The 104,397-nt window shown below is 36.4% G+C and overlaps 11 protein-coding genes, 2 non-coding genes and 1 pseudogene across 17 annotated transcripts; 7 read left to right on the top strand and 7 right to left on the bottom strand.

The window, feature by feature from the left end:
* The first annotated feature begins 8,394 nt into the window (after positions 1-8,394).
* Positions 8,395-8,501, top strand: LOC121769634. The gene has a single exon (XR_006043654.1). It is a non-coding gene; the product is annotated as a small nucleolar RNA R71 (small nucleolar RNA).
* A 4,803-nt stretch (positions 8,502-13,304) lies between these two features.
* LOC121768744 (DCN1-like protein 1) lies at positions 13,305-16,370 on the top strand. Of its 2 annotated transcripts, none has more exons than XM_042165284.1 (9): positions 13,305-13,464; positions 13,883-14,015; positions 14,500-14,551; positions 14,644-14,719; positions 14,803-14,885; positions 15,024-15,120; positions 15,337-15,382; positions 15,815-15,891; positions 15,977-16,370. In XM_042165284.1, exons 1-9 carry the CDS (start codon positions 13,419-13,421, stop codon positions 16,219-16,221), a joined length of 855 nt encoding a protein of 284 aa, XP_042021218.1. In that variant the 5' UTR covers positions 13,305-13,418; the 3' UTR covers positions 16,222-16,370. The 2 variants fall into 2 exon arrangements, with proteins under 2 accessions (XP_042021218.1, XP_042021219.1); XM_042165285.1 differs by having other exon boundaries at positions 13,307-13,464; positions 13,883-14,012.
* Positions 16,371-16,502: 132 nt separating this feature from the next.
* On the top strand, positions 16,503-21,551 carry LOC121768742 (pentatricopeptide repeat-containing protein At2g36730-like). 4 transcript variants are annotated; one of them, XR_006043403.1, is made up of 3 exons: positions 16,503-18,715; positions 20,785-20,994; positions 21,096-21,551. XR_006043403.1 is itself a non-coding variant. In XM_042165281.1 (2 exons), exons 1-2 carry the CDS (start codon positions 17,278-17,280, stop codon positions 20,847-20,849), a joined length of 1,503 nt encoding a protein of 500 aa, XP_042021215.1. In that variant the 5' UTR covers positions 16,503-17,277; the 3' UTR covers positions 20,850-21,551. The 4 variants fall into 4 exon arrangements, 3 of the variants coding, with proteins under 3 accessions (XP_042021215.1, XP_042021217.1, XP_042021214.1); XM_042165281.1 differs by having other exon boundaries at positions 20,785-21,551; XM_042165283.1 differs by having other exon boundaries at positions 20,748-21,551.
* LOC121768743 lies at positions 18,922-20,691 on the bottom strand (annotated as a pseudogene).
* LOC121768685 (amino acid transporter AVT1I-like) lies at positions 20,852-21,567 on the bottom strand. Its single transcript, XM_042165227.1, has 3 exons — positions 21,462-21,567; positions 21,015-21,379; positions 20,852-20,941 (listed from the first exon to the last, which is right to left on the bottom strand). The coding sequence occupies exons 1-3, from the start codon at positions 21,565-21,567 to the stop codon at positions 20,852-20,854; spliced, it is 561 nt and encodes a 186-aa protein (XP_042021161.1).
* A 1,634-nt stretch (positions 21,568-23,201) lies between these two features.
* On the bottom strand, positions 23,202-25,590 carry LOC121768684 (amino acid transporter AVT1I-like). Its single transcript, XM_042165226.1, has 3 exons — positions 25,479-25,590; positions 24,786-25,396; positions 23,202-24,717 (listed from the first exon to the last, which is right to left on the bottom strand). Exons 1-3 carry the CDS (start codon positions 25,588-25,590, stop codon positions 24,196-24,198), a joined length of 1,245 nt encoding a protein of 414 aa, XP_042021160.1. The 3' UTR covers positions 23,202-24,195.
* Positions 25,591-28,606: 3,016 nt separating this feature from the next.
* Positions 28,607-30,818, top strand: LOC121767186 (aquaporin NIP2-1-like). Its single transcript, XM_042163402.1, has 5 exons — positions 28,607-28,762; positions 28,857-29,081; positions 29,890-30,084; positions 30,174-30,235; positions 30,307-30,818. The coding sequence occupies exons 1-5, from the start codon at positions 28,691-28,693 to the stop codon at positions 30,563-30,565; spliced, it is 813 nt and encodes a 270-aa protein (XP_042019336.1). The 5' UTR covers positions 28,607-28,690; the 3' UTR covers positions 30,566-30,818.
* A 168-nt stretch (positions 30,819-30,986) lies between these two features.
* On the bottom strand, positions 30,987-39,470 carry LOC121767497 (structural maintenance of chromosomes protein 4-like). The gene is made up of 28 exons (XM_042163778.1): positions 39,129-39,470; positions 38,912-39,001; positions 38,720-38,821; positions 38,461-38,637; positions 38,238-38,368; positions 37,946-38,024; positions 37,696-37,853; positions 37,534-37,609; positions 37,275-37,403; positions 37,038-37,182; positions 36,306-36,436; positions 35,728-35,880; positions 35,451-35,640; positions 34,933-35,066; positions 34,495-34,653; positions 33,933-34,238; positions 33,667-33,843; positions 33,296-33,379; positions 32,996-33,205; positions 32,807-32,896; positions 32,602-32,723; positions 32,303-32,458; positions 32,101-32,208; positions 31,951-32,011; positions 31,726-31,860; positions 31,533-31,620; positions 31,364-31,436; positions 30,987-31,277 (listed from the first exon to the last, which is right to left on the bottom strand). Exons 1-28 carry the CDS (start codon positions 39,282-39,284, stop codon positions 31,154-31,156), a joined length of 3,744 nt encoding a protein of 1,247 aa, XP_042019712.1. The 5' UTR covers positions 39,285-39,470; the 3' UTR covers positions 30,987-31,153.
* A 1,124-nt stretch (positions 39,471-40,594) lies between these two features.
* LOC121768682 (E3 ubiquitin-protein ligase CHFR-like) lies at positions 40,595-41,249 on the top strand. The gene has a single exon (XM_042165224.1). It carries the CDS (start codon positions 40,602-40,604, stop codon positions 41,247-41,249), a length of 648 nt encoding a protein of 215 aa, XP_042021158.1. The 5' UTR covers positions 40,595-40,601.
* Positions 41,250-46,649: 5,400 nt separating this feature from the next.
* LOC121767317 (gibberellin-regulated protein 6-like) lies at positions 46,650-47,689 on the bottom strand. The gene is made up of 4 exons (XM_042163560.1): positions 47,538-47,689; positions 47,414-47,449; positions 47,267-47,300; positions 46,650-47,081 (listed from the first exon to the last, which is right to left on the bottom strand). Exons 1-4 carry the CDS (start codon positions 47,598-47,600, stop codon positions 46,900-46,902), a joined length of 315 nt encoding a protein of 104 aa, XP_042019494.1. The 5' UTR covers positions 47,601-47,689; the 3' UTR covers positions 46,650-46,899.
* A 17,452-nt stretch (positions 47,690-65,141) lies between these two features.
* On the top strand, positions 65,142-66,624 carry LOC121768958 (zinc-finger homeodomain protein 9-like). The gene has a single exon (XM_042165572.1). It carries the CDS (start codon positions 65,394-65,396, stop codon positions 66,345-66,347), a length of 954 nt encoding a protein of 317 aa, XP_042021506.1. The 5' UTR covers positions 65,142-65,393; the 3' UTR covers positions 66,348-66,624.
* A 13,311-nt stretch (positions 66,625-79,935) lies between these two features.
* TRNAN-GUU lies at positions 79,936-80,009 on the top strand. Its single transcript has one exon. It is a non-coding gene; the product is annotated as a tRNA-Asn (tRNA).
* Positions 80,010-84,138: 4,129 nt separating this feature from the next.
* On the bottom strand, positions 84,139-85,012 carry LOC121769435 (mini zinc finger protein 2-like). Its single transcript, XM_042166235.1, has one exon. It carries the CDS (start codon positions 84,843-84,845, stop codon positions 84,540-84,542), a length of 306 nt encoding a protein of 101 aa, XP_042022169.1. The 5' UTR covers positions 84,846-85,012; the 3' UTR covers positions 84,139-84,539.
* A 15,241-nt stretch (positions 85,013-100,253) lies between these two features.
* On the bottom strand, positions 100,254-101,719 carry LOC121769394 (myb-related protein 306-like). The gene is made up of 3 exons (XM_042166192.1): positions 101,383-101,719; positions 101,165-101,294; positions 100,254-101,076 (listed from the first exon to the last, which is right to left on the bottom strand). The coding sequence occupies exons 1-3, from the start codon at positions 101,513-101,515 to the stop codon at positions 100,461-100,463; spliced, it is 879 nt and encodes a 292-aa protein (XP_042022126.1). The 5' UTR covers positions 101,516-101,719; the 3' UTR covers positions 100,254-100,460.
* Positions 101,720-104,397: the final 2,678 nt, after the last annotated feature.

Here is a 104,397-nt window from a genome sequence, read left to right as displayed (position 1 = left end):
TTTCCTTTTTTGTCTGTCCCACAAAAGTATGAACTTTCTAATTTTGGAAATTCTTTTCCTCTAATAAGACGAGACACATTTTCCACTAACAATACTTCAATCATTTTTTCTTTCTATCTCTCTTACTTTACTAATTTTGTATTAAAACTTATGCTCAACCAAAAGTTCGTGCTTTTGGAGGGAGGGAGGAAGTATCATTTAACTCATTCAACATAATTTCTTAATCTACGTGTTCAAAAGAAGTGAAACAATTTAATTAGAACGGAGGGAGTACCTATTTTTAGGTTTACACTAAAATAAACCCAAATGACTTTTTAATTCTATGTTAAAGAATATGCAAGCATGACATAAAGCTTAATATGTACTCCTATATAAAAGGAAGACGAAAAAATATTCTAATGCATAATGATGTGTAATTTTCGAGTTTTAATATCAAGTGTATAATCACACAAGTTTAATTAATTAACTCTAATATTACAGCAATACTGCAAGAATACAGTGTCGATTGTAATATTTCGAGTGTCGATCCACAGGGAAGGAATTGATTATTTAATTCTAAAACAAAGAAAAGACATACTAAAAGATGATTTGTTTTGAAGATTTTGATTTCCAAAAGTTAATAACAAGATTTACTACAAGTTAACTAACGAAAACTTTTCAAATAGGAAAAAGACGTCACTCCAAGTTGCTCACGAGGCTTGTATTATTCTACACCATTAACAAAGAAACATACGAAGGGATTAAAACATCAACCTAATCACGTACACTGAACATGTTTGTGACGTATAATTCACAGTCAGCTGAACACTTGTTCCATGAATTAATTTTCAAAGATATTAAATTCCTGCGGAAGCGCGGGAATAAAAGATCATCTACTACAATCACCTACTTAATCCACCATCAAATTATCCTCTGAACAATTCTAATTCGATAGCAATCCAACAATCAATCATTCCTAAACTATGTTAAAGAGACAATAGCAGAGGAATTAACATCACTATGTTATTAGCCAAAAACATAGTGAATAAATATTGAGCACATTGTTGGACACAAACATATGATATCAATGGTGTAAAAACATCCATACAAGCCTAGATTACAACTTGGAGCAACATAGGGAGTTTAGCCTAAACACATGGTGAAATATGCAACAAAAACCGTAGGAAGCATGCTCTCGTTGAGTGGAATTGAGATTCGGAAACGGAGCGTCGCAATGACGGTCGAAACTTCTCTGAAATTCGCCCCCTAAGTCAACTCTCTTCCCACAATTTTTGTTGAATAATTAATGCTCCTCTCTCCTGACACCTTTTTCTTTTTCTCAGACTCCCCAGCCGTCCACCACCTTTTCTCCATTTCTTTTTGTCAATCAATCAATGCACCTCTCACGTCACACATCCATTCCCAAAACTGCAATATTGCAGTTAAAAAAAAACTACCCGGCCGGGTTGTATTTTTGGGCTGAAAAATAACCCGGCCGGGTGACATAAAATCGACCCCTCCTGGACTTTCCATGCCTCGTGAAAATCACCCGGCCGGGTTGTATTTTTTGGCATGAAATTAACCCGGCCGGGTGGCCACTTTTGAGAGCTTTCTGCACAGCTTTTCACCCTCCGAGCTTCCTTCTTTGTTTCACCATTTACTCCTCTTCCTACACCATAAAACACACTTTTGCAAGCATCAAACTATATAAATCATGTAAAGTTATGGGAATAACAATGTAAATTTGATTCACATCAAATACCCCCAAACTTATTTACTTGCTCGTCCTCGGGCAAGATCATATAAAACACAACACTTTGAAGCTCAACTCACAAAAGTTTTTTCCAAGAGTTTTCAAAAGAATGAATCACGTAGAGACATGAATGACAAAGTCTAAACCCCCAACAATTTCAATCAAGATCTCCCACTCTCATGAACCATCACTTATCAACTTAGAACTTCAAGTCAAGGTGCTTTTCAAAATAAGTCCAAGCATGTGATCATACAACTCAAACCGTCATCATTGACTCGTCAAGCATTACTTACCACATAGACTCGCGGATTTCAAATCAAACTTCATTAACTCTACCAAGTTATTTACAAAGCATCCACAAGCGTCAACAATAAGATCCAAGGTCTTAATTCAAGGTTGTAATGGGGCTAGGGATGAGGTAGGATAAATATGGATAGTGAGCTCAAAGGCTACACATTTGAGTGCCAAATTCTTCCCTCCTACAACTTCCTTCCAAATGTCAAACAACAAAATATTACAACCATATTCTCACTCCCCCAAACTTGAGATCAAATCTAGACAAGATTACATATTACACAAATAGAAGCTCTTACTTTATTTCACAACTTTTTTTCTTCTTTTTTCATTTTTTTTCTAAACAAGACCCCGACTCTTGCAAATTTGGAGGTCGTCTTTTTCTTTCTTTTTATTATTTTTTTTTCTAAGAACTTCATTCTTTTCACTTATACATTACATCAAGTCTAAAAAAGTCTACACTTTTCCAATACACCACCCAACACTCAACATTCAACCACCAAGCTCAAACTAGTATTTAGCACCCAAATAGTAGCAAGGTCTTTCGATGAGACTAAAATGAGGCTTATTTAATTGGCTAAGTGATAGGCTAAGTGTTTACACAATAAATAGGAAATTAAGCTCAAAGTGGCTTCTAGGGGATCATTTGATGGACTAGGCATGTGATTATTTGGCCATAGAGTTCATCCTAGTGCCTTATCCTCCCAAATCGTTGACACAAACGAACGCAAGCACTTCACTCGATAAAGCAAATCAACCCAAAATAATTTCCACAAGACATGCGATTTTCATACTCTCCTCAACTCAAGAAATCGGATGTAATCATGACATGCTCTTTCAAATAAATTCATGCACCCATTCCATTCATCCTAAGCTTCAAAGTTCAAATAAAATCAAGCAAGATTTCCCAACCAGAAAGCCGAAGATCTAACATGCACCCGTCAAATACATGATTCAAAACACATTTAGCAAAAAATACACCCAACAAACATGCATCATGCATAAATCAACCCCCCCAAACTTGAATGCATCATTGTCCCCAATGCATGCAAAGAAGAACATTAAAAGTAAAGGGAAAGAGAACTCCCCCAAACTTGGCGTGACGTCCATAGTGCATTCGGGTGGGAGGGCGGGTGTATCTCCAATTGTAGGTGTACTCTCTCATAAGCTCCAATGTAAGCCCTTTCTCCATGTTGCTCCTACACAAACAACAAACAAAAACAAAACACACAAAAAGAACACTCAATTCAAAATAAATGTTGGAGGAAAGAATTGAGCAAACAAAACCTCCAACATAAGAAATCAAAAATAAAAGAAAAAAAAAAACTTGGGTTGCCTCCCAATCAGCGCCTTTGTTTATAGTCGTTGGCTCGACCTTCTTCATTCTTGATCTACACTCTTGAGTCCACTAGTGTAGTCACTTCCTCTGTCTCCATGCCTCCTTCAACTCCAACATAGGCCTTCAAACGTTGGCCATTCACCTTCCAAATGCTACCATTCTTCTGATCCCGAACATCCACAGCACCATAGGGGTATAACTTGTGCACCACATAAGGACCCCACCATCTAGACTTGAGCTTGCCCGGAAACAGTTTAAGCCGAGAGTTGTACAAAAGGACCAGTTGTCCCTCATGGAATTGACGAGGCTTAATGGCTGCATCGTGAATCTTCTTAGCCCGCTCCTTATAGAGGTCAACGCTCTCATATGCACGGAGCCTAAACTCATCCATCTCGTTCATGTCGCACATCCTCTTCTCAGCTGCAGCATCATAATCCAAATTGAGTTTTTGCAAAGCCCAAAAAGCTTTATACTCAAGCTCTACCGGCAAATGGCAAGCCTTCCCAAAGACCAATTTGTATGGCGAAGTTCCAATCGGGGTCTTGTACGCCGTTCGATATGCCCACAAAGCATCATCTAACTTTTGAGCCCAATCCTTCCGAGACGGCCTTACAACTTTCTCAAGCACCCGCTTTATCTCACGATTGGAGACTTCAACTTGACCACTTGTTTGGGGATGATAAGGGGTAGCAACCTTGTGCTGGACACCATACTTTCCTAGGAGGTTTTCAAACAATTTGTTGCAAAAATGAGTTCCTCCATCACTGATAATAGCTCGTGGTGTCCCAAAGCGGTTAAAGATGTGATTTTTGATAAACTTCAACACCACTTTGGCATCATTGGTTGCCGAGGCCACTGCCTCTACCCACTTAGAAACATAGTCAACAGCAACGAGAATGTATTGCTGCCCATTAGACTTGGGAAACGGTCCCATGAAGTCTATTCCCCAAACATCAAATAGTTCTACCTCGTGAATGTTATTCATCGGCATTTCATTTCTCCACGAGATATTGCCGGTTCTTTGGCAACTGTCACATCTCTCTACATAAGCTTTTGCATCCTTGAAGATCGATGGCCAAAAGAATCCGGACTGAAGCACTTTAAAAGCCGTTCGTCGTGCTCCAAAGTGGCCGCCATACAACGAATCATGGCATGCAGACAAAATCTGAAGGTGCTCATGCTCTCCAACGCACCTTCGAATAACTCCATCACTACAAATGCGGAAGAGAAACGGATCTTCCCAAACATACGTGCGGGTGTCACTCAAAAATTTCTTCTTTTGATTAGAAGACAACCCTTCTGGTATAATGCCCGTGACAAGGTAGTTCGCCAAATTGGCAAACCACGGCACATATGTTTCCCGAGCCTCCACTTGCAACACTTGCTCGTCGGGAAATTTCTCATTTATCATTTTCTTTCTTTCATCTTCCGTCTCTTCCAATCCTTCTAATCTAGACAGATGATCGGCTACCAAATTCTCGGTCCCCTTTTTGTCTTTGATTTCCACATCAAACTCTTGTAGTAAAAGGATCCACCTCACCAACCGAGGCTTTGCATCTTTCTTGTTCATCAAGTACTTGATAGCCGAATGATCCGTAAACACTACCACCTTCGTGCCAAGTAAGTAAGCACGAAACTTCTCGAAAGCATACACTACTGCTAGCATTTCCTTCTCTGTCGTGGTGTAATTCAGTTGAGCTTCGTTGAGTACTTTGCTAGCATAGTAGACGGCGTGTAGAACTTTGTCTCTCCTTTGGCCTAGAACGGCCCCCACAGCATAGTCCGAAGCATCACACATCAGCTCAAACGGCTTTGACCAGTCGGGTGTGATAATAATAGGAGCTTCGACTAACTTTTTCTTCAACAATTCAAATGCCTCAAGGCATTTCCCATCAAAGACGAACTTGGCATCCTTTTCAAGCAAGTTGCAAAGTGGCTTTGCAATCTTTGAAAAATCTTTTATAAACCGTCGGTAGAATCCCGCATGACCAAGGAAACTACGGATGCCCTTCACATTCGTTGGGGGAGGTAACTTCGAGATCACATCAATCTTCGCCTTATCCATCTCCAACCCCAACTCTGACACCTTGTGTCCCAACACTATGCCCTCCTTGACCATAAATTGACACTTTTCCCAATTTAGCACGAGATTTGACTCCTCACATCTTTGTAGGACCCGTCTAAGGTTTTCTAAGCAAAAGTCAAATGAGGATCCAAAGACGGAGAAATCATCCATGAAGATCTCCATGATGTCTTCATTCATATCGGAAAAAATTGCCATCATGCATCGTTGGAATGTAGCCGGTGCATTACACAAACCAAAAGGCATCCGGCGGAAGGCATAAGTTCCAATAGGACATGTGAATGTCGTCTTTTCTTGATCTTCCGGGGCAATTGCAATCTGATTGTACCCCGAGTATCCGTCTAAGAAGCAATAGTGGGAATAACCCGCAATCCTGTCGAGCAACTGATCCAGAAATGGCAACGGGAAGTGATCTTTTCTCGTCGCCGTATTCAACTTTCTATAATTCATGCAAACTCTCCATGAGTTCACCAATCGAGTTGCCAAAACCTCATTCTTCTCATTGACGGTCACGGTTATTCCCCCTTTCTTTGGTACACATTGTACCGGGCTAACCCACTCACTATCGGAAATGGGATAGATCATCCCATATTTCAGCAATTTCTTCACTTCTTTTTCAACCACTTCCTGCATAAGTGGGTTCAACCTCCTTTGTCTCTCTCTTACCGGCTTAGCTCCATCTTCCATCAAGATTTTATGCATGCATATTGCGGGGCTAATTCCTTTGATGTCGGCAATGGACCAACCTAGAGCTTTCTTGTGTGACTTCAGTAGCTCTATCAACTTCAATTCCTCTTCATCATTCAACATCGCCGATATCACAACCGGTAAAGATTCATCCTCACCAAGGAATGCGTATTTCAGATTTGTCGGGAGTGGCTTCAATTCTAGCTTTGGTGGTACTTCAATTGAGGGCTGCACATCCGCCACGAAAGTATCCACCACACATTCATTCTCTAGACTTGGTTGATCAATTTGAGCATCCTCACTTTCATCAAAATCAAAATCAACTTTAATTGTCGAACCAAAGTCTCTTTCCAAGCTCCCCTTATCATAAACGCTTCCTTCTATACTTGCCGAGCAACGCATCTTGTCAAAGATACACTTGTCGAGGACATCAACTCTAAAGCACGCTTTTGCATCACTAGGATGCTTCATCGCTTTCTCCACATTAATGGTCACTTGCTCACCATTAATTCTAAACGTGACCGAGTTGTCCTTTGCTCCTAGCAACACGTCCCTGTGGCAAGAAACGGTCTGCCAAACAGAATTGGCACCTCTTTGTCCTCGGGCATATCCAATACTATGAAATCAACGGGGATGACGAACTTGTCTACCTTGACCAAGACATCCTCTACTATTCCAGTGGGCTTCACAATGGAATGATCAGCCAGTTGTAGAGCAATGTCGATGGGCTCCATTCTGTTCTCCAGTCCAATGGCACGTGCTGTTTTCAATGCCATCAGTGAGATCCCCGATCCTTGATCCAATAGACATTTGGTGAAAATTGTGTTGCCTATCTCACAAGGAATCACACAACTTCCCGGATCCCTCTTCTTCATGGGCATCATTCCCGAAATCAATTGTGAGCAATTCATGCTCAATGCCACTATTCCCTCGTCTTGAAGTTTCTCCTTGTTTGCCATCATGTCCTTAAAGAACTTGGAGAACTTGGGGAAATTAGTGAAGAGGTCCACCAACGATACATCCACAGTCACTTTTCGAATCACGTTCATCATCCACTCGAAGCTTTTCTCCTTTGGAGCTCTCTTCTTCCTCTTCGGTGGATATGGTGGAGGAGGAATGTGATCAGGGAAGTTGAACTTGCTTTTCGGGTCTAATGCCGGACTTGTCATCAGCTGTCCATTTGATCCCATCTCTACTTTCTGCTTTCCCTTCTTTTCTGCCAAAAACTTCTCGCTTAACTCGGATTCTACACCATTTTCCTTGCTGCCGGATGCAGCCTGTTCTTGACCATGTTGGGCACCCTGCACCAACGCGGGACTTCCCTTACATGCCTCGTCCGCCCCTGCGTGCGAGGAATGCAAGCCTAACATCTCATCCGCCCCTGCGTGTGAGATGCCGGAAGTACCTTGGCCGTCCATTGATGGTGTCGAATCCAACTCACGACCACTTCTCAAGACCACTGCCTTACACTGTTCATTGCCTCTCGGATTAGGTACGGTATTGCTCGGGATGGTGTTAGGAATCCTCGTGTGTGATGCCGTGGCAAGCTGCCCTATCTGCGTCTCAAGATTCCTCATTGTCGCATCCATCTGCCCAAACTTTTCCACCGTCCTTTCCTTGAAATTTTCGTTCTCCTTTTGACTCTTAGTCATGAAAGAGAGAATCTGCCCCAACTGATCCTCGACGGTTGGCTTCTTCTCATAACCCGGCGGTTGAGTGTTGTTCCTCCATTGATTTCCCGAGTTGTTGCTAGGACCAGCCTGATTCCATCCCGTTTGTTGAGGCCTCCAATTTTGCTGATTGTTGTATTGGTTGCCTTGATTGAACCCTTGGCGATTGTTGCCAATATAGTTCACATCTTCCACAGGTGGTCCTTGAAGACTTGGGCACTGATCAGTATGATGCCCACCTTGGCACAACCCACATCTCATCACCGTCACAGCTTGGGGTTGAGGAGTCAGTTGAAGAGATTTAACTGCCTTTGTCATCGACGACATTTGAGTGCTAATGTCTGCCAGTTGAGCCTCAATTGCGGTCACTCTTTCCGCATCCTTGGTAGCACCAAATGTATCTCCCGCTCTATCAGCCCCTCGCCTTGGATTGTGCCAATTCCGTTGATTGTTGGCCAGCCTTTGAAACAAAGCCCTCACCTCATCGTGAGTTAGATCATCTAGGTTCCCATTCGAACCTGCAGTCACCAATCCCGTGCCTTCACTGTTGAGTCCCTTGTAGAATTTCAAAAGGTCATGCCCCGGAGCTAGTCCGTGACTTGGGCATTTCCTTATCAACTCCGTGAATCTCTTCCAGGCTTCCGCGAAAGACTCGTCATACTTCTGTCGGAATGAAGTGATCTCATCTCTCAACTTCTCAATCTTCATAGGAGAATTGTATTCCAAGAGGAACAACGTCTTCAACTCTTGGAACGTTGCTATGTTGTAGCCCGGGAGTGAGTCATACCACGCTCTTGCGTTCTCCCTCAACGAGAATGGAAATAGGGCCCTCTTAATCCGATGATGCTCCACATTTGGAGGTCTATGCGAGTTTGTCAGCTCATAAAAGGCATTGAGGTGGCTCACCGGATCTTCCTCATCCCGTCCGTGGAAAAGATTTCCTCCATTCACCAAACTAATGTAGTGAGGTGGAATGTTGACGTTGTCGTTTGCGTAGGCACACTCCCCTGGGTACTCAATTCCCGATCTCAGAGTGTCGCCAAACCTCACCACGGGTGGTGGAATCTCATTGTGATCTGCCATTGATTCACCGTCTGAATCCTGATCCCTTTCTTCACCAAAGAGTCGGTTACTTCTGAATGGACTCGAATAGTCCGGGAATATCTCAAACTCTGAACCTCTGACCTTACTTCTTCTTTGATAACGGAGTAGTCCAAACGGTGGTGTACCCTGTGATCGCGTGTGCATTCACTTTTTTTTTTTTACCTACACAACAGAAAATACACCAAGCACAAGCACAAAATATTTCCTATTACCGAAAGCGAGACCTCTCGACAACTTCGGGGTAAGTACTATAAAATGTGTGTGCTTAAGTGAAAACTAAACTATCTAACTAAGAGATAAAAAGATGTCACCTAGAAAATATACTCCTTCGTCTTCAAGTCCAGACGCGGTAGATGGCTATCACCTCCAAGAACACGAAATGAGTACCTACAAAAATAAGAGAAAGATCAAATAAAAATAAAACAAAACACAAACTAGAAGTTAAACAATCTATTGCCTTCCCCGGCAACGGCGCCAAAACTTGATGTGTAATTTTCGAGTTTTAATATCAAGTGTATAATCACACAAGTTTAATTAATTAACTCTAATATTACAGCAATACTGCAAGAATACAGTGTCGATTGTAATATTTCGAGTGTCGATCCACAGGGAAGGAATTGATTATTTAATTCTAAAACAAAGAAAAGACATACTAAAAGATGATTTGTTTTGAAGATTTTGATTTCCAAAAGTTAATAACAAGATTTACTACAAGTTAACTAACGAAAACTTTTCAAATAGGAAAAAGACGTCACTCCAAGTTGCTCACGAGGCTTGTATTATTCTACACCATTAACAAAGAAACATACGAAGGGATTAAAACATCAACCTAATCACGTACACTGAACATGTTTGTGACGTATAATTCACAGTCAGCTGAACACTTGTTCCATGAATTAATTTTCAAAGATATTAAATTCCTGCGGAAGCGCGGGAATAAAAGATCATCTACTACAATCACCTACTTAATCCACCATCAAATTATCCTCTGAACAATTCTAATTCGATAGCAATCCAACAATCAATCATTCCTAAACTATGTTAAAGAGACAATAGCAGAGGAATTAACATCACTATGTTATTAGCCAAAAACATAGTGAATAAATATTGAGCACATTGTTGGACACAAACATATGATATCAATGGTGTAAAAACATCCATACAAGCCTAGATTACAACTTGGAGCAACATAGGGAGTTTAGCCTAAACACATGGTGAAATATGCAACAAAAACCGTAGGAAGCATGCTCTCGTTGAGTGGAATTGAGATTCGGAAACGGAGCGTCGCAATGACGGTCGAAACTTCTCTGAAATTCGCCCCCTAAGTCAACTCTCTTCCCACAATTTTTGTTGAATAATTAATGCTCCTCTCTCCTGACACCTTTTTCTTTTTCTCAGACTCCCCAGCCGTCCACCACCTTTTCTCCATTTCTTTTTGTCAATCAATCAATGCACCTCTCACGTCACACATCCATTCCCAAAACTGCAATATTGCAGTTAAAAAAAAACTACCCGGCCGGGTTGTATTTTTGGGCTGAAAAATAACCCGGCCGGGTGACATAAAATCGACCCCTCCTGGACTTTCCATGCCTCGTGAAAATCACCCGGCCGGGTTGTATTTTTTGGCATGAAATTAACCCGGCCGGGTGGCCACTTTTGAGAGCTTTCTGCACAGCTTTTCACCCTCCGAGCTTCCTTCTTTGTTTCACCATTTACTCCTCTTCCTACACCATAAAACACACTTTTGCAAGCATCAAACTATATAAATCATGTAAAGTTATGGGAATAACAATGTAAATTTGATTCACATCACATAACTTCTTCATAGATTAAAATCAAGATTGCAAGTATTTCAATTTTGAACTTCATCGTTTAAAGTTTAAGGGTTTTTAATAGATTTATAGTATTTAAGAAGTTTAACTCTCGTGAGGAAGGAAAACAAAGAAAGAAAAACTTAGTCCAAAAACTTGAATCTAATTATTTATTCCAACTTTTGATGTTTCTCATAAATCTAAGAATTGTTATCAATTATTGTAAAATCGATTCAGAGTAGCAAATTATTGAAATTGGAAAGAAAAGGAAACTAAAAAACGGTGCACTACTTTTCCAATCTTTGATGGCAATAATATTTAGGATTTTTTTTGTGATTTATACATAGTAAAGACCGCACTCAATTATACTAGAGTTTGTGATTTTTGCAAAAACCACCAATTTGTGCTATTTTTTTATTTTATTCCACTCAACTTCATTTATAAACATGATCGTACCATTTTTCAAATCATACACAATTATGGTATATTAACAAAAACTCTTACTTATTTATTCTCTTCTATTCAAATTTTTCTCTAAGTTGTGAAAGCTATGAATTATTCGCTCTCGTACACAATAGGGGTCGGTCCTACCACAAATTAAATTGCTCTCAAATTACTTTCTTAGAGCATCCACGAGCCAGCGAGCACGGTTATGAGTCCGGCGTCACTATTCCTGTCTGCTCTCTGGCAAGAGCACAACACCCACAGATGTGCTATTCCGCAAGGACGAGCACAATTCAATTTAAAATTCAATTAAACAAAAACATTTCCATAATATTAAAATTCATTAAAAAACCACAATAAATATTACAAATTACAAATAAAATAAAAATGACATAATTAAAATCCTAAAAATTAAAAATTACATAATTAAAATACTAAAAATTAAAAATTACATAATTAAACTCCTAAAAATTAAAAATTACATAATTATTGGCTAATATTACCCGTGGAAGACTGCTGATCCGGCGGCACTAACCCCAATTATTTTTGGAGACCCAATATTATGGCCTCATGCGTTTGAAGTTGCGTGGGGGTCATAGTTGACCTATCGGCCATATTGAGTTGGCCTAAGAGCATCCACATCGAGTTGTTCGGGGGGTGGAGGTGGCGCATAGGGAGCGGGTTCGGCGCGACGACGGTTGGCCGCCGCCTTCTTCCTTCCTTTGGGTTTGAGGAGTGGCCGAATATTCCGTTTTCGGACTAGGAAACGGTTGGGAACCGAACCATTCGGGGTTCCAACCATGAGAGAGCGGGTGGTCATCTCCTTGACCGGACATTGTTATGTTGTAGGGTGGAAGAAAGATTGAGAATGGATACAGAGAATGAAGATGAGAATGAATATGAGAGAATGGATATGAGAATTGTGTAGTTTGATGTGAATTTTTGGGTGTGAAAGTGAGGGTATTTATAGATGAAAGTGTGTATTTTTGGGGGGAAAAAATAAAAAAATTTAAAAAGTGGTAAAAAACGGTAATAAACGGATATTTTTTTTGGGAAGTTAATTTTTTTTAAATTTTTAATCGGTTTTTTTTAATTAAAATCCGATTTTTAATAAAAAAAATATTCAAAGGCAACGGCTATGTCGTTGCCCAATCGCCGTTCGCCACGTGTCCTGCTCGCTGGCACGGCGCTACTCGATGCAGCGCTGCTCGATGCATCGAGTAGCGCCGTGCCAGCGGCGCGAGCGCAGCGGCGGCGAGCCTTGTCCTTGCCAGCGGCACGAACGGACGCGGGGCCCGGCGCCACTCTTGTGCATGCTCTTAAAAGCATACTTCCGAGTACTATTATTGATTGCTTACATTAATGTACAATTACGCAAATTTTATGTTGCTTAAAAATTGGTCACTCCAATCACAAATAGTTTTTTTATCCAAACCCCTTAGCTCAAGTGGTTGAGGAGGGAGGCAAGGATACCACGCCATCCTAGAGGTCACGAGTTCGACCCATGTGAGGCGCATCTTGGGGATTAATTTCCCCTGGGGGTTCTTGAGTCCTTGTCTGGACCCAGGCGCTGGGGGAGATAGGTTAACTAGGTCCCCTTGATTGGGTTGATAGATTAACTGGTCTGGACCCGTGTTTGGGTAAGGTTGGCTGACTCGTTCCTTCCCTTCCCGACAACGAAGCGCAGCTCGGTGGTAAGACGCTTCACCTCCGACCGTTAGGCTGGGGGTCCGAGTCACTTCGGGGGTAGATGGGGAACCATCGTCGATCCTCCTTTAAAAAAAATAAAAAAACAATCACAAGGAGTAGTTTTTTGAGAAAAGAGAAATATTTTATATATATTAAGATGTTTATTCTAATACAATAGTCAAAATGTTTTTAGAAATAAAAGTTACACTCAGAAAATTTGAACATCTAGATAACAAGTGAGCAATACGATTATAAGCTCTAAGGATGAAATTAAATTCAATGACGTGAACTTTTCTCGCAATCGCCAAGATATCATCCTTTATCACCTCCCTATAAGAAATGGATCAACTTTTTTGCTCAAGTTAAACTATAATAAGCGTGTTTTTTTTGTCCCTAAAGAATTTACCAAAATACAAAATCAAATTAAAGAATATTCCAATTTAATCAAATGATTCAAATCTCACACTGCTAAAATTAAAAACATAAAATCCTTCGCTGCCACCGCGCTCCCAGTGAATTTGCAACCTGGGATTTCGTTTGCGCAGCGAAACCCCACTACTTCTCCATGGATTTTTCCTTCGACGTTTTCCAAATCTACCGTCAGTACTATGGTAATTTTTTGTCCCAATTTCTTTTTGATATTTTTTTTAAAAAAATCTGGGTGTTTGTTGTAAGACTTTGGTTGAACTGAATTTGACGAATCTTTTTTTTTTTGGAAGTTACTAGTGTACCGTTAAGACGTTCTCTCCCGAGTTCTCAATTCTTAGAATATGGTCTGTTTATGTCGGTTTGCAAGATTTCATATTTTGTTGATTAAATTAGCTCATGGTTTTGTTTTGTTTTTTTTTGGAAGGGGGGAGGGATTAAGTTGTTTTGGTTGAGAACTGATTCCATAACAGTGCAAAGACTAGATTTTGATTTTTGGAAAGATTAGTTGAGGTGAAATTGGGGAAATTTGATGTTCCAGTTGGTATTCTGCTTAGGTTTTGAACTGTGTTCTGATTCTCTTGAATCATGATTTTGTGTCAGATATTACATCGAGGGCTATTATAAATAAGTCGGAAGATCATGGTCCGCACGAAGAGTTGCAGAGGACAAGAGACTTGAGAGAGGAATTGGCACAGCTGTGGAAATTGGTGGAGCCAAAAGCCAGTACAAGGTAGTAGTAGCTATTTTGTGAAGAGAAACCATTTAGAAAACATGACTAAGTTGAGTTAAATCATTCGATCGTGGAGATGATATTTGAGGTATAATCTAAAAAATGTGTAATATTAGCATAGATATATGAAAGTTGCAGCTTAAAGAAGAATTCTTGAAAGTTGAAACAGGTGAAGTTTTTAAACAGTTTTATGTTACTCCCGAAGAATAATGTGGTGGAAGTTTCAGTTGGATTGGAAATGTGATGCAAAAAAGAGTGTCATGTTGTGACATATATTGGCAGTTCGAAGCAATCACAAAACATGGTGTTTGTATGTCTATGTGGATGACTTCCTGTTCTTCTACTTAGTTATTTTCTCTCACATTGCTTCTTGCTTGTAAAGAACTATACTCTCAGTTTGTGGTCCTCTCAATGCTTGATCTTCTAAATGAACACTTCAGGAATGAATTCTATTAAGAGAACTGAAAAGTGTCGTATTCTGCTATAGTGTTTCGATTCTAGATGAAGTGTCCAAGCTGATGTCAAGACTAAACTTGAGGGTAAGGTGCCATCTTTTGCTACTAATGTCTCATTGGCTCCTCGAAAATGCAATTCTTAGATGCGTCCGTCTCAGTACTCTTTTATCCCGCAGGCAGAGTATTCTGAGTTCTCACGCTTTTATGACTTTGTGTTCTTCATTTGTCGGGAAAATGGCCAGAAAAACATCAGTAAGTTGATGACCGGTTTTAGCATTTTAATCTGTGACATAAATACACTTTTCACAACTAGTAATAACATGGATGTTTTCCAGCTGCAAGCAGGGCTATTATGGCGTGGAGATTAGTCTTATCTGGAAGGTTTCGTCTGCTTAATCATTGGTGCAACTTTGTGGAGGTAAGTTTCTTGTATTAGGGCTTCAACTTTGATTAATGATTAGCAATTATGGTCTTTTTGTATACCAATATAAGCTTGTATGATGCAATTTCTACGCTTATCGAAATTGACCTTTTGGGCTACTCACTTGATCTCCAGAAAAATCAACGATATAACATATCTGAGGACACATGGCGACAAGTTTTAGCCTTCAGTCGATGTGTCCATGAAAATCTTGAAGGGTACGACCCCGAAGGTATTGTCTTCATATGTCATACTTATTACTACTACTTTTCAGAGGAGAAAACTCATATAAGCATTTTGAATTTTGAATGTGTTAATGATAATAGAAATTGTGGGCGAGTGAAGTGAGGCTTCATATAAACTTAGTACGGAGTATATAATATTGTGACTGTGTGGAATTTAAGTTATTATGTATCTGAATGTCCTCACTTTAAATTGTCTTCACCAGGAGCGTGGCCGGTACTTATTGATGACTTCGTCGAATACATGTACAGGTACAACATCTCAATGACTGCAAAATAAGTATATGTATAAACGCCAGCATATATTGTATATAGCATATACTGATAATCTCACTTTTTTTTACAATTTTAACCCAACAAGTTATTAATACATTGTTCAAGCCCAATAAATTGATTTGTAATATAGCTCGGAAGTGATTCCTGGGATCGGAAGCACAATTGGAAACCAAAGATGACATGTGGTTGCCAACGTAGACGAAATGATGTCGTTTCGTGTTAAAGGGAAATACATTGAGCTTGAATGATTTATTGGGCTAAAAATGCCAGTCATATTGTTAGAAAATCAATGTACTTACCCTATGTTGATCATGAAATTCTTTGAGAAACCATTTTTCTTTTGAATCTGGTACTACTATATTAACTAATGATTTTCCCTTCACATTATTGATATATCATGTGACATAGGTTTAGGGGAAGCCATGGTGATTCATTCTGCAACTGCAATGACGCGGAAGCCCAACCAGGCGAGATCACATCATCGGGTACTGCTCATAACGATATATTGATACTAGTCTTTGCTCATTCAAAATCCATTTCTCCCTTCTAAAACTACTGGACAAACACCAGGTTTGAAAAACTTCCCCGGTTCAAAGAGGAGGTTCTGGGGCGACAATCAGCAGGCAGGACAGGACTCGTGTACGAGCAATAGTAACTATGCAAGTTGCAAGAGACGGAATATGTATCTCCCAGAGTTCGATTATGCCAAGTCCGTATGTTCAGTCGAGGGCTGTTTGTCGAAGGGGTTTGCAGGACTTCTCTCTGGCCATTCGTGTCTCAATTTCGAGCAAGATAGACGAGTTCCGTACACTTAAATTGCGTAAGTTTGAGGCTTGGTTGCAGCGCTTTGATATGTCCTTACTTTGTTTGAGATTATTGAAATGAGTAAGGTTACTCAGCTTCTTCTTCTTATTATTATTATTATTATTATCTACTAGTAATAAAATGCTTATTTTGAATGTCACACTACTCTTATCCTATTCTATCATGTCAATAGAAAATGTAGTTGTCGCATGGCAAGGTAGGACAGAGATCTCACCTCTGTTTCCTCAAAATTGAGAAATCATCGACAGGATCACGGCCAGAATTTTCGAAACATCTTATTTCGTGTCCATTGATGCAGAGGATTGCCATGGATCTTGAATCGATGAAACCAGTTTCTGGCTTTCAGCAATCTGAAGAGGCGAATGAATCATAGAGAAGCACAACTTTTTATGAGTCCTCATTAAATAATTGAAGAACAAAAAAAAACCTGTCGTAAAATCTCTTCTTGCTCTCTTCAATTGTGGCCTGCAAATTACATCCCGGCTAAGAAGATCCACCACCGATTGCTCGAAATCCCAGATAGATTACAATACGAAATTCCCCCAACTTTTTTAGGCTAGTAATGAAATCAATTTATAAAAATGAGGAAACATCACTGCATAAAAATGGGGAATTTATAAACTTGCGTGGGCTAGCGATGAACAAAACGCCAAGATGAATTAGATCGATTGGCGATCCGTTCCAATTGCTAGTTGGAATAACGACGGAACATATGTTAGAAATTGGAATAGCAAGCAGATTTAAAGCGATGGAGCAAATAACATAAATATATTTGAACTCAATCCTGTAAGTCATTCAAAATATACTACTGTTGAAGTTTTTGTTGAATCATCACAAATAATCTACAACGAAAAGCTCACATTTTTTAGCTATGTCTTCAACTAATGCAAATTAAATTGTGAATATTTAAGTCTAGTGTAGTCAAGGATGAATAGAAGGAAGATTTGGCTTAGCTTATAATTCACTCAGAAGAAATATTTTCATGATTTGTAAATAATCTTAGCTAAACGTCAGTTCCATATAAAAACTTAAACCTCGGAAATGGTATGGTCCGATTTTCGGCTTCAACGATCTATGAAAGTCAGCTGCGTAATTCAAATTTTACGCTGCTGGAGCGATGTTTCTCTCTCTTAGACTCTTCTTCTTCGCTCAAACAACTGCTGCAGATTCATGACCAGTTAATAATATCTGGCCTCCATCGCAACTCCTGCTTCGCTGAGGAGATCATCCAGTTGTGCACTTCCGGTTCACTTAGGGCGAAACATCAAATTGATTGCATAAATCATGCTCACCGTGTTGCTAATTGCTATCAAAACTTGGATTCTTCGTCATGGAACAGTGTGATAAGGGCCTACGCCACCTCCAATTCGGGCTCGCAGCGAGAGGCCATGAGGGCATTTCTCGATATGCGGTGGTTGGGAGTCGGACCCGACGACCATACTTTCCCTTATGTGTTTAAGTCGTGCGCTTCATTTTTCGGCTTCAGTGAGGGGCGGCAGGTTCATGGGGATGCGTTGAAGCATGGTTTGCATCTAAATGTGTATGTGCAGAACACCATGATTCATTGCTATGGGTCTTGTAAGATGTTGACGGATGCGTACAGGGTGTTCGATGAAATGTCTCACAGAACTCTTGTTTCCTGGAACTCGATGATGAATGTTAATGTGGAGTGTGGTTGGTTTTATGAATCAGTGGAGCTTTTTCTTAAGATGAGACGCAGTGGATTTGTGGCGGACGAGACGACCATGGTGATTGCGCTTTCTGCTTGTGCGGAGCTTGGGAATTTGAGCTTGGGAAAGTGGTTGCATTCTCAGGTGATTGAGAATGGTATGGTTGTGAATTGTCAGCTGGGAACAGCTCTCGTTGACATGTATGGGAAATGTGGGAATGTTGGTTATGCTAGTTTAGTTTTTGATAGGATAGTTCATCGAAATGTCTGGACATGGAGCTCTATGATCACTGGGTTTGCGCAGCACGGGTTTGCTAGACAGGCCCTCGAGATATTTCAAGAGATGAGGAATCAATCTACCAAGCCTAATCACGTGACTTTTCTTGGAGTTCTTAGTGCGTGTAGCCACGGTGGATTGACAGAGAACGGGCAGCGTTATTTCAAAGAGATGGAACAAGTGCATGGGATCAAGCCCATGATGGTACACTATTGCGCCATGGTAGACATGTTGGGCCGTGCTGGCCGTCTTAAAGAGGCTTACGAGTTTGTGATGAGCATGCCTATTGAGGCTGATGGTGTTGTGTGGAGGGCGTTGCTCAGCTCTTGTCACATTCATGACATTAATGACTACGGTGTGAGTGAGAAGGCGAGGGAGAAGCTGATGGAGCTAGAACCGAAGAGGAGCGGCAACCTTGTGATGATTGCAAACAACTATGCTGAAGTTGGATTGTGGGAGAAAGCAGGTGATCTCAGGAGCAAAATGAGAGTCAAAGGGTTGAAGAAGATAGCTGGAGAGAGCTGCATAGAGATAGCAGGTAACACTTTTAGATTCTTATCCGGAGACGACTCTTGCTTTGCTTGGGATGATATATTCTTGCTGCTGAAAATACTTAACTTGCATATGAAGATGGTCTGTTTTGAATGAAGTCTGATATCATATTTGAATGCAATCTGTCTAATGTGTTTTAGCTATAATTGCTGAAATCTATGTTGAAATAGAAATTGGTAGTGAGCCATCAAATGAATGAAAGCATGTAACTTTTTATTAATGATGATAAATATTTTAGCAAATCTACACTGTTATCAAAGGCTATGGATTATTTGTAACATGGAGATATAAGTACCAAGAACAAGGATAACAAGGCCTATCGGCATGATGAAGCCGATGATAGCCAATTCAAAACCAATCTTCCTATAAGCCTGTGAGAACTTCAAGTAGCATATGCATGGAAGCAATATTGAAGCTGTTGCACTAAAAAATGCTCCAATAAGTGACATTAGATACCCAAAATACGGCAGGGCCACAGCCACGATAACACTGGTTCCGACCAAGATAGGTCTTACCAGTAAACTGTAGAATTTTCTCTCACAGTAAGGTTGAAAATAGGTTTCAATTGTGTCAACTATTGGCTTTAACAACAATGGATATTTAGCTATAGGATTGATTAAAGCAGTGAAAGTTGCCACTTTAGAGCTATAACTGGTTGTTGGAAGAGTGAAGACTCAATGTTATCTGCGATTTTACTTCTGATCCGAACATTAGGTATCCGATAATTGCCATTGAAACATAGGTTGCTGTACTGAACACAAAGCCGACGAACAGAACCTGTCAAAAGGATTATATAAAACCTTCAACCGAACAAGTGAATCAAGAATAAAATCTCAAAGTTTACCAAGTGGAATTGTCTTTGATTACTGCTCGAGTTGTACAGAGTGGGAAAAACTGAATGAGCATGATAGCACATAGTATATAAGCTGCAAGCCGTAGGAAGTCCGCTCCAGTTGATAAGAACTCCATTTTGATGAAATCCAACACCATCAAATAGGCCTGACCATAAAACTGAACCTAGTATGACTACATAGGCTAAGACACCTGTGGCAGATATGTATGAGAGAGTCGTCATCTTATTAATCCAAATCAGTGGTAGTACCATGAGAGCGACTAATATGATGAAACTCCGTGGTCCTCCGATTTGGATACCATGTATGTTTGTTTCCAGATTTGGTAGTAATTTATGCAAGTTATCTCCAGCTAATATAAGAAAGCCGACGTCGATTAAGAAAAGTTCAAGATGAATGGAAACAGAGATAAGTATTCTTCCTTTTCTACCAAAAGCCTTGTCACCAATATCAGGATAGCTTCTTACACTCGGGTCTGCGTCCATACATCTTTTAATTAACAAGCCTGTATAGAAGGTCGCACTAGCAATGACGAACAGAGGTATAAGGCTTAACCAACCTCCAGATGATATGGCATATGGAATCGACATAATCCTAACCCCTGAAAAGAATGTGGTTTATTTGTTAAATCTCCAAATCTCAAAAGAGGGATTGTCATTATGTTAGAGAAGCCATGAGAGAGAGAGATAGAAACCTGCAAGGGTGTTGACAGTGTTGAAAGTTGTCTTGAAAAATGAGGTTGTTCCAGTTGAATTGTAGCTCACTGATTCACCTTTCTCAGATTTGTCCACGCCACAAACACCAAGCTTGTCGTTTTCTCTGACTTGCATCGTAAGTTTGTATGTGAAATTGGAACGAGAAAGATGCAGCCAAGTATTTTCAATTATTTCTGTTGTAGGAGTATATATGTTCTAGCTTTGGTGCCTGTTTCTTATATAGGCTGACTTCGAACATACTTGAATACGAAACAACTATACGGTTCATAATAAATTTGATACCGAATTATAGGCTTAGTTTCATACAATTTCTTCTCTGTTACATCTAATTGGTAATTTTTACTCTCAAAATTGTTTACAATAATCTATGTTAGCTAATAGATTGCCTAATAATTAGGTATCAAATTTCAATGTCCAGGTAACCTAACCATATGTCATTTAATCGCTACAGTATAATTATTAAATTTTCATCCCTTGCTGTTCGGTAGCTGTTTCTCATGGAAGTGTAGAGAGTGGGGAAGATTGGGTGACTACAGTAACAGAGTGTGTATAAACTCATACTAGTAGGTAGCCCTCTCCAGTTGAAGAACACTCCTTTCTGATTAAATCCAACTCCATCAGACTCCCCCGACCAGACAACTGAACCTGCTATGACCACGGTAACCACGATCCCAGTAGCAGATACATATGATAGAGTGGTAAGATTATCTATCCAAACAGTGGGCATGATTATAAGTGCAGCTAACAGAATACATGTTTGACGCCCATTGATCACGGACCTCCCTTGCACGTTGACTAGGAGATCAGGTAACAGACTGTGCAAGTTATCTGCAACTAGTATGAGGAAACCTATGGCTAGCAAGTAAAGTTCAAGATTCATGAAAATGGAGACGACGAGTCTCCCTCTGGCACCAAACGCCTTTTCACCTATGCCCGGATAGGTTCTTATGTTGGGATCGGCTTCCATACATTTCTTGATCAGTAGCCCTGTGTAGCACGTTGCACTTGAAATGACCAGCAGGAGGATCAAGCTCGCCCAGTCTCCACACGACAGCGCGTATGGAACTGATAGAACAGCGATCCCTGGTGATAATAGTAACATCATTGTAGTTGTTACAGAAGAAAAGAGAATATTAGTATATGAAGATAAGGAGAAAGAACATACCTAGAAGAGAATTTAGGCCATTGAAAGTTGTCTTCAAAAATGATGCAGTTCCATTATTACTATCAACCAATATTGGCACAGTTACAGAATCACAAGCATCCTGCATTGTTCTTTTTTGGCTTTCAATTCAAGAAACATAAGCTAAATTATAGTATATACATATATATAGGGTTGAATGTGCAGCTAAGATCAAATTAATCTCATCCAATGGATTAAAACATAGAAGGCTTAGACTGAGTTAAAACTGTGTATTGTTATAGTTTAATCGGAAGCATAATCACATGGGTATTATATTAATCCGTGATAACTAATGGCAGTTGATAGTTGTCATCGACACGATTACAGATTCAAAAATACTACACGTCGTCATAACATTGAAAATGCATGTATATTTGTGGTGATATGTTTAAATTATTAATGTCTTACTTGTTTTTGAGCAACTATTAAAAAATGCAAAATCAGAATCACGTTGTTGAGAAATCAAGACTTTTCCGATGGCAAAAATGACAAATGGTGTGAAGAATCATGACTGTTCAATAAAGAAAAGAATCGAGAATAGACGTGCCAAGGAAAAAGAAAGTTAGTAAGTAGTACTTTTAAATTAGATTGTCAAACAAGTTTAAAATTAATTAATCTATTCAAATTAACCCATAATAAATTTGAAATGGGTTTTATCACTAATCTAAATGCAGGTATTACATTTCCTTTGAATATTGAATTAGTAATACAGCTAATCGTAAATATTTAGTGTGATTGATTTATAGGTTTGAACACCCTGGACCTTTTCTTATTCATTATTTTCTTGATTGTATTAAAGAACAGTACATGAATTTGTCATGCTATGTTTATACTCCATTGTTTTGTTATTCTAGACAAACGGAAAAAGCAATGTGGACACGATAGTTTACTTTTTTTTAAAAAATTGTGTTGCTGATTGGCCGGATATTAGTGATTCCGGTTCCACGGATGGTGGAAATGAAATCGTTAGGCAATATTTGAGGCGGTTGTGGTTTTGAATCGAAATCGATAGTTCCAATTTAAAACAAGAATTAGTATAATATGTATGAAATGACACCTATTATAACCCAAACAATAGGCGGCGTCTTCATCACTAGTAGTGTAAGCGTCAATTTTTATTTATCTTTTTTCCTTCTTTTCGTCTCCTCACACTACGTCAAATTACACTTGTCTCTCCCCCTCTACTGTTGAATGCATTGTGAAACTTGGATTAATATGCTATTGAACTATGAAAGTGTGTATTAAATAGCCTATGGAACATGAATATTGGATAATTGTCGAAATATGAACAAATGGATTATTTAGTATGAATATTGTAAAAGAAGTTAGTATAAGTGTACCTTGTATTCTCATGTAAATATGTCACTAAAAATGTGAGGTAAAATATGATCTCAGATACAATGTGGTTAATTCTTGCATGATTGTTGGAATAACATGTTTTATATGAGCTGGTCCAGCTTGATTAATCGTGTATTATGCAATAACACTTGCGCTTGTATATTGAATATTTGAATTAGTATTGTAGAAATAAATAATTGAGCGTGTTACATTTTCTCCTTTTATTTCCTATATACACTTCCTTTGTGTCGGTATGTTTTCATGGGAGCCCACAAAGCCCAACTCCACAAACATCAGCCCAAAGCATCCGGCCCAACTTCTAGATAAAATCATGATCATGTTTATCCTCATAGTATAATTCTATTTCCTGATCATTGTCGAGTAATGTATCGAGTGCGAATTATTTATAAATTATTTTTTTCTGGTTTCTTTGTCAGTTCTTAGCCGAAACAAATCAAGAGAATCAACGGAGACACGAGGCGGAGAATAACGGCGGCGGTGCCTCCGTTCAACGGCGTCGTATCTTCCCCGGCCGTTTCAGCAGGAGAGCGGTTTCTGTTTGGCATTTTCACAAACAGATTGTCGCTAACTTTATTATAAGGTGTGCTGTTTCTTAATTGCCAGTATATCATCATATCCGAGTATAGTAGAACGAAATATTTCGTAAAATCATCTTATTAGACACTACTTATGTGCCTAAAAATTTCAGATTAAAGAGGATTAGAGGACTAACTAATCATTTAGAGGCGATAGGCCCATCTTACTTTTTTTGCTTCTATGTTCAACAGAAAAATAGTTTGTGCAATTTTTTGAATGGACATGATTTAAGTGTGTTATGTGTTACTGTTTCATCTTCTGATATGCAAAGAATTATAAAATGTGGAGAATAATATGATTTCATGTATATAGGGGTAATAAGGTATATACACAACATATAAATCTAATAAAAATAAAATCTACTAACATGGTAATTACTACTTAAACCCTATTATGGTAGAGAACAATGTCATGCATGATTATTCTTAGCTTATGACTCTAAGCTCATCATGTTGTGCTTTGTGCATATTTGACTACTAGTTGTAAAACCTGAACCTTAAATGAGTATCATTTGTGATATAATATACTCCATCAAAGTTGTTTTGCTACACTCAACTACTACTCCGTCCATCCCTCTGTAGTAGAGGAATTAAGAATATTGTGTTAAGTATAGATGAAATAAGATTGATGAACTGTAGCCAATAAAGGTATACAACTAAACAATAGAGGGACGGAGGGAGTACTATTTATTGTTATTATTTTGGTTCAAAATTCTAGTGTAGTGCTGCATGCTTATAGCTGTTTTTCCCTATTACATCTTGATGAATACTATACTGACTGGCTACATGTTTAGATTCTCAAATATCTGTAACAGACATGTATAAGTACCAACAACAAGAATAATAAACCCCATCAACACAGTGGATCTAATCACCACCAACTCAAATCCTAGATCCACACAAGCTCCACAAATTCTCAGGTAGCAGAAGCATGGCAGCAATATCGACCCTATCACCGTTGTGAAAGCTCCAATAAATGACATGAAAATTTCGTAGTAAGGTAAGGTTAGGGCTACAAGGACAGTGCTGCATAGCAGCATACTTCCTGTGAATGCGCTGCAGATTCTTTTGCCATGCACAGGCAGCAGCCGACTCTCTATTGCATCGACAATAGGCTTTAGAAACAGCGCATATTTAGCTACAGGGTTCACTAGAGCCGTATATGTAGCTACTTTAGCGCTCAATGTATTTGTAGGAAGGTTAAGAGTTATCTGAGACTGCAGCTGTGAACCGAACATCAGGTATCCCAAAATAGCCATTGATATGCAAACTCCCGTATTTATCACAAAACATACGATCAAAACCTGCAAAAACAACACCAATTAGCACTCACAAAAATCATTGTAGCCGATTTAGCCTTAGATTTATTTACCCATTTGAACTGTTTTCCGTTTCTCATGGAAGTGTAGAGAGTGGGGAAGATTGGGTGACTACAGTAACAGAGTGTGTATAAACTCATACTAGTAGGTAGCCCTCTCCAGTTGAAGAACACTCCTTTCTGATTAAATCCAACTCCATCAGACTCCCCCGACCAGACAACTGAACCTGCTATGACAACGGTAGCCACGATCCCAGTAGCAGATACATATGATAGAGTGCTAAGATTATCTATCCAAACAGTAGGCATGATTATAAGTGCAGCTAACAGAATACATGTTTGACGTCCATTGATCACGAACCACCCTTGCACGCTGACTTGGAGATCAGGTAACAAATTGTGCAAGTTATCTGCAACTAGTATGAGGAAACCTATGGCTAGCAAGTAAAGTTCAAGATTCATGAAAATGGAGACGACGAGTCTCCCTCTGGCACCAAACGCCTTTTCACCTATGCCGGGATAGGTTCTTATGTTGGGATCGGCTTCCATACATTTCTTGATCAGTAGCCCTGTGTAGCACGTTGCACTTGAAATGACCAGCAGGAGGATCAAGCTTGCCCAGCCTCCACACGACAGCGCGTATGGAACTGATAGAACAGCGATCCCTGGTGATTATAGTAACATCATTGTAGTTGTTACAGAAGAAAAGAGAATAGTAGTATATGAAGATAAGGAGAAAGAACATACCTAGAAGAGAATTTAGGCCATTGAAAGTAGTTTTGTAAAATGATGCAGTTCCTTTGTTACTAATACTATCAGCCAAGATTGGCACAGTTACAGAATCACAAGCATCCTGCATTGCTGTTTTTGGTTCTAAAATTCAAGAAACATAAGATAAATTATGCATGCATGCATACATATATATAGGGTAGGGTGTGATCCGTTTCTAACTTTTCTTAAGTTGCTAACTTGCTAACTCATCAACGCAGTGTATTAAAAATGTCAAAACAATGATACTGAAATGTCAACATAAACTTAAGATGATATTTTAATATATTGTGTGTACATTGTGTTGACATTTTAATGTGATCGTGTTGACATTTTTAATACACTATGTTGATGAGTTAGCAATTTAAGAAAAGTTAGCATTTTAGCGCTCCCCTATATAGGGTTGTGTAAGGATGAAATCACATCCTTAATGTTATGTAGTATAGCTAAGACTAAATTAATGTCATGATTCTCATCTAATGGATTCAAATATGGAAGGCTTAGATCTAGTTAAAACATGTGCTTATTATTATAATTTCGTTGTGACATCATTACATGAGTACAATTGTGTAAAATTATTATTAATTTGTGATAATTAATGATGGATGGCATTTGCCATCGTCTCCATTACAAATTCAAAATTACTAGCATTACAAATATTTACTTTTATTGATAAATAAATTGCAAACCCTGGACTAGTTTTCCATTTATGGTTTCCTTGATTGTATTAAAGAATAGTAGTACACATGTTTTTGTCATGCTAATTGACATTTGTTATTCAAGATAAACGAAAATTCATGTGGACACGTTTGTTTAATTATATCTAAAATTTTTATTGCTTATATAATGCATGTGTCTTGAGCAGTTGAGCCTATATATAGGGTCACCGCAGGCCGGAATTTAGCGACTCCGGTTCACAGAAGGTGGAATTGAAATTGGTCCGGCAAGGTTTGAGACGGTTCTGGTTTTGAAATGAAATAGACGGTTCCGTTTCAAAATAATTAGGCTCGAAATGATAAAAATGTGTTTTAAAACTCTGTGTGGAAAAAAATCTTCATTATAGAAGTAATTGAGATTTGAGTTACATTTTCTCCTTTTATTTACTAGATTTACTTCTTTGTGTTGGTATGTTTTCATTGGAGCCCGCTAAGCCCAATTCCACAAGCATCAGCCCAAAAATTGAGCCCAATCCAGAAGCAAGATATCTACCTAATTGAGTTGTGTTTAATTAGTTGATTTCAATAATGATTTGAACTCCCAATTTATTGTTTATGGTAAGAAAAATATCTTAGCAACTGAGTTGTGAGTTACGCTAAGAATTGGTGACAGACAGTGGAAAATTTGCTACAATTTGAAGCCAATTTTATTAGAAACGCTATGGACATTACTACTTCTTATTCTATTAAAAATAAGAAAGTATCGATTTATACTATTGTTTTCCCAAATTAGATTTATATGTCAACAGTTTCAAATAGCAATTGCAAAATCGCTATCTAAAATATGATAATATAAAAATAAAAGTAATATAGAGGTCCACACCTTCCGCGCAATAAATGAGAAAAGTGGTGAAGGGGACAAATTTAATAAAATATTGTAGTGGTAGATAAATTTGTCCTACCTTATGGTTATAAAGAGTAGGTCCTGATATTCGACAAGTTTATTGGGTTCATTAATACAAATAGAATGTTTACTTCAATGTAACTAGAATTAGAAAGGGATATATAGATATCACTTTAATCTAAAATCATATCCATTTAATAAAAAATATCATACTATAATTTAGAAATAACTATTGAAATTTTGAAATATAAAAAACAATGATCGTTTGGTACAAAAATATCTCAATTTGAGCAACACATTTGGACCTCAATTCACCACACTAGCTATAACTTTCTGTATAATATTTGTGTGTAATTATTTGTGAATATATACAGTAGTGCTCAAGGCCTGTAGGATGTGATTTATACCAACCGTATCAAATAAAGTTTTAAATGATCCAACTTGATAATAAAAATCCAACATGTGCCTTCTATACCAAAATTAAAATAATAGTAGTATTAAAAAGTAGTATTAAAAAAATAAACGCACTAGTAGAGTAGTAGTCTAGATCTACCTTGGGCCATATATATATCCAAAAAAAATACTAGGAAATTTTAAAAATTTGGGCCGCCGGTTCACAAAATTATTATAGCGCCGCCCTCTTTCATTCCTATTTAACCTTGTAAATTAATTAGATCGAATATACTATAATTCCTAATATAAGACTGATTTTATATTAAGGTAATGTTCTATATGTCAGACAAAATCAAACGAAAATATAATATAGAATAAGTAAAATAAATTTTATCTTTGATTAAATTAATCTAAAACGAAAATACAATATAGAATAAGTAAAATAAATTTTATCTTCGATTAAATTAGTCACGAAGTGAGGGTAGGAGATGAGGATAGGATGAATGATCTTGACACACATTGTAATTGTAGGAACCATGCACTTGCCATTAGTCAATAATATCACGAACTTTACCCTGAAGTTGTTATTTTTTACCAGTGAAAAAATTCTGTGTATATTAATAGATTGAAGAACAAATTTGGAGGGTGTGCTTCAAGAAAAATTATTCTTAAAGATTGAAAATCTTGAAACTCTTGAAGTTGTTGTCAAGAAATTACGGAAAAAATCCGTATCATGATATTATTTGTCGAAATTTTTTCATTGGTGGGAAATAACAAACTCGGGGTAAAGTTTGTGATATTATTTGTCAATTTCAAAGTTTGTGGGAAAAATCCAACTTTTTGAAAGTTACCTGATATTAGATGTCAATACCCCTTTAATCTTAAATATTTTATCTAATATTATAATATCTCATTATTATTTTATCTAATAAATCGAATATCATCTCTCAATACAACAATTTGAAAACATACCGATTATGAGCCTAAGTTTTGAAGGGAAAGGACAACCGATTCGGTAGTGGTCCTCCCTCCAAAAAACCAAGAAAAAGACCCCCTTATTAGTGGGGCCAACTCCATAAAACAACTACCCTACCCCATATCCATATGCCCTCCTTCTCCTTTTGTAATTACTATATTATATATAATGAAAAACCTGGTCATATAAACATCACTACTTTCTTGCTCCTCATCTACTCTCTTTGATCTCTGCAATTCTCCAATTCCCAAAAAAGAAGAAAATGGAGAACGATGGAAGTACCAACATTCCCACCTTCTTCAAACATAATTACCCGCCAGATTTTCTCAAAAAGGTAATTAATCACCCTCTTAATATCAGAGTATTATTTCTTTCCATAAACTTAGATTATCATGCATGTATCACTAATTTAGTGAAAAATGGTGCAGGTAATTGCGGAGATAATAGCGACATATTTATTGGTGTTTGTGACATGTGGCACGGCCGGTCTAAGTAGTATCGATGAACACAAGATTTCAAGGCTCGGAGCCTCCGTCGCCGGCGGTCTCATCGTCACCGTCATGATCTACGCCGTCGGCCACATCTCCGGCGCCCACATGAACCCCGCCGTCACCCTCGCCTTCGCCGCCGTCCGCCATTTTCCGTGGAATCAGGTCCCGCACATTTCATTATAAAATTAGTGTATATAAACATGGAACTCACTGTCACACTAAACTTTTTCCAAATGGGACATTTCATACTTCTATTTTACTAACTATAAATTTGTGTCACCCACCTAAAGTAAAACATACTTATATCATATGATCTTATTATATATTAATATAAACCAAGTTGATATATATTGGATTGAAGATATTTTCATAAAAATAATTAAATAAACCAAGCTGGTATATATTAAATTAAAAATATTTTTATGAGAATAATAAATTAGATAGTGGATTAATAATGTATTTCAACTGTGTCTTAATTACGTGCACATCTGAGGTGTTTGTGGGTAGTGTTGATGATAACATGTGAGATGAGGCCCTCAGCTCATCTATTCGAGAATTTGGGTGGACGTAGTTTTTCATGGCTTTAATTGTCGATATTTTCAATAAATATATAATAATATTATTGACAACAGACAATAGAATCTTTTTACTTGGAAACATAGGAGTACAACACATTTCCACCCCAATAATCATTATTTATACACAACCCCAAAACTACATTATTTTTTGGTAAGAGAGAGGAATAGAGATGGAGTACTATCATTTTTTGTCCTCTTGAAAACTCTTTGGTGTCTAAACACAACTAATAATGCAAGTCTCATTATCTGCTGACACTATTTGCCACCACTTTTACTTTTTCTCCTTTTTCCTTTACTTATTACGTAGTAAAACATGTGTCGTTCACAAAAGCTTTATTATAGAAGACTGGAGGAATAGTAAAAAAGAAAATTGATAGAAAAAAAAAGTGCAGGTACCATTTTATGCAGCTGCACAGGTAACAGGTGCTACTTGTGCTGGATTCACTCTACGTGTTCTATTACAACCTATGAAACATGTGGGCACAACTTCTCCTTCTGGGACAGACCTTCAAGCCTTAATCATGGAAATAGTAGTTACATTTTCCATGATGTTCGTCACCTCTGCCGTTGCTACTGATACCAAAGCTGTAAGAATCTCCCCATTCCCAACCAATAAACTTTTATGTTCCTATGTAAACTACTCCACTAATCCTGTTTTTGTGTCTTTGGTTATTAGATTGGGGAGCTTGCAGGGATCGCGGTCGGGTCTGCAGTGTGCATCACTTCCATCTTAGCAGGGTAAGTGAATACAGTAAAATATGATATGGTATGATATGATATTGATGTTCAATCATCTTTTGATAATGCAGGCCGATATCTGGAGGATCGATGAACCCAGCAAGGACGATCGGCCCTGCACTGGCAAGCAACTACTACAAAGGAATTTGGGTGTATTTACTAGGCCCAGTTTGTGGCACATTAGGTGGAGCTTGGTCTTATAACCTTATACGTGTTTCGGAAGATCCTACCGCTGCAATAACCCCATCCCTCTCACTGTCGTTCAAGCTCCGTCGTATGAGGAGCACCGACAGCAATGTGCTGCCAAACCAAAATCTCAACCATGTGTGATGTTTTGGCATGTACTTTACAATAATAATACCCAAAAAAATAAAGTTTTTACTTCACAAAAGCAAGTAGAGAGAACAGAATGTAGCATGAGTAAGTAGTAGTATTAGATTCTCCATAAGGTAGCAATTCCAGTTCCGTGGAATTGAAATCAATCCATCAAAATTTGTGGCAATTTTGGTTTTGAATCGAAATCAATGGTTTCGGTTTAAAACAATTCTGATTTTCAATTGAAAACGATGGTTCTAATTCAAAACAATAACTAGTTTTTTTATTGTGGTTTTATCAACTTTTAAATTTTTTGACAGAAAACCGAATGATGATTTAAAATTTCATAATGACTCATACTTAAAATTGGGCTCATGAAATGATAAAGTGTGTTTTAAATAGTGCGTATGCATATGGAGTATATAACATCTTAAGGTTATGGAACATTAATATTGATTAATGGGTTATCAAAATATGAATATTAGATAGAATGAGTTTCGTGAATATGTCACTATAATTACATACTACTATTAGGTTCTCCAGAAATACTAAATACTCAACTGAAAATTTCACTTAAGCAAAAGACAGATTTTGCAGAGAATCTTAAGAAGCCTGTTGCTTACAAACAACAAAGCTCTCAGGATTGATGGTGATGCTCTTTGTGCAATTATCAGTTTTGTATATTCCAACAAGTCGATCAGCCAACTCGAACATATTATTACGCAGGCTGCATGTGGAAAACAAAATTATGTGAGTACAAAAATATTACATACATAATCGAAAATGGAGCACGAATTTAGTTACAAGCACAACCTTATGATGATGAATTGTGCATCCTTTGTACGATCCTTTACATAATGCCCCACGATAGATACGTTCTTGAAATCTGCCATAAAGATTGAAGTTTGAGGGGATGCTATTAAAAAGCGATGACAGAGGGTTTTGAAGGGGGAAAATGACACAGAATTTCTGGTAGGTGTACCTAGAGCAGCATCGATCTCATCCATCACGTAAAGTGGGGTTGGTTTGTAATGGTGGAGGGCGAATACTAGGGCTAGTGAGCTGAGGGTCTGATATATCATCATTAGAAGTCAATTAGAAGCTTTAGTGTGCGAGTAAATGTTGCAGCGGAATCAAGAAATTGTCGGGGTACTGTGTTGTAGTCGAAAAAGTACCTTTTCGCCTCCTGATAAGTTGGCAATGTTCTTCCAGCTCTTTTTTGGTGGTCTGACACTGAAGACGACACCTTCTGAGAATGGATCTAAGGAGTCCACTAACTCGAGTTCAGCATCCCCTCCCAGTGTTATCATCTGCATAAAGGCAACATCACAATGAAAAAGAAATTAAACGCTTGACTGATTAAATCAAGCAACGAGAATTGAACAGAGATTGTGTTAAACCTGATACATCTCTTTCAGTTTCAACGAAATTGTGTTAAAACCAGCCATGAATTCATCTAACCTGGACATGTTAAACATGGCAAAATGTTTACAAGAACTGAGGATGTTAATAAGGAATTATTACTTTCAATTTTTCCATCAATTACCCACCTCTTCTTCCTCCATTCATCATATTGCTTCTTTATGTCATCACGTTGTTGAGTGACCAAATTAAGATCTGCAACTCTCTCATTATACAAACTAACTTTCTTCCGATACCTTTATCACAGAAAATAGAGTAAAAGCTCAGAAACATTAAAAAGAGCTATACACCTCTTTCTAAACTTGTGATCCCCAAAATGTTAATGCATACTCTGAGATTGAGTCAAGGTTTGGGTTCATGTCCTTCAATTGAGCTTCAAGGAGCGCCACCTTCTCAAGACCCTGCTTAAGGTCACTTGTTTGAGCAAGAGTTGCATCTGTCAGAACTATCTCTAGCTTCACCGGATCCACCAAATCCTTCTGAATCCTGCTCAATTTAGAAGGTTACCAAAACCAGCAGCTTATGAAATACAGAAATTCTGAAATATAGAAAAATCAAATAGGAAGACAAAGCAATGTTACGGTATCATTAAGAAAACTGTGATGCTTTAACCAAGACCAAACACTTACTGATCCAGGTGCTTTGATATAGATATTTCAAGATCATCAAGCCTTTTCTTGTAAGCTTTCCCCTTAATTTCTAGCTCCTTGCATGCTTTCCTCTTATCTTGCAGCTTGTATTCAGCATCAACCTGCGTAATATATAATATTGGATGGAATAGATAATTGATGCTAACAAAGAGTTACAAGTTAAGAAGAAACTAGTAAACCAGACCTGAGATGTTCGTAAGGTATCCATGACTTTCTTAAGGTTTTCATAGTCTGATTTTGCTTGGTCCAGAACTTCCTTATGCTCATTAATTACCTGCAAACACAACCACCGGTAACTTAAACAAGTTGCTTACAATTTGGCTTAAATTACAATATAAGTAGAAACTTGATATACAGAGAAATGAATGCTTACCCCCTGTATCTTAACAGAATCCTCCATAACTTTTATAGCTTTTTCTTCAGTTTCCTTGGATGCGGTACGTAATTTCTCCTTTTCACCCAATAGCCTTTCCTTCTCAACTTTGGACTCTTCAATCCCCTTCGTCAATTTTTCAATTGTCTTCTGGCCAGTTTCAATCTGGACTTTGCCGCGGTTGATCTTAGTGCTGTTTTTATCAATATCCTAAAAATTGGTGGGATGAAAAGTAAAAATGCCAAAATCAGGAAATGTAACGTGTTCAAGTTCTGTTCAGCATTATTGACTTTAACTTACAGACTGAATCTTGCTAACTTTAGCTTTCTGATTTTTCAGCCTTTCCCCTCCAGCATTTTCTATTTTGTTCTGGAGCTCCAAAGCCTGCAAAAATGGAAAAGTATACATGAGATGATAACTTCCTGGCTCAGTTTTAAGCCTCAGTTTACAAATGGAACTAATCCTCTTGCAGTAGCAACAAACTTTGAAATCTCACATACGATTAAGATCCTTACCTTTAAATGAGAAAATCTCAGTCGTGCATTTTCAGAAAGCAAATTGTAAAAGGACAAAGGAAGTAACAGATGTACAAGGCATTTTATATTTTTCATGCAACTTTTTCAGGATCATGTAGCTGATATATTGGCATAGAGATTTTGTGATACTGTTACCTTGTTTATTAGTTGTTCTGAACCTTTGAGAAGCCTGTTCATTTCTTTCTCTTCATCGGAAATGATGTGTTCAAGTTCTTGCAGCTTAGCCAGCTCTGCCTTTGATGCCTGTGATCCTGCCTTCAGTGAAGACAGCTGTTTTTCTAGATCTCCAAGTAATAGCTTTAGACTCTCTATCTGTCAAGTCAAGTATAGTTGATGTGATTGATGATCCTTGATAAGCTTATGAACAATATATAACCAACAATCTAACGCTGTTGAGCTACCTCCTTCCGGGTTTTTGTTAAATTCATCTCCAAGGGTGAAATCGCATTTTCTGAATCTCTGTAACTCCTAATAGCATCAGATATTCTGTTCCTAATATTATTTAGCCTTTCAGCCAAATCTGATAGCTCCTTTTCAGCAGTTGCCACAGCCTCTCCAGACACACTAGCACGAATAGAGGTCCCCATTTTGCCACCACTTGGCCGATTCCCACCACCAGTCATTGTACCAGATTTTTCAAAAAGAGCACCATCAAGTGTGACGACACGCCAGGATCCATTCTTTCCACCATAAGCGATTCGAGTGGCCTGTAATGTCAGGATAAACATAGAAGAAAGAAACCAGTGATTTAAGATATAATCTAATACTGTATGCTGGAAACAAAGGTGTTTGTGACATGGAAATATTTTGGAAAGTGCAGCGCAGGATATTTGCAAGCATAATCACATACCAGTAACGTGGAGAAAATGAAAAATATTCAACATTTTTTATGCAAAATTAGTGAATGGATGCTAATTTTCATTTCTTTAAAAAATTTAACAAGAAAAACAGCATGAGGCCTACCTGATCAATATCTTTAGCTACAATGGTGTTCCCCAGTGCTGCAAAAAAAGCAAGTTTCATCCTCTCATCCTGAACCTTGATGAGATCAAATAAGCGAGGAACACCCTCTGGTGTGACAACTTTCTCCCTTAACCTAGGTAGATGATTGGTTTGCTTTTCCTGCAAAGAACAAGGAATGTAAATTCCAGTTTCAAAAAAAGAATTTCTTCATATCTTTACAAAATTATTCTTGGCAATAAAAATCAAGCTCTTTCATCTAGTAAACTAGACAAATGTAAACTATTGGAAGACTATCTATATCTGAAGAGGTTATGAGAAAGCATTAACAGAAATGTGTCTCAAATGATTATTTTGCTTAATTAGTATATATTGGGAGAACACATGACTCTTAACTGATACAAACGATGTTAAAATAGCTAAGCGGACAAAATTATCTACCAGAATCATGAATGTAGCAACACCAAGGTTTTGGCTACGCAGCAGCTCGACGCATGCTTGGGCTGCAGATGTTTTCTCCACAACAATATAATCAAGTCCAGCACATGCAGTTGATATAGCAATATCATATTTTGCTGCAGAAAAGTTATGAATGATCAGAAAAGTATCAACAAGACACAACTGAATATCACAGAATATGATCCAAAAATAATTAGTACCAAATACGTTACATGCATTATACATTAGTTTTATATGGAACTTCAGGTTCACAGTATATATTCATTTCTGGGAACTCAGATGTAAACTAAGACTCCATTTTCCATTTTCACACAGATAATCCTAGTCTAGAAATGAGCAATTCACCATAGAAGGCATACCATAAACCAACAGACAGTTCATGGAACAAGGTTACCGTAGAAAATATAAACTCCTTGTTGCTTCTCTGACACAGTCAAATTCAGTCACATTCAAGTTCAGACTAAAATACTGCAAAACATAAAGAATAGATGTGTATTCACCATCAATGGCCCCTAGATCTCCCATTCGGCCATATATTCCCGGTATAATATTAGCTTCTTTAGCGTGAATTATTGCTTTTAAGACAGAACTTTGGTTCCTTTCAGATTCCATAGTAGATGACAGCTCAGCAACCCTTTGTCTAGCAGCCTGTTCTAGAGGAACTAACTTGTGTTGTTCTTCAAGCAAAGCCTGCAATTTCCCAATCAGCACCCCGATTTTTAAAACTAGGAATTACAAAAAAATTATCAAAGGAAAGTTAACATTATAATAGCTTACTTGCTCCACTCTACGAGCTTCAGATGCTTCAGATTTCTTCTTCACTAGCTCATTTTCAATATCTTTAACAGCTGAAGTTTTTGTCTCAATTGTTGCATTAATTTCAACTATCTTCTTCTTTGCATCTTCATATGCAGCACAACCAGCTTCATGCTGTAATACAGATACTAATCATCAGCAATTGTTAACAAAGAAACTCAGCTACCAAGGTCCAAAAACAGATACTTTTTAGATTTATTTTTAGCATGGAATATCAAGACAGGATAGGGATCAGCAGAATTAACTTAGACAACAAATCCAACAGTGCGCTATAGTTGAGACATCCCTAAATATGCAGTCCTCACTACCCTGCAAATCGTAGTATTTAACGATGCACATATTGACAAGTGATAAATTCACAGAAACAATATAAAAACGTGATTGCAGCAGACACACAGAAGCCTTGGGACTTGATAACTGCCTAACACTAAAAGATGCCTAGGTTCAATTTTCATAAATTCTAGAGGAGAAAAAGAAAAATACAGCAAATACCTACTAGTAACAAACATTGCAATGACAGCCATTATCACCAGCCTCACCTTTCTATTCAAGAGATCTTTTTCAGCAGAAGCAACTTCAAGTTTTCCTCTGCAATCAATCATTTGCTTTTCCCAGGGTTCTAGTTCAGTACGAACATCAGCAAGCTCGCTACGAAAAACTTCGGTTTCAGCTGTTTGAAAAGGACCAAATAAGAATAATTAAACACCAATAACAAGTCTGAACCTAAAAGGAATAGACAAGAGAATATAAAGATGAGATTAACAATCACTTTTTCATATGAGCTTACTTCAGAAAATGGAAACTTAAAAAATCAAAAAGCAAAATTCGGAAAAAAGGAGACAGAAAAGATGTGATAATGCCATTAAGGTAAACAAACCCTTTTCTTGGAAAAAAAAAACAGATTGCATGGCGATGTACTTAATAAACTTATTTCATAAGCCTGTGGATTCATAGATGCATTCCATGCTCATATAGAGACCACGAAGTAAATTGATTTGCTGCATTGAATTATGAATGCATTGTATTAAATATAAGCAGTTAGCCTGCATAGTGCTGTCAAGGCTAAGCATGTGTGTTCAATCACACATTTTTTTCATGTTCATATGCATCTATTAGGCAGTGAGAAATAAATGGAGTAATAAATAAATTGATCAACAGAAAGTCCATGAAATTATATAAACTTGAGGATGCACATCCTGAGAAAGAATGATACACCATATAGCATTCCGAGTTCCCAGTTATAGAAGACACCAAAAAGTTGAAGGAGCCACCTTTAGAAGTTTCTTCTATTTCTTCCAAGATCTTCTCCTCGTTCACTAACTGTTTCTGCAGCTGACAAATTTGTTCCTCAAGCTTAGGAATCTCAATCACAGAGTCCTCGCACTCTTTAGTATAATCTGCAATTTTGGTCACGTCCTAAGGAAAACTCGGGAAATATTTGGTCAGATACAAACAATATGTGAAGTAAGAAAAATGCCATACATAACATGTGCTATTGTTTCTCTTACCCTTTCGAGCTTGTCATTCAGCTTTTTTATCTTTTTCTTCAAGTGGTCATAATCTTCTCGATCTTTCAGGTTCTGCCTTTCAAATTCCTTTATATCATTTCTTGAGCGCCGGAGATCATTATCCAGTTCCTGAAATTTCCAAAAATGATGAAATATTAAAACAAGGTTTGGCATATGCTTAAGGAAATCATCTTCACTAAAAAGTTAAATGAACAAGCACATCCACAAATGATGGTGTAAAGAATGCTAAAAGTAAAACCTCATGTCTCTTCATGTACTTCACATGCAAAGCTTCAAGTTCTTTCAATGTTCTGGTATTTTCTTGTATTTTATTCCTGTAAAACATAGCCAATTATCTTTCGGTAGAAGTCAAAAAGTCTATCAAAGAGTTTAAAGTTTAAACTCATGAGAAGAATATCACCTTTCAGACTTTACATTTGCCTCTAGGCTAGAAATAGCTGCCTGAATATCTGCTATTTCAGTGATATTATTTTCAGAAGCCAACTTGGTAGCTTTCTCTTGCCATTTTAACAGTGACAGTTCCTTAAGCATGTATTCTTCTGCTTCATTCTTGACACCCTGGTAAATTGAGTGATTAATAATAATGTGAAAATTCCTTAACTACATACATGAATCAATAGAAGTCTACAAAATTTACATTGAAATCACACCTCCAGGCTCTCTGTTTCTTTCTCAGCCAACTTCACCATTTGAACCACACTAGTTCTCTTTTCATTAAGTGCTTCCAGCCTAAAGAGTTGAAACAAAATATTAACAAACAAATTGTTGAAAACTGTTTATGTGAACTTTAGCTAACAAAGCAGTCAGCGCATCTACATTAGAATCCTTTTGCTTAGTGGAAACACTCAATTACATGAATTATTTTGAAAAATAACAGGTGCCTGCAAAAATCGTATGCAAGAAAACAGCAAGCAATTCTCCATGATGCAGTTGATAACTTACTCCTTAAATGATTCATCAATGTTTTCTACATATTTGTTAGTTCCAATAATATCCTCAAGATACTCTAGAAAGCCTTCATCATGAGGCCCCTGTGCCTTTGGCTTCATAAGTGATATTTGTTCCACCTCACCCTGACGAAAAACAGAGCACTCAACTAGTGACATAACAAACTCGGGGATGCCGCATATGCAGGAATAAGCTTAAAAGATTGTGAAGTGTGAACCTGAAGAATCAGAAATCGGTTGTTATCCAAATCAACACCTTTCCCTCTTAAAAATTTGGTCACCTCTGTGAAATTACTTGCTCTATCGTTGATATAATACTTAGAGGAGTTATCCCGAAATGCAACGCGTGTAATTATGAAATCACTTCCGGAGACAACTTCATAATTCCCATCATCCTACAAGCAAGCAAAAATCAGTACTGCAGAACCTGAGGCACCACCTTCAGAAACAAAATACAACTCCCAAAAGAGGCTATACCAAATCAATAATCTCCTGAAAGTGAACTGATACACCAGCACTTTCCAAGTTCTGGTGATTTGTAGAGTTGTGAATAAGCTCCGAAACTTTATTTAGCCTCATCTGCATGTTACATACACCGAAATTTAAAATAACAATGCAAAATGCAGTATTTCAACTTTCAAAAATAAATCCAGCATTTCAGAAATCCACCTGTTTAGCTCTCTTCCCAAACACAAAAAGCATCGCATCTATGACGTTGCTCTTCCCACTTCCATTAGGACCGACCACAGCGGAGAAATTCTGTACATAAAAAACAGCACTCTCAACGAATTGCACCAGAAACTCAACTGAAATCTCGTACTTGACTTCTCTCCAGCAACAATGTTAGCAAAAATTGAAAGCATTTCAACAAAAACGAAACCCTAACCTTGTGAAAGGGGCCAACGCGCTGTTCGCCCGCATATGATTTGAAATTCTTCATCACCATCTCCTGAATAAATAGCCTAGGAGCTGGGGTCGCCTTCCGAGTTGGCTCGGGAACGGAGTCGGCGGCGGTGGTTGTCGATTCCATATCTATCCCCATTGGTCGATATTCAGCCAAAAAAATGGGGTATATTATGTTTCGTCAACTGGAGTCCTTGATCTCTACTAAGCAGTGAGCACTTCTGCACTTCGCACGGCCGTTAACAAAGCAATTGTGGAAACTTGTGTGAGAGTGTCCGAATTCAGTAGAAGAAGCGATGAAGCTTGAAGAGGAGTGGAGAGTGGAATTTCAAACCAGTGAAATATTTGGGCGGGAATGTGAAATCTTCGTTACAAATGATAATTGGGCCAGTTTTGTGTTGATTAAGTCTATTGGCCCATAGTTCCTATATCCTAGGCCCCGGCCCATGTGACCTTTGGAAGTAATGGACCTAAATATTTTACAAATATACAGTATTTCATTTTTCCCGATTTAGTGGTTGTATTTCATCTTGGCACCTGACTGAAAAAATGGGAAAGAATAAAAATGGAATAATAAGAGAATTTTTTGACAAAAATCAAAATTATCACTTAGTTTGAGACGTGCTAATAAAAAAGATACACATTATTAATTGGAATGGAGGGAGTAACTTTTAGTTGAATTTGTGTATGTTATTATATGTATATTCCTTTTTCATTGCTGATAATAGAAGCCACATTTCATTTTAAATAAGTGAAAAATAGATGTGGCATTCTATTAATCTATTTCATCCATATTTTCTTATAAAAGCGGAATTCAATATTGATTAAAACTCTGTGTTAAAAATAAATAAGACTCTTATTATCATACAAATAGAGTTATTAATTGTGGTGGTGTGTTTTGAAATTTTTTACTACATATTTGTTCATAATTTTTATATAATGGTGTCAAGTTTCAATTACACAAGTAGGGATTACGATTATGAATATAAAGAAGGTGTCAGAATTCTAAAAGTAGTTGGTGCTAATAAGTTTATATGTTACGAAATCAGTTTTCCGATTGTGAGTTTTGATTTCTTATCTTTTTTAAAAAAATTGCGATATACACTAAATTTAAAAAAAAAAGGGTAAACTTTATCAAAATATTTAAATAGAATAAAATAAGAGGAGAAATATTTTAAAAGTAAAGCCAAAAGTTTAAAAATAATTATTCGACAAAAAACAGAATCCAAAAATCTGAAAATAATAATAATCCGAGTAAACTAATGCAAGTTCACAAAAAATCGAAAAGGAAAGTAATTAAATTAGTTAAGTAGTAGTGATGTAAAGTTAATTGTTCCCTAATTGGAATTGGAATTGGAATTGGAATATGAAGGATCCCAATTCCGAACATTATAAATAAATGGTTTAAAGCTTTGTGCCTCACAAAAAAATCCATTGATTTCTTGCATCACCAAGCATGGATCCTGAATACTATTACCACACCAGTTTCTCCATAACCAAAAAGGCAGCCCGCACCACAATATTCCCTCACCTCCAAATCAATTTCAACCTTTCCCTCCACAAAGAATACACCAACTACCTCATAAACTTCGAAACCGGCCCTCGCCATCTCCCTCTGCCTCTCTCGCACCGCAGCCCCAGCACGGCCCTCATCATCGTCCGAGAACATCTCTCGTTCGACGACGTGCAAGAGGCGGTGGGAGCAGCCATAGGCGACAGCCTCCGCGGTCACGAGCGCAGCCACGCGATCTTGCTGGCGTGGGAGCGGCTGCTCGGGGCTTTCTCCCCGCAGGAACCCTTGCCCAAGTACGTCGAATTGGATTTCGATATGGATGTGTGGACCAGGTACTGGTACGTTCACGGCGAGGGGAGCGACGACGGTGGCGGCATGGTTCCTGCGGCGGAGGAGGAGATACGGATGCTCGAGGAGTGCGATGTGGCGGAGGAGGAGAGGTACTGTTCGATTTGCTTGGAAGAGCTTGGTGTGGCGTTGAGAATGCCGTGTTCACATGTGTTTCACGGCGGTTGCATTAAGGATTGGCTGCGGAAGAGCCATTATTGCCCGCTTTGCCGATACCAGATGCCCACAGCCACCACCGAGTAGATATATGGAGTACTACTCCATCAATTTACATTTTTCATTCATTTGTAGTAATATATATTAGTATATACCTTTGTTATAATTCATCTTTTCATTCTTTTATGTGAAATACAAGTGATTTTTTTTACTACAACTGTACATTTTCGTCAAAACATATTATTATTGTTTGTCATTATCATCGAAAAAAATCCAAGATAATAAAATTCTAAAAGGCGAGAAGATCAGGTAACCTAGATTTTTTTTAGTTTGAATCTCGATAAAATTATAGTAAAAGGCAATAAAATGAGGTAATCAAGTATTTTCGAAATGGAACATGAATTACACAAAATTATGCAAAAAAAAAACTATTTTATACACAAAATATTTAAAAGTAGGATTTTCGGAGATTTTTTTTAATTCTGTTTTATATATAAATATAATTTAATTATTATATAATAATTCAACATATACCTAATTTTCGGTATACACCAAGGATTCGGCATACGGCGGTATATCGTTGGAAAAATTGATACCGTTACCGTGCCAAACTCTTTCGGTACGGTATCATACCGTACCAAATATTGCAATATACCGAAACACCGGTGTTTTCGATATTTTTCGGTACGATAAGTGCGGTATTTCGGTATTTTTTTCCACCCCTAACTGAAGATAAAAGGAGATGGCGCAACTAATAGTCGCTAAGAAGTGGGCGCTAGCACAGGAGTTAGCAACAATTGTACAACCCAAGTCATTCCGATCTACCTCCATTTGAGATTATGTGTGAATTCATACTTTTTATGATGAATGAATTTATGGTCAATTTCAACAAGATATAATTGAAGAAATTTCCGGGCTCCTAACAACTGAAGTTTGTTTTGTTAAGTAATATTATGAGTTTAAATTATGCTATTTTTTGTTTTCTAATTAATACGGTAATTTTTTATATTTAATTTGATATACTTTTCTATTTTTATGACCTTTTAAATATAGCATTTCGAAATATTCAGTTGTGATTAAAATAAGGTTGCTCATTTTATGGAATCTCTGAACCTCTGGAAAATACTATCATCATACCTCTTTGTTTTCTCAATTGTTATGAAGCCTTTATGAGCAAGAACTGTCGTGTAAACCAAAAACATTAATATGATCGTATGTTATAATGCAAGAAAATGGATGCAACAATTGTAGAAATGAAAGCTCAATTACTAGTACTAAAAAATAATTGTTGCACACTCTCTATTCGGCCCACGAGTTAATAGGTTTAGACTCATGTTTGGAGTCATATCAGGAGGGCCAAAACGATTCTTCAGTATCCAATATCCACCAAGAAAGTTGATCATGTTGGAGCAAATCTGCATGGAATTTGTTATAGAAAGTTCAAGGAGAAAATTACTCCTGGAAGTATCAGCTCGGTCATAACTTTCCAAATCAACGAAAAACTCTATGGTTAAGGGCATCTGGTCCTGCCCTTGGACAAAGGGCTGCTCTCTCCATGATGGCAGACTAACGATTGATTTCTAGAAAATCATGAACAAAAAGGATAATTAGATAACCAAATATCTCGATGGTTATACAGTTCTTCACCTGTATTGTTTTCATCTTGTATCGTATGGATGATCGGAGAAAGAGTCCAAGGGGAGGGCATGAGAGAGTGGTTGTTACTGGTCCGGTCCATCATCATGCGGTACTAGTCTGGTCCATCAACATGCGGTCTTACCATTGGAAGTGGATCTATGCGGGTGGCCGTATATTCACGACCATGTTTGCGTGTCACTTTCGTTGTACCTATCATATTTTTGTTTTGAACACATGCTTCACAAGTTAACTTCATTTCTTCATTGCCAATTGGTGTCCGTGCAGGCTTCTGTACCCGCTTTTTAGCATGTACTTCTGTTTATTCATTTGATGCACGTGCAGGCTTCTGTGGCCTCAATCCAACACGTACTGCCAAACGATGGTTGACTGTAACCAAAGATTTCACATTCCCGCCCAAATATATTGCACGTGCAGGCTTCTGTACCCATATTTCATACTCTTACACCTTAGGCCCATGTGACCTTGGGAAGTAATGGTATTTTGCAAATATACAGTATAGTATATCCTGATTGAAGTGGTGAATTTCATCTTGACACGTGATTTTATAAAGCGATGGTTTAAGGGTTGAATTAGAAAATATTAAATTAAAAAGAAATAAAATAATAAGAGAGAATAATATTTTTTTGCCAAAAATCAAAATGTGTTGCTTAGGGTTTAGGGTTTATGGCAGAGACATGCTAATAATAAATATTTCCTCCATCCCTAGTTGAATGTCTCATATCTAATCGACACAAGTTTCAGGAAATTGTTTGACTTCATAGGAAAAGTGGGTTGACATTTATATATTGGTTTATAATAAAATGTTAGAAGAATGAGTTAGTGGAATGTAGGACTCAAAACCAAATATAATAAAAATGAATAATTAGATATTTAATGATGAAAAGACGGAAAATGAAATATGAGATATTAAATGGCAAACTGAGGAAGTACTCATTACTCATCTTAGAACGGAGGGAGTAACTTTAGTTGAATATATATGTGTGTGGTATTAAAAATATATTCCTTTTATATGTTGATAAAAGTCTCATTCTATTATTTTTGTTTATATGTTAATGGAAGCCGCATCACACATTAATATGAATAGAAAATAGGTCTCGCATTCTATTAAGTTATTCCACCTACATTTTGTTATAAAATTAAAATATAAGAGTGAGATTCATTATTCATTGATTTTTCTGCGTAGAAAAGTAAATGAGACTCTTATTATTGGACTGATAGAGTTATTAATTGCTCTTGTGTGTTTTTAAATTACAATGAAATCACTATTATGTAGTATTAATTTATAAATTTGTAGTGAATATAGTGGTGTCTAAGTTTCATTTACACAAGTATGGGGGGTATGATTTGTGAATGTAAAGAAGTCATATTCTAAAAGTAGTTGGTGCTCTAATAAGCGTATATGTTATGAAATCAATTTTCTCGATTATGAGTTTTATATATTTTGATTTATAATCTTTTAAAAAATATCGCGTTATACTATTAAACAAATGGATAAACTCTATCAAAATAACAATTTTTGCCTAAAATATTTGAATACCCTAAGAGAAAAGGAGAAATATTTTAAAAGTAAAACCAAAAGTTTAAAAATAATTATATATATGGACATAAAACAGAATCCAAAAAACTAAAAATAATGATAAATCGAGTTAACTAATACAAATTCAAATTAGTTCAAAAAAAATGTAAAAGGAGTGGAATACTAATGTTTCCTATTTGGAGTTGGATTAGGGTTCACATCATATATTATTAATTACTATAAATAAAAGCTTCAAACCACAAAATCTCCAAAAACGTATTGATTAGTTGCAACGGCTAGCATGGAGGGTCACACGAATTTCAGCGCAACAAGAAAGACAGGGCATCTCCAAATCAAATTCAACCTTTCCTTCCACAAAGAATACACCAACTAACTACCTCATACGAGAGGCTACTTTTGGTTTAGCCACGCTGCAAGCCCTGCCCAAGTACGTCGAATGAGGAGATACAAGTCCTTCAAGAGTGAGATGCAATGCTGAGGAAGAAGGGAGTTGTTGTTCGCATGTGTATGCATCCTCGAATGGCTGCGGAAGAGTCATTATTGTCCTATTTGGCGCTACCACCAATACTCAATAGTTATACCCTATGATCTCCAATTTAGTTTATCTCCACTTAATTCTCTATGATGTATGTTTGTATCATACGCAACTAACAATGGCGAAAAAGTGGCGCTAGCACGGGAGTTACCAATAATAGTCATACTTTTATGAGGAATGATTTATGGTCAACTTCAACAAGATATAATTGAATAAATTCAAGCTCCTAACAATTTAAGTTTGTTTTGTTATAATTTTATGAGTTCAAATTATGTTATTTTTGGTTTTTTAATTAATACATTAAATTTCTATATTTAGTTTAATATACTTTTCTATTTTTATAACCTTCTAAATCTAGAATTAAGCATGAGAAAATATCTAGATACTTGAATAGAATTAACTAGAGAAAGAAATCTCTAGAATATAGATATTATCTAAAAATGCCTATAAATATAGAAGAATTTACCATTTTGCACAAGTTGAGAAAGTTTGAAAATAAAGTGTTCGTCACATCACCAACACTTTCTATGTCATTTCCTATATATTCCACCTATTTTCTTCTCAAATATTTCCTCGAAACTAAATTACTCCTCCAACATATACTATCTCCTAATATTCAGTTGTGATTCTCGACTTCTGAAAATTACTATGTCACCATACCCCTCCGTTTGCTCAACCGTATGAAGCCTTCATGAGCAAGAACTATAGAAAATGAAAGCTCAGTTGCCACAAGTCTAAGTAAAAAATAATTGCTGCACACTCTCTATTCCACTCTCTATTCTGCCAACAAGTAAATTGATTTAGACTCGTGTTTGGAGTCATACCAAAACGATTCTTCAGTATCTGTATCATCTTTAACGATGGATTATATTTTAATGAAATTAAACGATTTTAATATAAAGCTATATATCTAAACACAAATTATTGTCAATTAAAAAATGTGCCACATGTCTTATTTTGGTCTCCTTGAATTTTTATTATAAATCATCATATAGTACTATTTATGTGAACTTCATTTCAATTTTTTTAAAATGACATAACATAACGACGTTATTACCTGGTACATAAACAAAGACATCGTTTACAGAGAGTTACATTAACATATAAGGAAAGAGTCTTAAAGTTCCGAGATAAGTACTTATCTTTTTTATGAAACGGATTTGTTTATGATTTAAGTACTACTATTTTTTGTCATATCCATTGTTCTTTTTTTATGATAAGATGAGACTTAAAAATGTAGTACCCCTACTTTATGTTTTCTTCTTCCTTTTTTATGTTGTGGAATTTTGGTACCCCTATTAAAATTGTTTTGATTGCTACTATATAAGTTACATTCACTATATCAATTTTATTTTGTTTATGAAAAAAATTATTGAAAACTCCAAAGCTTATGTATTTGTATTGAAAATAAAGTTTCAATAAAAACCAAAAAATACCAACTTTATTTATCACCGACATCGAGTATGCATAAGATATGATTTCGAATTCTCGTTAGTTTTTGTTTGCTTTTATCCCTTTTTAGCTAGCAACTTGTCATGTGAAATATCAAGGCTCTTGTAAGTTGTAAACTACTTTTAATATCCCACATCACATAATGGAATTGGAAATCATTTTTATAACATCCCTCCTCACACAATGGAAATTTATTGTTGCAATAAATGTGTGTATAGTCAAAATGCAACAGTTTCATTTAGCCCATAGATTGACTTGATTTAGCAATCAGTGTGAAAGCAATGTAAGATTGGAACAATAGATGTTGATAAAATAAAGTAGACAAGTTCATAAATCCAACTCTCATTCAAGAGGAAAAGCCCTCAAATGGAGTGGCACAAACACAAACCAACATAATACTTGTATAAACCAACATCAAAAGATGAATTCAGAAGTAACATATGATATAGTTCTAGTTAGCATAAATCATCATAGTAATACTAGTGATAATAATAGATATATAGTCTATGATGGTAGACTTGGTAGTAGTAGTAGTAGTAAAAGTGTGTGAAATTTCAAGGGCATTTTGGTCCTCCTTGCTGGGTCTTCCAGTTGTTGTAGCAAGGGCAAACAGCTTTGTTCCCATAATACCCCGGTGGCACACACAGACACTTTTTGCAGCACTTTTGGCAGAAGAACATGCACGGTTTGTGATACTGTGTCCTACTGCACCGCCTCGTGCAATGGGATGGGCATTCTGGTCATTTCACATTATGTTAGTCCATTTCAACAATGGTCAAATGCACCAGATCTATATTCTAAAGTAGGAAGAGACATTCCATTTTTTATACCAAGTAGAATAAATATTTGTAATAAAAAAATTCAGGACATTCCCAGATTCAGACAAAATTGCAGTAAAAAATGGAAGAATTGAACACTCACGGAAGCTCTTGAGGCTGCCAGGGCCATATCCACTCTGTAATCCACCAAAAAAAAAAGAGGAAAGAAATGAAAAATTAGCACATTTATGCAGAAGTGGAGGAGTATAGATTTAGAAAAGAAAAAAGTTAGGATAAAAAGGAATCCAACCTTGCTCAACTGACCCTCAAATTGAGAGGCCATGACCTGTGATGCAAAAAAGGAGGATGAGAAATTAGTATGAATTACAAACAAAATGACATTAATTGATCTGAAAAAGAGACACAGTAGTCACAGGAATTTGCAGCATTGTGATGGCGAGGAGAATGAGAAGGAGAAAGGCGAAGTACTTGGCCATGTTTTGAGTGAGGCAGAGAGAGAGCAAAAGAGCAAAATGGGTTGTTGTGAGAATACCAAAGAAGGGATTTGTGGGGGCTATAAATAGATGGTTGGGCGAGGGTGAGGTTATCACTTCTCCCCTATTTTTTGTAGGAGTATGAAAAACTTAGTGGAGTAATTTGTGAGTTCGAGTCAATACTTGAATTCAACTATGGTCTATGAATGAGATAAATTTAGATCTTCACGATTTAATGACTGAAAATTATTCTTATGTTCACACAAAAACACTTATCATTTGAATATGTACACTCGAAATTCATGCATTGAAGATAGACAATTATGATCTTGTTTGAATCTCACAAAATTACTTCTAATGTGATCATTGTAAGAAATCATTTAAATTAAAAGATTTAAAGTTTGAGATATTTACTAATCAGGCACATGCCTTGAACAGTTTCATAGTTTCATCTCTCTCTGCAAAAGGCCCCATTTTCTCTATATTAATTTGTGGTTACGGTTTAGATCTGTACTGTATGTACACAAGAGCATAAGTTTTTGCAGGTTGGTTGATGGATAATTGATTGACTATTTATAGCAACATACAACAATAATTGCTATATATACAATTGGTTCATATATATTCAATCACTTCTTATTACTATGTATTACTCGAATATTTATTTTGTCTATGCGAATTCACTGACTTTTCTATAAAATGTAAGTAGTTTATTTCTAGTATTACACATTGTCTATTTATAACTACGATGATTTATTAAATTCATTGCATGTAATATAATCAATTAAGTAAAATGGTTTGAAATAATTCAATGCGTTCAAATTACCTCAATCAAAGTCGTACAATTCCAAAAATGGTTTGAAATTATTCAACGCATTCATATTACACAATCAGAGTCGATTGGCTTCTTGCCTGCTTTTCATGAAAATCTAACTAAGGCCATCCACAACGCTGTTCCTATACCGTTCCTATACCATTCCTTAAATCACTATTTGAGGGTCTCACTGTACTTTTTTACTTCATTCCTTAACTAAGGAACGGAACCTGCAACCCTCCGTTCCTTAAATTACTATTCATTCAATTTCATTTTTTTTATTTCCAACCCAATTGAATTTAAATAAACACACTTTATTAAAAAATAAACACACTTTATTAAAAAACACACAACATTAAAAAAAATTTAAACTTTTAGAAAAATAAAAAGCACACAATTAAAATCCTAAAAAAAAATAAAAAAGCACACAATTAAAATCCAAAAAAAATAAAAGTACACAATTTTAATAATTTCATCAACCAAAATTTGCCCAAATGTGCTCAATTAGATCCTGTTGGAGTTGGGTGTGGGCACTAGAGTCGCGTGTCCTTGCACGAATAGATAACCGTTCTTGTATAGACGGATGCACTCCACTTCGAGGCGGACTACTTGCGGTTGAGCTTCCGGGGGATTCGTCGTCGAACCAATTTTCCGCCTCGGGTCCTTCGTCTTGGACAATCATGTCGTGCAAGATTATGCACGTATACATGATGTCGACCATGTTTTCCATGAACCACGTACGAGCCTAGGCTTTGATGATGTTGAAGCGCGCTTGGAGAACCCCGAACGCCCTCTCCACATCCTTGCGAGCAGCCTCCTGCTTCTGCGCAAAAAAAGCCTGCTTTGGGTTCGCAGACCCACTGCACGTCTTCACGAAGGTAGGCCACTTCGGGTAGATGCCATCGGCGAGGTAGTACCCCATTTTATAAAGCCGGTTGTTGGCGACGAAGTTGATGGCCGGCGCTTTACCATCCAAAACTTCGGTCAAGAGGTCGGACTGGTGGAGCACGTTTACGTCGTTGTTCGACCCAGGGACCCCGAAGTACGCGTGCCAGATCCAAAGGCGGTAGTCGGCAATGGCCTCAGGTATAACGGTTGGGTGGGTGCCTTTGTGGCCGCTCGTGTAGGACCCCTTCCACGCCACCGGGCAATTCTTCCATTGCCAGTGCATGCAATCGACGCTGCCGAGCATCCCGGGGAATCCGTGCACTGTTTCGTGAAGGTCGAGCAGGAACTGACAATCGGTCGTGCTTGGCCTCCGGAGAAATTCATCGGTGAAGGCTGCGCGGACGCCTTTGCAGAATTTGAGCAAGCACATTCGCCCAGTGCTGTCTCCGATGTGGAGGTATTCGTCGAACATGTCGGCCGTTTGTCCAGTCGCAAGCTGGCGGATTGCTGCAGTACATTTCTGCAGCGTCGTGTGGCTGGGACGGTCGACCGCGTCGTACCCTTCCTGGAAGAACTCTTCCCGGGCTGCCAAAGTATTCGCGATGTGGAGAAATAAAGGTTTCCCCATGCGGAAACGGCGACGGAAGTACGTATCTCCCCAAACCGGGTTATCGCAGAAGTAGTCGCGTACTAACCTTGCAGCGGCTTCCTCCCGGTTACGATGGATGTACGTACGGGAGCGTCGTTGGGGCGGCGCGGCTTCTTCGGCCTCCCGTCGTCGATCTTCTTCAAGTGATTGTTGCAATATTTGACGCATTTGTTCAAAAGGATCCATTAGTTTGATTAAATTTGGGAGAAGGAAAGCAGAGTTGATTTGAGATGAAAATTGGGGTGGAAATAGAGAGGAATAGATGTGTGTTTGTGATTGAAATGAGTATGAAATAAGAGTATTTATAGAGTAAATAAATTAATAAAAAAAATACAAAACGGATATAAAAAAACGGTCACATTACCGTTGCAATTTTTTTTTTTATTAAATTCGATTTTTTTTTAAAAAAAATTAAATTACTGCGTCATCGGGACGAAGCCCACTCGCGGGGCAGCGAGTGGGCTTCACGCGTCGAATGGGAGGCCGCCACGTCGCCTCGGCGCGTGGCGGAACGTTTCGTTCCGCGTTCCTCCGGAACGGAACGTGGCACGGCATGGGCACGGAATGGCGACGGAACGAAACCTACAACGCGTGCCGCCGCGGAACCGTTCCGCCGGAACGGCATAGGAACCGCAACGGCACAGCGTTGCGGGTGCCCTAAGTAAATTCGCTAACTCATTTAATTTATTCAAATAAATAATTTCGTGAATATGAAAAGAAATGTTTTTTGTATTAAAAGTTAATCCATTCGACAAATCTCAATAAACTTTTCACGCTCAATACTCCCACCATGCATGTATGATGTATCATTAATGTAATTATTAATTAACTAAAGTGATAATTAAGTTCTAAACAGGACTCCTAAACTACAGCCGCTCACCTACCGACATTAATTTACGTCCCTCACACATAGAATCATTAATACTACAAGTATTATTTAATTTGGCACATAAACACGTACGACTCGTACAATTAAATGCAACAAAGAATATGAATTCTGATTTAAACAAGATTGTTTATGTATATACTAGCTTCCACATGACTATACAAATCATGAACTAGCGAGTAAAGTATCATACTTTTCGATTACTTTCTGGTCACCTTCTAAGTTTGTTCAACTCGTTACATAGTTCTTAATTCCAATAAAAACAATAAGTACGGGCACCACCCCTAATTAATCCACGAACTAAGTTTTCAAAGAATGAGTTTTTGAAATATTATTTTCAAAGCTACCAAAATATACTTAATTACTATTTAAAGAATGAATTTTTGAAATTTTATATATGGACTAAAGAAATCAACTTATATTGATTGGGCCAAGTAACACTGTGATTCATACATCACATATGATCACTGAAATTAAATAGTAACACATATATGAAAAAACGAAATATGTGAAGCCTATTTAGCTTGGGATTTTCCAGTATGCTTTGCATGATGGGTGGGTAGATTTTTTGGCATGATTATTTTTGTGGGTAATTCTTTTTATAGCTCTCGATTTACTTACTTTGCATCCCCCTTTTCTCACATGATGACGGCTATAGTGATCAAAATATGGAGCTTTATTTTGCTTTTGTCACTATCTTTTTACTATAAACTCAGCCCATTAGAACTTTTTATCGAACTTTGACAGTTGCAAACACTGCGTATATAATCAATGAAATAAATACTTACAAAATACTAACATAGAAGTAATAGATATAAATATCGTATTATTAGAAAGAAGAGATGAAAAGGATTAAATTGCATGTGAGGTGAGGCGTTAGTTAGAGCATCTCCAATGGTCGGCGTCACCACCGGAGCGCCGATTTTTCGCCCACGCCGGTTTGACGCCGAACCATTGGAACCGGCGTGGGCGAAATCGGCGTCAAAATCGGCGTCGCCATGCCGATTCCCGCGCTGACGCCGGTTCCCACGCCGATCCTCACGGGCGCCATTGTGGCTCCCGGATCGGCGCCAAACCGGCGTCGGATTTAAATATTTTTTTTTTTTTCGCAAAACACATTATATACGCGCGTTGAACCTCATTTTCATTCGCACCACTTGTTTTAACGAGTACTCTCTCTCTACCTTACTTTCTGTACAAGATCAATAACGAGCAATGGAGAACAACTACGAAGGTACTCCAGTTAATCCCGGGGGATGGTCTCAGACTCCCCCGGCTCCCGGTGTAGGGTCTCAGACGCCCCCGACTCCCGGGGCAGGGTCCCATACTTCCCCGGCTCCTGGGGGAGGTGGTTGGCCTCCAATGAGCGGGTACTACAACGTGTACCCGTGGCAGCAGATGATTCCGGGGTGGGCACCCGGCATGCAGCCCCCTATGCAGATGATGCCGGGGTGGGCACCCGGCATGCAGCCACCGGCGCAGCAGATGATGCCACCGGCGCAACATATGATTCCACAGTCGCAGGCGACGCACGGGGGGGACAACGCCTATCGGCCGACTTTTGATTTTTCCACCGGTTCTTCGCACACATCGACCCCAACGGATGCACAGTATTCGGAGACCTTCTCCTTAGCGGACTTGGGTTTTGATATTAACGACGTTTCTGAAACTCTCATTCAAAGCCAGGGAGTAGGGCGGGGTAAGAAGAAGGGCAAGGCGAAGAAGGTCGGCGAGTCGTCGCAGCCCCGCGCCGAAATCCGGGGCCGGAGGAAGTGGACGGACGCGGAGAACGTTGCGGTTGCCAAGGCGTGGGTGAGTGTTTGCGACGATCCTCTCGTTTCAAACAACCAGAGGATCGTCAACTTGTGGGCGAAGATAGCTGCAGCCTACAGGGCATTTTGCCCTGAAGGGAGACCGTGCACCGGGGAGGAGGTCCGGAAGTGCTGGGACCGAATCAGGGCTGGCGTCTCTCGATTTTCGGGTTTGTACGCCAACGCCCTCCGCATGCAGACCAGTGGCCAAACAGAGGAAGACTGCAGGAGGATTGCGGAAAGAGCCTACCCCGATCCGGATAAGAAGTACTATGAGTTCACCTACTGGAACTGCTACGTTGTGCTCAACGAGTCGGAGAAATTCCGGGCAGGCGTCGACGCTGGCTGGCCGAAGAGGCAGAGACTGAACTATACCGGAGATTATAGCGGCAGCAGCGGTGGTTCGTCAGACCTCCCCGAGACGGCCCAGGAGGTCCCGACTCCTCGGTCGTTCGGTCGCCGACCTCGCCCGGTTGGGCAAAGGCGGGCGCAGCAGGTTGCGAGGGGGGGCACACCGAGTTCCCAGGATGTCCATTCGGCATCCCCCCTCGGCAGGTCTACCGAGGAGCTCAAATTCTTCGCGCGCCAACAAACGCGCGCTCAAATGGTGAAGACCTTAGCCGACTTCCAAGCGGCGGTGGACCCCGAGGTGAAGGATTTTCTTCGCGTATTGCTCCAGAGCCAGCGTGAAGAACTGGAGGCGATGAGGAGGGACACCGGCGGGAATAGCCGCGGCGTAGGTGGCGACGGAGGCGGCGGCGACGGCAGTGAAGAAGCGTTGGGCGACGACGGAGACGAGGACGGCGGCGATGAGTGATTTTGTTTTACTTTTTTAAATTAATGTACTTTTTACTTTTTGTAATTTTTTTAAATTGTTGTACTTTTTTTTAAAAGTAATGTACTTTTTAAATTTTAATATTATTATTCGAATTTTCCGTATTTGTCTCGTAAATTAAATTATGTATGTTGATACAATTGTAAATTAAATTATATAATTGTTATTAGTGATGTGGATAGGTAGTGTGAAGGCTATTTGATGGCTATTTGATGTCCAGTTGATGTGGCAAGCTGATGTGGCAGGAGAATTGTAGTGCTGATGATGTGGCAGTGTGAAGGCTATTTGACGGCTATTTGACGTCCGCCAGCATTGGAGATGCTCTTAGAGCATCTCCAATAAGCACGGACGTCAAATAGCCTTACACTGCCACATCATCAGCACTACAATTCTCCTGCCACATCAGCTTGACACATCAACTGGACATCAAATAGCCCTCGCATAGCCTTCACACTACCTATCCACATCACTACTAACAATTATATAATTTAATTTACACTTGTATCAACATACGGAATTTAATTTACGAGACAAATACGGAAAATTCGAATAATAATATTAAAATTTAAAAAGTACATTACTTTTAAAAAAAAGTACAATAATATAAAAAAATTACAAAAATTAAAAAGTACATTAATTTAAAAAAGTAAAACAAAATCACTCATCGCCGCCGTCCTCGTCTCCGTCGTCGCTCAGCGCTTCTTCACCGTCGTCGCCCAGCTCCGTACATTAATTTAAAAAAGTAAAAAAAAAAAATAAATTTAAATCCGACGCCGGTTTGGCGCCGATCCGGGACGCACAATGGCGCCCGTGAGGGTCGGCGTCGGAACCGGCGTCAGCGCGGGAATCGGCATGGCGACGCCGATTTCGCCCACGCCGGTTCATATGGTTCGGCGTCAAACCGGCGTGGGTGAAAAATCGGCGTCGCGGTGGTGACGCCGGTTATTGGAGATGCTCTTAGGGAAGTTGGGGTTGTGGGACCAATTGAATAATAAATTGAAAGTGAGAATTGTGAAAATAAGAAAAAAAGTAAAATATAAATGGATAGAGAGAGAGAGAGGATAGTGCAATGCATGTGGTGGGCACATGGGAGAGAAGTGGTTTGGACAATATAGCCTCGTGCCCTTCGCTGTAAAACATAACAACAAATCCAATTCCCATCATTGCATGTTCATTTCCTCAAATTGCCTGTCCGATCTAGTACTTCACAACTTGTTTAATTTTATAAATATTTTTGTATTTTAATTTTTGAGGATAATTGATATTTATATCTTAAAATTAATTTGGTCAAATTTAATTAGTCTTACTACTCCATAATGTAAGAAATCGAAATATTACATCAAAAGTTTCAATTTTCCTTCTTCATATACACAATGTCATCTTTTGGTATTATTCATATACACATGTCACTATAAATATTATTAAAAGATGATATTGAGAAAAATTAAAACTTCGTCATTTTGATATTTCGATTTCTAATTTTATGGAACTGGTCAGAATTTGAACAAACATTATAATTTAAATCGCTATTAACCCTATTTTAAAAGATTGTTTTTTATATAGAATTCTTAATGTAATTGTTCTCATGTCCAAACTCCAAACCAATTAATGATTGTTTTCATTTTGTCCGTCGAAGACTATAACTCATTGAGAAATAGATAAAATTATAAAGGTGAAAACATGGACTATGTTTGGTACCTTTAACTAGATATAACAAATATAATAAACGGTGACATTAATCAAAATACGAACTACTAATATATATTGATTAAGACTAGCTGTTAATTATACTCCTATTTGTTATTCAATAACTATGATTAACAATCTAACAAAAATACGCGAAGTGTTTGATAGTAAGGTGTTACGTAACTTTTATTGATCTTCTTAAAAATTTGAATTATTTATCTCCCTTTTGATATGATTATTTAATTTTTTTATTAGTTAACCTAAATTAACGATTGCATTTACGTTAATCGTAGGGTTTGATTAATTTACTGATCAATTCAACTTGTAACCTAAGCTATATTAATGTTATTGAGTAATTAGTTGAGGGCCCCGACCGATTAAAGTGAAAATTAATTAGTTAATGATCTACTAATTAAGCTAAGTTAAGATTCACTAATTAATTTAGATAAATTATAAATGATGAATTAGTTAATAATCAAATAGTAAGGAGTATTCATGCAATCAAATACGTTTCAAAGTCAAGCCAATAAGGAACACCCTCCCTCTCCGGAAATGACCAACCAAATAACTTTCGAAAACCAACCAAATAACTTTCGAAAACCATGTAGGTTTGAAAATTACTCCATCCACTACTTATCAGAACGTTCATGCATTCTATTTGTAGCATCATTCATCTACCGACATCAAGACTTCGGCCACATTCCAAGTTGATCTGTTATGGAATCTTAAATCAAGAACGAGAATTATATCAAACACGCTAAAAAATTGGTGAGCCTAGAGTCAAAGGCCTTATCCACGCTTAATTTATTTAGTTGTATCACTATAGATGGCCTGGTCCAAGAAATGAATTTTTTTACACAAAAATTTAATCAATTTTAGGGACTACTACTATAAATACAAAACACTATTTAAAAATCAAATTGACCATCTAGTTTGGGTCAAACTAAAGGGTTGATAACGAAACTGGCCTTTATTTAGAATGGGCCTTGACTGCAAATAACCATAGCCATCAATATAGAATTCTCAATCAAGCATTTAAAATTTAAGTTATGAAAAAATTATTGTAAATTTTGAAACACATAAAACTTTATTATGATTGTACCTGCAATCACGGTTGATATTTCCTGGAAAATCTTCTTTAGTCCTTTTCATTTTCAGAATGGGCCTTCACGTAATTATATTTCTTATTTTACTTTAGGAAATGGTATGGGCCCATTTACATGATAGTAATAGGGTCCAAAGATAATTGTCCAAACTTTCTTCAAGCCCTAGCTTTATTAGTATTGTTATTATTTTCACTACTATTATTATTTTTTATTTCTAAAAAGAAACAAATAATCAGGTTTCTCAACTTATTCTATTTAAGTATAATAATCCAGTTTTGTATACTTATTCGATCTATTTGTGTAAAATTTGTTTGTGCTTTGATTTACGTTTAGAATTATATTTTCATACTGCGTCACATTTCAGGGTTAATTTTCACACATTATTTGAAGAATAATGTAAGAATCTTATAAAAATGAATAGCTTGTCTTAAACAAACATAAGAACGTTTTATTTCCATTAACGGCACATTAGGCACGAAGAAAAAGAGTACAAACAAACAATCCCACACATTTATACTTGTTTTTATTTTGTTTATTATCATTTACTTTAGATTTGCCTTTAGAAGATATGAACGTTGTGTTAATTTGGCTTTTCAAGACACCAAGGGAAAGTCTCTAATTGTATCCATACAAATCTAACCATCATAATCTCTTCAAAACAAAAATCAGGGTATTAACTCTTGTTTTCTTTTACAAATTAAAACAATATTTTGTACTACTACTACTACGGTAGTATTTTTCGAGAATTTACTAACAAGTACTTGTATAACGATGAGGTAATTTCTAGTCCATATAATTTTATGTTATACTCCTTCCATTCAAGATTAAATGTCCCATATTTGACTGAACAAGTTTTAAGAAATTGTTTGACTTTATAAAATAAAATGTGTACAAAAAATTAGTAGAATGTGAAACCTACGTTTATATTATTAATAATCTTATAGTAATAAAATGTGAGTGGAATGAATTGGTGGAATGTAGGTCCACTTATTAAATATAGTAAAAGTGAAATACGATATTTATTGGCGGGCAGCCGGAAAAAGAAAAGTAGTACATTTAGTGACATCAGAGGGAGTATTAAATCTTTAATCTGCAAAAGTAAATTAGACTGGAGCACAAATGAGTTTCGCGGAATGAGCTAATTTTCACTATTTTTTATTGGAAACTAAAATCCGCCCAACAATATAATGAGTGTTATTAAATTTTAAGATTTTTACATAATTCATGTTTTGCATATTAATTTTAAATTTGGGAAATTATCAAAAATTTAACTAATTGTGTTTCTGATTTACATTCTTGTAAGATAAGTGTATTATAGTGCAAATTCCTAGACCAATATATTAAATCTACAAATATACAAATTCAAAATTGCATAGTACTACCTCTTTCCCATAATAAGTGTCACATTTTACCATTTCAGTCCTTCCCACAATAAGGGGTTGTTCGGTTTGCAAGATTGTATCTAAGATTAAATTTGTTGTGTGTTTGGTTCATTAGATTCAACCCCACAATTCAATTCTAAATGGATAATCATGGGATAGTTAGTCATAACTAACCCCCTATGACTAAAATAATCTCACAACTTAATCCTAGATTATATCTTTGTATTATTTTATCTTGCAAATCGAACACCACCTAAGAGTCACATTTCACTTTTACCATAAATGTAAGTAGACCTCACATTCTACCAACCAATTCTACTCACATTTTATTATAGAACTAATATATATATAAGTGGGACTTATAGTCCACTAACTTATTCAACCCATTTTTCTTTACATTTCTTAAAATTCGTACCCGCACTAAATGTGACACTTAATGTGAGACGGAAGTAGTACAAGTACTCTATTAAACTATACATGCGAAACTATATTATCTTTAAATTTAAAATTTGAACTACCTCATATCTTTTGATCCGGAAGGCGATTAGACATACTATTTGCTATACTATATAGACGAAACATGAGTATTTCTCACATGAATTATTCTCTCAATTTTCTAGGTTTTGACCTTGAGTTGAAATCAAATCACCATAGTGTAGCATCACTACCCCAAATAGGAAACTCACTTAACTTTTGTGGTAACGAGTCAACTTGAGTTGTTGGCGCAGTAAAATGCGTGGACGCAAAAAAAGGCTTTTTTTGATACACTATCAATCACAAATTATTAAGATCATGAAATCCGACCATTAATACATTTTAAAAAGTCTAATCAACCATGCTTAGTGATGTTGATACCCGACATTATTTCAAGAATGTTACTGTTAATTACAATAATTACGTTACCGTAGCCCCACTTTTGATCTTATAGGCCTAATCATATTGAAAAATTAAAAGATTGTTGGCCAATCACAGATTAATATTCATTAGATGACAAATCGTACTTCACATCACAATTTATTATGATTAATTACTTTAGGTAAGATGAGTTTAACCAAAGACGGTTGTTGCCAAATTGCAAGATGTCGTGTATTGGTTTATCTCAAAAAAATATTTAAGAAAATATGTAGAATGTTGATTGGTTCCAAGTTTTTAATTATTTGTGGGGTTGTATGTTTAATATAATATGCCGATAAGGCTAAGTTCAATGTTCTATTTTTATCATTCCACATAAATCTCCAAATTTAATAAACAAAAAATATTGTAAAAACACATAAAACTTAGTGATGGTTTTGCCTATATTTTAATCAAAACGTGATCAACTCCTTTAATATTTATGTTACCTTAATTGACAATTACTACAATTTTGTTTTTTTTTGTTTGTATTTTTTCATATATGAATAGTGTTTTAACCCTTTTTACTGCTGATCAGGAGACGGTGACAAAGAAATCTTATCCGTACATTAATTAACAAATAGTCAATCTTTGAACAGGTTAAATTAAATATGTAGGGTCGTTAGGTTTTCTATTATTCAAATTTTCACATAATTTTTTGAATAAGTATTAAGAGTACTTAAAAATTTTAAAATTGCATAATTCTTTTTTATTATACCCTTCTAAAATGAAAATGACGTTTAATGCCAAACAAAAGTAATAATTAATGTAAAATAAAATATTGTACTACAAAGTTTGCTTGAATTATAAACAGTAGAATAATATGATTGATTAAATAAAAACTTGAAAATTACGCTGTCAGTTAGGGGAAATAGACAGGCATGTGGGAAGTTATGGGTTAAGTAGTGGGCTTTTTCTGTATTTGGTTGGTAATCCATTCTATAATGGTGGGCCCTATTTTTCCTTTTTCATTATTTGTTTCTATTAGGCCCATACCCACCTCATTTTCCTAACTACGTAGCATAATTTTATTTTTTTAAGCTTCCCAACTATTTTACTTTTTTTGCACTGCTATAACTCAACACGATTTTATTTTTGGCGAAGCAGGTGAAAAGTGTAAAACGCTTTCTCTTCACGCCTTAAAATCACAAGATTCTAGGCCATTTTCCATTTATTTAAATAATTTAAATTAAAATTATTATTGAGCTGTAATTAATAATTAGGAAATAGGAATATAATAAAACAGAAACAAAAATGCCCCCATGAGCTATAGGGGCAATTTGTAGTATTTTCATAGATTGTACATTGACAATATCACACTAATTGAAATGCAATTTATTTAGGAGTACTAAAAATTTTCGCATTATTAAAATAAAGTACTAGCATTCAATTCTATTCCATAATCATTAACGTAAACAGTAAATTTTGGTGGTGTAAACTATTTATAACCATGCATAATACGAAATTAATTAAAAAAATGGTAGTACAAATATTCACGAAAAACCACACACGACAGTGGGAAAATTATTGGGTGATTTCACAAATTGATAGCGATTGAGTGAATGGACATTCACGGTCAAAAAGCTGTTTAAAATGATGCAAAAACCTTAACCATGACGTAATTTTTACTGCAGTTTAATACATCAAATTAAAATAGAAAAAAACAATCTCAAAATATGGTATTCAAACTATGAATAGAGTGGGCGTGAACAGTCATAGTAATATTTTTGGCACTTACATCTAAATTTCTGCTTCAATATTCAATGCACAATATTTATTTTATGTTGTCTTTTCTTTGGGTTTTTGACTTATGAAATTACGACTTTGAATATTTTTCTGGATGCAGATTTCATTCAGAGACGACCGCATGGTTTCAATCCGAGTTTCTATGAAATAAAAATATTTGTGTCAGATTTTTTTACCAAAATGTGGAGTAATAGTTACTAAATCTTTAATTTGAAATTTTGAACATATAATTTCAGGAATAGTTTTTTATTCATTTTGGGTATATTCAAAATTCAAAGGTGGTAAATTGGTCTAGCTACTTGCGGATTTGAGGATATGGTTGATGAAAATTTGAACAAAAAATGATGTGAATTTCTGTACACACAATACTACTGTAATGATAATATTTCTCAAAATAAAGTGGGGAGGTGGGGAAGTTGGTGTTTTGCAGAGTAAATTTGAGTACTCCACTACTAAATTTGGACTTTATTTTTCAGATCTACCTATCTAAGCCATCAATTAATTTACTGACAATTGCTAGATTACTGCCATGATAAAAATTCAAATGTTTCATGTAATAATACTAACATTTTTTCTAGGATAATTTTGTGAACGTTTTCGTTTTAAATAAATTATTGAGGTTTAATTAAATACACACCTATCGAAGAAAATCTTGAGACTCTGAGGTGCATGATTGCTTAGCTGATCTCATCAATTGTACCATTTCGAGCATTTTCTTACACCCCTAACATCCTATTATATGACTCCTTCTTATTTCATTTTAGAGGGACTAATTCACATTACAATTTTATTCTGATACACGATTTGTACTTCCTCTATTCCAAAGAAGGTGACATCTTTTTTGGATGGTACTATCATTTTATATTATTTAATTTTGTATGTAGAATAATAAAAGTAAAGTTAGAAAATAAAATAAAATAAAGGAAATGCGTTTTTCTTTTTGTAGTAATAGATTATATTTGATGGGATAAATCAAAAAGAAAAATGAAACACCTCCAATGGAATAGAGGGAGGGAGTATTGACTATATATGAGTAATAGAGCTTTTACACAGATGCTCAATTTTATAAAAAAAGTTGTCTACAACTATCTTTAATCCCAATACGAAAACTCACACCCAAAAAGTATGAATACACTATTGATGAGTACGTGATCAAGTAATATTACTTTCGACATGTATTTTTAGAGAAAAACTTACTCAAAAAAGCTACTATATATGATTTAGGGATTTAAATACTACATTGACCACGCCATTCCTATTGCTGATAGTGAGGTAGTGAGGTTAAATAAAGCTCGATTTACTTTTATTACTAAATAGAGAAATCATAATTATGGATAATGATTTAACTACTTTAACATTTATCTACATAAAATTAAAGAATATTTAATGATCTTAGATTTAAATAGTAACATAGAATATCTTAACATTTTAGTGATCAACTAACATTGACTTGCCATTAAAAAGAGCTAATATGGAATTATTTTCGTTTAGTTTCTCTAAATACCACAAAAGTTCTATGGAACTCTACCAAAAGATCACTCAAATACAGACAAGTCGAATGAGTTGATTCCTTAATCAATATATAAAGTACAATTAATTAAACATGAAAGAATCAGTGTAGTAGTATTAAATATTAAATACCTTAATTAACAGTCAATCCTAAAGTTGATCACCTTAAAAAGAGGCATCAATTATTGTAAAAAAAGGTACAATTATAAAAATTACACGTGTTGGAGCATGAGGGTTGTTCAGAACACGTGGCTATATTTAAGAATATTTAGCGGAGCTTAACCATAGTTTATTCGACTATTAAACATGTCATGCAGTAAGCTCCAAAAATCATACGTCCAAACTTGGACTTTAAGGTTTAAAAAATCAATAAAAACGGATTACGATCACTTCATTTTTTTTTAAATTTTTAAAAAAATGAAATCAGCCTTAATTAAAAAATAAATTAAAACTAAGGCGTTACAGATAAATATGTTTACAATATTAATCGGACAAAACCCTCAACGTCTCAAAATTCTATGGAATCCGACAAAAGTGGTTTTAAATTTAGGGATGTAGCCATCGCATAACCGATGGTCCTCATTAATCATCCTATATTACGCTTTTGCCCTCCACCAATTTCGTTAATTAAAACTTCAAATCTTTTTTCTCAATCTTAGCAGCCCGTATTTTGAATATAATCAATATTAGCGCCTAATAAATGTAATTATTAAAGAAATGTTATTGATTTAGAATAATGTTTAGGGCGGAATTTCCAACTTTACATCTCAAAATATTCGAAAGCAATGTGTGTAGAGAAGGGTAATTTGGGAAGAAGGGATAAGAAAGTAAATATTGTTTTGAGGTACGGTGGAATGGGCAATTTGGGGGTATGATGTTGAAAGAACGAAGGGGGGGGGGGGGGGTGGTAAAAGGGGGGGTAGGTGGGGGTGTCAGGTAACTTTGACAAATTAAGGTGGGTTCAGTAAATACAGCAGAAGAGCAGAGCCTGCCTTGTTTTATTTTACGTCAATCAGGGTAAAAATAATATGCGACTCTCACGCAACCTTGTACTTTCCTGCTTTATTATTCATAATTGTATTCTCTTTTCTTTTTTATTTAAAATACTATTCCCTATTTAATTTAAATCAATTTTAAGGTCAACAACTTCCACCAATCATACCAAAGTATACAATTACTTGTTAAACTCTGTATTTTTTCTCGATTACTCTCCGTATTATATATTCAATTAATTTTCCTTTTTTAATAGTATATGATTAAAGTTATGGACTATTAGTTATTTGTTAAAAATTATATAATTTAGATTACTGAATTTACATTCCTTAAATAACAAAAGTTATGTGATTAGCATGAGTTTTATTTATAAAATTGAAATATTTGGTACTTACTGTATTTATAAATGAAAATTTGAAAAAAAATTATACAAAAATTAGTTTTTAAATGAATGAATTTGGTTGCAGAGCGGTTCCATGCCCTCTAACGCAGCCACTGCTTGGACGGACCGCAAATCGCACATGGTTTCCTACTTGCAGCGATTTGGTACCATGCCTCGCCATTTGTTAGTCCGCGTTAACACTACGCGGTATTAATGATTTTTGGTATCACGCCTCGCCATTTGTTAATCAGCGTTCACATTACGCGACCTTAATGCACTGACAATTTTTGCCTTCCGATTCTATTTGACATTTACATTAATGACGTTCTTATACGCTGATATGTTCAGCCGATATCGTTGAACTTTGTCTTATCCCGAGTTACATTTGTTAATCCGCGTTTACATTACGCGACCTTAATGCACCGACAAAATTTGCTAATCGATCCTATTTGACATTTACATTAATGACGCTCTTTCAGCCGATACCGTTGAACTTTGTCTTATCCCGAGTTTAATAAGATGCGATGGAAAAGTAAATGAAAACGCGAAGTATGAATTTTTAAATAAAATATGAAAATATTAAATAATAGAATATGAGATATATCCATAATATAAAATTAAAATGTGGCATGTTATTTTTATGTCTATTTCCTGCAAAATGAGACATTTTATGGTTAATATGGGAGTTTAAAATTGGGTTAGTAATGTCTTTATTTTGAAATTATAATCCAGTTTGTTTTATTAGGGCTTCAGCAGAGGGGCGCCCTAGGGCGAGCCCTAAAGCCCGCCCTATGCACCGCCACGTAAGCATTTTATCCTCCTACCCTTTCACCTGCAGCGAGGCGCCCTATAAGCCGCCCTAAGGGACGCTCTAAGCATTTTATTTTATTTGAATATTTAAATAAATACAAAAATTGGGAAAAACCTTTATTTCATTTATAAAACTAAAACATTACAATACGAATTAAAAAAATACGCAAACTCAGCGACGACGGTTACGGGCTCACACTTCTTCAATCATGTCGTTCATGAGCTGAGCATGGTCTTGTTGGTTGCGCATTAAGGCCTGTCTAGATAGAACCTCATTGAAGCCCGTCGGTAATCTTCGAGCGGGGGGCACGGTCGCCGTGCTGGAGGAGCTAGATGCACCTTCATCATCGGTCCAATCGGTGATGCTCCCACCTTCATGTTCGACTATCATGTTGTGCAAGATAATGCACGCATACATGACATCGACGAGGACTTCCTTGAGAGAAATGTGAGAGATGAGAGAAATGAGAGATGCGAGAAATGTTCGTATGAAAAATAGAATGAGAAACGAGGTTTAATAAATAGACAAAATTAGAAAAACAAAAACGTGTTGCATCACCCGCGCCATCGTCCGCATCGCCCACAGTGGGCTGACGATGGCGCGGACGATGCCATATCGTCCGCGCTTCCTCCGCGGACTATCTGTCGGGCGAGGACGACGCATCGTCCATCGTCCGCGCACCCACAGTGGCGGACGATGGCTCGCCCAAGGCATCGGGCGGCCTATCGTCCGCCCCACTATGGGTGCTTAAGAATTATTTATTTTCTCTTAATATGAGTCTGTACTTAATTATAATTAAATTTTGATTAATAGTAGTACGATTTATGAGTGAGGTACCATTAGTTGGAACCTTAATCATTACTTAAACTTAGCATGGTGTTAAAACTCCAACAGTATGTTTTTTAGCCTACCTTTGACTGCCTAATTAAGCACAGACACAAAGAAATAAGAGCACCATTAGGATGATAATTTATCTATTAAAAGTATTTTTGTATAAAAAAAATGCTGTCTGAGTGCAGGTTGTCATGCAATATCATTAAATAATAATGTATATGTATTTGTACAAGAGAAAATAGTATTTATGATTTCACATGAGAAAGCAGTTGATGGGAAGGGTGGGGTGCATTTATTTATTCATGTAATTTACAGCAAGGAAACTTAACTAGAGAGGGGATTACAACTCAGGTTAAAAACCCCCCAAAACAAGTGGTTAAGAAGCAAGCACAACCACAGACTCTCAGATTTTTATTATCTACAGTCTCATCATCTTCTCCTCCCCCTTCCTCTTAAATCCCCTTTTTCTCTCTCTCTACATGTCTCCCGAAACCCTAATTACGCTTCTATTAATCAATTACTGTTGATTGATCACGAATTGCGCATGTGTTTTTAGATGTTTTTTCAGCTGACATGGACTTAGCCAATTCCACCGTCAAAACTCCGGAGGCAGAGTCCGAGACTCCCACCCGGATCCAGCCCGCCCCCAAATCCGCCCCGCCCTTCACCAACGGCGTCCTCAAGCGCCACCCGCCGCTCCTCCACCACCCCGTCGTCGTCACTTACAAGGAATGCCTGAAGAACCACGCAGCGGCGCTTGGCGGCCACGCCGTCGACGGATGCGGCGAGTTCATGCCCGCCCCGGCCTCCGACCCGGCTCTCCCCACTTCGCTAAAATGCGCCGCGTGCAACTGCCACCGCAATTTCCACCGCCGCGACCCGGAGGATCCTCCCAGCCACGCGCCTCCCCCCGCCGCCGTGCCTGCGATTGAGTTCCAGCCGCACCACCGCCACCACCCGCCCCCTCCCCGCAGCGGCTCCAGCCCTAATAATTCCCCCTCCCCGCCGCCGATCTCCTCCTCCTACTACCCCTCCGCGCCGCATATGCTCCTCGCCCTCAGCCACGGCCTCTCCGCGCCGCCCTCCGACGTCAGCCACCCCCACACCTCCCCAATCTCCGCCAACGTCGGAAACCTCAGCTCCGGCAGCCGCAAGCGCTACCGCACCAAATTCACCCAATTCCAAAAGGAGAAAATGCTTGAATTCGCCGAGAAAGTCGACTGGAAAATGCAGAAGCGTGACGAAGACGCCACCAACTCATTCTGCGGCGAAATCGGAGTCGACAAAGGCGTCTTCAAAGTCTGGATGCACAACAACAAAAACACATTCGGAAAGAAGGACAACAACAACAATCCCCCTCCCCCGCTGATGCCGCATTTATCCAACGCCGAAATCTCAACTCCCTCACCCGCCGCCGCCGCCGCCACCGCCGCCAACGGCAACGGCATGAGCTACAGCGACATGAACGAGGAGCAGCTCCATCTCCATGCTCACGGCCTTGGTACTAATGGATCTTCTTCTTCTTGATCGAATCTCAAACGCGATGGATGATGATTCAATAAAATAAAATTAGATAGCGAGGAAAAAAAGAAAAAGGAAACCGAAATTGGGGGATCAGGATCAGGATCAGGATCAGCTGCAATCGTCGATTAGTTTTCTTAATCTCTGCTTTCATTTTAGATTTTCTACATCTTTTGTTTAATTTTAGCTATTAATATGACTAGCCATGATCAAATTTCTGAGGATCATATTGAAATGGAGGAGGATTATTAGCTATATTACCATATTTGGAATTTTTGCTGAATTGCAACTTTTTTAGGGTTTTTGTTCAATTCTAAGTTTTTTTTGCCTTCAAATATTTGAATCGATCACCATGCATGAAACAGGGTGTTGTTTTGTCCAATTTGCAGCAGCACAAAGTGGTGGTGTGTGCATAAATTGAGGCTGTTTTATTACTCTAATTTTTTTTTATTATTTTGAATTAGCATCTTCTTGAGATACTTTCTTCTTTATTTCATCAAGAAGATGGATAGATACTGATTTCTTCAAGGTTTTAAAAATATTATTCCTAACTGCATAATTTAATGATGCTTTAGATGCCATTTCTCCTTTTGTTTGCCTGCATCTTTTACTTTATGCCATATATTTAATCTTTATCTATCTATGCATAGGGATTCCCTATTGTAAGAAATTCCATCCTCAAATTTCACAAATTAATTGTCCTAAGTCCCATTTTTGCTTTTTTGGCACATTTATTTGGTGTGGGCTGACGACGATGATGATAGCTTAGAGAATAAACCAAGATTTGTTGTCTTAAGTATATTGTTATGGGCTTAGTAGCTAAGATTAAGGTTTCTTAGCTAATCCTACGTTAATAAAAATGAAATCTTTACTAGTTAAACTTTGCTTTCAAGACAAGCACGGATGATGGATTTTATAATGGCTCGGTTGCTACTAATTAAGATAAATCTATAGGGATAATTATCAAGCTTATATTAATTTTGATCTTAAACATTATCATTTGATAGATGATAGATCTGATTAAATTTTATAGATACAAAAGTGTGGTGATTGGTAGTCTAGATTATTTCAAAGATTAAAGTGTAAAATGACGCTTTTGTCCTTATGACCGGCGATGCACTGCTTACCCTCAGCTCATCAACCTAACATCTAATTCAAGAAAAAAGACAATCAATTAACCAACAACAAATTCAAGAACATAAATAATCGATCAACTAACATCAAATTCTAAATAGAAACAATCGAAATGCAATCAAACAGGTATCATCATCGGGTTATTGTACCTCCCGAGTATCAAGTGATTACTAATCAATTTTTTTTACATTGAATCAAATTAACAAGTTAATCTTGAGGCTAATCTGTTGTCTGATACACATTCTGTCTAAGTGAGTGTGTGTAATTATTGGAAGGTGACAAATTGGGAATGTCTTGTCCATCACCTCTGCTAACTGTGTGTGTTTGGTTTTGGGGAGAGAGAGGGTTTATGTTTGGGTGGTGAAGTCAGTAATCTTGTTTTGTTTGAGGGGTGCAAAGGCACTTGTGTATGTGTAAGAGTGAGAGAGAGAGATTCAACAACCAAAGGTGTGGGACAGTCCTTTCTCATTAACTTCTCAAGAGAGTGGGCAATGGGTACATAGCTGGATTTTTTTTCTGTGATTTTATCTAAGTTTATGTAAATACATTTTGGCAGCCCCTAACACTTCTTCATTATTGCAATTTCTTTGCCTCTTTCAAGTCTTACCACTTATCATTGTTTCTTCCTGGTATGGGAATCATGATGCATGTACTCATCACTAAATTCACTTTTATATTATGTTTTTAATTACTCTAATTTAATACTTCAATTTGGGAAGAAATTTTTAGTTAAATTGAGGAGATTTAGCCCCTGTGTACACTTCCTTGCCATTATTTGCTTCTCCTATTACACCTACACGTCACATGTTACTGTTATTACTATTAAATTGGATGAAATAAGTAATGTGTGAATACTATATCCTAAAATATTTATTAATTTGTAGCTCTAGTTTGGAAAGTTACTGAAAAAAATTGAGTGGACTCCGAGGCGAGGTATATAGAAATTGGAGTTCAAGGAATCGGAAATGTCGACTAATTTAGTTAATGAAGTTTTCCATTCTATGACGAAATGCCAAAACGTGACACCAACACACTAATATATCCCACTTGAACCCGCTACTATATGGGTGACAAAAACTGGGTGATTTATCGTTTATTAGAAAGTTCGTGGAAAAAATTGAGTTGACTCTGAGACATGGTATTGAAACTAAAATTCGAAGAATTGGAAATGTTTACTAATTTTAGTTAATGAAGTTTTCCATTCTATGATTGAATTCCAAAAGGCGATACCAACCCACTAATCCCATTTGAACCCGCCATTATGTTGGCGACTAAAATCGTTGATTTTTAGTATATGTAGTTGCTCTCTAGAAAGTTGGTAGAAAAAATTGAGTTGACTCTTAGGCGAGATATCGAAGTTGGAATTTGAATGACTGGAAATGACGACTAATTTTAGTTATTGAAAATTTCCATTGTAACGGAATGCCAAAATGCGGTGCCAACCCACTGATTCCACTTAAACGCACAATTATGTGGGCGACAAAAACCCGCTGATTTATTAGAATATGTGGTTGTTGCCTAGAAAGTTGGTGGAAAAATTGAGTTGACTCTAAGGCGAGGTATTGAAACTAAAATTCAAATAATTGGAAATAATGACTAATTTTAGTTAATGAAGTTTTCCATTCTATGATTGAATTCCAAAAGGCGATACCAACCCACTAATCCCATTTGAACCCGCCATTATGTTGGCGACTAAAATCGTTGATTTTTAGTATATGTAGTTGCTCTCTAGAAAGTTGGTAGAAAAAATTGAGTTGACTCTTAGGCGAGATATCGAAGTTGGAATTTGAATGACTGGAAATGACGACTAATTTTAGTTATTGAAAATTTTCATTCTAACGGAATGCCAAAATGCGGTGCCAACCCACTGATTCCACTTAAACGCACAATTATGTGGGCGACAAAAACTCGCTGATTTATTAGAATATGTGGTTGTTGCCTAGAAAGTTGGTGGAAAAATTGAGTTGACTCTAAGGCGAGGTATTGAAACTAAAATTCAAATAATTGGAAATAATGACTAATTTTAGTTAATGAAGTTTTTCATTTTATAACGGAATAGCGAAAGGCAATGCCAACCTGATCCCACTTGAACTGTTCATCGGCGACCAAAAACCACTTATTTATTAGTATATGTAGTTGTTGTCTAGAAAGTTGGTGGAACAATTGAGTTTACTCTGAGGCGAGGTATAGAAACTGAGAATCGAATAATTTGAAATGACAACTAATTGTAGTTAATAAAGTTTTCCATTCTATGACGGAATGGCAAAGGGCGAGGCCAACCCTGTGACACCACTTAAATTTGCCATTTTGTCTGCGACAAAAATCCGCAGATTTTAGGTGGACTGATATGTGGAATTTGCGTTTTTAATCACCTATATTGCCTTAGTTAGAGAAGATGAACTTTTTTACTTGAAAAGTTAAAAATATAGTATGATTTTTTCACACATTGGACGGGTGAGAGTTAGAGTTAATCTGTATTTCCCAAAATCGACTACTCTAAGTTTATATAGATCAGCAAATCTATAAAAGATTAAAATTGCCACTTGTAATTGAAATAAAATTATCAAGAAGAAAACTTGGTTACATTAAAATTTTAATCTATTTTTTATTTTATGTTTTTAACTACTATAATATCCCAAAATAAAGAGTAACATGCTATAGATATATTGACAAAAAGTCCCAAAGATCTATTTCGGGCATAATATCTCCACTCTTGAATTCTTTTTATTTTTCTAAAAAAACTAGTCCTTACGTTTATAGTGTCACAGTTTCTAATAAACTTTATTAACATAGATATACTCTATATATATGGAGGAATTATATTTGAGGTCCTTTATCATAGTCTCTAGATATTAATACTTTTTCCACTTTTTTTAACCTCATGGTTAATATTGTCCATTTACTCACTTTTCGTAACTTTATGTGGCGTCCTCAGAAATCTATAGTCATTTGTTTCTCCACAGAGATAACTGCGAATAATATAGAAACAAATTTGAAAATTTTGAAATGACGATTAATTATAGTTAATGAAGTTTTCCATTTTATGAATAACTAGGGAAAGGCGATATTAACCCTCTAAACCCTCTTGAATCCGGCATTATGTGTGCAGCAATAATCGTGGATTTTAGGCATACTGATATGCGGAATTTGTGTTTTTCTTTACATATTTAATCATGAGATTTAATCTTGTCAACCGAGCACAATTGTCTATATTATCTCTAATTAAAGAAGATGAGGATAAGTAGAAAACCACGATATTATGTTGTCTAATTTGGAAAGTAGAACTATTTTTTCTTACCGAGTGAAATTTAATTTTTCTCTCTTTTAAAAGTTTGGAATAACATCTTAAATTATGGACGTTATATCTCCACTAAAAAATTCTACTCCATTTCATTTGCTACAAAATAATCCATGAGCAATAGGGTTTTTGCTGTGACAGTTCCTGATAAATTTTATTAACATAGCTAATCGCTTGATATAGATAGTCATTACATTTGATGTCCTTCCGAAGTGTCTTTGGACTTTTAAACCTCTTTTCACTTTTTTAACCTATGGTTCAATATTGTTTATTTATACATTTGTTTGTTCATAGAGATAACTAGGAATAATATTGATGGGGTGCGTACTAAACAAGCCCGACAGCAATGACGGCCCATCAGCCCAAAGCCCAAGGAAGAGTATGAGTTCGGCATTACCAAAGAGTTCGGCCTCAGCCTACAGCTCGGTAAAAGCCGACCAATCAAGCTCTGCGAGTTCGGCATTACCAAAGAGTTCGGCCTCAGCCTACAGCTCGGTAAAAGCCAACCAAGCTCTGCTCTCAGGTCGGCATCAAGCTCTACTCTCAGATCGGCAACCAAAGCAGTTCGGTCTCAGTTTTCGACCGAACAAGGAGTTAGTGGACCCATGCAGGATTTCCACAACTTCCAACACACCCACTACCACGTGGCGTCAACTCAGGCCACGATCTTAGGCCATGACCTACACGACCTCCACGACCTAGAGTGATGATGTAAGCCACGATCTTAGTTCAATGTATAAATAGAACTTAGATCTGATAGAAAGGAGTTAGAAGCTCTCTAGAGAAAAATACCATATAGCAAGTCTGTGTTGTAAGCTGTAATTCCAGATCAAGCAATACAAACCTGCCCCCATTTCTCCCCGTGGACGTAGATTTACCTCAGTAAATCGAACCACGTAAAATTCTCTGTGTCGTGATCTGTATTTTCCTGCATTTACTAACATCAACGATTCGCGGACTCATCAAATATAGTAGTAGAAAATAAAACTCTAAGGATCAGAAATGATGACTAATTTAATTTAATAAAGTTTTTGTGTTTTTGCAACCGTCTTCGTTATCTCTAGTTAGAAGAGACAAACATAAAATGAAAAAGATGACATTGTATTGTTTTATTTGAAAATTTGAAACTAGTTTTTTCTAAAAGAGTGAAATTGTGTTAAGTATATATTGAAAAGTTAGAAATAAAATTATATACTTATTCATATAATAAGATGTTTTTAAAACGATTCAAAAAGCTAGTAGAAAGACTATTTACAGAACTAGCCTTGCAATGGTCCCTTTTACATATGTATTTCGATTTACAATGTGTAATTGAAATACAAACTTTTGATACATATTTACACTCTAATGTAGTCATTTGTTTTCTTTATAGAGTAAAATTAGAATATATAGTATTTGTTTTAATTAATATATCCTGAAATAAAGATTACCAATATCAGTGAACAGAATAAAATATTAACAAAAAGTCCAAAGATCAATTTTGTGAATATTTTTTCTATTCCTTTTCCTTTTTATAATCACCGAATGGGCATTATTTGGGCCGGAAACCAACTATTTCCAAACATTTTTTTCTCAATAATGAGTTTTGGTGTCAATTATTCAGTAAATTTACAAGGCTAACTTATAAAATAAATATTTGTACATATATATTTATTTAAGGAGATGGAGAGAGACAAAAGTAAAACAATTGGAGTGTGGGGACTTGAAAGGGATATTTAAGGACGTGTACAATAAATTTAAATTACTGAGCGAGAGAGGGCCCACAAAATAAAGCCTCAAATACTTAGCCCAAAACATGGGTCCAATTTCACCACATGATTATTCAATTCGAATTCAGTCTATTTTATGCTAGGCCTAAATATTTGTAGCTTTTTCTAATTACTGTAAAACGGTACGAGATTATTATAATTAGTGGGTTTTTATATATACCTCTTCAATTATTTTTTTATAAAATATTTCTGCAGAAAAGAATTGTGGGAAGCAATTAAGTAATTAACATTACCTGAACACATGATAACACTGTCACTGGAGAAATGACACAGAAATCTTATAGAATTTGATTTTAGTTGACAATAATAATCTATTAACCTTAAGATAAAAATACATGAAATAGTAGTAATAATCTATACAATTTTGCCAATATAAATGTTATTCACACCACTCTACACTCCTTTTCAATCCTCCCAAATATCTTTACTCAAACATTTAGACTCTTAGTTGATTGAAATAATTAAAAATATAAACTTTATAATAATTTTCTGTGGGGGGTTTAGATTCACTTAAAAACATATACTCTATCATTCTTATTATTTATGGCCATTTTTTTAGTCCATTCTAGTATATAACATTATATGTTTTCTTTTTATAACACACTTTATCACTTACACAATTTAAATATATTTAAAAATCTGGAGCCATAATTAGGAGAGAAGTAGTATTAACTTGGGGTGTGATTTATTTATGAGATATAGGACGCAATGAAAGAGGAGGAGGTAAAGTAGGAGTAGGTTCCTTAATTAGGTCAAATACGCGTCCCAAAAATTAAATAATGAAGGCATCCATCATTTGAAAAATTCCAGATTGAGATAATCTTACATTTAAGATGATTCACGAATCTGGACCACCTCATCGCATAAATTGTGATTCTGCACTTTTTATTTCTTTCTCAAGTGGTCCCTTGATTTATTACATTCTTCAATTTACCTAACTGCATTTTATTCACAATCTCGAATGCAATTAAAAAGTAAATAATGAACCCTATATATATCTTGCGAAATAAAGTTAATTGTGGATGTGTTACTGTGTCGGTGCACTTTAATCATTTTAGTGTACTTACATTGTTATGCAACTGGTTTTACTTTTTACTTGTTCAAAATACTGATGTACTTAAAATGAAAAATTATCTTATTAATTATATGTACTATACAATATTTGTATGTTTTTGGTCCTTTTTAAATTTCCTTTTTGCTTTGGATACAATACATTAATTACTATGGAGTCTTTTGTATAAAAATAAATCCAAATATTTAGTGGAACTCAAAATAATAATACTATTTAAAAAGGAGATAAACAATGAATCAACCAGTAATTACTGTTGTAACGAAGCCCAGTTTTTATTGTATTAGGCTTGGCCCAGTTTTATCTTACCTAACTACAAGGGTTAATTTAGAATTGAGAAACTTATCTAAATATAAAAATATAATAATAATAAATAAAAATATAACATAAAGTTTAATAACTTCGAAGAATCATTAATTTCATTATTCCTTTGACCGTCGCAAAGGCCAGCTCATAACAGTCTGATTTTTTTTTCTATATATTAATGTGGCTTGATTTTAGCCTATACGTCCACACAACATAAGATTGAACGTATAAAAACAAGAGAGCATTCTATAAAAATATGAATCCAAAAGGAAAAACACCCGAAAAGAGAAAGTGTACTTTTCTAGATAGCTAGAATACCCAATAGATGTCACAAGGGATAAGTAACATATAATAATAATAAGAGTAAAGCATAAAAATAGTCCTAAATATATGCTCATTTTACAATTTTGGTCATAAATATTACGTTTTGAATTATTTAGTCCCACACATTTCAACTCGGGCCAAACTCTCTCCAAAATGGACGGAGCAGTTAAATAGTAACGGTCAACATGTGTTAACCTGATTTTGACCGAAATTAAACTCTTAACTTTGATTATTAGCAACTAATTAATTTAAAATACTGAACAAATAAATGACAAAAAACGTGTAACTCTCTCCAAAATGGACGGAGCAGTTAAATAGTAACGGTCAACATGTGTTAACATGATTTTGACCGAAATTAAACTCTTAACTTTGATTATTAGCAACTAATTAATTTAAAATACTGAACAAATAAATGACAAAAAACGTGTTTTCTCCTTCCCTCTTTTTGATTCTTCTTCTTCTTTCTCAGATCTACTTTGAAGAACCCTAGTTCTTGCAGCAACCCATTATTACAAGTGCCCTTCGTTCGTCAAAAACCCCCCATCATCAAACCATCACCATTTCTATCGTTGTGGCCACCTTCTGCTAGCGCAATACTAAGAGGCGCCACTCATCGTTTGTTGGCCTCATCAAGAACCGGTAGCAAGAATTTGGAGAACAACTATGATTTATCCCTGAAAATGCAGCACCGTAAATAGCAATTCGTAAGCAAGTGTCGTTTATTTCTTGATCCTTGGTCATTACCAAACGTAGAAGCATCTATTCGAACGCAAAGCCCTCCAAATTTACATCTTTTGTCATCAAACCGGCGATTCTCTCCAAACAACCATCTGGGCTTTGGGATTCCCCATCTTGACAAAGGGATTCATTTTTTTACTCCTAATTGAGGTGAAAAGGTGCATTCTTGAGGAAGGTTCTTGAAAACGTGAGCGAAGCGGGGCTAGGTGGAGGTCGGAGGAGAAGTCCCACAGGGAATTAGGAGAGTTGGAGACGAGGCGGTGTTCACCGGAGGAGGAATGGATGGCAGAATCAGCAGCGGAGCAGCTGAGCGAGGAGTTGGGACATGGTGGGAATTATTGCCGAAAGGGGATAAGGGATGCCGAGGAAGGGTGGAGAAGCAGCCGGAGCAATGGAAGCTGAGGGCGCAGTCGTGGAGGATGGCGACGAGAGCGAGAAGGGGTAGAGTGAGGTCTTCGCCAACGCCGATATCTTGGATTGCTCTCATCTCCATTTTTAGATTTGTAATGTAAAATTGAAGAAATTGTTACTGGGAAAAAAAAGATTTCTAAACATTTCGAGAATATTTGATAAATGAATTACGACAAGAGGGATGAGTTCTTTTTATTTTGGATTTATAATAATATAGTAATTATTTTGGGTTGCTGCAAGAACTAGGGTCCTTCAAAGTAGAAGAACTGAGAAAGAAGAAGAAAAAAGAATCCAAAAGAGGGAAAGAGAAAACACGTTTAAAGAGGGAAGAAGAAATCAGAAATAGGAAATGATTATTTTTACTTTGGGAATTTAGAATAATAATTAGTGGGAGTATTATTATTATTTAAAAATGTATTATTGAAATGATTAATTCGGTCAAAATTGAGTTAACACATGCTGATTGTTACTATTTAACGGCTCCGTCCATTTTGGTCTGAGTCTGGCCCGAGTTGAAATGTGTGAGACCAAATTATTCAAAACGTAATGTTTAAGACCAAAATCGTAAAATGAGCATATGTTTAGGACCAATTTGGGCCTTTACTCTAATAATAATAATAATAATAACAATAATAAATAAATAAATAAATAAATAAATAAGAATTTAAAAGGAAATATAAGCACGTACGGATTCGATTGAAAATGCTAGTGATAAGGCTCGTTTTATGCATCTGTTTTGGATCTAAATTCTATGTTTTCCATGATGCTAACGTATATTTATAAGTCCAGGTGCGTGAAATATCTGCCAGACCCATGAACAAGTATAAATTACCAGGGCAGAGAAGAAAGGACCAAAAGAGTGAAGAAAAGTAACGAAATCCTTAAGGGAAGAAATGTCAAATCAAGAAGATTGTTACCCCAGGGATTGGAGCCACAACTATAAATAGGAGAAGAAGAGAAGAGAGAAAGAGAGAGAGAGAGAGCGAGTTAGATAGAAAATTCCTTAGGTGTTTCGGCTCACTCTTCATTTTTCACTCTTAGCTCAACACGCATTTGGTTTTCAGATGGGAAATCCGGGGTAGTGTGGTGTTGTTTTGGAAGTGTAACACCGTCCTGATAAGGGCGAAGAAATAATTTTACTTTTCCGCACGCACTTTCTCTCACCGACTTCCTTGCCGGAAGTTCAGCGACTGTTTTGAGGCTACAACAGTTTGATGCTTAATCTAGTTTCTATTTCCTGTTTTCGCTATGATTCTGATGCTTTACTGTTTATTTACCTATTTGGATGCTTTTCTTAATTGAACGTTCGTTTGAAGCTGAGATCGGAGAGATCTAGTTGATTTGTTGGTTGTTGGTTTGATTCGGAGTTGAATCGGGGATTGGATGTTATGGATCTGAGTTTTGTTGGTGTTGAATCTATTTGATCTAGTGTAGATTTCATTTTTAATGTATGAATCTGGGTACGTACTTTTGGATCTACATGGAATTTTCTGTTATTGTTGATTTGCTTGACCTGGTAGATTAGATCTGGTGATATTTAGCTTAATCGTCTTGTTTAACGTTCGATTTGAAGTATGCTCTATTCTACGCTCTGTTTTGTTCTAGTTCGTGTTTGCTTATTGAAGAAGATGAAGGTAATCGGCAGTTAGAACAGATCCGCTTTAGTTTGTTAGTTGCAACTTTCTTGTTAGTAGATATTTAGGGAAATCTGTTCTGTTACTTTTTCTTATGCTCTGTTGTCTAGCTGTTTTAGGAAACTTATTTTACTTGACCCAGGAAATTTGGCAAATGGTCTAAAGTTAATTTTCAATTTGAAATATTTATTGCAATTACGTTTGAAGTACTTTCAGTTCTCTGGATCCAGTAGATAGAATAGATTAGTTTTAATGTCCCAGGTCTAGTAGTTAAAACTCAACCCTCTCGTTGCGTGGCAGCAGCCGAACCCTCCAAAGTTCCCTTAATGCATTCCAAACCCTTCCGTCCTCGTGGATTCGATCCCGACTTCCATATACTAGCCAATAGTATATAGGGTTGAGGTTTTGAAGCGGGATTGTTGTGACAACGACTGAATTATGAGAGTTATGATCTCCTAGACCCTGTGCTCTAGTGAATCGTCTGGACCTGAGAGTTTACTTTTACATAGCAGCAACGATCACCCGAAACATCTTCAGCTAGAAATTTGGTTTTGAACATGCTTAATACTATAAAATTTACATGTTTATTTTTATGTTTATTTTTATAATATTGTTAGAATGTCCAGCACTTTTGATTAGGTCTTCTTGTAGCTCAATGTGGGCTCGAGTATCGCGCCTTGTGTTTCTTGTTTCGATCCTCTCGCCCACCGTCATATGCACACCTCGGCGTGGGGAAGACTTCGCGGTTGAGCTTCCGGCTTCATCATCGTCGTAAAAGCTAGCCCCCATCTGTCCTTCGTCAGCTATAATCATGTTGTGCAAGATAATACACGTGTACATGATGTCGACGATATTTTTCACGTACCACAGCCGAGACGGGGCCTTCACAATGTTGAATCGGGCTTGAAGGACCCAAAAGCTCTTTCAACGTCTTTCCGATCGGACTCTTGACGCTTCTCAAAAAGAACCCATCTCGGGTCTTGCGGGTTGCTGAGCGTCTTCACGAAAGTCGACCGCCTTGGGTAGATACCATCGGCGAGATAGTAACCCACGATATTGTTCATAGTATTCTTGTTCTTCGCTCTCCGCTTCTGCAATGAGATTGGTGAAATCCATTTGAGAGGGTTTGAGTGAGAGAGGAAGATGTAGATAAGTTGTATGAAAAAATATGAATGAGAGATGAGTGAGAGATGATTTGATGTGAAAAATGGATGATAAATGTGTGTATTTATAGATGATTTTGGGAATAAAAAAATAAAAAACAATTTCTGAAAAACGGTAAAAAATGGCCATATTTTTGGGAATCTTAAAATATATTTTTATAATTTTTTTGGTATTATTTTCGATTTATAAAAAATGAATTTCCAACGGAAATGCCGTTGGCCATCAGAATGCGCCACGTCAGTTACTTGCTGGCACGGATGTGCTCGATGCATCGAGCAGCGCCGCGCCAGCGGCGAGACACGGACGGACGGACGGATGGATGCGTGCCCACTCACCGCTGCGGATGCTCTGATGTACTAGTATTATCTTATTATACGTTTATGTTATCATGCAATATCAAAGCTCAAACATATTTGTAATCATTTTCTCACACGCTAATGTTAAAGTTCCTTCCCATCATCCAAAATAATTAAGGGATAATTATTATTTAAATTTTAAATTTTCATTGCCTTTCTAGTTAATCCTATAACTTCAGAAGAAATAAATTCTAAAATAACAACTTTTCAATTATTCTCAATTGTCCTACAGTGATCAAAATCAAACTAATATGACAAATTTAAATACTATAATTTAAAACAAAACAACATCAATTTGTTTTGAGTGTTAGTTAAAACAATGCCGTCCGATTCTCTGTAACAACGTGGTTTTGTTGTCGCAATTAATTAATTTATTCCATCGTATGACAATTGCAGAAAATTGTCAAGTTATGAGTTCAGTTTCAAAAGTTACGAGATTATTCATATATCAACAAAAAATTATTAACTTAAATGATATCAATCTCAATTATATAATTTTAAGCTGAAACATCTACTCCATAGATTATGATGTATGATAGTGTACTATCATAATTAGTATACTTGTTACTTGTTAGTTTCCAAATAACATGACATGATACATCTTGTAGTACATGATTTTTATTGGAATGATTTGTTGAAATCGATAATTCCCAATTTAAATTTGGCACCATCACATTATAGTTTAGCTGCGAGGACCACATGCACGATTGATCTTTTATAATAGTAGTCTATTCACTTATATACAGGTTGATTCTACTAATTCGTTTCAGCTAGTACGATTTCAATCTAGTTTCAATTTTTAAGCAAAGTACTATCAATTCAAATTTCCAACATTTAATGACTTATTGTTTCGTTTATTTTTTCAAAAACCCTCATGCTTCGAATTTACTATTTCCAGTCTTGGTCCGCTATCCAGAATCTAGATATATATTCCATAAATAATTGTGATTTAGGAGTTTAATTTATGTAAATTATTTGTATCTACATTTTGTGAAGGAAGGGAGAGAGCATTGATTTTAGATCCAACAGGTCGATTGCGACTTGTCAGCGGACCGGATGGATTTTTTTTAATCTCCTTTTCGGTGGGTGTTTGTCTCTCACTTTTTTCTTTATTTATAATTCAATTTTTTTATTTATTACTATTTCATTACCAAAACTAACTACTCAATTAGAAATTTACAAACAACTAGTAAAAACTAATTAAACAGTAACAAAACCATTGATTGTCTTGATGCTACAAGATCGTGTGGATTTTATTGAATATTCAGTTTTAGTGGTAGTACTTGGCGTTAACATAAGATTAAAATTCAAATCAAAATTTAAGTTTTTTAACAAATTTAATTTACAAACGTAAATGAAATAAATAAATTTACTACAAGTAGGAAACATGTGCTGGAATAGCTCAGTTGGTTAGAGCGTGTGGCTGTTAACCACAAGGTCGAAGGTTCAACCCCTTCTTCTAGCGATTATTTCCTAATTTTCTTATATTTTATTACCACTCCTATTATTTAATTTTAATATTTTTCTACTAACAAAATGTTAGAGTAATAATTATGCGTCTTACTATCAGTTAATAAAATATTTATTTACCCATACAAATTTTTCTGTATAAACATTAATTAATCGTCCCAATTAAAAGTGTAATTTGCCGTATTTAATCCAAAAATTCCTACAACATCGATACATGTGATACGAGTTGGATTTTCAAAGTATGCAGAAAATGGAATGTTACAATAATTAATTGGGCGGCGGCCTTAATTAATTTCTCATGCCATGTTGCCCGCAGCCTCTACACTCTGAAATTTAAATGCATTAATTTGAATAAATTTTATTCTTTATGATTAAACGATAAAATTAAATTTTTAATTCTTTTAAACTTTGACATGAATCCAAATTTTAGTGGTCAATATGAAAGTACAGTTGGAAATTTTAGGTTTTGCAACGATACATTTTAACTATCCCATTTGACTCTAGTAATTTTTGTTACACAAAAGCAAGAGATAGGAGGGAGTACAACATTTAGTGTCGCATTTTCATTTTATATTTCATTTCATTATAACAAGGTAAACTAGGAGTATGAAATATGTATTTGAGAAACAATTTAGGGCGTTCCATGTGATGAATGAATGAATTGATTGCATTTGTTTGCCCATAAAAACATGATGCGATTTTATCATCATCAAAGGAGGCATGTGGTATTGAAATTATTTACTACAACGGCATGTGGTTAAGGAATTCTTTTGGTGATAAACAAATTTGGAGTGAAATAATTGTGTTTGGTTTAAATAAGTAAAAAAACAATGGTGCTAAATTTCATTTTTTTTAAAATGACTTTTCGTGGAAAATTATTTCGACCAAAAGTTTATGAAAGCGGTCCCATTAAAGTGGTCACAATTTCTCTTGTGCTTATTTTTGTGACAACCCACTTGCAAAACTAATTAATTTTAAGATAATCATATAGTTTACATTTATTGAAATTGACAAGGGAAAATTCTGTTTTGTAATTTCAGTATATGGTTGTTGAATAAGCTCCTATAATAAATACAAATTCTTAGTATAATAAATTTATAAGCATATTGCGATTAGACACCTTCTTATTTATAAATGATGGAAATTTTTTCTTTTTTTCTTTTTCAAATTTAGTGGTCCAATTACTACTTAGGATACTATATCTATTTCCCTCGTAGTCACCTAGGCTTTGACATTCAATAACAAACTTTAGTTTTTTTTTAATATTTTAATTCAAGATATCTACAGCTACTACAAGCAAAAGGTTAGAAAAAGATGAATTAGAATTAAGAGATCAAGTAATTAATTTTTTCACCAATTGGGCAGGTTTGAAGAAATTCAACATGTTGTTGCATGCTTGTATTCATCATGACTAAACCCTAATTATTGTTGCTATCGAATTAGAGAAATAATTAATGGAGTGAAAAAAGAAGTGTCAGAGCGTAACCAAATTTTGGTAAGATTTGTTATAAATGCCTCTAACAATATTAAAGTGTGACAAAGTTAGGGTTGGACCACAGTACTCGAAAAACATAAAGGTTAGAAATTTGTGATATGGTTCTATCTACTGATTTAAATGTGTCAGTCTCACTCTCTCAACACATGATTTCTGCAATACTATTAATTCATTACTCTCCCACATTAATGTGGCCATTTCAAAAATTGAATCTGCTTATTCCTTCCAAATTAATTAATTTATACTATCCTAACCCCGTTCACCAATTGAAAAACTAACAAGAATATAAATTTAAACCGAAATTAATCAGTTCTATTTTTTATTGCTCTATTTAATATTTTTGCTGGGTAGAAAATTTTAAAGATCCGCCGTTTTTTCTGCAAAATGCTTTTTTTCCAAAACATCATAGCATCATCTTATAACATACTCCTCATGATCAAAACATACCTATATTAAGATTGATACATTATATTTCTTATTCCATTTTATCTTTTATTGGTCGAAAAATCAATGAAACACCTTTAAACACAATACGTTTAAAAAAAATCAATTTCCACATTATCACCAAAAACATTTTGTTTTTACGACCATTTTTGAGTTTCACACTCATTATTCAAGATTAAACGTGAAATTGAATAATCCGTATCAATTTCTTTATTCCTGTGATGGGCCTCAAACAGTAGTTCTATTTAGTCCATGAAAGAAATTGAACTGGAAAATGGGCCCAACACTAGGCCCAAATGTTTTCAATTATTATATAAGCTCTTAGCCCTACAGCTTTACATAGTATAGTTAAAATTATTAAAGCCCATGGGCTTAAATAATATCCAGTGTGGACAGGCCATTACTATCCACATTCCACATGCTTTGCTTTTCTCTTTTTTAGGAAATTTTCTTTTTCTTATTTGCTTTAGCTAAGTAGGCACAGAATAGATCTAATTATAATCAACTTTTATATATAACTCTTAATAGTTTGACAAGCCGTCACACTTTTTATGTAAGGGCATGAATTTCTACTACAACAAACTCATCTTAAAAAATTAGAACGCAAATATAAAAATGGCCAAAATTTAGTGTGCAAATAAAATCATCTTCATGTTGAGGACATAGTAATTAATTGTCTAATACGCCATTAATGTTATTTTTTTTGCTTTACAGGCACATTTTCATTTTCATTTTCATTCCTTAATTTTAGTTGGAACACTAAAATTGGTGATATTTTTTAAAGTGTATGCAATGAATTTGAAATACAAATTAACGTACTTAATTGATATAAATGTTCTTACCCATTTTCTTTTTTGTGTTCACAAACACATTATAACATTAAAGTGTATATAATGTCCTCACACACTTATACCAAGGTACATATATTTGTGCGACAGATTGGATAGTGCAATTATATCTTCAAACACTTCACTAATACGATGATATATACATATATATATATATATATATATATATATATGTGAATATTCCACCTCTCTATCACACGTTTTTATAGTAGTGTGACATTCATATATAGTTTACAAAAACCCTCATCCACACACTCTCCAAATGGATGATTTGAGGCATCTCTTTAGATGCAAAATTTCCTTTCTTTCAAGAATTGAAATTTTACGATTCCAACTGGAAATGGGGAATAAATTCCAAAACGATGAAATACGTGACGATGTGGATTTGACATATACCTGAAAACAATTAACATATACCTAACAATGAGAGCATCTCATGGCACATGAGAGTAAATGGAGAATCGTTTTGGAGAAGCACAGTGTTAAGTGCAGTCGCATTCCTCTTTCTTGATTATTATAAATATGATCACTTTGTCACCTTAATGTTTCCCATCTTTCTTATCTCATCCCGATCTTCAAAATTAACACGATGATTATACACCTATGGTCGGTCGCCACATTATTGCATATTTTCGTCTCGATTACAATTAATTGACCAAACAATTTCCAATCTACTCTAGAGATAGAGGTCCCAAAATAAAGAGGAAAATGAGTGGAAGGCTGAGGAGATTAATTAAAGAAGCTAATTAATCCAGTCAATTCCACTACATAATTAATTAGGTCAAGATTTCGCTTTAGTGATGTTCCCTTGGGTGCTTTATCAGTCAGTTCAATAGACCAACATAGCTATGAAAACTGCTTTTTTAAACTAGCTACATTAAAAGTAAAACATTTTGCAAGAATTTTCTAGTTTGAATGTAGCTAATAAACAAATTTAGATCAAGATTGAATTTTTTTCCATCTCTTGCTTTCTGATATTTTTTGCTTTTTTAGCAAATATGTCTGGCATCAGATGAAATAGGCAAATTCCAAAACAGCTGCATCTAAAACACCTTTTTTGTAATATTCGTAGAAAATAGAAAGCAGTAAGTGAAATTTACCATATGATCACTTGAACTAACTAGGTTTCTTTCACTTGTTATTTCCAGCAGTCTGTGCATGTTTACACACACCACACACACTAGTTCAAACTAATAAGTTAAATCAAGAAACCCAAGAAACCCATTTTCAGAATGAGATAAAATTACATAAAATGGCCTATATTTTCTTTGAATTTCAAAGTAAAAGATATTTATAAGAAAGAGGAGGAGGAAGAAGGAGAAGGAGGTGTGAAAGAATTTACCGCAGCATGTTTTACATGCATATAAGTAAAAACAATAGACATCAATTGCACTAATACAAACACACACAAAACCCAAAAAAAAAACACAAACCATCAATAGGAATTTACATCTCTTCATATATATATATATATATGAATCAAACCAAAACAGAAACAAGTACACCAAGATCCAACACTCATATCTACCTACAAAACCAAAAAAAATCCAAAAAAGAACCCCCCCCCCCCCCAAAAAAAAAGAAAGAACAAAACAAAAGGCCTAACTTTTGTTTTTCCTCCATTGCATTAACCTGATGCACTCCTTCACCAAACCTCATCACAAACACACACAAACACACACTCACAAAAACAAGACACCTCACCACAGTCCCACACCCTCTTACCTTATTGATCTCACTACATGTTGGTGGAGGAGGTCGGGGAGGAGGAGCCGTCGCAGGCGGCCACCTCCCCCTCAACCTCCCGGCGGTGGAAGTTGCGGTGGCAGCCACAGGCCGCGCACGTGAGGGCCCCTCCGGACCCTTCCTCCCCACACGGCATGAACTCCCTGCATCCGTCCACCGCGTATCCCCCCACGTTGGCCGCGTGGTTCTTCTGGCACTCGGCGTACCTCACCACCCTCACCGCGTAAGACGAGTTCGGAGAGTTGCTGGAGTTGTGGTGATCGCCTCCTCTCTTGTAGACCACTTGCCTCTTCTTCATCTCTATTAAATTGGAAACAAATAGAGAAGAAAAAGAGGGGTTTTGTGAAATTAAGGAATGTGTAATTAGATGTTAGGGAGAAGTTTGATTGAGGATTAGGATTAAAGAGAGAGGTTTGGAAAGAAGCAAAGGTGAGCTAGGTTATTTGGAATTGGTGTTGGGCCAAACCCTAACCCTAGGACCCTCTATTTATACACCTCCACTAACCTTTTACTAATTTAATTACTAATCTCCTTTTTCGAGATTAATGATATATTGGGAAACATGGTTATTTTATTTACTGCTTTTCCGTATATATTAGCCTAAATTCATCGACTTTATATGTATACCATATATTTTGCTTATTTTATTTTGAGGCTCTATTCGTTGTATCTTTCTTGAACCATGCTTTATATTGGAATAATCTAGAGATTGATGGTGATGATGTTTCGATATTTAATTCGTCCTCATTTTCTTTCCATTTCTTTTCATTTTTGTCAAGTGCTTTTTTTGTGGTTTTAATAGGTGTTATATATAATGATTCATGCATGACTAATTACATGATTGTGATTGAATTTATTAGTATATAATGCAATGTTTAGCATAGACTATGATATTCGGAGCTTGTTCTATCCATGGATTATGATTGGTGTTGAATAAATTGCCAAAATTAATTTATTTTAATCCTAATTTATGTTGTGATTTTTATACTACACTATACAATCATCTATAGTACTTCATATCTTATAATGATACAAGCAACACGACTTTGAGATTTAATAAAATTGTATACCAATTAAAGTATAAATTTCACTTCTCTTCATACTACTATTTGATATAGGAGTGATAAACATATTGCATGAGATGTACTTTATGTCAAGGTGAGAAATAAATAATATTGTGGCATGGTTGTTGTGAATTGATGGCTCAACTTCCTAACAACTAGCTTACGATGGAAAAAGGGATTATCTTTTTCATTAGGGTACTGTTATTCTCGATTAGGAAGCCCATTAACCAATTAAATACTTTAATTACATGCTTTATTTTGACAAAGTAATTAAATGAGTCAGCTAATATTCCGTGGCCCCTAAAACTATAGCTACGTGGAATTTGATAACAAACATTGCCAAAAACTGTAATTAAGTCGCTTTTGTCTTCTCCAAGCTTCTTTTTATTTTCATGCTAGCTTCAATATTCTATTATTTTTTTCTGTTGTAGCAACGATCATTATGATTATAGATTTTTTTTCTTCAACTACCTCTAAGCACATAGACATACAGACACAGAGTAAGACTAATACAATGATGTTTGTGATTAGTTCCCACTAAATTAGATTTATCAATTATTATCCTGTTATTGGAAAAATATTTTATGGTATCCACTCTCAATGTGGGCGTGGATTGCTGGGGTATAGATAGTCTAACCTCTGCCTTTACCTTTTTAACAGTTTCTTGAGTAAAACATGGTTGAATTAAGCAGCAAGTTGATAAACCTAATTGCCGACGAAATTATTTATGGTAAGATATTATAAGCATAGACGGATCCACGAAATGAAACTCGTGTAGTAAAAAATCGTAGCCTTATTGCCATCGTTTGACGCAGTTTGGGCTAAGGAGGCGTTTCTTTCTTTTTGTTGTCATCTCTCCTCCCCTGCAAATCCTATTCTTCAAATAATTCTTGGGAATATGTGATTTTGTTAAACACTCTACGTTCCAGGTTCATTGAGTCATTTTTCTATTTTGGAAAATTTCAGCATAATAGAGTCATTTGTACTTTTGGCAAAAATCTCTTCATCTCTCTTACTTTATTCTCTTTTATTTTATTCACCATCTTCTTAACACTCTAATCTTAATCTCTGTGCCGAAAAGAAGTGCTTCAATTAACAAGGAACCTGGGGAGTATGAATTTTATGGTAGATGATTAAGTCGCTATCTGAATCATGAAATTGCAATTTTCATGAAATAGAAGGGCTGGGGCAGAGACGGAGATGTGGTAGTGTCGAAGGTTGATTAAATAAGTTATTCGGCATTACTCAACGTTGGACTCGATCGGTCGACCCGCCCGATTGACGACCCAACCCTGCCTAGGATCAGCCATGATTACAAGTTTGAATATGGGTTGGAAAAATATATTTTTAGTACGATTTGTCTCTACGATTGAATGTTCTTCATCGGCACACACACAAGTAAGGATTGGAATATGATCAGAAGATTTTTCACCCCTTTCCTTAGAAACAATCCCCAATTAAGGCTAATTCCTATCATGTATTCAATGGCGTGACAAGGATATGATTCACAACTCTCACGATGACAACGTAGCCTAAGTTTAGTTTTATTGTTATGGCGATATTTTATTATATTGAAACATTACATAGTACTCCATATACAATCTACTCCCCCCTCCATCCTCCATTAGGAGTCTCATTCCTTGGCGGCACAGATTTTAAGAAATGTTAAAAAAAGTGGTTAGAAAAAAGTTAGTAGAATATGAGTCTCACTTGTATATATTAATTTTTAATGAAATGTGAGGGGATTAAGTTAGTGGAATGTAGTACCCTATTACCATTTATGGCAAAAGTAAACCGAGACTCCTATTCGCGGACCGACTAAAATGAGAAAAACGGGACTCCTATTCGCGGACGGAGGGAGTATATGAATTCTTTTCTTACGCATATGGTTTAAATCCAATATTTTATTATTCATTAAATCGCTCACCTATGGTTTTTGTTTAGAATTTATGACTATTAGTAGTTGTCAATTGGGTCGGATTAGCCCAATCTAGCTTAGCCTAAAGTCGGGCCATGCTAAGTTAGGCTGGGTCGTTCTATTTCTCTGATGGATCGGCCCAATCAAATTATAACTTTGATGACAATTTGTCAAACTAACCTCTAGTTAATTGCTCCCTTCGTTCCATGTTAATAGAATCATTTTTCTATTTTGGGAAGTTTCAAGTTAATTGAGTCATTTCTATTTTTGGCAAAAAGTAATTCTCCCTTTTACTTTATTCTCTCTTCATCTCTATTACTTTATTCTCTCTTCATCTCTATTACTTTATTCTCTCTTACTTTTCACCATCCATTTAACGCATTAATCTTAAACTCTGTGTCGAAAATAAATACCTCTATTAACAAGCAACTGATGAAGTCAATTTAATAAAAGTCCAACCACACCCAAACCATCTAAGTCCATTTACCAAGTAGACTTGGATTACAATCTCCATCCCATCTCATGCTAATCACATTTTTTATTTTAGGTCGTAAATTTGAGATATATTTCTAGTGTGATTAAATTAGTATTTTAAGTGTAATGAGAGAGATCACTTAATAAGGAAACATTTAATTAACTCAAATATATTAAGTAAATACTCTATTTATTACTCCCTCCGTCCCAAGGAAAATGACTCATTTCTTGGGCGGCAGGGGATTTTATGCAACTTTATTTTATGTGTTAAGTGGAAAGAGTAAAAGTAGAAGACAATGGATAAATAGAGATAAATGTGTTTCCATTTTTGGTAATGTGTCATTTTGGTTGGGACAAACCAAAAAGGAAAGTGAGTCATCTTCAATGGGACGGAGGAGTACTTAAAATAGAAATAGTATAAGTAGTTTGAAACGAGTTGGAATAGAAAAATAGTAACATGAGACTGAAGTGAGTAGGAGAGCGTGTGCTATTGATATATCACAAACCCCTAGGTCCAGAGGATTCGCTAGACCACATGGTCTAGGAGATCGTGGAACCTTCAGAATTCGGTCGTTGGACAAACACCTTTCCCACTTCAAAACATCAACCAACTACACTATTGGCTAGTATAGGGAAGTAAATGATCGATCCCACGAGGACAGATGAGTTAGCATGCATTTGGAGGGTTTTGGGAGGGTTTGGCTGCTGCCACGCAACAAGTGGGTCAAGAATTTTAAACTACTGGGTCACGGGAATTAAAAGCACTCAAGTACTAACTAACTACTAGACCTAAGAAACAATAAGAACACGTATGCATGCATGATTGGAGACTTGAAATTAACTGCACAGAGTTTATCAAACTACTGGGTCAAGTAAAACGGTGAGACAACAAAAGAAAGAAAAAGCAGTGGGACAGATTCCTGATTTAGCTACTGTGACAGGTAAAGCTGCAAAAGCAAACAAACAACGGATCTGGATCTAACTAGCAACGATTTTCATCTTCTTAAACAAATAAACATGAACATGAATGAAACAGAGCATAAAAAACTAAGCAAACTCAGATCGAACGTCAAACATTATGATTAAGCAGAAAACTATCAGATCTAAGCTACCAGGTCAAGTAAATCGAAAGCAACAGACATAGCCATGCAGATCCAACAAGTACGTATCAGGTTCATCTCTCGAAACCACAATCCACTCCAGATCCAACCGATCCAAACTCAACAACACCCAGATCCATATCCATCCACTCGGATTCATACAATTCTTCAACAAATAAACTCAGATTCAACCAACCTCAACTCCAATTAAACAGTCAATTGCGAAAAACATCCAAAATCAGTAAAACCAACATCTAACAACAGAAACCAAAGTAAAACAGAAAATAGAAACTGTCATAACCACGAAAATAAGGTTCAAACACAAAAGCAGTCGTCGAGTTCCCGCCAAGGAAGTTCACGGCGAGATAAACGACAGAAAATAAAAACAGATTGTATCTTCGCCCTTGTGAGAACGGTATTACACCACAGAGACTAACTATCCCCAAGTCTACCCAGAATCTCCCATCGGTGCCAAGTGCGTGTGAAGTGAGCTAAGACTATAAAATGAAACTAAGGAGACTAAGAGTGAAAGATCAAAAGTAATGTAAGAGGGCTCCCTCTTCAAAAGGGGTCGTCCCTTTATATAGGCATGGATCCCTAGGAACTCATTCTTCATAATTTGTCTTTTTTGCCCCTGATCCTTATACTTGCTCCTTGCTCCATTTTTTGTATTATGCTAGCGTTTCTTTTCATTTCCTCGGTCTGGTAAATTGCTGGCGTTTTTCACTTCCTTTTCCTCTGCCCCTGGTAATTTGTATGCGCTTCCTGGGTTTGGCAGATTTTACACGCACCTGAACTTACAAACACTTATTAGTTCACTGAATTTACAGAATTTAACCCCATAACCAATTCAATCCAACCCACTTCAGATACGGGTTTGGATTGACTTGGGCCTCAAGTCGAACATGTCTCATTTGGCCTAGGCCATGCTGACCCATTTGAAAAGTACGAAGTACTCTATAGATTAAGGTGACAGTCAGCTAGTGCTTCAAGTTGTAATGTACGGTTCCAATATACTCCCTCCGTCCGCCATTAGGAGTCCCATTTATGGGCGGCACAGATTTTAAGAAATGTTAAGAAAAATGAGTGGAAAAAAGTTAGTGGAATAGAAGTCCCACTTGTATATATTAATTTTAAATGAAATGTGAGTAGAATGAGTTTGTGGAAGGTGGAACACTATAACCATTTATGGTAAAAGTGAACCGGGACTCCTATTTGCGGACAGACTAAAATGGAAAAATGGGACTCTTATTTGCGGACAGAGTGAGTATCGATTAAGGTGATAGTCAACTAATGCTTAAAGTTGTAATGTACGGTTTTAATTTTTATATTTTTAATTTTCCCATTAGTGTGGGCCACAATTTAAAGCACAAAATGAATAATATCTGAGAAAATTGGATACACAATGAATTCATTATTTATAGATATGATGCGTATATTACCATAAATAATTCCTAGTGAAAGAGAAAAATTAGGCAGCTTGGTTTGATAGTATAAATTAGTAGGCAACTTCAAGTGGTTCTTTATTGTGTGAGTCAATTCCTCCTCACTTGTCATGTATATTTCCAGCCCAAGTCTATTGAATGCCAAATTCAACATTTAACCTAACAATCACCTTATAAAATCGAGTTTCAGTTCAACTTTACAATATTTTTGGCTTTACTATCGATCACTATACACACATATATGCACATATACAACTCTTTTAGACACCTTCCATATATAGTAAGTATGTAATCTCCTATAATGAATTGGAAATAGCCGATATATCCTAAGAAAAGAAAAAGGTAATTATAAAAGAAAACAACCAAAATCAATTTGATGAGTCCAATTAATCATACTAATTATAGTACTACATGATTAAATAAACCATTTTAGGTACATGATTTAAATTCGTGTGTCTAAATTAAATGAAATCCTGTGCAGTTAGTGCAGTGCACATGGATGGGGCAGCCCAATTCTATAAATACTTTTTTTATTTTAACAAGGACATTTGATTAGATAAAATCATGTAAAATCCATCTTACCTGTCATTACTGTCTTCTCTTCCATTAAATTTTCCCTAAAGTAAATTCAACCATTTAATTTCACCCTCCTAATTTTGGGAAATGAGATTAATTAGGAACAATTGTTGGTGCAGTGCGACGCACTGTTTTATCTATCTAGTGGCCCCATTGAACAGATTAAGCACAGTACAAATTTAATCACAAGAGTTGGGAAAGAAAAGTTTCACAACAATTTTTTTATGTTAATAATGAAGAGCTTAAATTTGCAATATGGGTATCGATATTTTCATCAATCAACCGTCAGAGGATCATATCAATTTTAAAATTTAAGTATAGTGTTCAGTCTTACTTTATTTTTGCTTTCCTAACTTAATCATAACATTAATCAACACCTTCAATTTCATAAATTTCATAACATTATAGTATGTTTCTAGTTTATTTTATTTTGCAAATAATTTCTTCAAAATTTTTATGAGCTAATGACTAGTCATTTTCAAGTCTTTCCGATCCATTTCACCTCTTTCCATTCAATTTTTCTTTGTAAATAGACCCTTTTAACCTTTTTACATTTATTTTTTAATGCCGACAATTGATCATTTGAATCTAGCTCAAATCTCACTATCATATATTAACAAAATTCCAATATCACGACCACCTAAAGTCCTAAACCACGATCCTATCTAATATCCCAACTAGAAATGAAAGATGTTACGAATAACACCATAAAAAAGAGATTATGACTAATTATAGTGCATGAAGTTGGTGCTAATGGGATAATATGCACACAAGTGTAATCAAGAAAAGAATAGGGCAAAAAAGTGACTTTATAAAACACCCTCTTTAGTATTAAGTGGTCACTAATCTCCACTTAATCCATGAGTTAATTTAGTCTTGGACGTTGATTTGATGGGACTAAAAGCTTTAATTTAATTTGTAAGTTGGAAAATGAAAGATGAGCCTTTGCTACTTACCAACCCAACCCATCTTAAGCAAAGATTAATCGGTGGGGCCCATTCTTTCTAAAGAGCATCTAAGGACTAACACATTTTTCCTATTTGAGTTTGGAGAGAGAAAGCCCACATTTCTATGTCATTAAAAGAAGACAATAATTAAGGTGGTCTTAATTTTGGAAGTGCTTAGGTTAATTGGGAAATTTGGTGTGACAGATGCAACTTGACAATTTGTACTGCAAATTTTTCATTCAATACTAATTCATTTCGTGTAAGCAACTTATACTTCATCCATTTGCATAAATTATGTTTTAAAACAAGTACCTATTTTTTGATGTATTGTAATAGTACGTTGCACTTTTATCGCTTATAGGTAATTATGTCTCATTCATTGAGTATCTTAATCTCTTCCTTTCAAAAGCAACTCAACGACAACCAAGGTCTATAATTAATGAAGAAGCAATTCACGATCTCGGCCAAGTTGGTGGTGGAGGTGATATGTCTTGGGGTGGTGTTGTGCGCCGATATGCTGGCAATGGTGGCGCGCGATGCAACTGTTGCGGTGCGAGCCATCGTTGCCTCAAAATTCTCCCCTATGTATAATAAAATTTCTAGAATTCAAAACTATCGCACCAAATGTAATATTATTTCTAGAAAATTGAGCTAAGAGTTTGCATTCATGCATATGCATTTCCACCCATGTACAAGATTGTTTGACAAGTTCATTTTGAGCTTGTTGGGCTTTTGATTAATTTGAAAATTGTTTTTGACCTCTTAACGTTTGTGCTTTAATTAACATACTAGATTATTCTAATTTATGAGAAAATCATGGCATTTATTTTTTAAGTGAGAAATGATATATCAAAACAAAATTATTTTTAGACTTAATAATACAAATATCTTCACACTTCAAACTTTTTCAAAGCTCACGGATAGTTACATTACATCTCATAAGTACATTATGATTAGAAATTTTAGGAACATTGTGTATTTGATTTTCAAAACTCTTATCTAATTCACCCATGCCTAATGAGTTTGATGTATTCTACACGTTTTGAGATTTTTAAAAAAAAATTCTTATGATGATACACCAATCCTAAAGTATTAGTCGAATGTGGATATATAGGGTTCCTCAACTTGATTAATTATTTCAATTTGTTAGTTCATTCTATTTTTCATTGTAATTTCTTCTGTTCTAATACCTTTTTCTGATTATAATAGGTATAGTATCATATGTACGTCACATGGCTCACAACACATTCGCACTTTATTTATCCTAACATATGATTGAGTTTTTTACATATATATTTATTGAAGAACATATTTTTATAAAAGCAACAAAAATACTTATATATATGGAGTACATTAATTTGTAAAAGTAAAAATATATGATTTGAATTATCGAATATCGCGTGCCGCCGAGTATATATGTACTTCGATAGATTAATAATGATTACTTTAAAATTGTATGCAAGGCTACCAATTAAACACTATTGAGCAATAATTCAGTTCTTAATTCCACTATGCTAATACAGAAATAGGCTCTCGTAATTACAAATCCTAGCTACTTATAGTAAGCAATTCCGAATCTATTTTAATAACTATAAAATACAATCAGTTGCAATCATGTAAGTAGGTGTATAATTATATACACTTTTGTTGAAAGTTAAATAATGACTGTACGGTCTTGACTTTAGCCGCAACATTTCTTATCTGAGTTATTAAAATAATTTCTTAAATTAATGAAAATCTTACATATTAAAATAATCTTACATTTGCTAACTCATCATTTAATTACTAACTACAAATAATTTAAGATCATAGAATTTTAGAAATCTTGTGATCTAAAATTTTTCAAGTGTAATTTTCATTAATTAAATAAAAAAGATAAAAAAAACTATCAAATTAGAGTTTTGCATGAAAATGTCAATATAGTGTTTCGAAAATATCAACACAATGCTTTAAGAATGTTAACACATTGCTTATATTGACATTTTACATGTATTATATTGACATATTTTATATACTAGGTTGACATTTATTGTTGTACGAAAAAATTGAAAATTTTCAATTTTTTTTTTCAAATTTTGACATCAGCACATATTCAAGTGAGATCTAGTTAGAATCCTTATGAAATTATCTTTAATTTGATATATGTTGTGCGAAAATATAATTTAAATCGAGAAAGTTATATGCGTTTTAAAGTTATGAGATATTTTTCAAAAGTTAGTTAGAACTAATTTGTTTTAAATTGAACTTAATACACTTAACATTTTTTGTTGATCGTATTGACATTGATTTAGGCCCTTGATTTGAATATCTAATAACTATTATTTAATTATAGTTAGTAATTAAGTATTGAGTTGGCAATATAACACCCCTTAATTGGTATTGGATATAATTACGAATTTAGGAGACTCTTACCAGGCCTTGGGTTGTTGCTTTGTTTATTCTAATTCTAATTAACATTTTATTCATCATATCATTAGTGGAGTACCAAAATTTAAAGTGATGCTTATACTTTAGCAAATACTAATTCCTCGAAATATACACTGATATTATTTTACGAGTTTGGCCTCTAAGAGCATCCGCAGCGCTGCTCTTAGGGACGGACGGCGTCCGTGCCGTTGGCGCGACGGAGTGCTGCTCGATGCATTGAGCACGTCCGTACCGCTGAGCAGCTGACGTAGCGGCACCGGATTGGCCAACGGCAAAGCCGTTGGCATTTCCATTTTTTCTTTTAAAAAAAAACGGATTTAATTTTAAAAAATCCAAATTAAATATTAAAAAAATATTTTCCCACTTCCCAATAAATTATATCCGTTTTCTCCTTACTTTTAATTTACTTTTCAATTTTTTCTCCAAAATTCACATTTTCATCTATAAATACTCCCACTTCCACACAAAAAATTTCACACCACATTACACCATTCTCATCTAAATTCTATCATCTTGTCTTATCAATTCTCAATCTTTCACTCTTACAAAAAAAAATGTCCGGCTCCGGCGATCACCTCTCCGACTCCCGCGGTTGGAACCACGAATGGTTCGGCTCACAACCATTCCCTAGTCCGGAAACGCAATTTTCGGCCCCTTCTCAAACCCAAGGTTCTCAAGTTCCGGGTGGCTACCGGCCTTTACCCGATGGACGATACGGGTGGGCACCTGAAACCAGATCGGGAGGGAGCGGCAGCTCTCAAACTCCTCCTCTTCCTACTCCTACTCCTACTCCTACCCCTCGTGGTGTCCGCACCCCGTACACTCCGACGGAGATGGATCAATTATTCAAAGCCCATTTGATTATCTCCGAAGATCCAGAGGTTGGTACGAACCAAAGCGGGGATAGGTTTTTGTGGCACGTCTCTCGCCGGTACAATGAAAACCGCCCAGCTGGAACCATCGAGCCCAATGAGAGTATGGTGTGCAATACCATATTCAGAGACAACGAAGAAATCCAAAAGTTCCAGGGGTATTACCTCCAGGAAGAGCGGTCGGCGGGGAGCGGCAGAAGCGAGCTCGACATCATCAGTGCCGCCTTGGCGACCTACCAATTCCTAAATTACAAACCGTTCAAGTACCTCAGCGCTTGGCAAGAGGTGCGTGTGCATCCGATGTATAGGGGAGGCGTATCATCTTCCTCCAGCTCCTCTAGCAAACGGTCGAGGTCGGTATCTCTATCAGACGCCGGCGAGGATGGGGTGGCTAGCCAGCTTACCAGAGCTAACTTGGATAGCCCTGACGCCGGTCCAAGTAGTTCCCAACGCCGGCCGCAAGGAAGGAAGAAGGCGACGGCCAACCGCCGTCGCGCCGCGACTCCATCATCAACCCTCCACCAACTCGTTGTGGACCCTTTTGTCCCAACTCAATTTGGCCGATAGGTCAAATATGACCCCCGAGCAACTTGATTCATATTTGGCAATGATACAGGGTCTCCGAAGAATATTGAGGATAGGGCAAGAGGAATAGTCTTCCACGGGGGTATTTTTTAGCCTTTAATTATGTATTTTTTATTTTTTAGGATTTTAATTATGTATTTTTATTTTTTAGGATTTTAATTATGTAGTTTTTAATTTTTAGGATTTTAAGTTTGTAATTTTTATTTTTAGGATTTAATTATGTAATTTTTTCATTTTAATGTATTTTTAGTAATTGAAGTATTTAAATTAAATAATGGAATGATGGGACCTTTGAGTATGTCCTTGCAGAAGAGCATTGATGTGTGTGTTGTGCTCTTGGGGAAGAGTAGAGAGTAAAAAATTAATAAAAGTGGGTCTGGGTTTACATCTGTATTCTTGCCAAAGAACACGAACGTGATTGCTCTAACCAAAGAAAGCCCATATTTGATTAAAACACGCCCACTAAAAGGAATTCTCGTTTGTTGAGTCAATAATAAAACATTCCTAAAGCCCAAATGATTTCCCTATTTCCACTAGGATATTTGATTGAAATAATTTTGAACGACATGATCTAGGAAATGCAAGGAGAAAGTAGAGTCTTTGACCTTGTTGCTCAGACATGTGTCTTTCGATTGATATTTTCTTATTGTGCCATTAATTGAGATATCTAATTTGCCGAATGCCTTATTTTCATGTTGATTCGAGCATTTTCTCTTTATAAATAATAATATAGCATTCGACCCTTTTGTTAAAATTAACAAAGAGTAAAGATATAATTTAATTTTTTTGGATATTTAATTATAGATTATGACGCCACCAGCGATGTGTAGATAGAATTGGGAAACAAAGGGTGCACATGGATTTGTCTGTGCTGAAGATGTGTGTGCACAGTCATCGACTGCGATTTGCACTAGGGTCCCAAATCCCATGTGATCGTAATAAATTACCCCTATCTAAATTTCTGTTTAAAATAACATAAATAATGTTTAAATATTATATGCATGTACATGTATAAATTCATTTTTTAACATGACAAAATGTGAGAGACTGATATTCTATTTTATTCCGGAAGGGAGCTGATATTCTCTCCGTATATTTATTTAGTTTATTTATGTTTTAGTATTATTTAGTTGTTATGATTTTATTTATTTTCTATAGTGGTTAGGATTTGATTTGCTTTTGATTTATTTTCCTAGTTTATAAGAGATCTTTTTGTTCCACACATATTATAAATATGTGTGGAGCCTTTTATTATTATCAAGTAGAATGAAGAACTAAATTGTTAATCTCGTTCTCTCCTTCAATTCTCCCTCTTGGAGAAACCGCCAATGTACGCTATTTTTCTCCCTTTGTGCTCTCTTTTTATATAATATATTCTAGGAATTAATCACCAAAGTAGACGCGATTAAATTTGGGTGTGCTAGTGAATATCAAAATGTTTGATAATTAATAAACATAAAGCCACGCCTAGCTTTTACGCACCAATGGATTTAAGTATTTAACCACTTCACATGCTTGCATTTAAGGCAAATCTTTAGAACATTTCCAAGCCTCACATCTTTTCACCTTTTTCCCATCAATATTTAATTTACATAATAAATTAAAATAATTAACAAATAGTCTCGTACTCCGTCTGTCTGCCAAAACCTGACACGTTTTGCCATTTCGAGTTGTTCACCATTTAAAGACATATTAACCTTTTTTTTCATTTTTCGTAAGTGAAGCTCATACTTCACTAACTCATTATATTGATCACATTCTATTACTACAAAATTAAAGAATAAGACTCATATTCCACTAAATTTTTCAATAAATTCCTTTTATAATAAAGTCAAACAATTTCATATAACTTGTGCCAGACTTAAAATTGTTTTAAATGACAGATGGAGTGAGTATTCATTTATTATCCTACACCTTGACTTGTTTGTGTGAAATTGTTTTTGTGCTTTTTTCACTTCAAACTTTGTCCTTGTGTCAGTTTTTATCTAAAGACATTATCTATGGGGTTAAATTACCACTAATTTGAGTCGGTACAAAAAAATTGCAACAATTTAATTCACGCAAGTGTATACAACACTTAAAATGCATAAAAACAAGGAAAATTGAAGCAATTTGATTCCGTGTTAACCAAATGAGACGTAAATTTGACTTCCTTGGATACAAACTTAAAGGGGTGGTATAAAATACTAATGTATTAGGTAGTAGTATTGTTTTTATTATTGTTGTTGTCAATTATTATTTCTATCATTATTATAGCTACTACTATTAATGTGCAATTTGGCTAGTATATAATTATATATGTAGTCTTGCACAAATAGGAATCTGCTTATATATTATTGGGGCTCTTTAAAGCGACTCTCCAGGAATTATTTCCACATAATTTTTGTACTGTGCTTACTATCTTGTCTGCTTTATTTTATGTATGATCTTGTCAGTTGAATCGAAAAAAAATAAAAGTATATTTGCTATGTTATGTTTTCACATGATAAAATAGAAACAAACTGCCTTTTATTAAAACAAAATTCCTAATTTAATTTACGAATTTGAATATATTGAGTTAATATTGTGAAAAATATTTCATATCTTTATGAAGGCGCCGTTGAGGGAAAATGAGCACTTTTTTCTAAATGCAATTCTAAGATTGGCTTCCTAAATGTGGTTTTCTAGAAGTTGTAGAAAAAGTTTATTAAATAATTGGTGGAAATACAGTACACTATAATTAATGCCAATATGGGAGAAGAGCAATATTAATTAGATTTTCAAAAACCTATCTAATGTGTCATTAAACGCATTATTTAGGATTTAATTGTCTGTTTACAATTACATTAAATTTGAGGAAGCGGCCAAGCAAATATTGGTGGAGATCGGATTTGCAAATCTCGTTAAAAGATTTTGATATATACATGTGTTTTCTCATGATTTGATTTTGCGTTGACGACTAGAAATGAAAAGTTAGCACTACAATCAATAAACAATTAGACATTAATTGGATACATATATAATTGTGTGTATAACGAATATAAAAACAATGCCCTTTCATTTAAATGATCATTGATTAGGTTTTAAGAAACCAATTAAGCAAATAAAACCAATGCGAATTCAAAACTTTCAAAGAAATAAAAAGGATCAACTTAAATAAATCCATAGATAATGACCACAGTAACATACAACCACTACAAAAAATTATATTATAAAGACACAAAAATTGAGAAGCAATTACATGCATTAGAAAGTTTTAAAAAATAACAACAATTTAGGACGCAAAAGAAAACGTCCCTAAATTAAAGACAAATTAACTTAAATTTTCTATTTTTTATGACGCTTTTGTTTGAATCCTCTAATTTTAGTTGAGACACCAACAATAAGGACATTGACAATGGTGTCTATCTCCGGAGCCTATCTTCATTTTCTCATGCCACGTCAGCAGGCCCATCTCAGAGCTTATCTTCCTGCATTGAGAGCCCACCCAAAGCCTATCTCAGAGCATATCTAATTTCCACATCAACACTATTTTATTTTATTTTTAATATCGGAATCCTAATCGGAAGAGGAATTGAAAGACATTTCTAGTGAGAAAAAAATGTGAGTAGAGAAGGATGTGGGTTTGTGAATTGAATAGTATTGTGAGGTATTTATAGTAAGGGAAGAAATTTAATAATTTAAATAAAAAATGAAATCAGCCCCGACCCCTGGTAATGGGAGCCGATGGCAGGGCCGATGCAGAGCCGTTTGCATATCAGCTGAGGCGATGGGGCAGCCTTGGGGCGGAGGCGATGGGGAGTGGCTATCGGCTCCCTCTCCACAATGGGTGCCCAATGGGATCCGATTGGTGGCTCTGCCCTTGCGATCGGCCTCCATTGTGAATGCTCTAAGGACGTTTTTTAAAGCATTGGTGATATATGAAACACAAATTAGCTTCCTTAATTGCACTAAAATATTCTTAATGGTTTTTTTTGTTGTGAATGTTAAAAAAAGTTGATGGAAACAAATACATTTGGAAAAGACTATGTTAATGTGAAATACTACATCGGACACATACATGATCATTATAAGGTCGACAATTATCCGCACGTACCTAAAATTAAACCAAAAATATCTCGATAAAAAGAGTCTTGCGATGCATTCACCATCTTAATATTTGTGTAGCAAATGAATTCCCACAATTATTAGAAACATCGATTAGGCAATTTCATCACCAGTCTTATTCAATGCATGTGAATTAGCAATATTGATTGTGATATTACGTGACACTCATAAAAATCAAATTGAAGATGATATAATAATATCAGACATATAAATTGCAAGAAATAGATAGGACCTTACTTTCAATTAATGAGATGAACACAAATAAAGGGCACAGAATATATACATCGATATAGTAATACCTCTAAATCAGAAGAGATGATTTAATTTAACCCAACAAATGAGAGACAAATCCTTAGTGTTAGAAATAACCAAGAATAAAAAATTCTACCTCCAAATAAATATTTCTGTAAATCAAAAAACTAAACTAAATTCTCATCAAACGAGACATCAGTCAAATAATCCTTCATCTCAAAATCAAGCAGCCAATTCTCCAACACTGACAAAGAAGCTGAATTCTCTTCTTGTTTGATCTCACAATTCGCAACCAAAGGCGAAGCAGATCTCGAAAACTCATCGGAATTCGAAGCTTCTAGACTCTCCAACCCGAAAATGGACTCAAAAGCTCCGTTCATATCCATCCCAGTGCTCTCCTCTTCCTTGCTACATACCGAATTGACAATCGTGGAAACATTGCTCGAGCATTTGGACTCGTTCGGCTCGGTTTTCACCCAATTCTTGAGCAACCTAGCTATGTTCTCTGTGCTGTAGGCATACACGGCCGCGGAGGAAGGAGACTCCGCGGTGTTCTCAGACGACAACGCGTCGCGAAGGGCTTGTTTGGCTGTGGTGATATTGTCTTGAAGCCTCTTCTCCCACTGCCCCCTCGAAATCGAGTGTGATTTCGAGTCATTATTGCTGGTTTCGATGACTGAAGCGCTTTGTAGCTTCTTGAGCTTCTTCTTCAAATGCGTGTTCCAGTAGTTCTTGATGTCATTGTCTGTTCTCTCCGGAAGATACGAAGCTATGGCAGCCCATCTTCAGACATCATAAAAAAAATTTAAGGTTTAACATTTTTTTGCCCTAAATAAACCTAATTCCATAAAAGGGTAAAAAAATATCTTACTTGTTTCCCAAAAGGGCTTGGAGTTGAATAATCATCTTCTCTTCTTGAAGAGTGAAGCTTCCTCTTTTAATTCCTGGGCGGAGGTAGTTAGTCCACCTCAGTCTGCAACTCTTGCTACATCTCCTCAAACCTAGAAATTGAAAACCCAAAAATGTTAAAAACATAAAATACAAAAACCCCAAAAAAATTAGGTAAAAAAAATGGAGAAATTGAAAGACCTGTAGTAGCAGGAACAGCCCTCCAATTTCCTGGGCCGTGTTCTTGAACATAGGAAACAAGGATGATGTCTTCTTCAGGAGTCCAAGAGCCTTTCTTCACACCGATTTTGTCGCAGCAAGGAGGCCTCCCCATTAGCCCTAATTTTGAGTTCAGTGAAGAGTGGAGTATTGTTTGGAGGTGAGAGAGGGTGTGTGTGTGGTGAAGGAGAGTGGGGATATATAGAAAAAAGAAAGGGGTCAAAAGGTGACAGCAAGAGCATTAAGTGAGGCCATGGAAGTCAGCTGCGTGCGTTGCTGCCTCTTCTGTTCTACTTTACCAAAACCGCGTGGCATTCAATGACCTTCGTTTCCCCTTCTCTCTCTGCAATATCTCCACATTATGAACCCTAATTTCTCTCTCTCCCTCTCTCTTATTAAATGGTGAATTCATACATCAAGCAGTTAAGTCTTGCATGCGTATTACTGTTTTAACTTAAATGATGGAGTAGTACTAAATAGTTTTAATGTGGTTAAACATGGGAATTACAAGATTCTAGTAAAGATTAGTGTGTTTAATATCGGTGCGAAAAAATCAGTTCGTCTAAGAAGTAATTCCACATCTTGCACTTGGAAAAATATTTCAATATTGAAAGCTTAGAGCATTGGGGACGATCTCACCTCCGATCGATCGGCGATTTGATCGTCCCCCATTGCAGCACGACCGCCGCCTATTGGAGCGCCTACCGCCAATCGCGGTTTTTTAATTTCAAAAACACCTCCTGCCACGTCATAAGGACATCCCATTGCACAATAGCGGACATCTCGACGGACATCCACAATAATAAAAATTCACAAATTCACCAAATTAAACAATTTACAAAATTAAAATTTCGACACGAATACCGACGGAGAAAGTGCAATGATAATTTCATTAAATAAAAATAAATAAATAAATAAAAGTACAGTTCAACAAAAAAATAAACAAATTACATTATAAATATCAACGTGCACCCCTCCACGTCCATAACTCTTCAATTATATCGTTCTGGAGTCGAATTTGGGTTTGTTGTTGGTGCATGTCCGCAAATGCACGGACCCGATCGACCTCTCCATGGGGTATCCTCATACGTACATTAGTGGTGGCCACGCCGTGGCTTGGACCGGCAGCATCAACACCATCATTGGCCCAATCAGTCAGTGCTGGACCTTCATTTTCGACAATCATGTTGTGCATGATAATACATGCATACATGACATCAGCGATGCTGTCAATATACCACAGCCGTGATGGGCCCTACACTGCTGCCCATCGAGCCTGAAGCACACCAAATGCCTGCTCCACATCCTAGCGCGATGCCTCCTAACGTTGCGCAAAGTAGATCTTCTTATCTTCTACTGGGCATCTGATCGTCTTCACAAAGACGGGCCACATAGGGTATATCTCATCCGCCAAATAGTAACACATATCGTGATGGTTGCCGTCGGCGACGAAACTGACGGCTGGACCAACGCCCATGCACTGCTCTTTGAAAAGGGCGACGACTGGAGGACGTTGATGTCATTGTTCGACCCCGGCTGCTCCAAAATATGCATGCCAAATCCACAGCCGGTAGTCAGCTACCGCTTCGAGGATCATCGGAGGATTCTTTCCTTTGAAGCCGGTAGTGTACACCCCTTTCCAGGCGGCGGGGCAGTTCTTCCACTCTCAATGCATACAATCTATGTTGCCCAACATTCCCGGAAACCCGTGCTGACTCCCGTGATTATCCATCAGAGCCTGGCAGTCCTCGGGGGTAGGCTTTCGAAGATATCTACCCCGAATATCTCCCTAACGCCCTCACAAAAATACTTCAGACAATCGCGGGTAGTCGACTCGCCGATGTGGAGGTACTCGTCGAACATGTCGGTTGTGCCTCCGTATGCCAGCTGCCTGATTGCGGCAGTGTACTTCTGTATGGGCGTGTGATCGGGTTTACCAACCGCATCCTCCCTGAACCTGAAACACTCGTATCGACGCTCTAAATCACTCACGATACTCATAAATAGCGGACGATGCATCCTAAAACGTCGCCAGAATATGTTATCCCCAAACCGCGGCTCCGGAGCGAAGTAGTCCTCATACAACCGACGGTGTGCAGCTATGTGGTCCCGGGGTACTATAGCTCGACGATGGATGGGGCGAGGTACCGCCGGCTACTGCTGCTGCAAGGCCGCTTGTATCAGGCGATTTATCTCCCGGGACGTATAGGCCGGTACCTGTTCATTAATTCGTCGGCGTACGTCATCAGCATCCCCACACTACCACTTGCACCACTACCACTACCACCACCACTAGCCATTTTGGATATACCGATAGAAACGTAGAGAGAGAGAGAGAGAAACTCGTTAAAACAAGTGGTGCGAATAAAATGAAGTTCAACGAGCTGTATATATAGAGTTTTTTTAAAAAAAATCGTGGCACCACAATGACGGACGTCCCGACGGACGTCGCCGGAAGGCCGCGGATACCTCACATCCGCAGCGGACGTCCGCGTCCGTGTCCGTCTCTCCCGACCTAATGGCGGACGTCCCGCGCGGACATCTGGCACGCCGTCCTATGTCCGGCGGGAAGTCCGCCATTGCGGATGCTCTTATAGGACATTATTGCATGTGTTTGGGCTGGAGATAAAATATTAATGTGGCATAAGTGAAATGGAGATAGGCGGATTTGTAGGGCGGAATTATGTTCCACTGTCGTGAATACTCTTGTACCGAAAATATATTATTGTTACTAAGGAAATATGGAGAATGGGGATTAGACTTTCTGATACAGACCAAACAGGAGAACTCATCCCAAAAGACTAGCCTGTTAGGAGAGAGAGCCCATTTAGTATATATACCCCACATCAGTTGTTCTCACAACCGATGTGGGAATTGAGTCCGTAACATTCGACCCTCCTTTAAGGGCCAACGTCCTCGTTGGTCACGGCCATGTTGGTCACGGCTGATTCTTTGCCAGGCCACCACTCCGAGTTCTCGTTGGTCACGGCAGATTCT

Source organism: Salvia splendens, chromosome 15, assembly GCF_004379255.2.
Source record: "Salvia splendens isolate huo1 chromosome 15, SspV2, whole genome shotgun sequence".
Classification (NCBI taxonomy): Eukaryota; Viridiplantae; Streptophyta; class Magnoliopsida; order Lamiales; family Lamiaceae; genus Salvia; species Salvia splendens.
This window is presented reverse-complemented; position numbering and strand designations above follow the sequence as displayed.

Coding starts and splice junctions, on each gene's coding strand:
- LOC121767186 (XM_042163402.1), top strand. CDS start 28,691: ATGGAGAACGATGGAAGTACCAACATTCCCACCTTCTTCAAACATAAT. Junction 29,082..29,889: donor GCCATTTTCCGTGGAATCAG/GTCCCGCACATT, acceptor AAAAAAGTGCAG/GTACCATTTTATGCAGCTGC. Junction 30,236..30,306: donor ATCACTTCCATCTTAGCAGG/GTAAGTGAATAC, acceptor TTGATAATGCAG/GCCGATATCTGGAGGATCGA.
- LOC121767497 (XM_042163778.1), bottom strand. CDS start 39,284: ATGGGGATAGATATGGAATCGACAACCACCGCCGCCGACTCCGTTCCC. Junction 38,638..38,719: donor TTCAGGAGATTATTGATTTG/GTATAGCCTCTT, acceptor GCTTGCTTGTAG/GATGATGGGAATTATGAAGT. Junction 37,610..37,695: donor GCAAATGTAAAGTCTGAAAG/GTGATATTCTTC, acceptor TATGTTTTACAG/GAATAAAATACAAGAAAATA.
- LOC121767317 (XM_042163560.1), bottom strand. CDS start 47,600: ATGGCCAAGTACTTCGCCTTTCTCCTTCTCATTCTCCTCGCCATCACA. Junction 47,301..47,413: donor TTGAGGGTCAGTTGAGCAAG/GTTGGATTCCTT, acceptor GGTGGATTACAG/AGTGGATATGGCCCTGGCAG. Junction 47,082..47,266: donor TGGCAGCCTCAAGAGCTTCC/GTGAGTGTTCAA, acceptor TGAAATGACCAG/AATGCCCATCCCATTGCACG.
- LOC121768685 (XM_042165227.1), bottom strand. CDS start 21,567: ATGCAGGATGCTTGTGATTCTGTAACTGTGCCAATATTGGTTGATAGT. Junction 21,380..21,461: donor TGGCCTAAATTCTCTTCTAG/GTATGTTCTTTC, acceptor TATTATCACCAG/GGATCGCTGTTCTATCAGTT. Junction 20,942..21,014: donor CACTTATAATCATGCCCACT/GTTTGGATAGAT, acceptor TGGTCATAGCAG/GTTCAGTTGTCTGGTCGGGG.
- LOC121768958 (XM_042165572.1), top strand. CDS start 65,394: ATGGACTTAGCCAATTCCACCGTCAAAACTCCGGAGGCAGAGTCCGAG.
- LOC121768684 (XM_042165226.1), bottom strand. CDS start 25,590: ATGCAGGATGCTTGTGATTCTGTAACTGTGCCAATCTTGGCTGATAGT. Junction 25,397..25,478: donor TGGCCTAAATTCTCTTCTAG/GTATGTTCTTTC, acceptor TATAATCACCAG/GGATCGCTGTTCTATCAGTT. Junction 24,718..24,785: donor ACGGAAAACAGTTCAAATGG/GTAAATAAATCT, acceptor TTGTTTTTGCAG/GTTTTGATCGTATGTTTTGT.
- LOC121768744 (XM_042165284.1), top strand. CDS start 13,419: ATGGATTTTTCCTTCGACGTTTTCCAAATCTACCGTCAGTACTATG. Junction 14,552..14,643: donor TGTCAAGACTAAACTTGAGG/GTAAGGTGCCAT, acceptor TTTATCCCGCAG/GCAGAGTATTCTGAGTTCTC. Junction 15,121..15,336: donor TGAAGGGTACGACCCCGAAG/GTATTGTCTTCA, acceptor TGTCTTCACCAG/GAGCGTGGCCGGTACTTATT.
- LOC121768682 (XM_042165224.1), top strand. CDS start 40,602: ATGGATCCTGAATACTATTACCACACCAGTTTCTCCATAACCAAAAAG.
- LOC121769435 (XM_042166235.1), bottom strand. CDS start 84,845: ATGAAGAAGAGGCAAGTGGTCTACAAGAGAGGAGGCGATCACCACAAC.
- LOC121768742 (XM_042165280.1), top strand. CDS start 17,278: ATGGTCCGATTTTCGGCTTCAACGATCTATGAAAGTCAGCTGCGTAAT.
- LOC121769394 (XM_042166192.1), bottom strand. CDS start 101,515: ATGGGGAGGCCTCCTTGCTGCGACAAAATCGGTGTGAAGAAAGGCTCT. Junction 101,295..101,382: donor GGCTGTTCCTGCTACTACAG/GTCTTTCAATTT, acceptor TTCAATTTCTAG/GTTTGAGGAGATGTAGCAAG. Junction 101,077..101,164: donor CAAGCCCTTTTGGGAAACAA/GTAAGATATTTT, acceptor TGATGTCTGAAG/ATGGGCTGCCATAGCTTCGT.